This window comes from Marmota flaviventris, chromosome 2, assembly GCF_047511675.1.
Source record: "Marmota flaviventris isolate mMarFla1 chromosome 2, mMarFla1.hap1, whole genome shotgun sequence".
Classification (NCBI taxonomy): Eukaryota; Metazoa; Chordata; class Mammalia; order Rodentia; family Sciuridae; genus Marmota; species Marmota flaviventris.
In genome coordinates, this window is record NC_092499.1 from 81,575,388 (window position 1) to 81,708,801 (window position 133,414).

At 36.5% G+C, this 133,414-nt stretch overlaps 6 protein-coding genes across 6 annotated transcripts; 3 read left to right on the forward strand and 3 right to left on the reverse strand.

The window, feature by feature from the left end:
- The first annotated feature begins 23,400 nt into the window (after window positions 1-23,400).
- LOC114085018 (olfactory receptor 4K3-like) lies at window positions 23,401-24,339 on the forward strand. The gene has a single exon (XM_027926175.2). It carries the CDS (start codon window positions 23,401-23,403, stop codon window positions 24,337-24,339), a length of 939 nt encoding a protein of 312 aa, XP_027781976.2.
- An 8,059-nt stretch (window positions 24,340-32,398) lies between these two features.
- LOC114084778 (olfactory receptor 4F4-like) lies at window positions 32,399-33,334 on the forward strand. The gene has a single exon (XM_027925799.2). The coding sequence runs from the start codon at window positions 32,402-32,404 to the stop codon at window positions 33,332-33,334; it is 933 nt and encodes a 310-aa protein (XP_027781600.2). The 5' UTR covers window positions 32,399-32,401.
- An 11,990-nt stretch (window positions 33,335-45,324) lies between these two features.
- LOC114085016 (olfactory receptor 4F4-like) lies at window positions 45,325-46,266 on the forward strand. Its single transcript, XM_027926172.2, has one exon. The coding sequence runs from the start codon at window positions 45,328-45,330 to the stop codon at window positions 46,264-46,266; it is 939 nt and encodes a 312-aa protein (XP_027781973.2). The 5' UTR covers window positions 45,325-45,327.
- A 13,457-nt stretch (window positions 46,267-59,723) lies between these two features.
- LOC114084777 (olfactory receptor 4F15-like) lies at window positions 59,724-60,665 on the reverse strand. Its single transcript, XM_027925797.2, has one exon. The coding sequence runs from the start codon at window positions 60,663-60,665 to the stop codon at window positions 59,724-59,726; it is 942 nt and encodes a 313-aa protein (XP_027781598.2).
- Window positions 60,666-79,384: 18,719 nt separating this feature from the next.
- LOC114084776 (olfactory receptor 4F21-like) lies at window positions 79,385-80,320 on the reverse strand. The gene has a single exon (XM_027925796.2). It carries the CDS (start codon window positions 80,318-80,320, stop codon window positions 79,385-79,387), a length of 936 nt encoding a protein of 311 aa, XP_027781597.1.
- A 22,198-nt stretch (window positions 80,321-102,518) lies between these two features.
- On the reverse strand, window positions 102,519-103,454 carry LOC114084775 (olfactory receptor 4F21-like). The gene has a single exon (XM_027925795.2). The coding sequence runs from the start codon at window positions 103,452-103,454 to the stop codon at window positions 102,519-102,521; it is 936 nt and encodes a 311-aa protein (XP_027781596.2).
- Window positions 103,455-133,414: the final 29,960 nt, after the last annotated feature.

The window sequence follows — 133,414 nt, forward strand, 5'->3', positions numbered from 1 at the left end:
GAAAATTTCTTGTAGAGGATGAGAAACATTCAATTTTATTATAATGTTTATAAAGTTAGTTATATTCATTTGTTCATTCTATTAGATAAAAATAATAAATGTTCTTCCAAATAAAAGATTAATATTGAAAGGAAAATGATAGCTTATCTTGTTTGCTTTCAGAGTTATTTTCATAGTTCATATTTTTCTCTCAGAAATTTCATAGGTCTCAGATGCACATATACACATGTAGAAAATCTATCCTACATTTACAGTTCTTCCTAAAACTTTATCTTGGGTGGAAATTAATATATGATAAATTTGCATAGCAATTCTAGGGTAATGTTTTGTTTTTTTTTTTTTTTTTTTTTTTAACAAACGTTGGGTTTGCCTTTTGCCAACATTCTGAAGAACACTTGTGATTCAAACTTTTAGCATGAACTTTCCTCATGCTGCAAACCAAGCCTTTCTGAAATTGAAAAACATTCAATTCAATGACTATGCAACCACTTTTCCTTTCCCTTCACCCTTTGTTAGACATTTAATGATTCTGCTTCATTGATATCATGAATAATGAATGAACAAGGTTTTCTGAACATGAATATATGTGTTCACTTCCCTAGAATATATATTGAGGAATGAAATAACTAGATTATATGTTAATTTTCTATGCAGCATTTTGAGGAATTTTCAGACCATTCTCAGAAAGACTATGCCCTATTATTCTCAAAACGCAATGTTCACAATGTACAGGGATTTCTGTTTTCCTGTGTCTTTGATAACACTAGTTATCTTCTGTATTTTTAACCTTTACCATCTCAATCCCTGCCAAATGGATTTTCCTTGTGGTTTCTATTGGCTTCTCCCTAAGTCCTGATGTGCTGATCACCATTTAAGTACTTATTGCAAACTGAAAAGTCCTCTTTGTAGAAATTTTCTGAGCTTGTTTCATTTAGTTATCATCTTTTCATCATTGCAATTATGATAAATCCACTTTAATAAATGATGTATGTTTTGTCACATTTTTTTACTAATGCACAATTTGAAAAATTTTCTCCCAAACTGGGAGCTATCTTTATATTCTAAATTATGTATTTTGAAACTTTGTATTTTGTTGAAGTTCGTCTAATCTACTTACTTTTGTTTGTCAGATGTACTTTTGGTGTTACATTTAATAAAACAAGGTCCAACACTAGGTAATAGTGCTTCCGTGAACATGGGTGTGCAGAGGTTTCTTCGACACACTTGTCTTTTTTTTCTTCAAAACACTGATTTCATGTTATTTGGACATGTAACAAGGAGTGGGATTACTGAAAAATATGGTACTTGTATTTTTAAGTCTTTTTTTTCAGAAATTTTCTCCTCATTTTCTAAAATAGTTGTAATAATTTGCATCTCCACCAAAAGTTTGCAATGGTTCTCTTTGGCACAACATTAACAGCACTAGTTAACTTTAGTCTTTTTAATAATAGCCGTATTTACTGAAGCAAGATAATATTTTATTGTGGTTTGATTTGCATTTTCTTTGATTAGTGATGTTGAATATTTTTTCATATATCTTTTGACCATTTGTATGTCTTTTCTTTTTCTTTCTTTTTTTTTTTTTAGAAAATGTCTATTCAGATCAATTTCCTACTTGTCTAAAAACTAATTTGAGTGTGTGTTTGTGTGTGTGTGTGTGTGTGTGTGTGTGTGATGCCGGGGATTAAATCCAGTAACACTCTACTGCAGACACTACAGAGCTACAATACCTGTCCCCATTTTGTGTGTGTGTGTGTGTGTGTGTGTGTGTGTGTGTGTAACAGAGTCTCACTAAGTTGTTCAGGCTGTTCTTCAACTTCTGATTCTCATTTTCCTGACTCTTCTTCTAAGTTGCTGAGATTACAGGCATGCCCCAAGGTTGCTGGCATATACTGCCTATTGCAAAGTCAACTTATTTGTTTTTGTTTTATTTTTTTTCTGTTTAGTTTTTGAGTTCCTTATGTATTACAGATATGAATCCTCATTGTCAGATGCATAGTTTATAAATAATGTTTCCCATTCTGTATGTTTTCTCTTTACTTTTCAACTAGCTGTCATACAAGCTCTGACATTTATGTTTGTCAAAATTACAATCAAATTGGCAAACAACTAATAAAATCTCCAAATATGGGTAAAAATGAATATCCATAAATGAGAATAATAAGCATTATCAAGAGGCCCATTTTTGGGTCTACTAAGGAACTCAGAGCCCAAATGAAACCACCTAGATTTACTGCTTATTAACAGATCAAGAAGGAAAGACGAGTCAACTTTTGTAAGCAAAGTTGGTTCTCAGTCCTAGTCCTGCTTATTCTTCTCTTAACCTTAATCCTTATAAAGTGGATAGCTTTCAATCTTATTTCTCTTTCCTGTGTAATTAGTCATTGTACTTACTGAGTGTTCTGATGCATCACACACACACACACACACACACACACACACACACACATACAGGATCATTCTCTACTGCACAGTAGTAGTCTACCCATGTTGTCTGTATTAATTGATTACAATGAGATCCAGAGCTGAGTTTATGCACAGGGGCCATCCTCCACCATCACCAAGTCATTGTTGTTCTGCATGAGTACGAAGACAGCTGCAATGCAGACAGCATCTAACTGCAGGGATTGTTCAAAAAGGCTTATTCACACAATGCAATTGTACAAAGACAGGTGGGATATAACAGGGGAATTAAGGCAGAATCAAGACACTTAAGTGTAGGAAGAATTGTCACTTGTACTCATGCACCTTTCTTGCTCAATCTATTATAAGTGGCCCTTTTAGAATGTGACAGGGCTACTAAGACCCAGAACATTCCTCCTTGCCTTTGCCACTCAAGGGACTTGCAAGGGTCCTCTGGGACAGTAAGTTCCAGTTGCAGCAGGTCATGGACAGAGACAGTCATATCAGCAAACTTCATCTTTTTCAGAAAGGCTTTCCTGGAAAGTGAGGAGAATGGAAGTCTGCTCACAGGTGGATGGATGTTCAAGAGGAAAAAGAGCAGCAGTATGGTGGACTCCAGCCTCATCTCACACCGGCCAGCTTGGGTCTGCTGTCCCATGCTCCTTCTGCATCAGTGTGAAGAAGTTCACTTCTGTATCCTACAGCATCCTGAGCTCTGTTGAATCCAGTCATCTGTAATCCAAACAACAAAGAAGTGGAGACAACCATGAGGGCTCTCTGAAGAGATTTGGGGAATTCTTAGGAGGAAATGTAGGATCTCTTTTTAAGATGAACTTCCTGGATCCATGTAGAGTAAGCAAGAAACAGAAAGCCAGATATAATAACCAAATATTCAATAATATTTTAACATAGTATCAGCAAAATAATTAGATGGGTTGAATTTTTCTATAAATGTTGTTTAAACTCAATGACTCACCTTCAAAAGGTATGTAGAAGTTCATTTTATCAAGAAGTTATCATATGGTTCCTAATAAACATGTATAATTTTTCATGTCACTTAAAAAGGAGAAAAATATGCCTTTAAGTCCATTAGTATCAAATCTTACTCCCATCTTTCTACCCTCAAATATTTTGATTTCAAAGAACTTTGTCCCTATTCCAAAACTAAGATTACACATTCCAGAAATACACTGAATTTTTGCTTAAGGTAATTGGACTATAATATGTTATCATCTATAATAAATTATATCACACAAGTTGTTGATTTCTAGGGAACTTATGTAACAACATTTGAATACCATTGCACTACTAATTTTACTTAATAAATCACAATTCTCTGACATTTCTCTTGCTGTAAAAATGCACACACTTATTTTCAACTATGCATTTATTTCCTCGGTCTATATCACATTTGTATATAAGAAAAATATAGAAACTACATAAAACTGTGTTTTGTATTTTTGGCAAGTCTTATTATAAGCATAGTAGAAATCTGGTGAGGAGGGGAAGGTAGATACATATTTAGGATACATTATTTTATCCTCTTCTGTGTGTCCTTTGATCTTAACCACATGAGTAGAATTTAATGGTCCAGGAGACATTGAAATATGAAGAAAAAATATCAGTGGCAGCAACTTGTGGCTAGAAAGACCACAGGAATATAACCTAGTTCATCCAATCAGGTAAGACAAATTATCTCAATAACACAAAAATAAAATATTATATTTTACTTCCACTTCAATGAACAGCCAATCTACAAACTAAAATCTTTGGACAGTCTCAATGTTGATCATGTTATCTCAGAAAGCGCTTTTGAGAAATAGCAAATTCCTGAGAGACTACTTTCTGATGATTCACTGAGGGAAAATAAAGAAATTGTTGTGATTACCTTAAAGCTGATTTTTGTGCAGGCTGAGAGATAGGGGTTAACTTTCATTCTGTGACATGGATTTCCTGTTTTCCCAGCACCATTTGATGGATGGTATGAGGTAACTGTTTTTATGTGGGTTTGTCTCTGTGTATTCTATTCTGTTCCCTTGGTCTTCTTGCCTATTTTGTTGTCAATACCATGGTGGTTTGGTTACCATAGCTCTGTTGTATAGTTTAAGGTCTGGTATTGTGATGCTTCTTTCTCCATTTTTCTCAATAAAGATTTATTTAGCTATTCTGAGTCTTTTATTTTTCCAAGTGATCTTCATGACAGCTTTTTCTATTTCTATGAAGAACATCATTGGAATTTTGATGGTAATATCATTGAATCTGTATAGTTTTATTCGTAGTATGGCCATTTGACAATATTGTTTCTGCCAATCCAAAAGCATGGAAGGTCTTTCCATCTTCAAAGGTCTTCCTCATTTTTTTTTCTTTTGTGTTCTTAGTTTATATTTTAGAGATTCTTCATCTCTTTTTTTAAATTGATTCCTAAGTATTTGACTTTTTTTGAGACTATTGTGAATGGATGGTTTTCCTAACATCTCTTTCAACTGGTTCATCATTGTTATATAGAAATACAATGACTTATGAGTGTTAATTTTGCATACTGCTACCTTTCTGAATTCATTTATGAATTCTAGAAACTAACTGGTGTCTTTTTTGGATCAAATACATAGGACTTAGACCATAAATCCTGCACATACTAGAAGAGAATATAGGCCTATCACTTTACTATATTGGCTCAGAAACAGACTTCCTTAACAAGAATCCTAAAGCACAAGAAATAAAATTAAAAAAATTAATAAATTGGATGACATCAAACCATAAAGCTTCTTAAAACAAAGAAAACTTTCAAGAGTGTGAAGAGAGAACCTTCAGAATGGGAGAAAATCTTTGCCACATGACATTAATTTTCAATATATAAAAATAACTCAAAAAGCTTAACACCAAAAACACAAATAACCTAATCAATAAATGGGCAAAAATAACTGAACAGACACTTTTCAAATGAAGAAATATGAATTTTCAACAAATATATGAAAAATGCTCTATATCTCTAGCAATTAGAGAAATGCAAATTAAAACTACATTGAGATTTCATCACACTCCAGACAGAATGACAATTATCAAGATTATAAGTAACAACACATGTTAACAAGGATGTGGGGAAAAGGGATCACTCATACATTGTTGATGGGATTTCAAATTGGTGCAATCTCTTTGGAAAACAGTATAGAGACTCCTCAAAAAACTAGTAATGGGGGGATCCAACATGTTGGCCGGCAAGGAAGCAGCACTTTCAGTATCTCCACATTAACCGGATCAGAAACACCCATTAAAACAGCTACATTCTACCTACTGAGGAACTTATAGCAAAATTCCGCTGAAAGGAGACCTGCCAGGAAGTAGTAAGTTTATTAGAGGTGACAGTTTGCCCCAGACAAGTGAATCTTGGCCGGCCACGCGGGCGCAGAGGTCCAATCCCGCAGCCACCGCCCTACCGGCTCTGCAAGCGGCCCTCAGCGGCCCGGGGCAGCGAGAAGGGTCCCCGCCTGGCCCGGCAGACGGCCCCCGCCATCCTGGCTCTCCTGGCGGCCCCGCTCGCTCTGTGATCGGCCACCCCGCCCACCCGGCTCTTAGCCATGAGGCCGCTGCCTACCCGGTTCTACAAGCGGCCCCCAGCGGCCGGCGCAGCGAGAAGGGTCCCCGCCTGGCCCGGCAGACGGCCTGTGCCCTCCCGGCTCTGCTAACGCCCCACCCACCCGGCAAACGGCCCCCCGCCCTCCGGGCTCTGCTGGCGCCCTGCCCCCACTGTGAACGGCCCCGCCCACCCAGCAAACGGCTCCCCCCCGAGACGACGTGAAGGGAATCTAACCAAGCCTTTATGAAATAGCGAACTGGGAACTAAAACCAGAGATTGTGTCAGACCAGAGACAAGCCAGTTCCACCCCTCCCTTTGGACACTCCAGCAAGGAGGCAAGGGCCCGCCATAGCAGAGAGGGGAAGTCACCAAAGTTCGGCCAAAGAGATTCCTTCCGAGCAGAATCTACTTTAGCAGGTGTGTGACTCCCACCCGCATCAGATACAAACAACCGGGAAACTTCAAAATCTCTCCGTGGGTGTGACTGTAAGGGCCAAAGGACTCTCGACCCCCAACTCCCAATACTGCCAGTGACGTGGGCGTGACTGTAGGGGCGGAGGGAAGCAGAGAAGACTCCCCACCCCCAACTCCCCCAACCGCCAACTGAGAGGGCGTGACGGTAGGGGCGGAGGGAAACAGAGGACACTCCAGACCCCCATCTCCTCCTACAGCCAGTGGAGTGGTTGTGATTGTAGGGGCTGAGGGAAGCAGAGGGGATCCTCGACCCCCAACTCCCATTACCACCAGTGGCGACACCAATAGTCTTAGCTGCCAGATTCCGAAGGTGTGCCCACCAAAGGGGTCCAGAAAAATTAAACTATTGACTCCCAGAGCACAGCTCCACAGCACTGGGGCTTAGATGAATGACAGAGAGAGTGCTCAGTCGTTAGGGAAATAGAGCACTCAGAGGGGCTGAAAGTGTAACCAAATCCTTGGAGAACCTCCTCCGGTGCACAGGACCTGGCTGGCTAGCAGGAGGAAGGGGAGGAGGGGCCATAGAAGTGAAACAGCTCTGGACCAACAGGATTGAGAGGCTCCCAGGAGCCGCCTTACAGGGATTGCTGTTGACACATTGAGGGCAAATCTCAGCCTGGAGGGCACAGCTTTGCCTACGGGAAGAGAAGAAAATGGATCTCTAAGACCTAATTTTATTTCTTATTTTATTTTATTTTTTCTCTCCCCTTTTCCCTCTTTCTCTCCCCTTCCAAGTTTTATTGTTCTTTCCATTCTCCTCTATGCTATCTAACTCCCCCTCCTTCTTTCTTTTCAAGAGCACCTTCCTTCCCCTTCCCCCCAACTTTCATCCCAAGCATTACATCCTCCATTTCGTGTAACTGTCTAAATACAAACAGGTGAATGTTTCGAGGCCGTCTATAGTGCTCCTAAATACCTAGCTACTACCAACACCCTGATCCAATTGACGGTTAGCATCCCCCTTCAGTAGAGCAATCTTCTAAAGTAGCCAAGACATACTAACCCTTATACCTTCATAGCACCTAACCTAAAGTCCTAAGAACAAAAAACAAATCACTATATGCATACAAAATCCGGAAGCCCTTTATAAATTGAATGAATCAGCTCTAAAGTACAATAAAGCCCAACATCTATAGGCATAATCTCCCACCACAAAGGAGAGACAACAGAGATAAACAAAGCCAAAACAAATGTATAGGAGAAAGCAGTTACAAAGCAGTCAAACAGAGCTGGAAAGTAACGTGAACAACATGAAAAAAACAGGGAAAAAAGGAGTACAGATAATGCAGGACAACTTAAATCTACAGGAGGACCTAGAAGCATCAGAAACATGGACAGGGAAAGAAATCAAGGCATACCTAACTCAGATGGAACGGAATTTTAGAGAAGACATGAGACAGCAAATCCAAGAATTGAAAGTATATTTTGAAAACCAACTAAACAAACAAATTCAAACTGCAAAGAACGAGCTTTACCAGAAGATAGAGATCTTAAAAAAAAACCAACACTGATTTTAGAAATGCAAGAAACCATAAACCAGATTAAAAATGCTAACGAGAATATTACAAATAGACTAGATCAAGTAGAAGTCAGAACATCAGATAATGAAGAAAAAGTTTATCAACTTGAAAAGAATATAGTCAACACTGAAAAGATGCTTAAATCTCACGAGCAATCTATCCAAGAGATATGGGATCTCATCAAAAAACCAAATTTGAGAGTCATTGGGATAGAAGAAGGCACAGAGGTTCAAGCCAAAGGAATGGACAACCTATTGAATGAAATAATCCTAGAAAACTTCCCAGAGATGAAAGATGGAATGGATTGCCAAATCCTGGAAGCCTACAGGACCCCAAACATCCAAAACTGTAATAGGCCAACTCCAAGACATATAATTATGAAGATAGCCAACATACAGAACAAGGAGAGAATATTAAAAGCTACGAGGGAAAGGAGGCAGATTACATTCAGGGGTAAACCAATTAGGTTAACGGCTGATTTTTCATCACAGACTTTGAAAGCGAGAAGATCCTGGAACAATGTATTTCAAACGCTGAAAAATAATGCATTCCAACCAAGAATACTGTATCCAGCAAAATTAAGCTTCAGATTTGACAATGAAATTAAAATCTTTCACAATAAACAAAAGCTAAAAGATTTCACAGCCAGAAAACCAGCACTGCAAAGCATTTTGGGCAAAATTCTACAAGAAGAGGAATGGAAAAACAGTGCCCAAAACCAACAGCGGGAGGTATCTCAGTAAAGGGGGAGGAAAACAACCAAAAAGTAAAAACTAGCCAAACTAAAATAAATAAATAAATAAACATGACTGGAAGTACAAATCATATTTCAATTGTAACCTTAAATGTTAATCGACTAAACTCACCAATCAAGAGACACAGGCTGGTAACCTGGATCAAAAAAACAAATCCAACAATATGCTGCCTTCAGGAGACTCATATGATAGGAAAAGACATACACAGGCTGAAGGTGAAAGGCTAGGAAAAATCATACCACTCACATGGCCCTCGGAAGCAAGCAGGAGTGGCCATACTCATATCGAATAAAATCAACTTCAAACCTAAGTTAATCAAAAGGGATAAAGAAGGACACTATATCCTGTTAAAAGGAACTATTCACCAACAAGACATAACAATTATCAATTTATATGCACCAAATAATGGTGCAGCAACGTTCATAAAACAAACTCTCCTCAAGTTCAAGAGTCAAATTGACCACAGCACAATAATTATGGGTGACTTCAACACACCGCTCTCGCCATTAGACAGATCCTCCAGACAAAAGCTGAATAAAGAAACTATAGAACTCAATGACACAATCAATAACCTAGACTTAACCGACATATATAGAATATATCAACCATCATCAAGTGGATACACGTTCTTCTCAGCAGCACATGGATCTTACTCAAAGATAGATCATATATTATGCCATAGGGCAACTCTTAGTAAATATAAAGGAGTGGAGATAATACCATGCACCATATCTGATCATAATGGAATGAAACTGGAAATCAATGAAAAAAGAAGGAAGGAAAAATCCTGCATCACATGGAAAATAAACAATATGTTACTGAATGATCAATGGGTTACAGAAGACATAGAGGAGGAAATCAAAAAATTCTTAGAGATAAACGACAATTCAGACAGAACATACTGGAATCTATGGGACACAATGAAAGCAGTTTTAAGAGGGAAATTCATTTCCTGGAGTTCATTCCTTAAAAAAAGAAAAAAACAACAAATAAACGAACTCACGCTACATCTCAAAACCCTAGAAAAGGAAGAGCAAAACAACAGCAAATATAGCAGAAGACAAGAAATAATTAAAATCAGAGTGGAAATCAACAAAATTGAAACAAAAAAACCATTGAAAAAATTCATAAAACTAAAAGTTGGTTCTTTGAAAAAATAAATAAGATCGACAGACCCTTACCCATGCTAACGAAGAGAAGAGAGAAAACTCAAATCACTAACATACGGGATGAAAAAGGCAATATCACAACAGACACTATAGAAATACAGAAGATAATTAGAAAGCATTTTGAAACCCTATATTCTAATAATATAGAAGACAGTGAAGACATCGAAAAATTTCTTAAGTCATATGAGCTGCCCAGATTGAGTCAGGAAGACACACACAATTTAAACAGACCAATAACAAAGGAAGAAATAGAAGAAGCCATCAAAAGACTACCAACCAAGAAAAGCCCTGGACCAGATGGGTATACAGCGGAGTTTTACAAAACCTTCAAAGAAGAATTAATACCAATACTTTTCAAGCTATTTCAAGAAATAGAAAAAGAAGGAGCTCTTCCAAATTCATTCTATGAGGCCAACATCACCCTGATCCCAAAACCAGACAAAGACACTTCAAAGAAAAAAAAAACAGACCAATATCTCTAATGAACCTAGATGCAAAAATTCTCAATAAAATCCTGGCGAATCGAATACAAAAGCATATCAAAAAAATTGTGCACCATGATCAAGTAGGATTCATCCCTGGGATGCAAGGTTGGTTCAATATACGGAAATCAATAAGTATTATTCACCACATCAATAGACTTAAAGATAAGAACCATATGATCATCTCGATAGATGCAGAAAAAGCATTCGACAAAGTACAGCATCCTTTTATGTTCAAAACACTAGAAAAACTGGGGATAACAGGAACTTACCTCAACATTGTAAAAGCTATATATGCTAAGCCTCAGGCTAGCATCATTCTGAATGGAGAAAAATTGAAGGCATTCCCGCTAAAATCTGGAACAAGACAGGGATACCCTCTCTCACCACTTCTATTTAATTTAGTCCTTGAAATACTAGCCAGAGCAACTAGACAGACAAAAGAAATTAAAGGCATAAAAATAGGAAAAGAAGAACTTAAAATATCACTATTTGCAGACGATATGATCCTATACTTAGAAGACCCAAAAGGGTCTACAAAGAAACTACTAGAACTAATAAATGAATTCAGCAAAGTGGCAGGATATAAAATCAACATGCATAAATCAAAGGCATTCCTGTATATCAGCAACAAAACTTCTGAAATGGAAATGAGGAAAACCACCCCATTCACAATATCCTCAAAAAAAATAAAATACTTGGGAATCAACCTAACAAAAGAGGTGAAAGATTTATACAATGAAAACTACAGAACCCTAAAGAGAGAGATAGAAGAAGATCTTAGAAGATGGAAAAATGTACCCTGTTCATGGATAGGCAGAACCAACATCATCAAAATGGCGATATTACCCAAAGTTCTCTACAGGTTCAACACAATGCCAATCAAAATCCCAACGGCATTTCTGGTAGAAATAGATAAAGCTATCATGAAATTCATATGGAAAAACAAAAGACCCAGAATAGCAAAAGCATTTCTAAGCAGGAAGTGTGAATCGGGAGGTATAGCGATACCAGATTTCAAACTGTACTACAGAGCAATAGTAACAAAAACAGCATGGTACTGGTACCAAAACAGGCAGGTGGACCAATGGTACAGAATAGAGGACACAGAGACCAATCCACAAAATTACAACTTTCTTATATTTGATAAAGGCGCTAAAAGCATGCAATGGAGAAAGGATAGCATCTTCAACAAATGGTGCTGGGAAAACTGGAAATCCATATGCAACAAAATGAAGCTGAACCCCTTTCTCTCGCCATGCACAAAATTTAATTCAAAATGGATCAAGGAGCTAGATATCAAATCAGAGACTCTCTAACTGATAGAAGAAAAAGTTGGCTCCGATCTACACATTGTGGGGTCGGGCTCCAAATTCCTTAATAGGATGCCCATAGCACAAAAGTTAATAACTAGAATCAACAAATGGGACTTACTCAAACTAAAAAGTTTTTTCTCAGCAAAAGAAACAATAAGAGAGGTAAATAGGGAACCTACATCCTGGGAACAAATTTTTACTCCTCACACTTCAGATAGAGCCCTAATATCCAGAATATACAAAGAACTCAAAAAATTAAACAACAAGATAACAAACAACCCTATCAACAAATGGTCCAAGGACCTGAACAGACACTTCTCAGAGGAGGACATACAATCTATCAATAAGTACATGAAAAAATGCTCACCATCTCTAGCAGTCAGAGAAATGCAAATCAAAACCACCCTAAGATACCATCTCACTCCAGTAAGATTGGCAGCCATTATGAAGTCAAGCAACAATAAGTGCTGGCGAGGATGTGGGGAAAAGGGTACACTTGTACATTGCTGGTGGAACTGCAAACTGGTGTGGCCAATATGGAAAGCAGTATGGAGATTCCTAGGAAAGCTGGGAATGGAACCACCATTTGACCCAGCTATCGCCCTTCTCGGTCTATTCCCTGAGGACCTTAAAAGAGCATACTATAGGGATACTGCCACATCAATGATCATGGCAGCACAATTCACAATAGCTAGACTTTGGAATCAACCTAGATGCCCTTCAATAAATGAATGGATTAAAAAACTGTGGCATTTATACACAATGGAGTATTACGCAGCAATAAAAATGACAAAATCATGGATTTTGCAGGGAAATGGATGGCATTAGAGCAGATTATGCTAAGTGAAGCTAGCCAATCCTTAAAAAACAAATGCCAAATGTCTTCTTTGATATAAAGAGAGCAACTAAGATCAGAACAGGGAAGAAGAGCATGAGGAAAAGATTAACATTAAACAGAGACGAGTGGGGGGGAGAGAAAGGGAGAGAGAAGGGAAACTATGGAAATGGAAGGAGACCCTCATTGTTACACAAAATTACATATAAGAGTTTGTGAGGGGAAAGGGGAAAAAAAACAAGGAAGAGAATTAAACAACAGCAGATGGGGTAGAGAGGGAAGATGAGAGGGAAGGGGAGGGGGGATAGTAGGGGATAGGAAAGGTAGCAGAATACAACAGTCATTAATATGGTATTATGTAAAAATGTGGATGTGTAACCGATGTGATTCTGCAACTTGTATTTGGGGTAAAAAGTGGGAGTTCATAACCCACTTGAATCAAATGTATGGAAGATGATATGTCATGAGCTTTGTAATGTTTTGAACAACCAATAAAAAAAAAAAACTAGTAATGGAAGCCACATTTGAACCAGTTTTCACACTCCTTGATATATATCCAAAGGATTTATATAATCACTATTGTGATACAACCATACCAATATACATAGCAGCATAATTCATAATAGCTAAGCTACAGAACCAACCTAGATGCCCATTAACAGATGAATGGATAAAAGGAATATGGTACATATACAGAATGGAATATTACTCGGCCATAAAGAAGAAAACCTTTATGACATTTGTCAGTAAATGGATGGAACTGGAGACCAAAATGTTAAATGAAATAAGCCAATCCATAAAAATCAAAAGTTTTTGCTCATATGTGGGAGCTAAACCACAATAAAGGGAGACAGGAGAAAAGGGGAAATTCAGTAGATTAGATAAAGGGGCAAAAAGTAAGGGAGGGTATAGGAATAAGAAAGGCTTTAGAATAATTTTCCTCCCTACACATAGGAAAACACCTAAGTGAATCCCACATTTTGCCCACCTAAAAGAATGGGGACTGAGTTAGAATAAGATATATTCTATGCTTGTTTAATTTTATCAAAATGGATTCTACTGTCATACATAACTAAAAGAACCAATAAAAAAGAAGGAGTTCTGATTTAAAAAAGAAAATAAAGTTTTCCCCTTTTTTATGGGGAAAAATACTGGGGACTAAATTATATTGTATGTTTTTATGGTTATATCAAAGTGAATCCTAATACTATGTATAACTAAAAAGAATCAATAAAGATTTTTAAAAGAAAGAAAAAGTAAACATAATTTTATGAGCAAGATCAGTAACTGAAGTGAAAGCAGTATAAGAGGAAAGCACATACTTTTTTTAAATCCATAAATGCAAATACCTCAGCACCACTACCAGTACCCTCCCAGACAAAAGACAAATGTCTTTATAAATAATCAAATACCTGTGATAGCAGACTTTCTGGACTCTCCAAAACTATCACACTATCACACAATAAGATAGAAGCCATGGCACTTGGAGAACTCCCTTGTGCACAACCAAGGGCAGAGTTCTGTTTAACACTCCCAGAATGGAGACGTCTCCCCACTGCCAGAGGAGAAGACACAATGACAGTTTGTACATAGACTGCACAAAATATACACATGTGTGATAATGCTGAATTTGCACAGAAGTATCCCACTTAATGATCAAAATCTTCTAGCAATATTGTTTGCTACATGACCTGAAGTTCTACTGTTTGTTATTCATTGTAAAAAAAAAAACACAGTTCTTTTTAGAGCATACATTAGTTAAGGATATAAACATAGAAAAGGTAACATATTTGTTTTCAGTCATGAGGGATTTTATCAACTCTTTTCTTCTTTGAAAATCAGCTGAGATCAAAGCCCTAGGGAAATGGCATCCCAGTAGGTAAGGAGAAGAGGAATAGATACAGAAAAAGACAAGGAAAATAGGTGGGAGACACATACATTATAAACATTCATATTTTTTCCCAGACATTTTTTTTCATTTTTGTCATATTTATTTGATCATTTGTTACACGTAACAACAGAGTATATTTCAATGTATTATGTATACATGGAACGTAACTCATTCTAATTAGGATCCCATTCATTTAAAAAAAAATTAAATTTATTATAATTAGTTGTACATTACAGTAGAATACATTTATGCACTTTGATATATATCATACATAAATAGATTATAATTTCTCATTTTTCTGATTGTACATGTTGCAGAATCACATTGGTCAGGCAGTCATATATGTACATAGGTAATAATGTCTATTTCATTCAACTATCCTTCCTACCCTCATATCCCCTCCCCTCCCTTCAATCCCTTGTCCATAATCTAAACTCTATTCTTCCCTACTCCCCACCCCTCACCCCACATTGTGAATTAACATCCACATACAGAATCCCATTCTGGTGATTGTACAAGATATGGTGTTACACTGGTCATGTATTCATACAGGAACATATGAATGTTATGAAAAAACATAGGAAAGTTACTTCCAACTCGTTCTACTGTCTTTCCTATACTTATCTCCCCTACCTTCCCTTTATTCCCCTTTGTCTAATCCAGTGAATTTCTGTTCTCCTCCACCCCTTATTGTGTATTAGAATCTGCATGTCAGAAGAACAATGGGCCTTTGGTTTTACAATTGGCTTATTTCACTTAGCATGATATTTTCCAGCTCCATCAATTTAATGACAATGGCATCATTTCATTCTTCTTTAAGACTGAGTAATATCCCATTATGTATATATACTCCATTTTCTTTATACATTCATCTGTTGAAGGACATCTAGGTTAGATCCATACCTTAGCTATTATAAATTGAGCTGCTATAAACATTGATGTGGTTGCATCAGTGTATGCTGCTTTTAAGTCCTTTGAGTATATGGCTGGGTTGTGCGATAGCTGGGTCAAATGATGGTTCCATTCCAATTTTTTCAAGGAATCGCCATTCTGCTTTCCATAGTAGTTGTACCAATTTGCAGTCTCACCAGTAATGTACCTTTCCCCACACATCCTTGCCAACATTTATTGTTATTAGTATTCTTGATAATTGCCATTCTGACTGAAGTGAGATGAAATCTCAATGTAGTTTTTTTTTAAATTTAATTTGTTATATATGACAGGAGAATGCATTTGAGTTCATTGTATACATATAGAGCACAATTTTTCATATCTGTGGTTGTACACAAAGTAGAGTCACACCATTCATGTTTCCCAGATGTATCTTAACTGTACTGTAATGAGATAAGAAGAACAGTAGCAACAGGAGAGAATGACTTTAAAGAAAGCTTCATTAGCATAACTGGACAGTAAGTTTTAACTATATGGCATTCAACTGTAAAAAATGGGGGATCATATCAGTCCCAGAATCACAAGCACAGACACCCAATGCTGTCATGTTCTAAAAGGAACAGTTATTTGATTTAATAATTCACATCAAAGCCTTGTAAGTGTTCATAATACAACATTTATAGTGGAAAACACTTGAAAAATACAAAATGGCCACACAAATTGTGATTTATCTACATCTAGATTATTCTGAGGAACAAAAAGCAATAATCTAGATGTAGGGCATTCAGAATGACTGAGTGAAAAGCTTGGAAAAATACTTCCCCAGAAAAACAACAATAAAACTGGACACAATTTTTAGATATGCACACAGAAAACAACATTTAATGCTCCTGGAAATGACAAGACATAGAACAAATTAAGAAACAATTGTTAAGGAAAATAGACAAGATCTAATAAAAATAGGAATCCATATGTGTGTGTGTGTGTGTGTGTGTGTGTGTGTGTATATATATATATATATATATATATATATATATATATATATATATAAATTTTTTTTTTTTTAATAGAGGCTACTATTTCCCCAGCTGTGTGTTATTCAATTTCCTTCCACCACAAAAAGGTTGGTCTTGGAAATGGGTGGGTGTCTCCTCTTCTCCCTCTCAGCTCCAACATTTCAACACAGACTCTTTTCTAGGTGGGCCAAGGCAGGGTGTGATAAATGGTGGCTTCCTTCTCACCTCATAACTTTGGTGCCTTGTTGTGGAGATCTTCCCAGGTGAGCATGGCAGAGAGAAAATTCCGGAAGCTCCCTGGTTCTGCCTTTATATGGAGAAAGACATGGAAAACCTGAGACCAGGTATTATGAAAAGACTGAGATCACAACAGAAACATCATTAACTGTTTTCTTAAAAAAAAAGAAAGAAAGAAATCCAGCCATCTGGGCATAGTACTATATACTAATAATTTATAAAATGTAGGTGGAATATAAAATACCTAGAAAGACAGAAAGAATATAAAAATAAAGGGACAAAACCAATAAAGATGGGTTGGGGATGTGGCTCAAGTGGTAACGCGCTTGCGTAGCATGCATGAGGCACTGGGTTCGATTCTCAGCACCATGTAAAAATAAAATAAAGATATTGTGTCCACCTAAAACTAAAAAAAATATAAATATAAAAAACCACTAAGGATACTGTATTTAAAACTACACACAGAAAAATTTCAGGACCTGAGAGCTTCACTAGAGACTCCTATCACACATTACAGAAGAACAATACTAATTTTTCACAAACTCTTCCAAGATAACTCATTTGATGATGTCAAATTTACTCTGATAACAAAGCAGGAAAAGACAACAAAACGTTTGGAAAACTATAACCTAATAACCATCATGGATGTAGGCCCAACTGTAAACTATCTAACAGAAGCGTAGGTTAAGTATAAAGACACAAATAGGCTTTAAAAAAAGTCAAAGGACGGATACTACCTGATTTCAAGTCTTAACTGGAATGGTGCTGTAATCAAGATGAGGCTTTGGAAAAAGAATAGACATATAGGTCAATGGAGCAGAACAGAGACCATAAACAGATGCACAAATATAATTAACTGATCTTTTACAAAAGAGCAAAGACAATGCAAAGGAGAAAAAGGAGAAAATGCAATCTTTCCTATAAATGGGGCTGGAACAACTAGACCATGCACAAAATAGATACAATGTGCATGCACACAGACAATACACCTTAACTCAAAATTAACTCACAAAACTTAAGAGACATAAGGTAAATGGCAACTTGAAATTCTTTATGATGACACAAGAGTAAATCCAGATGACATTAGGTATGGAAATGTCTTGTTAGAGTCAAAGTCACAATTTGTGAAATATTAATTTTGCAAACTGAGTTCTATTAAAATTAATATACTCTTCTTTTTGAGGCAATGTAAAAAGAATGAGAAGACAGGTCAAACCGCAGAGAGTATTTGTAAAAGACATATCTAATAAAGGATTGTCATCCATAATGCACCAAGAACATTTAAAAGTCAACAAAAAGAGAAATAATTTAAGAATTTCCCAAAACATAAACAGAAATGTCCCATGACAACATGCAAAAAGTGTAAATAGGTGTACAAAAAGAGGTTCAACTTCAGATCAATAGAGAACTGGGAAATAAAACAACAAAAAGACACTACTATGTAACTATTAGCAGAGTCAAAATCAAAACACTGACACATGGATATTTACAAGAGGTTTCTTCACAATTTCTCTAAAATGGAAGAACTACAATGGGCTTCAGTTTATGAATAGATAATAAACTATTACAGAAAATGCAATAATTGTTAGTCATAAATACAAAAAACACCACTAGAAGGCACAGAGGAACCAAAAATGCATATTAATAAACAAAAACCCTAACCTGAAAAGCTTATGTAGAGTTTGAGTTTCTGCAATTCTGAAAAAGACAAAACATTGAGACAATTTAAAGTGTCTTCCAGAGGTTTTAGGGAAGGAGGAAAGAAGGAATGAGCAGAACACAGACAATTTCTAATGCAGTAGAACGACTTGGTAGTATACTATAATAGTGTGGATAGATGTGATTATTTGTCCAAACCCATGGAGTGCACAACACCCAAAGTGAACTGTAATCTAAACTATGGACTTTAGGTTAGTTAAAGTGTGTTCATCTATGGTCAAACTTCACCTGGAAGTTTGGATGTTGAAAGTGGAGAAACTGAATAATTCTGTGTGTGCTACGCATGACAATTTGAAATTTCTAGTCATTTTCTGAGAACCTGAAATTGCTCTAAAATAGTCCTAAAATTTTTGAATGAAAGGATAGAAATATATACACAATGCTGATATAAACCAAAAGAAAACATTAGTAACTCTTTTTTTAAATACATGTCAACAGTGGAATGCATTACAATCCTTATTATACATTAGCAACTCTTTTAATAAAAAGCAAAATATGATTCAAAAATACTACCAGAGATTAAAGAAGAGCATTTTGTAATGAGGAAGGGATTAATTAATCAGGAAGATATAATGATTTTATTGATGTATAGCCTCAATAAGAGAATTTTAAAAATAAATAAAATACTAAAACAACTGCAATAAGAAATACACAAAAATTATAAGCAGACTTCATATCTCTTTCTCAGTTATTGATAGTAGACAAAAATTCAGACATGAGCTAGACCTGAATAACAATATGAAACAATGTGATGTAATTAATACCTATAGAATGCTTAGATGCAAAATATCAGCATGCTACTTTTTAAAAAAATACACACAAAATATTTGCCAAGTTGAATCATATTCGGGTTCATAAGCCAACTCATAATGAATTTTAAAGTATTTAAGTCATACAAATTTGTCTATAAATACACATTCCAGATTTATCTAGCAAAATTTCCTGCAACAAATGAACTGGCCACTCAATGTAGCATTGAGATAGGATGCAATACTGCTCAACAATGGAAAAGAATGCAGTATTGGTTCAACAAAGTTATGCATTTGTAACTAAATACATGGAAAGAAATCAGACCAAGAAAAATTACATAAACTGGAGTATATTCAATTAAAACTCTGGAAAATACAAACAGCAAACACACACAGATTTGTGGTTGTAAATAGAGAAGGGAAGGAGTGATTGTCAAGGTACAAGGGAACTTTGGGGATGAGCATACATTACTTATCCTATGATGATGTATTCATGGCTGGGTACAGGTATCAAAACTTATCAAGTCACTTAAATATGGGTAGTTTGTGATATGCCAATGTACCCAATGAACTCATCTAAGATGTCAAAACAGTAGATGGATTTTAAACTAACATCAATATCTTTACAAAAAAATCAAAAGATATCTTAATAATTTAATAGCCAGTGAATAACTGTTCAGGATCTCAATCAATCACAGATATCATATAAGATAATCAGTCAGTTGAGAAAAGTTACTTCCTTACTTGGATGACTATGATGTGTATTAGGGCACTCCATCTATACAGGGATATGATTTCTCTATAAATCAAGACTACATTAACTGATTACATACACCAAGCAAGACATGAAAATTGCAGAAAACAAATTCTTAGTATTTGTTATCTAATATAATTTTGTTAACTAGACTAGGTTTTTATTTGAGGTTTTCCTGGACTCCCTGTTTTGATTTCCAAAATATTTAATAGTGTAATCACTCTTAGCCAAGAAGTCCCCAAGAGATGTCCAAAGTAAATTAGTTTTATGATCCTCATTGTGTTCAGATGTATAATGGGAATTTATACTCAGGGGATCACTTCAGGTGGAAAATACATGTCAGGCTTCAGGAGAGCAGGTCCACAGATACAGCCTCATACAGCCTGGGCTATCATCTGCTGCACATATCAGAAAAGAATAAGAGGGGATCCAGTCCAAGAAAAAAAACTGTGTTTAGTAAGTCAACTCATGTTCTTGATTCTCTTCATGATTTTTATTAAAATATTTCTGTATATCTGTTTCACATGTGCCCACTATGCTTTGAGATGAGAAGCTTATCTAGCTTCTGACATTCTCAGATCTCAATTCATAGTTCTCTATAAATTAAAGGCTTTTCCTCATCTCCCTTTGTTTCTGGAATTCCTACAGTATCTTAAACAACCATGGACCCAACACCATAATGCACCTCCTCAAAAACCACCTCAGCTCTCTGTGGGGTTTCACAGTTCTCCTATGGTTAAATCATCTGAGCAGACTTCAGAAATATTTATATAAATGGTCCTCCCCATTTAAGAGAATAATGTTTTTCATATAATGATGAGCACTGCAACATTACTCATAGAGATAGAAGTAAAAGGAGTTACATATTGAGTGAGAAGTGACATTATTAAATAAATAGATTAAAACTCATCGGTGAGAGTAAAGGAAGACATCATGAGCTGGTGGGAGGAACGTGCACCTTCTCACTGTGTACTTCACCTGGGGTATGTTTCAGTGATATATTAAGCTCTGGAGAAAAGATTCTTCTTAAAGTGTAAGTATGAAAAACTTCAGTTTTCATATAGAAAAATTATTCATGGAAGGACATTGCATATACAAGTTGATATTTTGTTGATTTTCATACTCCTGAGATACCAGTGCAATCAGTTTATATAAAATGTCAGTAGCTAATGTTTTAAAGAAAGTTTATTACATGCATTTAACTCACAGAAAATACTCAGCTGTACAATAAACTCTGGAATTAGTGTTGCTTTAAGATCCATCTTGAAAAATAGAGGAATAATTAATATTTATTACTATTCTTGGAAGACAACAAGTATATCTGTGTTGTATATGTTCTGGTACATCTTCTAGTTCATCTTCATTTCTATTTCTTACAGATATAGAAATGGAAGTAATAAAACCTTCCTTTTGAAGTCACAATAGATAATAGACTAAGATTTCAGGCTACACAGGACTAATTAAAGATTCTATAGTTACTCTAATTGTCCTAAATATTTTATTTAATATTAAGGGTAATATCATTTGTCCCCCAATATATATTTACAGTTACAGAACTGATTTTTTTTTAAAAGCTGTGTAAATTCTTATTATGAATTCTTCTCTGAAATTGTACATATTCATCTTTTCACAAATCTCTCTCTCAAACAGATAGACACTTGGTTTTGCTATTAGCTATCTTCTCTGCCACTTATTCAACAGGTTCAGAACTAGTTACTGAAAATTTCTCTTGAAAGGATTTTCTCTTGAGACCAAAAAAGACTTTTAATAAAAGAAAGTCATTTACAGAGAGAATTTCCCCAATAGTTATGAATCTCTTGGAAGTCATTCTAGAATTTTTTTTTTATTTTAGAAATTAGGTAATCTTTTCTATTATGGAGGATGTGTTTATTTGTAAGTTTTAAGGCCATTAACACCAGTCCCCTAATCTATTGTAAATGTATGTCCTAGGTAATTTTTTAGGAGAAATTTTCTTCTTATTGGTCTTAATTACTGCTTCTGAGGTCTTACTGTAAGGGTAGGGTAAGGTAATATACCTGATGAGTAACAGATATCATAATTTCCCTGCTCTCCATGGAAACACCTGGACATATCATAGTACAAAGGAGGGTGTGTCAGGCAAAAACTGAAACTTCCAGGAGAAGGTAATCATGAATGAGATCTCTCTATGTTCCATTTTTGGAAGAATATTGAATTCAAGCAGAGCTGAACATAAGCAAAATCAGTGTTAAGTTGAAAGATGAACAAAGAACTCTGAAATTTACCTATTGCCAACCCAGACTAACTCTCAGTGATGTACTTTGCTTACACATATATGTAATTTATACTCAGAAAACACAGATAATGGCAGATATATGAAAATGGATCTATATAGAGATAGACAAACAGATGGTGTTTCAACTTTGTTGGTCAAGAGATGGAAATAGTTCAAAATCTAGGCATTTCACAGCCTCCATGCATTGTAACAGAATATAAGTACTGTCTATTGATAAGCCTGAATTATAAGGAGCTTCTTTTTCAGAGTTCTAGAAGTCAAAATCTTCAAGTTGTTTTAAAATTTGATGAATGTCTTTCCATGTGGTGCTCCACTGATTGTTTTCCTTGTCAATTCACTTTTCTAAATAAGTTGATTCTGTGGTAGATTTTAACTAATGACAAATTATGTGCCTATTATTGTATCCCATTCATTATGCCCAAATATGTATTATATCCCCTTCTATATACTTTCTCTCATGCCCCACCATATATTTGATAAAAAATAAGATTTAGATTTATGATGTCTTACAGAATAGGTTCCACTGAATATTGAAAAAAATGATATACATGGTAGAGAGAATTATCATGTTATCGCTATTCATTTGTACTGGATAACAACATCTATTCATTTCCTAAGTACAATAGTCAATTCTTATCTCTAGAGGACATATCTCAAAATAGTCTGTAGATGACAGTACTGCAAATAGTACTGAAAATGTTACATAGTATATTTTTCCTAAAAATGCATACCTATCATGATGTTTAATATACAAACTAGAATAATAAAGAGCTCAACAATAACAAATAGTAAAATAGAATAACCATCACATATTACAAAAAAAAAACCTTGTGTGAATGTGATTATTGTTTCAGTGATTCAAAACAAATACTAACACTTTCATACTGAAGTTGATTTAAGGCAGCTGAAATAATGAAAATCCACTACTGCATATGACCTAATCATAGTTAATCAAAACAATGGTTGCCATTGATCTGCACAGATTAACTTACAGGAATGGTAGAAAGAAGCTAGTTTCCAGGTTACACCAAAGTCTTTTATTAGCCATATGTGTGTTTTCTTACTCTCTTCTTGTGAGAAAATCTATTTAATGATAAATAATTTGTGCAACAATCCCATCTTGGTCTCTGCATCCTGGAAAGTCATTCTTGGGCATTAACCTTTTCAAAGGGGTTATTATACAATGTATATTTGCACAACGTGTTTCTTTGTACTTATACCTTTAACTCTCTGATAAAGATGCTAACTATTGTGTGTACAATAAATATTAAAAATCATCCTTTCTCATATCACTAACTGACACTCTATCATACCTAGGTTCTTTCAGGTAACACAATAGAATGGGTGGAGAAAATCAGTCTGCAGTATCAGAATTTGTGCTTCTGGGACTCTGTCACTCATGGAATACTCAGATATTACTCTTTGTAATATTTTTGGTGCTTTATCTCATCATTGTTCCTGGAAATATTGTCATTGTGACCTCAATCATAACTGACCCTCATCTCTATTCCCCTATGTATTTTTTGTTAGCTAACTTGTCCTTTGTTGACATGTGGCTTTCCTCAATTACCACTCCTAAGATGATCATAGACTTTCTCAGAGAGGACAAGACCATTTCCTTTGGTGGCTGCATGTCCCAGGTCTTCCTTGCCCAATTAATTGCAGCACTTGAGATGGTGCTCCTGGTGGTCATGGCCTATGACCGCTATGTGGCCATCTGCAAACCACTTCACTACTTCACCATTATGAGCCTACAAAAGTGCATTGGGCTGGTGGTGACCGCCTGGACCATTGGCTTTGTGCATGCCCTGAGCCAAGTGGTTGTCATTGTGCACTTGCCTTTCTGTGGCCCCAGGGAAGTGGACAGCTTCTTCTGTGATAGACCACTGGTAGTCAAGCTCGCCTGCATGGATCGCCATAATATAGAAATTTTCATGAATATTAACTGTGGGTTTGTGGCTATAACTTCCTTTGTTATGCTACTGATATCCTACACACATATTCTTATCACCGTAAGCAAAAGCTCTAAAACTGGTGCATCTAAGGCCCTGTCCACATGCAGTGCCCACATCGCAGTGGTGGTGCTTTTCTTTGGGCCTTGCATCTTCCTCTACGTGTGGCCACTCAGCATCACCTGGATGGACAAATTTCTTGCTGTGTTTTATTCTGTATTTACTCCTCTCCTCAATCCAGTCATTTATACACTGAGAAACAAAGAGATGAAAAATGCTATGAAGAGATTCAGAAGCTACTACATAGATTGCAAGAGAAACACTTAATGCCTAAATATCTAGTGATCCTTCATTATCATGGTTATCATGGAATTATCTACTCAATCTTCTTATGTGTTTAACTTTGTTAAATGAGATCTAAATTTATTTTAACAAAGGAGTATATACATCCTATTGGGCAGCATCTTGATAGACTGTGGGTTTTTAAAATTTTTCTTCTAATTTCATTTAGAAAATAAAATGTTTCTGTAGCATGGAGTCTTCACATCAATGTTTGCACTTACATTTTGTCCAAAACAATGTGTGGTAATAATTTTTATCTTAACCCTATTTTCTATTCAAATTCTTATTGAAGCCAAAAGTGAAAAAATAAAAAGGATTAAATAGAAACAATAAACTACATAGAGCATAACAATGGAAATTATTTTTATTGGATTCCTTAACTCAATACAAAATAAACTTTTATTGAAAATATCTTTTTACAAATCAATGGAAAATACATATGAGGTTAACTGAACTGAAAGAAGTTTCATTGAATGTTTTAATAACAAAGCATCTTTCATTGTAAATAATATTTCCAAAATTAAATAAAGTTAATTTTATTTTTAGTAAGTTATTTTCAGTAAGTAAAGTTATTTTTAGTAAGTCAATTCATTTCTCTGATTCTCCAAGATATTATTAAAATATCACTTAATCAGAGAGACTTAACAATTGAAATTATGTGAATGCCTTAAAGAGGAATTTTACAATATGGAAACAAAATCAAAATACATAGAGAAATAGACAAAAATTCTAAATAAGTATTCGAATATACCTTTCAATAATTAATAGAGAACATGATCAAAAATTCATGGAGATGTGGTTGATCTGAAAATCACCATGTAGCAATTTTTCAGCAAGTGATACATAGAACATTTGGACCAAAAACATCAGAATAGTTCTTATTTTCAATGGCAAACAAAACATACAATGAGTTGGACCATATTCTAGGCTATAAAATAAGTCTCAACAAACTTTAATATATTTGGGTCACAAAGAAATTTGTACTGAAATTTTTATAAACAACTTTTTTTTAAACAGGGAGAGAGAGAGAGAGAATTTTAATATTTATTTATTTATTTATTTTAGTTTTGGGCAGACACAACATCTTTGTATGTGGTGCTGAGGATCGAACCCCGGCCACACGCATGCCTGGCGAGCGCACTACCGCTTAAGCCACATCCACAGCCCAATATAAACAACTTTTAAAAAATTATTTTTAGTTATAGATGGACACAATACCTTTATTTAATTGTTTATTTTTGTGTGGTGCCAGGAATCGAACCCTGTGCCTCATGCATGCTAGGCAAGTGCTCTACCAGTGAACCACAAACCTCAGGCCCTATCACAACTTTATTTTAATGGTCCAAAATGAAAACAGCCTAATATCTCTCACCAGATGAATCAAAACCCAGATTACAGTACAAACATAAAATAGAACACTGCTGCTCAGAAATAAAAGTAAGTGTTCTGTTCATAAACACAATATATGGGTGAAGGTATACTGAGTGGTAGATACCAGACCAAAAGGAAGACAAACTTATTATATACTACTTATATAAAATTTAATTTCTATATTTATAGAAAATGTAACATGAAGTGAGGAATAAGACACCCATTAATGTTTGTCTTGAAGAAAGAGTGTGTGGAGAGACTGAGAAAGGGATTATCGAGGAGCAAGGCAACTTCGGGGGAACAAGGCATAAACATGTCCACTAGCCTGATCATGGTGATGTTTTCATAATTGTGAACATATATAGGTAAAAGTATATTGAACGGAATATTTTATGGTCCATTTAGTATGTATCAATTGAACCTTGAGAAAGTTGTTTTATCATTTAAGAGGTCAAAAAAAGTGTATTTTAAACTAACATCTATTTGATTTTTAAAACATCTAAGGATATTAATAATTTGACATGCAGTACATAACTGTCAAGACATCAGGTAATCATAGATAATATTTTTAAATATTAAAGTAAAGCACTTGCCTGGCATGCACAGGGTACTGGGTTCGATCCTCAGCACCACATAAAAATAAAATAAAGATGTTGTGTCCACCGAAAACTAAAAAACAAATATTAAAAAATTCTCTCTCTCTCTCTCTCTTTTAAAAAAATACTCAGTGGACCAAGATTAGGAGCCTATTTAGACAACTTTGAAATGTGTTTGGGTGCACCATTAATGTAAAGCTTTCCTTCTTGGTCATGTAATACATTGATCAAGATAGAATCTCATTTGATTTAATGAACTGAAACATTAATTCAATGCAATTATGATTCACAGGTCAAGATGAATGAAGAGAATATATCCTTACTACTTGTAGATCAAATGACAAATAATATTTTTTGCCTTCATTTTTACTTTTTTCATTATTATTTTTATTTGTCCTTTTTAGGTATACATTAGAGTACAGTGTATTTTGACATATTATAATACATGGTGTATAACTTATTCTAATTGGGATCCCATTCTTCGTGGTTGTAAATAAGGTGAAATTTCACTGGTAATGTGGTAGAACTGCAAATTGGTGCAACCACTCTGGAAAACAGAATGGAAGTTCCTCAGCAAACTTGGAATCAAACCACAATTTAACCCAGTTTTCCCACTCCTTGGCACACACTGAAAGGATTAAAATCAGCATACTACAGTGATACAGCCACATAAATGTTTACAGAATGTCATTTCACAACAGCAAAGCTTTGTAACCAACCTAGGTGTCCTTCAACAGATGAATGGATAAAGAAAATGTGGTATATATTCACAATGGAATATCACTCAGCCATAAAGTAGAGTGAAATTATGGCCTTTACTGGTAAATTGATGGAACTGGAGACTATCATGCTAAGTACACTAAGCCACCCCCCAAAAAAATCAAATGCCAAATGTTCTCTGATATATAGACACTACCATACAATAAGTGGTAGGAGGGCAGATAGAAGTTCAATGGATTAGACAAAGGGGAATGATGGAAAGGGAGTGGAGATGGTAGTAGGAAATACAAGAGAATTAATCATATATAAATTTCCTGTGTTCATATAAGAGTAATATTCAAAACCACTAATTTTTAATCATGGGTTGATTTATTTGAGGTATCTCTGGTTTCCATGATCTGATTTCCAAAATATGCAACACTTGGTATTATTCAATATAGCAGTCCCAAAGAGATGCCCATGGTAAATTATTTTTATGATTCTTGTTCTGTCCAGGATACACAATAGGTAATTTCACCCAAGGGATCACTTCAGATGGTGAATATGTATCATGCTGAGGGAAAGCACTTCCACAGACACTACCATTACCCAACAATGATATTATCTCAATAACACTTTAGAATAAAAGACTAAAAGAAATCTGATCTTAGAGACAAGTTATTTTTAGTAAGTCAACTCATTTCTCTGATTCTCCAAGATATTATTAAAATATTTCTAGGTTTCACATGTTCTCACTATGCAAAGAATGACTTGTTTAGTCTCTGAAAATCAGAAACTAGTGCATGGGTTTTCTCCTCATACCCTACTCTTACTGGAATTTCCGTGGTTTTATTAGCACACACCACCAAAATGCCTCAGAGACAGTCCCTGGATGGCCACTCCATCTGAGCACCTCATAAAAATAAAATAAAGATGTTGATGTTACTCCATCAAAAATAGTATTTTATGGAAAAAGACTGTTAGTAAATACAGAGAAGCAAAGAGGATTACCTATCACATGTGAAGTGATATAAAACTCAGTTGGTACATGACTCAACATGACTAAAACTCATAACCTAAGAGCAAAGGAGGACATGGTGAGCTAGTGGGAGAAACATAGACTTTCCTTTTGTACCTCATCCAGTGCAGAATATTTCAGGCAATCTTTAGAATTTTCTAAATTTAGTTTCTCTTTGTAAAACATAAATATTAAGGATCTACCCGAATCGAATTTTAGGACTATTATTAGTTTAAAAATTTACTTCTAGGTAAGAAAATTGTACCTAAAATAAGATGATTTTTTTTTGCTATAGTTTAAACCCCATAAAGAAGCAAGTCAGCTTGTGTCTTTTCCCTTACTTTTCAATGTAATTATTTCAAGAGATAAAATTACCACCCTACACACATATTGTGGAAGTCACTCTGAGTTCAAGGTACAAATTCCCAAGGTGATTTAATGGCACCATTTATCCTATTGCCCTTTTTAGTTCCTGTTAAAATATCAATGGCTCCTGGGAATAGCAGGGTGAAAGTAAAGAAATTGGCACATTTCTATAAAGCAAGCAGCATGTAGGACATGTCCTTTGATGTGTATACCAGATAGCCTTGCTGAGTATGTGTGTGTGTTAATTTAGAGAGAAGGTAATGAGCATGTTTCTGAAAGTTGTCTTATATTTTTGTTTTACAGAAAGTCCTTGTCTGTGCAATAAAAATTTTGACAAAAAACAATTGGAAACTACTTCTGTAAGATTGAACTGAAAGAACAGAGAGGGAAAATGATTAATATTTATTAAAGATCGACTGAAAAGTCATAAAAGCTTAACTTCTCTATAGTTCTGTCTTATCTAAATACATTTTAGATTGAGTGGCCTCAAGGTTGCCCTTTTGATCAAGGTCACAAGGTTAGTAAGTAAGAGTGAGATTTCAGACCAATATGACAAATTAAAAGGAAATAGCTAGTCTACTAATATTCCTAACTATGCAATTAATATTAATGATATAAAATTAACTATTATAAAATTGAAAACAGCTAATAATAAAAAATATGATTTCTTCCTGGTAAATTGTTCCCTAAGAAAGTAAATATTCATATTTCAGCAAATTGCTCTCTCAAACACAGTTGAAATCTTTTTTTTCTTTTTTTAATACATTTAATTTAATTAATTAATTTATTTATTTTTCATGTGGTGATGAGAATTGAACATAGGGCCTTGCACGTGCTAAGCAAGCTCTCTACTACTGAGACACAACCCCTGCCCCTGAAGTCCTTTTTCCTATTAGTCATTTTCTCTTTCTTATTCCAACAGAACAGCTCTAGAACTAACTATTGAAAACTCACCCTGGACTGTTTCTATTGGTAAGAAATTAAGTTTATGGAAAAAGGGCTTATCAAGAGAGGAAGAACATTGGGGGTTGAAGCCCATGTTCACCAGGTTGACTGTGTTTATCTTTTCGGGCTGCATATATATTTCAAAATGTATAAAACTGGGCTGGGGTTGTGTCTAAGTGGTAGAGCACTCCCCTAGCAGGTGCAAGGCATAGGGTTGGATCCTCAGCAACACATATAAACAAATAAATTATATATATATATATATATATATATATATATATATATACACATACATATATATATATATATATATATATATATAAATGCATAAAACTGCACACTATGAATATAGGCAAGTTATTATATGGCCAATTGCACTAAAATAGAGGCTTTGTTAAAAAGATCTCAGATGGGGCTGGGGTTGTGGCTCAGTGGTAGAACACTCGCCTAGCATGTGTGGGACCTTTGGTTCTATCCTCAGCACCACATTTAAAAAAATAAATAAATAAAGGTATTGTGTACAACTATAACTAAAAAATAAATAAATAAAGATCTCAGATGTCACAATGCCTGTATTTTAAATTTTCTTTTTTTTGTTTTGTTTTGTTATTGTTGTTGTTGTTTTGGCACTAGGGATTGAACCCAGAGTTACTTTACCACTGAGCTAAATCCCCAGTCCTTTTATTTATTTATTTATTTTATTTCTTTTCTTTTCTTTTTCCTCTCTAGCTTTCGCATGAAAGGGAAAACATATGACCCTTAACTTTCTGAGTTTGGCTTATTTCAGTTAGAACAATGTTCTCAAGTTCCATCCATTTTCATGCAAAAACATAATTTCATTTTTCTTTATGGCTGAATGAAACTCCATTGTGTATATAAACCATATTTTCTTTATCCATTCATCTGTTGATGAACACCTAGGCTGGTGCCAAAGCTGATCTCTATGAGGTTTTTCTTGTCTCCTTGTTATGTTTTCCAATGTATGAACGGATTGATGTAACTCCTAACAAAGATGTACTCAAGGGATGTTTAAAGTAAAAAAACAAAAACAAATCCATGAAAACACAAAACACAGAACAGGAATATTTCACTCCAGGGATGTCTTTCAGTATTGAATATATTTCAGGCTAAGAGAAATCACTTCCACAGATACTCTCTTCCCAGAACAATGCTTGTCACCTCAAGTGTGTTTCCGAAGAGGATACTGAAAGAGAATGTGAGCTGACAGAACACTCATGCTGAGTAAGTCATTTCATGTTCTCTGTGATGCTCAAAGTCTATTTTAAAAGGATTTCTATGTATCTGTTTCACACAAACTGTTAGTCTTACAGTTGAAAATGACTGGTTTAGCTTCAGATATTTCCATAAAACATTGCACAGGGTTTTTCTTTGTCCCCTATTCTTATTGGAATTTCTGAGGTTTATTTAACAATAATGCACACACTACTACCATAATGCTTTGCCTCAGAGCTTCTCTCTGGTGTGAGTAGAGGGATTGCAGTTCTTTGACCAGAAGTTTCCAATGATCCTTGCTTAAATGGTCCATTGAATATGAATGAATAAAATTTTATATTAGAGAAATCATTGTATTCTAAGGTAACTTTTAGTGTAAAGATAGAAGTAAAATCCAATGCAAAGTGATATTCATACTGAAATAGTATTAAACGTTATAACCTGAGGAAAAAGGAAGATGGAACAAGGCACTAAGAGGATCGTGAAATTTCTTCCTGTGGATCTCATCCAATGTGTGTCTTGGCAATCTATTAAGTTCTTTGAGGAGAGATTCTCCTTGTAAAAAATAAATATCAAGAATCTCAGTTTTAGGATTATTATAGAAAATGATTTTTATAGAAAGCTATCACACCTAGAAGGAGAACCAAAATTTGTTACTATATTTTATTTATTTTAATCAATAAATAAATCTGTACTTTTAAATGTGGTACAATTTGATCTTGATATACCTGTACAATGTGGAATGAATAAACCAAGGTAATTGATATATACATTGTCTCAATTAATTGTTATTCATGTTGCAACATTTGAAATTTGTATTCTAGAAGTTTTAAAACATATAGTACACCACAGTACATGGTGGGTAGACACCTGTAATATTCTCAGAAATTCAGGAGACTGAAGCAATAGGATCCTAAGTTAGAGGCCAGCTCAGTAACTTTTTCAGGCACTACACAATTTAGTGAGATCCTATCTCAAAACAAAATGTAAAAGAGCAGGGGATACGGCTCAGTGGAGCGCTCTGGGATGAATTCCCAGGACCCACTCACCCCAATAAAATATATATTTAAGTCTGAGTTGGCTCCATTTTAGTCTCAGTGTTTCATAATTCTCCACAGATTTTGCCTAATTCAGTTAGCTGATTAAATAATATTCATTTAATTTATAGATTTTAAAATTAATGATGAGGTATGTATGTGAGTTTGTATCCAAATTTTCATATCAGATATTTATTATATGATCTTTCTTGCAGTTTTTATCTATAAGAAATTGAACAACTATACACTTTAGTGATAAGTTTATAATTAGTTTTATGATAAATAGAACAGCTACAAAGAAACTGTAATATTATGTCAAATCTTTTTACCATATTTCAATATGCCATGTCTTCCCAAGGACATCATCTAAATTTTTGCTATTTAGTATAAAGATTGCTGTTGTTTACCCATCCAGATCACTTTTACTGATCTGATCCTTTTAAACAGTGAACTGGAGCTAATTATCAGGTAACAACTCAAACATGTGTTAGATTTTCCCCTTCCTCTTCTCATTTCCTGCTGGTGAAAGAACACTCATAATGAATTATTTACATGCTAATCACGTTATTCTCTTGAAAAGCCAATCACAGTTATCTTTCTTTTTGAGCATAATACCAGATATGTTTAGCCCTGATTTTCCTCCATTTATACTTTTCAATTTCAGACATAGATGCTAAATGTCAATGTAAACATCAAATTCTAAAAGTCAAGTTCCTTTTTTATCTCCATAACTGACAATCTGTTCTTCTCTCAAGGTTATTTCAGAAGACACATTGAATAAAATGGAAGGAGGAAATCAATCCATAGTGTCAGAATTTTTGCTTCTGGGACTTTGCCATTCATGGGATATTCAGGTTTTGCTCTTCATGATATTATTTATGATTTACCTGATGACTGTTTTTGGAAATATTTTTATCATACTACTAATCATGAAGGATACTCATCTTCATACCCCCATGTACTTCTTGTTAGCCAACCTATCCCTTATTGACATGTGGCTTTCCTCAATCACCACTCCTAAGATGATCATAGGATTTCTCAGGGATAACCAGAGCATTTCCTTTGGAGGTTGCATGTGCCAGGTTCTCTTTGTGCATTTTATTGGATCAAGTGAGATGATAATACTGGTGGCCATGGCCTATGACCGCTACGCAACCATCTGCAAACCCCTCCACTGTACTACCATTATGAGTCTGCAAAAGTGCATGAGGCTGGTAGTGATTGCCTGGATTGCTGGCTTTGTGCATGGCATGAGTCAGCTGGTTGTAATTGCACAGCTGCCTTTCTGTGGCCCCAGAGAAATAGACAGCTTCTTCTGTGACATACCACTGGTAATCAAGATGGCCTGCATGGATTCCTCTAATGTAGACACTTTAATAAACATTGACTGTGGGTTTGTGGCTGTAACCTCCTTTATTCTATTACTGATATCCTACACACATATTCTTGTCACTGTTCGCCAAAGCTCTAAGTCTGGTGCATCCAAGGCTCTTTCTACATGCACTGCCCACATCATAGTTGTGGTGCTTTTCTTTGGGCCCTGCATCTTCATCTATGTGTGGCCAATCGGCGTTCCGTGGTTGGACAAATTTTTTGCCGTGTTTTACACTGCTATAACACCTCTTCTAAATCCTACAATTTACTCTTTGAGAAATAAAGATATTAAAGAAGCTATGAAGAGATTCAAAAGCTATTGCTATGGATTCCAAGTCTAATATTTAATGCCCTGAAGCAAGTGAGTGTTTCAAATTGGAAATATGTTAATCTTATACAATAGCTTGAAAATTATAACATGTTCAATTTGTGTCCACATGTTATTACTGTCTTCAGATACAAGAAAAAGGGTATTATAAATCAGGACATTTCAACATTTCCAATGAAAGCAATGTAATACCTTGAATTATTTTCCTAGAATCCAAACACTATTAATTCTTCTTTATGGGGAAATTATTTAATTAGTCTCTCTATGCTTTCAACTACATTAAAGAAACTCATGTAATGCATTCAACACCACCATAGATCCAATCTGGTGGACTGCATCTTCATGAAACTTTTTAAATTTCCTTTTAATTCCATTAGACAAAAGAGGCTGATGAAACATTTGAGGCTTCTCCATATTTCACTTATCTTTTTAAAAAAGGAAAAACATTATTATTTTCTTAACAGGGATTCTTACCCAAATATGAAGGGGAGAAATTGAAAGAGAATGAAAGAAAAGTGATAAAACATTTAAGGAAAATGGTGGAGATTATGTTCTATTTGGTTTTCATTAATTCAATACATCAAATCAATAAATAATTAATGATATTTGCTATAGTTATTAACCTGAAAAAATGATACTTTTGCTGTCAATTATTAATCAGTTTTGTAAATACCCTGAAATGTAATCTACCTGAAGCAGGGACATGGCTTACCTAGTTATTTCTTAAAACTGTAGTACATAGTACACTGGAATAGACACTTAGCAAAGTACTTTAATAAATCAAATAGAAACCAATATTTTTATTTATGTGCCTATAAAATTTATTTCTCAAAGTGTACTTAAATAAGCTCTTTTGAAATTTCAAAAATTTTCTTAGCAAATTCAGGTTAAAAATGATATTTCTTTTCTTTTTTCCAGAATGTTAGATTAAGCGGCTCAAAACTTATTTGTTGGCATCTATTAAAAAATGTTAAAATGAAAAGATGGCATATGAACAATTTTTATTTCTTTTATATTGGAGCTGTTTACAACAAATGACAGAATAAAATAATAATGCAGATATCATCCTTGACTGCCTTATCTATGTCATTATATGTCATTAGTTTTCATGTATTCTCTTCAGTGCTTTAGTATTATGCCCAAGTTGTTAATGAGAAAACAAGACCCAAATATAGGAACCAAATTTCTTGAAGGTAACACAGCTTTATTTTGCTTTACTTAAAGAACTGAGAGGTGAATCATACTTCCAAGGGTGTTTATCTATTATTTGCCACTCAACAGCACTATAGAAAATTTACTTTTCACCAGTTATGTTAAAGGATAACTCATGCCAAGAATAAAGTACCAAAACATCTCTATTAAGCTAACAAATAAAACACTGATTACTGTAAATGGTATAATTTCAATTTAGTTTTCTCTATCAATATATATTGTGAAGAAAGTGAATACCTCTCCAGCACATGCCTGTTCACCTATGGTCACAAAGAACTGGCAGTCCATCATTTGGTTGTCTCTATCTTAGAAATAGCCCCAATTCACCTTCAATGGTACTCTTTCAACCACTGTGTTTTCAGAGTATGTACTAAGTTAATTTTTTTTCCTACCTAGAATGCTTACTCTGTTCATAATTCTGTAAGTCGTTAGAAGGTAAACTTGAGATTTAAGCACTATTTTAAGGATTTCATGAAATGGGTATAAAAATTAAAAACACTGATTTCGCAATCTGTAACATAACCTGGCATGACAAATTCATACTAGTAAATGCCCTCACCTCAGACATTTTTATACTTTTTAGCATAAAATTTAAATTTTAGCATAAAATGTAATCCAAGTATATACACTTTAATCTGGCAGACCCGTCTAATTAATTCTTTCTGTTTTCTGTTAGAATCATCTATACAAATACTAATCTAGGGGTCTTGAAGATATGAATGTTCCTTAGATAAAGCACAAATACCCATAGCTAGTTTTCATTTTCAAATTATTGAAAATATTGTTTTCAACTCTGGTGAAAGTATACCTTTCTTGGGATGAGAGACCCCCAATCCGACACAGCATGAAGTTAGAGGAAAGAGAGGAAAAATGTTGTGAGTGGATAACAAGTATAATAATGAGAGTAGCTTCTCCCACTTTCTCACCTTCATTTTCAAACCTTAAAAATAAAGATCTTTTCTCCCATGAGAGCCATACAGGGCTCATCACTATGACATTCAACATTCTGATAGTCCACTTGTTTATGGGTGATCATGTATGTGGTCAAATTAGTAAATTCATTGGTCATGGACCCATTGCTTCATTTGAGTGGCTGTCAAATAAAGTTTGCAGAAGTTCCAGGACTGTTAATAAGAAACTACTTAAAACCACAGATGGTGGTACCAGCTGAGATATTACCATAGGAAAAATATGCATATCTATAGTAGATATGCATTCGAATGAGACAAAATCCTACTTCCTCCATGGTATAAATATTCTAACACCATCAACCTACCATTAGGATCTCCACAGAATACTGTGCCATATTAGCAGCTGGGTACTAAATTGCTGATAGCCAGAAAATATATACGAGGTGTTATGTTTTACTCTCTAGGGTTGCTGGGCTCATTTTCTCTTTTCAGCAAAAAATTAAAGAAGAGGACACAGAGATAGCAAGCAAGAAGTACGTTTATTGCAAAAGCAACAGAGATAGAAAGATAGACCTTTCTGAAGAGAAGGGGACCCAGAGCTGGGAATCCAGGTGGGGAGTTTGGGCCTGTTGTCTTTTATGGTGTCTGGAATTTCCTCCTTTCCTTTTGTCCTCCCTGTCCACGCGTTCCTCACCATTATTGACTGTTGGCCCCTTGGTCCATGCATCTATTTTTAGTTTTTCTATTGGGTCCCCTTCTTAGGAGCATGAGTATAGATGTGTCTGTCAGATTTTGTCCTTCACTTGGGTGGTCTGCCTTAGTTAATGAGGAAGTTGATCTCATCAGAAGACCCTCTTCCATGCTCCTTTGTTCTGGCCCTGCTCCACCCCCTCACATACCATCTTTCGCTGGCCACCTAAGCCCTTCTATATCTCCCTCATATGCAGGACCTCAAAATATTGTCATTTTACATGTGGACTCACTGAGCAAGCACCTGGACAACTTTATTAAAAAGAGGCTAACATGCAAAAAACCTGTGCTTTTTCTACCTAAAATATCTTCTTCTGCAATGAATGTCCTCTAGGACATTCAAATGGGCATCTATATTTTGAAAATCTGTGCCCATTCTGAAAGATCTATTACCAGAATTGATCCCTAACTTTCTTTGTCATCAATATTTCTAGTCTCTTAATTCTAAGTCCAGATCATCTAAGAAACTTTTATCAATTATTCATGAATCAATATAGACCCATGCTTTTTACAAGTCACAGGGAATAAACAAATGTACTGTCACGATTTCTTCCCATGTGCATCATTTCTCCTCATCATTATCTTATATGGCCGCAACCATATTAAAAAAATGCTTGAGCATGTTACCAAAAGTTTGGTTCTTGTCCCCATGCCAATTTAATAATGAGGACATGGTTTTGAGAAAAAGGGGGAAAAGAGGTTTATTGCTTTGCTAGCAGCGGAAAAACACAGATGACTCCAGTCCCAGAGGTTGTGGTTCTTCCCATCAGGGAGAACAGAGGGCTTTTAAAGACGATATGCAAAGGCTCCATTCTAGGTATGCCCTGAGAGTGGGTCCCAGGTGTTTCCTGGATGGTGTGTTGAAATTCACTTGTTAATTTGGGAGATAGTCACTTTGTAGTTTTTCTGGTGACATCTTCTTCCTGCAAAGAATAGATAACTCCAAGCAATCTGGTTTCCTGTCCCCAGGTTAGGAAAGGGGAGAGGAAGAATAGGAAAAGAAAAACATATTCTTTTAAAATAAGCACCAAAGGCTATATTCAAAAGTGAAAGTGCACAGTTGCTACAAGCATAATGTATTTCATGACTGGGGCTATAAGACTACAGACCATTTCTTCTAATTACTGCCAAAATATCATTGTAACAGGGGTCCACTTCACATTTTGAATATAGCCCTTGTTGCTCTGAGGCTTATTTTGAGAAGGATATATATTTTTCTCTCTCTCTTCTCCCCTTTCTCCCTCCCTAGCTTCCCCAGGTTAATTGTCCTTGAACAAACACACCACAGGAAGAAGATGACTTTCAGAGAGACTAAGAAGTGAATATCTAACGCATTATGCTTCAGAGATGCTCTCAAGTCTCCTGTGTGGGGATATCACAGTTCTTAGATGGCCACTCCATCTGAGCAGTACCCAGTTATCCTCCTCCAAGTGGTCCTCCCATTAAATAATATTTTCTACATCATAAAAAGTGTTGATGTAAGAGAACTTTTAATACATTCAGAAAAGCAAAAAGGATGACCTATCACGTGTGAGGTGATTTAAAGCTCAGTTGGTACATGACTCAACATAACTCATAACCTAAGAGCAAAGGAGGGCATCATGAACTAGTGGGAGAAATATGGATTTTCTCCATTTTTACCTCACTAAGTGTAGAATATCTCAGGCGATCTATTGAATTTTCTAAATTTAAGTTCTTTTTGTAAAACATAAATGTTAAGAATCTAGCAAGGTTTTAGGAGTATTAGTCTAAACATTTACAGAAGAATATTGTACCTAGAAGAAGATTTAAAAAAAAAAAATTGCTGTATTTCAAACCCCATAAAGAAGCAACTCAGTTTGTCTCCTTTCACTTACTATGCAATGTAATTATTTCAAGACATAAAATTATCCCCCACACACATATTTTAGAATTCATTCTGAGTTTCAGTTAAGAATACCTTAGGTCCTTTAATAGCACCTTTTATCCTATTGCCTCTTTTAGTTCCTCTTTAAATATCATTGGCTCCTAGAAATGGCAGGGTGAAAGCTGAAGAAAGTATGATATTTCCAGAAGGCAACAGTATGTAGGACATGTCCTTTGATGTATATACCAGGTAGCTTTGCTGAGTATGTATGTGATAATTTAAAGAGAATATAATAAGGATGTTTCTGAAAGTTTATCCTGTATTTTTTTTACAGAAAGTCCTTTTGTGTGAAATAAAATTTTTGCCAAAAAATTTGGAAACTGTACTGCTGCAAGATTAAATTGAATGAACATAAAGAGAAAATAATTAATGTTTATTCAACATTTATGAAAAAGTCATAAAATGTAATTGCCTTCTGTATAATTCTGACATCTTTACAATACATTTTAGATTGAGTGACTTCTTTGCACAGATGAAGAAATGGAAATATAAAGTAGGTTTAGATCAAGATGACCAAAAAGAGAGAGATTTAAGACCAGATATGACAAATTAAAAGTCTATGGCTAGTCTGCTAATATTCCTATGAAATAAATATTAATATAATATTAAATATTATAAAACTACTAAAAACAAAAGCTGATAAGAAAAAAAAATATAATTTCTAACTGGTAAATTGTTCCCTATGAAAGCATATATTCATCTTTTAGCAAATTTCTCTCTCAAACACAGCTGAAGAACTTTTTTCTGTTAACTATTTTCTCTCACTTATTCCAACATAACAGATCTAGAACTAGCTACTGAAAAATCATCCTAGAATGTTTGAATTGATAAGAAATTAAGTTTAGTGATAGAGGTCAAATTTTTCAAGTTGCTCAGAGGGCATAAATCTATCAGGTGTTATACTTGAACATTTTCTTGAGAAATTAAATGTATACAATGGAGTATTATACATTTTGTAAGATGTATGTGCTTGTCTGTTTGTGTATGTATAGCACATATATACACACATATATATTATTATTACTCTTTTAAGTTAAATCTTTGTAAATTCCACATATAAGATTATGTGGTGATTTAACCAGGCATGTTGGCACAGGCCCGTAAACCCAATGGCTCAGGAGACTGAGGCAGGAGGATCCCAAGTTCAAAGCCAGCCTCACAAGCGCAAGGTGCTAAGCAAATCACTGAAACACTCTCTCTAAATAAAAATACAAAATAGGGCTGGGGACATGATTCAGTGGTCAAGTCCCCCTAAGCTCAATCCCCAGTACATTCCCCACCCCACCACCCAAAAAGATTATGTGGTAATCTCAATTTTTAAAAATATCAAAACAAAATAATACTATTGACTCCTCCAAATGAACTTATGATCATATTGCATAAGAAACAAATAGAAATGCTTTAGAATTAATTAATCTAAAGAAGAAAGGGAATGTAGATTACATTGATGAAGTTGAGAGAGCTATAATTAATATCTTCTACCACAACTCATATACAGTGTTACAGAGGATTTGATCAGGAAGAGAGTCTTTAAATACAAAAATCTCTGGAGCTCTGCCTGAGATGGAACACAACATGGAGGGTTCCATGCCCCAGGACTCTATGGAAACTATGTTTATCTTGGCGAAGAACAATCAAGAGGGTGGTGGAAGTGCCACAATACTGGTAGCAACAGTAAAAATAGCTGAGCAAATGGGAATATAATGGTGAGTACCACCCAAGAGGAGATTATAGTCAACCCAGACTCTGGAAACCTGTTTACAAATGTCAGTTTACACCTTCTCAAGAATAATCAGAGAAGAACACGGTGCAGATGGTATGGATGAAGGGGAAAGAGACGTTATCAGGAAGGAAGAACTTTGGGGGCTGAAGCACATTCATCAGGTTGGCTATGTTGACCTCTTCAGGCTGCATATATTTCAAGATGTATAAAACAGCACTGTGAAAATACGCAAGTTATTATATGCTTAATTGCACAAAAATAAAGGCTTTGTTTAAAAGATCTCCGATGTATTTCAATTTCAATTTATTTATTTATTTATTATTTACTTTTTAATTTTTTTTTTTTTATTTTACGGCATGGTCTCACTAAATTGGTGAGGGCCTAATTAAATTGTTGAGGCTGGCCTCAAAATTGCAATCCTATTGCCTCAGCCTCCCAAGCCCCTGGGATTACAGGCATGTGCCATCATGCCTGGAAAATTTCCTGTTTTTTGAAAAAAAATTCTAGAAATAATCTTGATAATTTGATATCCAGTGCATAACTGTCAGGATGTCAACTAATCACAGATAATATTAAAACAACAGTCAACCAACCAAGATTATCTACCTATTTAAACAATGTAGTCATATATCACATAGGTGTATGATTTGTCTTTTAACTGAAATTAAAACTTTAGTTGAATCTAATTATATCAAGTTACAGATCAAGTTTTCAGATGTTACCTCGTTATTATTTATAGGCATAATGTTTAAATTTTACTAAGTTTTAACTCACAGATGATTTTTTCTACATTTTTATTAAGTATTATAGGTACATAATAGTGGAATTCATTGTCATATGTTCATATATGCACAAATATAACAATGTAATTTGGCCAATATCACTTCCCAGCACTTCTCAGTCTCTCCCCTCTTTCCACCTCCTGGTATCTTTCCTGAACTGATCTCCCTGTGATTTTCATGAGATCTACCAACATGTTTCTTTTGCTTTTTCCTCTCTAGCTTCCACATGTGAGAAAAAACATATGACCCCGGACCTGAGTTTGGCTTATTTAGCTTAATATAATGTTCTCAAATCCCAACCATTTTCTTGTGAATGACATAATTTGATTTTTCTTAATGGCTGAATGAAACTCCATTGTGTGTATATATGCTACATTTTCTTTAACCATTCATCTGTTGATGGACATGTAGGCTGGTTCCAAAGCTGATCTCTGTGATGTTTTTCTTGTCTCCTTGTTATGTTTTCCAGTGTATGAAAAGGTTGATGTTACTCCTAATAAAGATGTACTCAAGGGATGTTTAAAAATAAATCTATGATTCTTTTTCTGCCTGAAACACAGAACAGGAAAATTTCACTCAAGGGACCACTTTTGTGTTTTAAATACGTCAGGCTGAGGGAAATCACTTCCACAGATACTGTCTCCACACAACAATGGATGTCAACTCCAGTGTGTTGCGGAAGAGCACACTGAAAGAAAATGTGACCTTACACAACACCCATGTTGAGTAAGTCATTTAATGTTCTCTGTGATGTTCAAAGATTTAGAAGAAAAATCCAATGCATAATGATGTTCACATTGAAATAGTATTAAAGCTTCTAACCTGAGGAAGAAGGAAAACAGAACAAGGCACTAGAAGGAACGTAACATTTCTTCCAGTGGACCTCACCCAGTACATATCTAACGCAATCTATTAATTTCTTTAAGGGTAAGAATGTCCTTATGTAAATGTTGATATTCTCAAAGAGTTTTAGGGTTATGATAGAAAATATTTTTCATAGAAAGATAGCATATCTAGAAGGAGAACCAAAATTTCTGGCTATATTCTATTTATTTTAATCAACAAATAATTCTGTACATTTATGTGGTACAATCTGTTGTCTTGATATATGTGCACAACATGGAATGGCTAAATCAAGGTAATTGACATATCCATCTTCTCATTATTCATATTACAACTTTTGAAATTTGTATTTTAGCAGGTTTAAAACATAAAACACACCACAGGATGTGGTAGTGCACACCTGCAATATTCTCAGCAATTCAGGAAGCTGAGGCAAGAAGATCCACAAGTTAGAGGCCAGCCTCAGCAACTGAGCAAAGTACTAAGCAACTTAGTGAGTCACTAAGCAATTTAGTGAGATCCTGTCTCAAAACAAAATTTAAAAAGCCTGGGGATGTGGCTCAGTGATTTAAGTGTCCTGGGATGAATTCCCAGTACCCAGCCACCACAATAAAATATATAATGCATTTTATTTATATTTTTATAATATCATAATAAGCTGTGGCATAGACCAATATACCCAATTCCTCTTGACCAACTGAAGCTATATCCTTTGGACAATATCACCTCCTGCCTTTGGTAACCACCATTCTACTCTTTATTTCTATGCATTTAACATTTTAGATTCCACATTTAAGTGAGATCATATAGCATTTATCTTTCTGTGCCTGACTTACAAACCTAGAAGCCATTATGCTGCTATACTCTCTACCCCCAAGAAGAGCTTTTCCTTAACTTTATAATTTTAACAGTTTAAGAATTATCATTAAACCTGTTTGTGAAAATTCTGAGTTAAAGATAAGAAACCTAAATCCACTCTTACACAATGTTCTACTGTCCCCTATAGATCCTCTTAAATTATTAATAACTCCTCCTGGGCCAGAGCAAAATTAAAAAATGAAAAGGGCATAGCAGAAAGGACATGTCCCATATGGGCTATGCGCCTGTTCATCCCATAGTTTTGCTAAGCGTGTGTGTGTTAATTTAGCAAAACTGGAAATAGTTAACATTTTTTAAAGGCAATTGTAATAAATGTTCTAACAGAGGTATGCTCACCAGTACTCTGACAGGACAAAGAGGGTACAATCTTGTTGTGGCACATTTGTTCTGGGATTATTCGACAGCATCACCAAGCCTTCAGAGTCAATTCAAAATCCTTTATACCCATGGGCCTTTCAGCTGGCCACTGCCAACCTTCCCACTGGCCTCCCACACACTTCACTCAGGCCATTTGTCGTTTCCCTACAGGTCATGTGACTTCACCTCTGACCTGAGTGTTCTGTTCCTCTCCCTGAGATGTTCTGTCTGCAAGACTTGGCGAAAGGTTCCTCCATGACCCCACTCATAAAGAAAGGCAATTGCATATGTTTCAGTGAGAGAAAGTAATTGGCTGTACATTAAAGTTGTTGTTTTTTTTTTCCAAAAAGCCTTGAAAACTGTACTCTTAACGATAGGGAATAACTTATAGTTATTAAATTTCACAGTGCCAGAAAATATATGTGATTTTTTTTATTTTTTTGTTGTTCATTTTCGCATCATGCCTATTAGATTGAATAATCTTTTTTTAAATGAGAAAATTTTAAAAAGTAAGAGATTAGTATCAAAGTCACAGTTCACAAGAGTGATATCTCAGACCAGATCTTACAAATCAAAAAATAGATGACTGTTAAACTTTCTTAAATAATGATTGTTTAACTTACCTATTAATATTAGATAATATAGTTATAGTATAATAATTCTTAAATGTTAGTAGTTTATAAAACTAATGAAAATCAGCTGGATTTCTTACTGCTATAAATGTTCCCTGTGAAACTATGTGTTCATTTTGTAGTGATTGCCACCAAAATTCTGCTTTTGTTATTAACACTCTTCTATGTCATTTATTCCAACAAGTAGAGAAATAGCTACTAAATTTTTTTTTCCTGGAAAGTTTTGCCGTGATAGAAAATTCAATTTCAAAAAAAAAAAAAAGATATTTCAAGTTTCTCAGGGGCACACACATATCTGGTATGCTATCAGGGTATTATCCTTAAGTCAGGTAATTCTCATTACAGATTATATGTTTACTTGTACTTTGAGGCTATTATCATATTCATCTCTCTTTCAACAGAAAATGTATGCTTTGTCAAATTGCTTTAGGAATGATTCTTTCTTTCTGTCCTTAATCTGTACTTCTGAGATCTCAGAGTAAGATAAGGGAACTGTTTGGGAAGCTGTAGTGGTTTCCATTCCTCACCTGTTCTCCTTTGTATCACCTTGGAAAGTTCAGAGTATAAAAGGAGATGAAAGCTGATAAAAAAAATGGAGCAATGTCAAGGAAGAGAATTAATAAAGAGGTGAGGAGAATGGGCAGTAGTCTTTCTAATCTCCAGTTTCAGATACCTCAGTTTATTTATGGACGAACATAAGCAATATCATTGTTATATTAAGATTTAATTTCTCATCACTGAAGTTTTAACTTCTTATCTACTAAGCATTAATAGTCAAATATAATAACTTCCTACATATCTCTATAATATATTCTTAGAAAAATTAGATTAAGTAGATGATAGGTAGATAATAGATAATAAAATAGACAAATTTTATGACTTTGACCGAGATGATACTATGTCAAGGCTGGTTGATTTCCCAACATTCATTCATAAACTGAAGAAAAATACTTTCTGCTAATAATCTTGAGTAAAACTAAGCTTCAATTTGGAACCATGAATTCTGAATTTTTGTCTCAGTGGCCTCTACTTTAATTTCAGTCTTACATAATTCTCCATAGATTTTTTGTATTCATTTAGCTGATTAAATAATATCCACTTAATTATATATTTTTAAAATTAATAGTAAGGTAGTATTTGAGTTTGTATCCAAATCTTCATATCAGTTATTTATTTATTTATTTGTCTATTTATTTATTTATTGGTACCAGGAATTGAACTCAAGGGCATTCAACAACAGAGCCAATCCCAGCCCTATTTTTTATTTTATTTAGAGAAATGGTCTCACTGAGTTGCTTAGCACCTCACTTTTCCTGAGGCTGGCGTTGAACTCCTGATCCTCCTGCCTCAGCCTCCCAAGCAACAGGAATTACAGGTGTGTGCCACTATGCCTGGCATCATATCAGTTATGTATTATATGATCTTTCCTATAGTTTATCTCTAAAATACTGATCTAACATACATTTTAGAGTGAAAAAATTATAGTTATTTTTATGATATAGGACAGCTACAGAGAAACCGTAATGTTATAGCAAATCTTTTTACCAAATTGCAATATTACTTTGCCATCATTTTTCCAAGGATATCATCTAAATTTTTGCTATTTAGTATAAAGATCACTGTTGTTGACCTGCCCAGATCACTTTTACTGGACTGATCCTTTTTACCAGAAAACTGGAGCTATTTCCAGGCAACATCTCAAACATGTGTTAGCTTTTCCTCTTGATGTCCTACTTTCCTCACAACCTGTTGAAAGAATACTAATAATGAATTATTCACCTAACAATCCCATGTTATTCTCTTAAAAAGCCCATCATGGCTATCTTTCCATTTGAATATAATACTAGATATATTGAACTCTGATTTTTCTTCCAATTATACTTTTAATTTCAGATGTAGATGCTAAATGTCAATGTGAACATCAAATTCTAAAAGTCAAGTTCCTTTTTTATCCCCATAACTGACAATCTGTGTTTCTCTCAAGGATATTTCGGAAGACACATTGAATAAAATGGATGGAGGAAATCAGTCCACAGAGTCAGAATTTTTGCTTCTGGGACTTTGCCACTCATGGGATATTCAGGTTTTGCTCTTCATGATATTATTTATGATTTACCTGATGACTGTATTTGGAAATATTTTTATCATACTACTAATCATCAAGGATACCCATCTCCATTCCCCCATGTACTTCTTGTTAGCCAACATATCCTTTGTTGACATGTGGCTTTCCTCAATCACCACTCCTAAGATGATCATAGGATTTATCAGGGAGAACCAGAGCATTTCCTTTGTAGGTTGCATGTGCCAGGTTCTCTTTGTCCATTTTGCTGGAGGGACTGAGATGGTAATACTGGTGGCCATGGCCTATGACCGCTATGTAGCCATCTGCAAACCCCTCCACTATACCACCATTATGAGTCTGCAAAGGTGCATTGGGTTAGTAGCCATGGCTTGGATTGTTGGCTTTGTGCATGGCATGAGTCACCTGGGTGTAATTGTGCAGCTGCCTTTCTGTGGCCCCAGAGAAATAGACAGCTTCTTCTGTGATATGCCACTGGTAATCAAGCTGGCCTGCATGGATTCAGATAATCTGGACAGTTTAATGAACATTGACTGTGGGTTTGTGGCTGTAACCTCCTTTATTCTATTGCTGATAACATACACACATATTCTTGTCACTGTTCACCGAAGCTCTAAGTCTGGTGCATCCAAGGCTCTTTCTACATGCACTGCCCACATCACAGTGGTGGTGCTCTTCTTTGGGCCCTGCATCTTCATCTATGTGTGGCCAGTCAGCGCTACATGGTTGGACAAATTTCTTGCTGTGTTTTACACTGCTATAACACCTCTTTTAAATCCTGCCATTTACTCATTGAGAAATAAAGAAATTAAAGATGCTATGAAGAGATTCAAAAGCTATTGCATGAATTCCAAGGCTAATATTTAATGCCCCGAAGCAAATGAGTGCTTCAAATTGACAATATATTGATCTTATAAAATAGGTTGAAAATTATGACATGTTCAATCATGTCTACAGGTTTTACTGTCCTCAGGAATAAGAAAAAGGATTTTATAAATAAGGACATGTCAACATTTCCCAGGAAAGCAATGTGAATTTTTTTTTTCTAAAACTCAAACACTATTAATCCTTCTTTGTGGGGGAATTACTTGATTAGTCTTCCTATGCTTTCTACTACATTAAAGAAACTCATGCAATACAGTCAACACCACCATAGATCCAATCTGATGGACTGCATCTCCATGAAATTTTTTTGAATTATTTTTAACCCCACTAGAGAAAATGTGCTCATGAATCACTGATTATTCCTCTCCAAATTTCACTTATCTTTTTACAAAAGGCAAAAAAAAATATTTTTTTTTCCTTAACAGAGATTCTTATCCAAATATGAAATGGGGAAATTGAAAGAGAATAAAATAAAAGTGGTAAAACACTTAGGGAAAATGGCGGAGGTTATGACTCATTTGGTTTTAATTAATTCAATAAAAAATAATTCAATCAGTAATAATGATATTTGTAATAGTTATTAACCTCAAAGAATAATATTTTTGCTTTCAATTATTAATCAGTTTTGTAAACATCCCAAAATGTAATCTACCTGAAGCAGGGACATGGCTTATCTAGTTATTCTTAAAACTATAGTACATAGTACCCTGAAATGGCACTTAGCAAACAAAATACATTAATAAATCAAATAGACACCAATATTTTCATTCTTATGCTTATAAAATTTATTTCTCAATGTGTATAGCAATAGGCTCTTTTGACATTTCAAAGACTTTACAAACAATTACAGGTTATAAATAATATTTCTGTTCTTTTTTCCAGAATGATAAATGGATTGAAACGGATTTGTTGATATCAATAAAAAATGATAAAATGAAAGGATGCCATATGAGCATTTTTTATTTATTTTATTTGGAGCTGTTTACAACAAATGACAGGATAAAAATAATGCAGGTATCATCCTTCAGAGCTTTAGTATTATGCCCAAGTTGTTAATGAGAAAACAAGACCCAAATATAGGAACCAAATTTCTTGAAGATAACACAGCTTTATTTGCTTTACTTGAAGAACTGAGAGGTGAATCATACTTCCAAGAGTGTTTATTTATTATTTGCCAATCAGCAGCACAGTAGAAAATTTGTTTTTCACCAAATATGTTAAAGCATAACTTATGCCAAGAATAAAGTACCAAAATGTCTCTATTAAGCTAACAAATAAAATACTAATTATTGTAAATGGTATAATTTTCAATGAAGTTTTTTCTTTCATTATATATTGTGAAGAAAGTGAATACCTCACAAGCACATGCCTGTTCACCTATGGTCACAAAGAACTGGCAGTCCATCATTTGGTTGTCTCTATCTCAGAAATAGCCTTAATTAACCTTCAAGGGATACTCTTTCAACCACTGTGTTTTCATCACTGTATGTTCTAAGTTACCATTTTTTCCTACCCAGAATGCTTATTCTGTTTATAGTTCTTTGCAAGTCGTTAAAAGGTAAACTTGAGATTTAAGCACTATTTTTAAGATTTCATGAAATGGGTATAAAAATTAAAAACACAGATTTGACTATTCTGTAGCATAACACAGCATGACAAATTCCAAGTGGTAAATGCCCTCAACTCAGACATTTTCATCATTTTTTTACTGCGCAATTCAAGCCTAGTATATACACTTTAATCTAATAGGCAGATCTAATTAATTTCTTTTTTTTGTTAGAATCATCTATACAAATACTAATCTAGAGGACTTATAGATATGAATGTTCCCTAGACAAAGCACAAATTACCATAGCCAGTTTTTATTTTCAAATTAATGAAAATATCGTTTTCAACTCTGATTGAAGTATAACTTTCTCAGGAAGAGAGTCTTCCAATCCAACAGAACCCAATGTTAGCGGAAGGGAAGTAAAAGATTTGTGAGTCAGTAGTAAGTATAACAATAAGAGGAGCTTCTCCCACTTTCTCATCTTCATTCCCAAATCTTAAAAATAATGATTTTTTTTCTCCCATGAGAGCCATACAGCCTCATCACTGTGCCATTCAACATTCTTATAGACCGGTTGTTTATGGGTGATCATGTTATATGGTCAAACTAGTAAATTCATTGGTCATGGACCCATTGCTTCATTTGTGTGGCTGTCAAATAAAGTGTACACAAATATCATGATGGTGAATATGAAACTACTTAAACCCACAGATGGTCGTGTAAGCTGAGTATTGTCATAGGAAGAATACTCATATCTACAATAAATGCTCCTTCTCTACTTCCTCCATGGTGTAAATATTCTAACATCACCCATATTCTAACATACCATTAGGATCTCCACAGAATACTGTGCCATATTAGTGGATGGGTTCTAAAGTACTGATAGCCAGATAACGCATATGAATCATTGCATACAGGACTTCAAAATCTGGTCACTTTATATGAGGACCCATTGATCAAATACTGGGACACCTTTAAAAAAATGGACACCTATATTTTGATAATCTGTGCCCATTCTGAAAGTATCTAATTATAGGATTCTTTCCTTTGTTTGTCATCAATATTTCTAGTGTCTTCATTCTATGTTCTAGTCATCTAAACAAACTGTTATCATTATTTATGAATCAATATAGACTCATGCTTTTTACAAGCCAAGGGGAATAACCAAATATACTATCACAATTTCTTCCTATGTTTATCATTTCTCCTAATTATTGTTTTATATGACCACAACCATATTAAAAATGCTTAAGCATAATGCATTTTTTGACAGAGGCTATAAGACCACAGACCTTCATTTCTAGTTACTGTCAATATTTCATGTAAACATGAAGCAGAATTTTTATTTTCAGTCCACTGTTTATAAGGAGTTTCCCACATAGTCATAGCTGTGTAACAAGGGAAACAATCTGGCAGAAAAGGATGTTGTAATTGTGGCACCAGAAACTCATGCAATCCCTTTACGCCCCAGACTTGATAAGCTTGATCATGTTCCATTTCTACTTGATGACAGCATATGATATTTTGCATTTCAATTTATGAATTACATAGTAAGATACTGTCTAGGTCTAATAGATGGTGATAGTTAGACCTCAAGACACTTTATTGATATCTCTGACTCCATCTGTTTAGATACATCTAAGGCCCCCAAAATAGTACCCCCTTTTTCCTGATCACTCATTCTATCAGAATTTTATGGTCCAGATATGAGGTGTTCCCAAAAAGTTGATGTGTGAGACACTGCAAGAAGGTTCAGAGATGAAATGGTCTGAAACCTGTTCCAGAAAACCTTTGTTGCAAGCAATCATCTTTTCTTCTGAAGCCGGTTACCTGAAAGACGTCATGCACACAACAAATTCTCCTATTTGCCATGCATTTATTTCATTTAATTTCCTTTATCTACCATAAACTACCATCACTACCCCCATTTCCTCCCCCAAGAATCCCAAGGCCTTATTTTCTCCTGTAGCCAGAAATGCTTTTTACACTTCAAACATCTGGACCTTCTTTGAGTCTCCTATTGAAACAGAACCCCTCTAAAGTTAAAATCTCCAAATTGTTTTAGCTCCTGAGCTTCCTCGTACTGAGTATGGAGGCTGAGGGGCAACCCTCTGACCTTGGTGGGTGCCTGGGAAACAGAGAATGTAACCTGTTTCGCAGCCTAGCTGAATCTACATATGTACATTTCCTAACTTTAGTCCCACTGTATCTCTTTTCTTCTTTTTCCTATTTTTATTGGTTCTTTTTAGTTATACATGATAGTAGATTCCATTGTGATATATCTACACAGACATGGAATATATCTCTTTCTAATTAGGACCCCATTCTTGTGGATATATTTAAAGGTGCAGTTTACTGTTATATATTTATATGTGTACACAGGACTAAGTTATGTCAGATTCATTCCACTGTCTTTCCTTTTCTTACTCCCTCCCTTCTCTTCATTCCCCTTTGTCTAATCCATTGAACTTCTATTCTTTCACTCCTCCTCACCTCCATTATTGTGGTTTAGCTTTCACATAGCAGAGAAAACATTTGACTTTGGTTTGGGGAAATTGGCTTATTTCACTTAGCATGATAGTCTCCAGATCCACCCATTTACTGACAAATGTCATAAAGTCATTCTTTTATGGCTGAGGAATACTCCATTGTGTATATATAACACATATTCTTTATCCATTCATCAGTTGAGGGACACCTAATTTGGCTTCATAGCTTAGCTATTGTGAAATGTACTGCTATTAACTTTTTATGTGGCTTCATTACTGTCGTATGCTGATTTCAACAGCTTTAGATATATATTGAGGAGTAGGAAAATTGGGTCAAATGGTGGTTCCATTCCTAGTTTTTTGAGGAATCTCCATAATGCTTTCCAGAGTGGTTGCACCAATTTACAGTCCCACCAACAATTATGAGTATGCCCTCTTTCCCACATCCTCACCAACATTTATTGTTATCTGTATTCTTGATAATTGCTACTCTGACTGGAGTGAGATGAAATCTCGGTGTAGTTTTAATTTGCATTCCTCTAATTGCTAGAAATGTTGAATTTTTTTTTTCGTATATTTGTTGACTATTGGTATTTCTACTTTTGAGAAGTGTCTGTTTAGTTCCTTTGCCTATTTATTGTTTGGGTTGTTTGTTTGTTTGGGGTGTTAAGGTATTTTTAAGTTCTTTGTATAACCTGGAAATTAATGTCCCATCTTAAGTTCAGGTGGCAAAGATTTTGTCCCATTCTGAGGCTCTCTCTTCATGATCTGAATTGTTTCCTTTGCTGTGAAGAAGATTTTTAGTTTGATGCCATCCCATTTATTGATATTTTTTTTATTTTACTTCTTGTGCTTTAGGAGTCTTTTTGAAGAAGTCAGTTTCTAAAATGACATGATGGAATGTTAGGCCTACATTTTCTTCTAGTAGGTACAGTGTTTCTGATCTAATGCCAAGGTTTTTTATCCACCTTGAGTTGAATTTTGTGCAGGGTGAGAGATAAAGGTCTAATTTCATTCTACTGCATATGGATTTCCAGTTTTCCCTAAACCATTTATGGAGGAGGCTATTTTTTTCTCCAATGTATTTTTTGGGCATCTTTGTCTAGTATTAGATAATTGTATTTATGTGGGTTCATCTCTATGTTTTCTATTCCATTGGTCTTCATGCCTGTTTTGGTGCTGGTTTTCTTACTCTACCTCTGTAGTATAATTTAAGTTCTGTATTGTGATGCCTCCTGCTTCGCTTTTCTCACTAAGGATTGCTATCTATTCTAGGCCTCTTATTTTTTCTCATGAATTTCATGACTGCTTTTTCTATTTCTATAATGAATGCCACTAGAATTTGAATGGAAATTGCATTGAATTGGTGTAGTTCTTTTAGTACTATGGCCATTTTGGCAATATTAATTCTTCAGACCTAACCTGACCAACAGAGATAAACTGTGTATGTGACAAAAGGTACCCAATCTAGGGGGACTTTTCTTACCATGGGAAAAAATAGAGGAGGGGACAATTAATTTAGTGGACAGAACCAGGTAGTAGAATGCTCCTGAGATTGGAAAGAACACAGAGGTTTAGGACATTTAAATCCATGTTCTAGCATGACATCGAAAATATATATTTGTAATTATGGTCCACTTCATGCTTTTAATATAAACTTTGCTGTTCTGCCACTTAGGCTCATTTTGAAACAGACATATATCTTTTCTCTTCTCCCTCTCCCCATCCCTAACCTGGGGGGAGACAACAGAAGTATACTTCTTCCCATCCTAGGTGGAGTTATCTGACCTTGAGCACATGTCCACAACAGGAATGAAGTAATTCAGACTTAAGGGATGGAGGTAGAAGATCTAAGGATTAGCTGCCTTCTAAATTACCAAGTGAATTTTTAAAAAAAGAAAGAAAAAGAACAATGCACACTGGAATACTGGAATGTAGCCTTTGAAACACCTCTTTGAAAATCCTCTCTTCCCCATGATGGCCAGAATCATAGTCTCTGCAACAGGAATCCCTCATTTTTCTTCTTTGCTAGCAAAGTGATAAAACTTTTTCCTTTTTCTCAAACCCTTTTCTTCATCATTGAATTGTTATTTAATCAAGGACCAAGCTCAATAATACATTCAGTATTTGATCCACCTCCTAACATAAAGCTATTAAATCCCTTGGGCTCTTTGGACGGACAAAAGGATCTTTTCCCCCCCTAATGAAATTACTGGGGGTTGTGCTGGGGTCTAGATAGTTTCAGGATGGGGCTGAAACTATCACCAGAAAAATAGTCATCAGAAAAAATCAAGATAAGGTTGGAAGGTGGAGTCTTTCAGACCAACACCACAAATTCAGGGAGACAGGGGAGAGGCTGACAGTAGATGACACAAGACGTCCAGTGTTTGAATCAATTAGACCTGCATAATAAAGTTTCCATAAAATCTCAAAAAACAGTGTTTGAGAGTTTCAAGATAGGTGAACACATGGAGGTGCTGTGATAGCAAACAAGACCTAGTTGTTCAAAGAAGTTATAAAAATGTTATGGTAAGAAACCAATGCCTGGGGAAGAGGTAGGTTCCCCTCCCCTCTCTCAGTCTTTCTCCAGGAAGCTTGATTGGCCATGGATCCCTACTTTTTAGACTGCAGATAACTTCCCCTGACTACTCCCCTTTGAAGTGTAAACGCACCTAGAGAGGCTCTAGGCCCAAGGCTAGACATTTATCTTTATTGAAGTCTTGGTAAGAGGAACCAGTTCTTCCTCTTATCACACTCTGTTTCACATTATAAACCCTCATGCACAATCGTTTATCCTGTGGACTAGAAAATATATGACATTAGATAGGCCAAATATATTGTGAAATAGGGACTCAAAATTTGGAGTTTTGTTTTTTCTCTGGGCCCTTTGGCATAAATAAAGCCAAGTGCTGCTTGAGTCTCCTCAGCCAGTCTGTTTCTGGCAACAGTTCCTGAAGGATGGGCACATCTCAGGAGGATATGAAAGTTTTGCACCCTTTCCCAAGGACTTTGACCTGTGCACCTCTTCTAATTGGCTGTTTTTCTGAATGATCTGAATATCTTTTATAGTAAATGGATAAATGCAAGTAAAGTGCTTCTCCAAGTCAGGTTCTGAGACATCCTAGAAAACTGCAAGGATTTAGGCCAGGAGACCTTCAATTTGAGGGCCGTTATTACATTGTTATGAGACATTAGTTGAAGCTGCCCATCTAACTGAAGCATATAAAATGATCAGGGAGCCACAAATACCACTAATGTCTAAGAGGACGTCAAAGAAATACCCTAATGAGAATGGCCATGCCCAGAGTAGTTCCATAATATATATATAAATGGTTTGTACAGATCAAGATATGTGAAGGAGGGCATAGATGCTCACAAGCAGGAAGCCCCGTTTCTCTGAGAAATAACCTAAATTGCTTAAGGTACTGCAGTACTCAATCATCACATGGACAGTGCTCTGTAAGTAGTTTTCCACTAACCAACAAACAGCTACTTGGTTTGTGTCTGGCAGTTCAAAAACAAATGGACAACATCCTATCTGGAATGATGTCACTGAAATAGAAAAAGATAGGCAGTCGAGAGTAGGGAAGAGAGAGAAAACGTCAACAAGAGGGCAAACAAGAGAACAGCCATCTTAACAAGTCTCACCATGTTATGAATCATTTTTAATTTCTCAGAAGGATGTTAAGTTTCCATTTTGTAGAAAGTGACTGTGTAATCCATCCAGAGCCAAGTGTGGGACAATTGATATATAAGGAACCAATTAACAAAGGGCACTTCCCTAGTAACAATGTGGAAAATGTCAAGAGGATCTTATCAACTTTTCTTTATGTGCCTTTAAAAAAGGAAATGTTATAAGACTTAAACAGCTCTCTTGCTCTTCCCAGGCACTGAGCTGGAAGTTCCAAGACTTTCCTTTCAATTTCTTTTTAAATAAAATTCCTGCTCACTTGCTTACTTTGACACTCAGGGGTTTATTCTTCAATGCCATGGAACATGAATCTGACCTCAACTCCTGCCAGTAACACCACTGTGATTAAAACAAACAAACAAAAAAAAGAATATAAAAATTAATGAGCCCAGTAGAATGAATTGCATGTTATTTTCTAGCTGCGGTGGAAAAAATGAATAGTTGTAAAAGACCTTATATTTCAGTTTTCACTGGCTCATGAACAGTGGCCCCTGGCCTGACCATACATGCAGGCAGGAAGTCCATGGAAACCTGAATTAAGAAAGGGATTCTGCATGGGACACAGACAAATGAAAATTCAAGGGGGACATTAAAGAGAGAAAAGTTGATGCCTAGTAGAAAACTCCTGGGTTCAGAAGATGATTGGAATTGACAAGCAGATAATCCCAGTTGAGGTGATCACCTGTTCCACGAAGGGAGTGGGTATGGGAGAGCTGCAGCGTTGCAGAGATGGGCCTAATATAGACATATTTCTCTTGTACACCTGAGGAACAAAAACTAACAAGAATTGTTCTGTCTACCAGCAAAAGAAACAGAGACTGTAGTTGGAAATGGCAAGATATGGTCCTAAACACAGTTGACAAGTCAGACTGATGCTGCTAGTCCTGGGGGCTGTAGATTGGTTTTTACAGACTCTGGACTGAGCTTCCTTACCTGATGGAAGCTGCAAATGCTCAGAGAGCTATAGAAAAAGTGTAACAGAAGATATTGCACCAAGTTGGTAGACCAAGGAACCCTCTGCGTAGCTCAAAATGTCAAACAATGGTCAAGAAATATCCTCCACAGAATATAGCAAAATGGAATGGGCAATTGAAACATAGATTATCTAAAATGGGTGAGGATACGATTTGCTTTGGCACTTGAGTGTGTGCTCAAACTCGACATGAGTAGGACTAAAGTATCCCCACTAAATTAATCCCCTGTTTTTCTGTGGATCTGGGAAGAGAGAGTGGTGGAGGACTCTGGTAGGACTGTGCAATTCCTGCCAAGGAAAGCTAATAGTATGACTATTAATGACTATACTTTTTCCCCTTTCTTCCCCATAATACCTGTTAGTTTTTTTTAAGACTTTTTGTTTAAATTATAGATGGACACAATACCTTTATTTTATTTATTTCTGTAGTGCTGAGGATCGAACCCACTGCCCCACGCATGTGAGACAAGCACTCCACCACCGAGCCACTGCCCAACTTGGGTTGTTTTTATTTTTTTTTTCCACCTCATGCAATGGACACAGGGTGAGGGCTGAAAGTACAAGTGCTAAAAGCAGGGATGGGTCACAGAAGCAAGAAACTGTAGCTATATATTAAAATCATATATTAGTATTTCTAAAGGACTGATGTGGGTGGTTTTTATCTATATCCTATTTGGCAAAATTGAGGTTAACTGTAAGTGCAGCTGTATTTCTTAATGGCAGAAGTATTTCACTAATTCTAGTCCTACATATATTCTGAATGGGAGTGGACTGAGGGAGAGGTGCTTGTAGACTAGTATTGCTGCCCACAATCTAGAACAGCGCAGTAACTGACTATGTAATCTTGGAAAATTTGTGGGTATTCATAAGGAGAAAGACGAACAGTGGGTGAGGTTTAAAAGATTAATAAATGAGCTATTAACTGAAGGAACTTGAATATCACACTAACACCTTGAAAGGTGTTATACTTATAGCAAGAGATGACTTTATCTCTTGTTATGGTTTGGTTATAAGGCATGGCTAGAGCATGTGCCTCACCAGGAACCCTCCCAATAAGGGTTCATTTCCCTACAGTTCTTTTCCTGGCTTGTTTTCACTGTCTGGGCTTCCTGAGCCCACCATGATCTGATCAACTTTCCTCTGCTGGGCACCCACCCACCATATGTGCTGCCTCATCTTGAGCCCAGAGCAATGGAGCTGGCTCCATTCAGTCAATGGACTGAAACCTCTGAAACCATGAGCCCCAAATAAAGTTTTTCTCCCCTTTATTGCTCTTCTCAGGTATTTTGGTCATTGCAGTGAAAACCTAACTAAAACATCTCTCTCATCTCAATTATACCCAATGCCATATAATTGTGAAGACCACTCCTGCTTAGGAAACCTGACAAAACTGAAAGAAGCCTGCAAGTTTGAATGGCCTCCATCCTGGGAGACATGTTTATACTCTTTGATGATGGCCTGAACCATATATTGATGGTTGAATGTGATTCCAGTAAATTTCCAGTACTTTTGACTTATAGGATCCTTTTTTACTAAGAGCTCTATGGTCAGAGACCAAGTAGTAGACTGTGAAATAACAAGAAATAACATCTTGGTCTATTTCTCCCGTCTCTGGCACAAAATGCCTGATTTCCTGAAAACTAAGGGTGCTAGGAGAATATTTTTGTAATGTTTCATCTCAGGCCCTTGTTCTTGAGACAAATCTCTTAATACCTTCCTACGTAGGGGTACAGGAGACTCTTCTGTTCTAATATTTGATATTCGACTCTGGTTCCTGACACAAAACTCTTAAATACCTTGGAATTTCCTGGAACATGTAAGTGTCTTTTGTCCTAGTGAAGTAACAATTGATGGCCTCATGAACAGCTACAGGATGGGAGCTAAAGGAAAAGAAAATTTACTATGTGATTAGATTATTAAAATTTTGACCCACCCTGAACTCTAGGTAGGTGAAAATGGATGAAAGCAGCATTAATCCCAAGGGGGCAATAATTTAATCAACCATGCCTATGGGTCCTAGAGGATGGCACATCTAAAGAGGGCATGGAAGCTACATGCCCCTTCCTACATGCCTTGCTCTTTGTATCTTTTCCATCTAGCTATTCATCTGTACCCATTGGCATATCCTTACAATAAATGCACATATGTAAGTAAAAGTGTTTCCTTGAGTTTTGTGAACATAGAATATTGTAGGGTGACCAGCAGCCCGCTAAAGTAGGTTCCTGCTCAGGAGGTGTGAGCTGCCTAGGAAATAAAAAGTCTGAAGTAATTGGTAAGAATAGAGAGAGAACCAGAATTTAGATATAAAAAAAGAGCGTCTGATAGGTTTTCCAGCTCCTAATAGGTAAAGCACAACTGAAAAGGGCCCTGATTCTTTATTTAAGGGGGAATACTTTAAAGGCAGAGATAAGGGCTCAGCAAGAGGAGTCTTGCTTCTTGTGGTGGCAGGGGTCTTGCAGTAAACAGGTTGATTGACATTTTGGAAAGCCATGCCCATCTCTGAGAGGCTGTGTAGCTCCAGCAGGTCACCCCATCACTGGTGCTATGCTAACTTGAGATGGAACTAGGTAGGATGCACATGAACCAGGCATTCTCAAACCAGTGGGCTTGCTGCTGGGAGTCCCTGATACCAGACTTTCTTCCTAATGGCTTCAACATTACTTTAGTTCACACACAGTTCACAGATGGCTCTCAGCGATAGAGAAGAAAAAGTTTATTTTGGCTCATAGTTTCAGAGGTTCAGTCTATGAACAGCCAACTTCATAGCTATGGGCCTGAGGTGATGCAGAATAGCAAGATGGAAGGGCAAGTAGCTCAGAATGTGGCAACCAGGAAAGACAGAGAGAAAGAGAGCCAGAGAGCGGGGAGCACACTTTGATCACCAGAGGGCAAAATATAAACCCTAATGGGATACCCCTAGTGACATAATTCCTCTTGACACAACCCACCTCTCTACACTTAGGACACAGTTCATTCATATTACTGTATTAATTCACTAATTAGGTCACATATCTCATAATCTAATCATTTTACCTCTGAAACTTCTTGCGTTGTCACACTGATGAATTTTGGATGGATATCTCATATTAAACCATAATATTATATTATTACTTTTTGATTCCTTCCTCTTCCCTTAAGGTTTTTCAAAGTGGCATGTGTACTGTCAAAATACATGGATATAGATAGTTAACTATGCTAGTGATTTCTTCATTTTTTTATCTACAGATGATAAAACTTATTGAATTTTCATTACATCTAATAAAATATGTGTCATTGAAGAAAATAGGAGAAGTAAACAGTAGTAAATTAATTCATTCTCAATACTAATATAAAATTAGAACAGGACTTCACGAGATACATAGCTTACATATAGACTATTGTGAAAGATAGACTATACAGAAGAAGTTCATTTAACAATGAACTCACATTTTTTCAGATTTTATAAACTTTTTTCCTATAAATAATTGTGATATCAAAACTCTTTTAAAAAGACAATTAGCTAGTATTCTTTTTACATTTTATTTGTTCTTTTTTAGTTATACATGGCAGTAAAGTTTGTGTTCACATATTTATAAAAAGGAGTATATCTTATTCTAATTAGGATTCCAGTTTTGATGATGTACATGATGTGGAGATTCACTGTGGTATATTTCTATATGTACATAGGAAAGTTAGTTAGATACATTCCACTGTCTTTCTTACTTCTATTCCCCATCTGTTTCGCACTCATCTGGGAACATACACTATATGATTTAATATTTTGATAAAAATATATTGATGTCTATTTTGGTTAATATTCTAGGGGCCCTTGCAACACTATGCACATTTTGGAGTTACTGCTCAACAGTGGTTTTGCTTTGAATATATATTATTTGGCAGGTAGGTAACCAAATCACAGTCCCTAAAGAACTATGGAGTATAGCCTTTTTTCTGCCCAATCAGGAATCCCAAAAGTCACCTTGGCCAAACGTGGGGTCAAGTCTATGACCACACTTAGGTAGAAAGCATCCATTATCCATGTCAAAATGGAGCAAAACCTTCTTCATAATTCAAACATTATACAATGTAAACACATATCAAACATTACACAATGTATACACATATCAAACATTACTTGGTATACAATTAATATGCACAAAGTGGAAATTAAAATACTTTATTCTTAGTCAATGTTATTACATATTATGCATATGTAAATATTAAACAATGTTTACTTTATTAAACAAAATAAAATTCTTGCAAAAATTATATTATTGTAACTGAGAATATTTATTAGCATAAGTTTTAAAGCAAAAAAGGAAATCAACCCCAATCAATGTAGAATATGTACCACTTTGCTTGACCAAAAAAAAAAAAAATAATAACAGTTATAAGAACCAATTCTCCTTTTTAGATGAGAATATTTTTTAATCCAATGATAGAAGAAAATATTAACATATCATTAACTCTACATATACACACACTAGATTGAAATTCATGAAAGTTTTAGTTTTTCACTGAATTAATTAAGAACTGGCCAACACAGAAAGGGTGAGATATATTAAATAAATTATATAATTATATAAATAAATTAAATATATAACCACAATATTGGTTATTAACTTTAAATAAACTAATATTTTTCAAGTTGCTGGAAAAGGGATTTTAAAAAAAATGTCTCAAGAAAACACATCCCTTTAAAGACCTATGTTTACAGAAGACCCTATTTAAATAAGGTACTACAAGAGCTCTTGTAAGTTAGTTGGAGATTTTCCTCAGACCAAAGAGCTGACTAATCAGTTTCCTCATTGCCATCTTCATGTCTTTGTTCCTCATTGTGTAAATGGCAGGATTCAGGATGGGGGTGATCAGAAAGTCTAAAATGGCAAGAAACTTATCCACTGGAACTGTGGGAAATGGCCACATATAAACAAAGATGCATGGTCCAAAAAACAAAACCACCACAGAGATGTGAGCTGAAAGGGTGGAGAGAGCCTTGGACAAACCACCGGAAGGGCGTTTCCATACAGTAAACAGGATGAGGATATAGGAGATAATCAATAAGAAGAAGGTGCCTGTGGAAATGAACCCACTGTTGGCAGTTACCAAGAATTCCATTCTATAGGTATCTATGCAGGCCAGTTTGATAAACCAGGGAAGATCACAGTAAAAGCTATCTATCTCATTAGGACCACAGAAAGGCAAATGGACAACAAAAGCTACTTGGGCCACGGAATGAATGATACCAATAATCCAAGCACCAGACAGAAGCAAAATGCACATTCGTGGGCTCATGATGGTCAGGTAGTGGAGGGGCTTGCAGATGGCCACATATCTGTCCAAGGCCATGGCTACCAGGAGCACCATCTCAGATCCACCCAGGACATGAAGGACAAAAATCTGGGTGACACACCCTTGGAAAGATATGGTTTTATCCCCAGAATATAGGTCTTGAATCATTTTAGGAACTGCTAAGGTGGAAAAACATAAATCAGTAAATGAAAGGTTAGCTAAAAGAAAGTACATGGGAGAATGTAAATGAGGGTCAAAGGTCACAGTAAACACAACAAGGGTGTTTCCCAGAATAATCATGAGATAAAACACTGTAGAGAAGGCAAGGAGGAAATGCTGCACTGGTCTGTAATTAGAAAGTCCCAGCAATATAAAGTCAGAAACTTCAGAAAAATTGGATTCATACATTCGTTTTGTTTTTTTTTTAATTTCTTGTTCTGCCTAAAAGCCAAAAACAAATCAATAAGAAATAATCATCAATAAATATTTAAACAGATTTAGATTATTTTATAAGGTAGAATAATTTTAAAAAGAAATTTTTACCAACATTTATAACATATTTTGAAATTAGTGTATTTATTTACTCATTCAAGTATTATTCACCATGAGTGTATACAATTTCTGTATATACTTCACATACAAGTATATATGTCAAGTTCTGAATTAGAAGTAGAACATTGATTCCGGCTTCAGTGGATCTGCAGACTAATGGTGCATCTAGATATTAGATACCTTTAAAGGTAGGACAGATACTGATGACTGACTGAAGAGAAGAATTGAGTACTATGAGAACAACTGACTTATCTCATGGTGCCTGCTTTGACTGAACTAAATATGAAGTCACTGTTTAAAAGTAATGGAGGGCTGAGATTGTGGCTCAGTGGTGGAGCATTTTCCTAGCACCTGTGTGAGGCACTGGGTTCTATCCTCTCAAAACCACATTAAAAAATAAATAAATAAAGTAAAGGTATTGTGTCCATATATAACTAAAAATATATTTTAAAAAGAGTAAGTACAGTAGTCCAAACTGTGAAATGTTCTGGGCAAAGACCCTGAAACCCGTAGGAAGGTACTGAAATCCATAAGGATTTTATTTTTATTCTAAGAGCAATAGAAACCTACCAAGGGTTTTAAACAATAGCTTGTCCATATTTCTATTTTCAAATGTTCATAAAAGCTTCAATATAAAAAAATAGAATGAAAGGGCCACAGTGACCCTATTGTTACCTACTGAAGCTACATAACATAGTTATACTTGTTTTATCAATTGACTAGGAGTGTCAGTCAACCAATGCTGGTCACAGAAAAGATAAAACAGGGAAAACTATAGATATTTGACTATCAACATAAACTCAATGAAGGCTAACTGGATACTTAAATGTCAAAAGGAGAAACAAATCCAAAGAAGGTATGGGAATATTTAGAATAAACACACAGTTCACGCTTTCCCACCTGGAGTGGCCTGGGTTCACAACTAGCTTTACCACCACCAAGCTTTCCTCTGGCTCACCTCACTGAAACCTTTCTTTCTCATGTCACCATTGTCCCTGCTGCCACTCCACAACAAGCCCTGGCTCCATGTGGAAACCACTGCATACTGCATATGAAGGAAAGCAAATCAACCAGTAGAGCTTCCTGGACCCATCAGAGTCAAAAACAGACAAGAGGAGAGAGACCAGGCAGGGAGTGGCATTACTCATATGATATAGAGCAGGCACTGGAGCCAGGCGGGAAAAGAGCAGAGGTGATGTGATGAGGCTCCACTATAAGGGCACTAAGTCAGGACTTTTATCGACAGTAAATGGGAAGGAATAAAAAAGAATTAGGGACATAGTACATTATCGCCACTGTATTCTGTATTCAAAAATCTGGATGAAAAGATTTTTGATTTTTTTCACCCAAAGAAATGATCCATGTTGGAGAACATAATTATATTTACCCCTATTTAAACATTATACAATGTGTATATGTATCAAAACATCATTTGGTGCCCATAAATATGTACAATTTTTATAATGTATAATTTTTAAATATCTACAAATTCTAAACATCCTGTTGCATTTTTAAAATTTAAATAAAAGAAAATCAAGTGTACAGAAAAGGGACAGTAACTAAGATGAATTACAATGTATGTGATATTTCATAGCAGGTATAATCAGGTCTATATAAAAGTTTTGATCATCCATTGTGAGAATTTTAATATACACATGTTCAGGAATACAATTAACCTCCATTCTCTGTTTCCAACTGAAAAAAAGAAAGAAAAAAGAAGACCAAAACAAAAATAAGTATAAAACATCACAATAGATTGATTTTTTTTCTGAATGGTGGGAGAACTGATTTATTTTCCTTCTAAATGTTAAAATTTTCCTTATTAATATACAATGTATTCATTGAATATAGTTCAATAGGAACAAAAAATAATTCACAATATTATGAATGATAGAAGGGTCAATATATCAACAGCAAAAGAGGAGAGGGTCATTTTTAAAAAGAGAGAAGGAAGCACAAGTGACTCAGGAGCAGCCACACCCCTGGATGGACAATGAGCAGACTGATTGACATTCAGTCTCCTTGGTCATTAGGAGGTTCATTGTTTTTGTTTTAACATTCAAGCAGGAAAGAAAAATAATGGAGATGGGGGCAGCATGGATAAAAGAAAAAGAATTCCCAGGATTTTCAAGGTTCAAAATAAAAACTACCCTTATACACAGTTGAAATATATCTTGCCAATAGTTATGAAAATGTAAGATGTAAAAACATATTTCTAGGCCCACTAGCAAAGAGCAAATACACACACACACACACACACACACACAGTAAATCAATAGTGTTAATCAATAGTAGGGGTATTACTCACGTTAGAGAACCTGTATGCAAGGAAATACATGAAACTATTAAAATTAGTTGAATCATTTTTCATAAATAAATCTAGAAATATTTTATATTTAAGTGAAAAAAATAAGAAAATTCATAATGAATTTAATACTATGGAAATGAGGATATGTATTTGAATAAAACAATCTCCAAGAATGCACACCAAATACCTCCAGTGGCAAGTCCTGAAAAGTAGGATCAAGCGGCTTTCACTTCCAAAGGTCTATATTTCTGTGTTGTTTACTACAACACTAAAAAACAACCGCGTATTGCTTTAAACTTAAAAGTTGATTTTTTTAAATACAAAGTAAGAGGTTAAAAACAAACAACCCACAAATTCAATTTAGGAATGCCAGAATTATTCAAAGCAGCATTTATAAATTATAACAAAGTTTTTAAATATTTAAAATACAACTGTGTTCTGATTTAAAAAAAAGAAAAGGAAATCCTCAGAGTGGCTACCCAGACAGAGCCTTTCTCAGCAAGGGATTCTTCAATAAATAAAACCACACCTTCCTGAGTAGTGGCAAATTGAGAAAAGAGTAGAGAGAGGGAACTGGACAAGGAAAGAGAAGAAATAGAGAACAGAGGCAAGAAGGAACAGCACAAAGCTGAAAAGGAAGGCAATTGAACCAGCTTACCAAGGCAGCATTTCCTGAGTCTTCCCTGCCTACTTGCTACTTAAAATCCCTACTGATCTCTGCCTTGGAAACATTCTAGTGTGGTGATAAAGCTCCTGGAATTTGTCTACTGCCCAGAATCAATCAGAAATATAATGCATGCATTTAAGGGACCTCTTACCTTTTTAATTTAGCTGAATAATTCTCATTGTAAAAATTCTATCCATGTGTTAATTCATCAAGAACAACTTCCTCTCTATTGGCCAATTTATATTTTTATATCATGTGCATGTATAAATATGTAACAATGAATTCCATTGATAATACACTAATAAAATATGGATAAAATTTAAAAGTAAGTACAAGAGGGAAAAAAAGCTCATCTCCCTCTCTACCCAGTCTGGATTAGATATATCTCCTCTTTGCTCTCACATCATATAGGCAAGCTTCCTATATTGCCTGTTCTGTAGTATACTTTACAATGTGTATTCTCCTTGTCTCCTTTTCTAAATCCATGAGCTTCTTGAGAGCAGGGACTGCACTTATTCACAAATCCTGGCCCATAGTAAGTGCTGTGAGTTTGAGAGAAAGATGCCTAGTTAGATGGGTACAAGCATGCATTTGTATATAAATGCATGAATGATAGATGATGATAATTTCTTGGTAAAGAATGTTTCTACTATATTTTGATCCTATTGAAAAGTGATGCCAGTGAGATTATTAAACAAATATTAAACTCTATAAATTATCATAAACCCATGAAAAGTATGAGAAATATAACTGTAAAACCAAGTTCCAAGCTAGTTCCTATAGAAATACAGTATGGTCTAAATTGAGAAATTGTTCTGCAAATCAAGGCAGAATCTAGGCATATAAAACAATGAAAACTCTAATTTCTCCTTTGGTAACACACCTAAGTTTGTGCTCAATGAGTGCTTTTGAAAAGAATAAAGAATAGAAATGGGGATGAGAAAAAATTTTAATGTCTTGGCATAGGGACCAGACATCTATATAAGAAAAATAACTGATCATTTTAGTAAGCTATTAACTTCAATTGCATCATCCCCACTCACCTGGCTATGGGCAAAAGAAAGATGCCAGAAATCAATATTTCTGCCCTAACAGAATCTTTTAAGAAATGTTTTCTTCTCATGCTGTGGCTTTAGTGCCTCTCACAACTGCTCCAGCCCTAACAAGAACTAGCAGCAGCATTTGGTGACCACCTGATGGCTGGTGATCTGAGTCCCCAAGCCATTTATCATGGGAATTCTACTTTTACTTTTAAATTCTCATTGTCTAAAAAGAAAAATACTGAAATTTTCATTAATAATGTAAATAGGCTGAGTTCAGTGGTAGAGCATTTTCCTAGCATGTGTGAAGCACTGGGATCCATCCTCAGCCCACATAAAAATATATAAATTAAATAAAGGTATTGGTTCCATCAAGAACTAAAAATTTTTTAAAAAGGATGTCAATACAAGGCAAAGAAGTTATTTGTAACAAAATATGATAGAAAAATATCTCAAAGAAAATTAATAATTTACATTTGCTTGTAAATTATTTACAATAATTAAATAAATTAACTCTGGTTTAGACCAATGTAAGTGAAAAAGGATAGGTATTAATGAACTCATTAAACAGACATCATTTAAAATTATGTTGCATACATATTCATGGAATTTTTTGGCATGTGGATATATCCAGTTGTTTTAGCACTGTTAGGTGGAGATACAATCCTTTCTTCCCTGAACACTCATGGCACTCTTCAAGAATCAACATACTCATATAGATTGATTTCTGGAATCCCATTCTATTTCACTGGCCTATATGTCTATTTGTTCCCACTGTTACATTGTGTATACCATTTTAGCTACGTAATAAATTTTGAAATTAAAAAGTGTGGCTTCTCCAACTTTGTTATTTGTTTTGTTTTATTCAAAGTAAACTTTCTTGATGATGAAATACTTTCAAGGATATAAGAAAAAAATGAAAATAAAAACTCTCCTCCTATCAGTCATCGCCAACCACTGTTAAATATTTTTTTTATTTTATACATCTTTATTTATTTTTTATTACTAGACTATTTTTAGATATTTTAGATTTCAGGGAAACCATAGTACAATAATGCTGGGTGATTTCAACATTCTTCCCTCAACAATACATAAGTTATCTAGACATAAATTCAGTAAAGACACTTCAGAAATAAAAATTATTATAAATCAAATGGACCTAACAGATATCTATAGAATATTTTCAACAACAGCTGAATTCACTTACTTCTTGGCTTCTGAAATTTGGCCATATTTTAGTCCCCAAACCACCTCTATTTTTTTATTGGTTTTATTTTTTTAATATATGACAATGGAATGCATCACATATCAAACAATTTTTCATACCTCTGTTTGTATATAAACTATGTTCACACCAATTCATGTCTTCATGTACTTTAGATAATGATGTCTGTTACATTCCACCATCCTTGCTAATCCCCTGCCCCCTCCCTTTATTTATCCCTTGCATCTTATCTTATTATAATACAATAAAATTATAAATCAGCACAAAAAAGTAAAGAAAGTATATATACACATGGAGATTGAACAATTCATTTTTGAATGATGAATAAATGTGAGAAGAAAACAGGGGAGAAATTTAAAAATGTTTATAACTGAACAAGGATTGTGATACAATGTAGTAGAAACTCTGGAAAATATGGAGGGAGTTCTTATCTTTGTTTTTGAAAGTACAGATAATAGGATTCAAAGCAGAAATTATAGCAAAATAAACAATAGACATTGATTTTCAGAATTTTAGGTTCAGATTTTTATTTCATTTTACCTTATTTCTGCTTGTGTGTAAGTTTTGTTGTTTGCATACTACCATGGAGATCATGGGCTCCAATGGAGACTATTCACCATGTGCAGCTCATGAAACATTTTAATCATAGTCTATGCTTGGACATCAACATTCAATTAACTTATAGTTAAAAATGTAAAGATATTTGGGTAAAAAGTTTGGGGGAAGAATGTTGGGTTGAATGGGAATTGGAGGGAATATACAATTCTTGTGAATCTTCAAAATGCTATTGTGTAACAACCTAGTAATACAGTAAAGGAATTCCTTTTATTATATAAATGATTTGAAATACATAAATTAATATTTTTTAAATTTGTGTTATGATATAATTTATACTTAATAAAATTTAAATTATGAAACCTATAGATTTGCTGTTACCCACATACATTTTGGAGACCATCACACTGACAAGAATATAGCAGTAGCTGTATCCTGAACTCTTCTTTGTTAGGAGCAAAAACTGTCTATATCTCTGATTCAAGCAAACAAGGATCTGATCTTTGTTCCCACAGATGTGCTTTTCTTTATTTTTTAAATTGTTTTTATGGTTTTTACTTAGATGCACAACCTGATGTGGTTATGTCAATATACATTTTGAAATGATTTCTATGGTCAAATAAATTCACAATCACTTCACATATAAATTTTTGCGTGTGTATGTGTGTGTGTGTGTGTGTGTGTGTTTGTTGCGAACACCTAAAATCTCCTTTTAGAACCGAGGTCTTCATGTAATTCATTTATTCTCTACATTTATTCATCCCAAACAACACCTTTTTAAACTTTGACTTACACCCTATTTCCTATAACATGCTGGTCCTGGTAGCCAGTGTTCTCACTTCCTATGAAGTACTGAAAGTAGAAAAGGTAAATATTCATATTTCCACTGTAAATTTTTATCATCAAATATTTCAAAGTAGAAAATAAATATTATTTTTTTAAAATAAATAAATATTTTAAAGCAGGGGTTATTATGAACTCCCAAAGAGGGAGTTCAAGTTTTTCCTGAAGTTTCTGCATTTAAGTGAGATTGTATATTATTTCTCTTTTTTTGCCTTATTTCATTTTAGCAAAATATTCATCTGTATTATCCCAAATGGCATTATGTACCCTCTTCACTTTTGTTACTGGCTATTCAACGCAGAGGTACTGTACCACTACGCTATATTCCTCAGCCGTCCACACATTCTAACCTTTTTCAAATTTTGAGAAAAAGCATCACTAAATTTCCCAGTCTATCCTCAAATATGCAAACTTCTGGCCTCAGTCCCATTTAAAGTGATTAAAAATAAAATTGTGTGGACATTCATGTGATATTTTGCAGTTTTCCTTTACTATGGTAGATAGTCAAGAGTGGACTTGCTGATTCAGAAGGTTTATTGTATATTTAGTGATACTAGTGTTTATAAGAATTAGACTCAAAAAGTTGAAATTAATGGCCAATGTATGTATGAAATGATGTCTGTAGGAGATTTATTATAGCATTGATGTGTGTTCTTTGGAAGTTTTCTCTAACTTGTTCTCAGATCACATGAAATTAGAAGTTTTCTTTCACAAATAGAGCCGGGAGATGGCAAAGTTTATAGCATGTAACTAGAATTAGATAATTTCAGATGCTGAAGGACAAAATTTTCACTAATGAAAACAAAGGAATTTATTGAACTTGTGCATGGAGCAAAGCCTACTCCCAACTGGGTATATCAGGTGATAGACAGAGACTCTGAACACTATGAATTATCCCATAGTCCAGGAATTTCTCACCTTCACCAGTTTCTGGAGAGCTGCCACTCATATTTTGTGTTGATTTACAGGTGGCTGAGTGTTAATAATGCTATAAAGTTTAATTCACATTAATAACCAGGGAAAGAATTTTATGCAATTTCTTTACTAAAAAGAATTGCTGAAGATGGAAAAGGTAAATCTTCAGGTTCCCATTGTTAATTTTTATCCTCAAATATTGCAAGGCAGAACTGTCCCTAAGGATAGAATATAAATATTTGGGTAATGAATAGGTCATCTGTGGTAAGCCATTGTTATAGATCGTGGCCGCCATTAGAAGATGGCGCCGGCTTCCACTGTGGCCTGTGGTAAACAACTCCTTTTATGGAGAGTTGGCGCGCAATTCCTTACCACCCTATGAGAGAGATCCATGTGGCGGCTTGGGATTGGGATGCAGGGGGCTTTATTAAGCTGTGCTTGGGTGTGTCGTGTGCGGTCGCTAGAAGATGATACTTGAATCAAGGCCTGAATAAACTGCTGAAAGAAGAATCCTGTGTCGTGTTTTCCCTTGCCGGCAAGGGGTCGCGACAATTGGTGGCCCGTACGGGGAACCATATTCCTCGAACCCAGGATCCAGAACTTTCAGCAGTCAGGGTGGTGCACCGGTAAGTTCCCAGGTAAAGTGGGAATCCGCAAGCTAATAGCGGGATGCTCCTCTGTAAAGAAAGAGAGAGCGAAGCTTTTGTACTTTCATTTTCTTTATAGCTCTGAAAACATTATGGGCGCTACCTCTTTAAGCCCAATTTTCTTGGCCCTAGATGGGTTGCTACGTTCAAAAGGACTTAAGGTAAAACAGAGTACTTTGCAAATGTTTTTGAGAGAAGCTGATATAGCGGCTCCTTGGTTTGCCTTTTCAGGGAGTCTTACGATTCCTAGCTGGGACAAATTAGGGAAAGATCTAGATTTTGCTCGTAAGCAAGGCACCTTAGAGGGTGGTGTTATACCACTTTGGAAGTTAGTTAGAGGATGTATAGTAGATAGTAAATTCCAAGAAGCTGTGAGTGAAGGTCAAGCTGTTCTTGAGCAACTACATGAGGAGAAATCTGAAGGATCACATAGTGAAGTGGCAGAGAGTATTAAGAGTAAGAGTAATGAAAAGGCAAAAGAGCCTGAAAATAAAAATAGGAGAAGGCTCTACCCAGACTTGACCGAATTAAAAACGCCTGAGAACACAAGCGACTCAGAGAGTTCTGAGGACCTTGATATATTGCTACAACAACTACGCAAGATAAAAATGAAGAAGAAGAAAAAGGAGATACAGGGCACGCAGGCCTACTGTAGGAAGGGGAAGAGATCTAATATCGGTCAACAAAACTCTGAGGAGGAGGAGGTAGAATATCTAGAAGAAGATATGGTGCCGGTTGCCCCACCCCCGTATGTGGGGGGGAACCAAGGTTCCGGGAGATCTTTTCATGCACAAGTTTGGAGGACAGTTAATACAGATATGGGACTTGCATACCCTGTATTTCAGGACAATAACAGGGGAAGATATCATGAGCCTTTAGACTTTAAGATAATTAAAACCTTGGCAGAATCTGTCCGCACTTATGGCATAGATGCCGCTTTCACCCTTACTCAGGTGGAGGGACTTACTAGATTTTGCATGACTCCTTCAGATTGGGCTAGTCTAGTCTGCGCTTGTGTTTCCCCAGGAAAGTACTTGGATTGGAGAGCATTTATGCTAGAGGGTGCAGTAGAGCAAGCTGCCCAAAATCATGCAGGGGGACGCCCTGCCTGGGATAAGGATATGCTTTTGGGGCAAGGCAGGTTTGCTAATCAACAAACAGGATACCCCCCTGAGGTATATGAACAGATTAATAACATTTGTATCCGTGCATGGAAATCACTCCCAAATAGAGGAGAAGTGTCTGGCAATTTGACAAAAATTATACAAGGCCCCACAGAACCTTTCTCAGACTTTGTTGCCAGGATGGTGGATGCCGCAGGAAAAATCTTTGGTGACCCTGATAGAGCAATGCCTTTGATTAAACAACTTGTCTTTGAACAATGTACTAAAGAATGTAAAGCAGCTATTACTCCTTATAAAAACAAAGGCATAGAGGCCTGGATGAAAGTCTGTAGAGAAATAGGTGGGCCGTTAACTAATGCAGGCCTTGCTGCTGCTGTCCTTCAATTATCACATAAATCCAGCCCTGTTGCCGGAAAGTGTTTTGGGTGCGGTCAAAGAGGACATTTTAAACGAGAATGTCCTAACAAGAAGGGAACATCCAAAATTGAGCCCACCTCTGTTAGCCGTCAACCGGGCTTATGCCCCAGATGTAAAAAGGGAAAGCATTGGGCTAATGAGTGTAGGTCCGTCAGAGATATACATGGTCAGCCTTTAAAAGATAGAAACATGTCAAAAAACGGCCGGGGAGGCCCCCGACCCCAGGGCCCGCAAATATATGGGGCAATGGAAAATGGGACAATGGACACCGAGTCATGGCCGTCCCTGCGCCATCCCAAGAATCGCGGAGAGCCACTGCAGGTGCCGCGGGACTGGACCTCTGCTCCGCCGCCAGACTCGTATTAACACCTAAAATGGGAGTCCAACTGGTGGAGACTGAATTTAAAGGACCTTTACCACCTGGCACTGTGGGCTTGCTGATTGGGCGTGCTTCCTCTATCCTACGAGGCCTTCATGTTTTCCCTGGGATTATTAATCCGGACATGGTGGGAACAGTAAAGGTTATGGTGGAGTCTCCAAAAGGCATTGTGTCCATTTCCCCAGGAGACCGGATTGCCCAATTGCTAATTCTACCCAGTTTACATACCCGCTTTCCTGCTGATTCCTTTTTGAGGACAAGTGATGAGATTGGAACCACTGGAGGGAATTGCGTTTACTTGTCCTTAGATATGAAGAACCGTCCTACTTTAGAGTTAACTATAGAAAGCAAATCAATTTTAGGATTACTAGATACTGGGGCAGATCATAGCATAATTGCTTTAAAGGACTGGTCAAAGGGGTGGCCGGTGCAGCTCTCAGATCAATCACTAAGAGGTTTGGGATACGCTCAAGCTCCACAAGTCAGCTGCAGGCATTTATCATGGAAAGATTCTGAGGGACGTTCTGGCACTTTTCAACCATATGTGCTCGATCTCCCAATCTCTCTATGGGGACGTGATCTTATGAAGGACATGGGGTTTCAACTTAGTAATGAATATTCAACAGTTGCTCAAAAGATAATGCAGGACATGGGATATAGACCAGGTTTTGGATTAGGAAAAAATTTACAGGGATGTAGATATCACTTAGAACCTCAACAAAAACTTAATAGACATGGGCTGGGTTTTTCTTAGAGGCCGCTGAGGATCAGGTGCCCATTACCTGGAATACAGGGGAACCGGTGTGGGTTCCTCAGTGGCCGCTCCCCTCTGAAAAATTGACTGCAGCTTGTGCTTTAGTACAAGAACAATTAAAGTTGGGACATATAAAGCCCTCCATTTCTCCATGGAATACACCCATATTTATTATTAAAAAGAAGTCTGGAAAATGGCAGTTGTTACATGATCTACGGGCCATTAATGCTCAAACGCAGCCCATGGGACCCATTCAGAGAGGTTTGCCTTTGCTTTCAACAATTCTAAGAAATTGGCCAGTGATATGTATAGACATTAAAGATTGTTTCTTTTCCATTCCATTGCATCCTCAGGACTCCGAACATTTTGCTTTTACTCTGCCTTCATGTAATCATGAGGAACCTGATCAAAGGTTTGATGGGTGGTTTTGCCTCAAGGCATGGCCAATAGTCCTACAATGTGTCAAATGTTTGTAGGAGCGACCATTGTTCCACTCAGACAAAAGTATCCATTGTTAAGGTGTATACATTATATGGATGATATATTGCTGGCAGCCAAAACCAAATATATGTTGGAAGCAGCTTACACTGATTTGGTACATTTATTGCAATCAAAGGGCTTGTTTATTTCACCTGATAAAGTACAAACAGGAGATTCTATTGATTATCTTGGTGCTAGTATCTCTTGTAAAACTATTACACCCCAAAAGGTGACTCTCAGGACTGACAATTTACGTACCTTAAATGATTTCCAAAAACTATTGGGTGACATAAATTGGATTAGGGGTTATTTACATATTCCCAATGCTGAATTGAAACCCTTGTATGAAATTCTTAAAGGTGATTCAGACCTTTCTTCCCCTTGGCATCTTACTGAGGAAGCAAGGTCAGCGCTGCTGAAAGTGGAGGAGGCTATACAACATGCTAGCCTTTGCAGGCGTCAAGAGGATAAGCCTCTTCAATTATGTGTGCTCGCCACTGTACGGCAACCCACTGGAGTTTTGTGGCAAGATGGTCCTTTATTGTGGATACATCCACGTATATCCCCTGCAAAATCTCTTGAGTATTATCCTGATGCAGTTGCTTCCTTAGCTATGTTAGGGATACAACAAAGTATACAATTTTTTGGTTTTCCTCCAACGTCTGTGATTGTCCCTTATACGTGTCAACAAATTCAAGTTTTGTGTGCTAACCTGGATAATTGGGCTATATTGTGATGCTCTTTTCCAGGAGAGATAGATAATCACTATCCTTCACATCCTCTTATAACATTTGTTAAGGAACATCCTATCATTTTTCCTAAAATCACTTCTTCTACGCCTATCCCAGGAGCTGCAAATATCTTTACAGATGGATCCAAAACTGGTATTGGAGCCTATGTGGTAAATGATCAACCTCCTATCCAACATCAGTTTGCTCCTGGCAATCCACAATGGGTGGAGTTACAAATTGTCATAAAAGTCTTTGAACAATGTCCGTTTCTTTTTAACTTAATCTCAGATTCTATTTATGTAGTTCAAGCTTTAAAGGTGTTGGAAGCTGTGGGTCCCATACACACTTCAGGAGTAATGTCTTCCCTTTTCCTCCATCTTCAAACACTGATTTGGAATCGCTCTGCCTGTTTTTACCCTTTACATATTCGAGCTCACACAGGTTTACCAGGTGCTCTTTCTGCTGGCAATGCCCAAGCTGACCTTGCTACTCGTCCTTTTTGGATGTTCCTCGTTTCCTCCTAAGACCAAGCTAGAAACTTTCACAGTAAATTTCATGTTAATGCACGAACACTTCAAAAGCGCTTTACTATTTCCCGTGCTGATGCTCGCCAGATTGTCTTGGATTGCCCTAATTGTGTCATTTTGCATCATCCTCCTTCTGTGGGCGTAAATCCTCGTGGTTTGCGGTCTTTAACAATATGGCAAATGGATGTCACTCATATCCCTGACTTTGGCAAACTTAAGTATGTCCATGTGTCTGTGGATACTTGTTCTGGCATTATCCATGCTTCTGCTTTGTCTGGTGAAAAGGCTGGAAATGTTATCACGCATTGCTTGGAAGCCTGGGCAGCATGGGGCTTACCACAGACCATTAAAACGGACAATGGTCCAGCGTATACTGGACGACAATTTTCTTCCTTTTGCAGCCAGATGGGTATCCAGCTTGTCCATGGTTTACCTTACAATCCACAAGGTCAGGGTATTATAGAGCGTGCTCATAAGACTCTAAAAGAGATGTTAATAAAACAAAAAGGGGGAATTGGCTTAGGTCACACCCCGAAAGAGCGCCTCTCCCTGGCTCTATTTACTATTAATTTCTTGAATTTGGACATCCAAGGGCGCTCTGCTGCGACTAGGCACTGTTCGCCCTCTGCCCCAAACTTTGGGCACGTTAAGTGGAAAGATGTGCTTTCTGGACAATGGTATGGGCCTAATCCTGTGCTGGCATGGGCACGAGGTTCTGTCTGTGTTTTCCCACAGAACCGGACGGAGCCGGTATGGGTTCCAGAATGCCTGACAAGAAGAGTCCCGACATCAATCAACCAACAACAGGAGGCGCCACAACAATCTCATGATGAGGACCATCCTTCTACTGAGTGTCCTGGTTTTAATGCTGATATCGATAGTACGGGGGACATTAATGCAGTGGTGGGCGGTAGCTCAAACGTGGCCAATGCCGATGCCAGTTCATAGCAATTCTAGTGTTCTCCCCACTCTTTTTTCTACTTCATGTGAGATGTCTGCTCCTTGTGTTTCCCCTAGAGGGGACCAAGATCGGTCCTTCAATCTCTCCAGCATCAATCTCACAGGAGTTTTTTGCTTCAGTTTTTCCAAGGGTGTTTGCATCCATTTAAAACTGAAGAACTTGACTAACTGGGAGGACCCATTGCAGTACAGTCGGATCTCGCAGGGAGTTTTGTTTGATGCGCTCCTACAAATTACCTCAGGGAAAAACCAGGGCTCAGGAAGCTTGACAAATACTTCTGAGCTTAATATTACCACTCTGGCCATTACTTCCCAGGTGTTAATTCCGTTGTCTCCTTCTAATCAGACCTCTAATGCCACTCATTTTAAGGCTTCTCCTTATTGCACTCCTGAGTGTGGCTTCCCCCCCAACATTCACGCCTTGCCAAGATCATTCTTGGGAGAAACATCAGGTCGCTAAAGGTTTCTCTCTTTCCCCCTCTCTTAAAAGATACTTGTATAATTCTTCCAACAATAATTCCTCTATAGGAGCAGGTTGGTCTTGGTTTCAATGGTTGATTTCCAATGAAAAGGGAGCCACAGCTGATATTTCCGCTTTGGCTCAATTACGAGGAGTCCAAAGTTGGCTGTTTAATGTTTCTGGCAGTACCCATGACTCGGAGCGAGGGAGGAGGCTTAAAATTTCTGTAAATAATTCACAATTATCTAATGCTACATTACCCTCCGCAGCAGTCTGTCTCCAATCTCCGTTCCTGTTTATTTTGGCTAATGATACATCACAGGGGATGCTTAATTGTTCTAATATTACCTGTTATTTGTCTGAGTGTTGGAATGGCTCCTGGACTACGGCAATGGTTATGAAAATTCCGACCTTTGTCCCAATTCCGGTTACTGCAGATCCAGAGTCTTTTCCTATCGTTGCACTGATTAGAGCCCGTAGAGATTTTGGAATTACGGCAGCTATAGTGACAGCTGTGGCGGTATCTGCTGTTGCAGCGGTTACAGCTGGAGTAGCCATGGCCAGCCAGGTACAAACTGCTGCCACTATTAATCAGGTTATTCAACAAACATCCACCATACTTGAATCTCAAAGTAGAATTAATCAACACATTTTATCTGGGATTCTGGCTGCTAATCAAAGGATAGATCTGCTTCAAGCTCAAGTTGAGGAGTTGTCTGATCTAGTACATTTGGATTGTGTCGATCAACGTGTGCATTTATGTATAACCTCTGTCAGATTTAATGATTCCAGAAATGCCTCCCGCATCATCGGGGAGTATCTATCCGGAACCTGGTCCATGGAAGCAGAAAACTTGATCCAGTCTCAACTAACGCAGATTGCTGTTTTGAATAGTACCCGTGTCAATCCAGTGACTTTGGGTCAATTCACCAGTTGGCTATCCTCTGCCTTTTCCTTCTTTAAGGAATGGGTGAAAATGGGCATTTTTGGGGCAATGTGTTGCTTCGGTGTTGTACTTTGTTTGTGGCTTCTCTGTCGCCTTAAAATTCGCCATGCACAAGAAAAGGCTATGATTGTACAGGCTCTTGCGGCCTTAGAAAATGGCATTTCTCCACAAATCTGGCTTGCACATCTTAAACAGTGATTTCTGGGCAGGGCCATTGCACCCCAAGTTAGCTTTCACATTGCACTGGGATTGGCATGTCCTCTTCCTTATTCTCTCCCAGTGCTGAATAGCCCTTGCACTCTGCAGGTCTTGTTACCATTGCACGCAGATGGGTTTCAGGACTGGTCTTTCTTCTCGACTACAGACTCTTTACCTTCCTCTGGGGCTTAGGGATTGTGTTGCCAACTTAAATTTTGTTATTATTACCAGGCTACCTGTGTTATCCTACTTCTCGCCGTCGTCACGATGCAGGATGCGAGGCAAAGCACTGCACTTGAGTGTTCCCTCAACGGACCTCAAGGAAAGCATGTCCTATTGCATGCAGGTTTGACATCCACGCCCTGCTCTACGAAAAAAGGCGTTGGCTGATATGGGATCAGGTCTGGGGAAGGCGCCTCCTTAGGACTGAACCATACATTGCAGCCACTTCTGCACAGTGGGATAGGACCTCTACTTTCGCCTGCATTGTTATTTAAAATAGAAGGGGGAACTGTGGTAAGCCATTGCCATTAGAAGATGGCGCCGGCTTCCACTGTGGCCTGTGGTAAACAACTCCTTTTATGGAGAGTTGGCGCGCAATTCCTTACCACCCTATGAGAGAGATCCACGTGGCGGCTTGGGATTGGGATGCAGGGGGCTTTATTAAGCTGTGCTTGGGTGTGTCGTGTGCGGTCGCTAGAAGATGATACTTGAATCAAGGCCTGAATAAACTGCTGAAAGAAGAATCCTGTGTCGTGTTTTCCCTTGCCGGCGAGGGGTCGCGACAGTCATCTACTACAGAGTTTTAGATATATGTCAGTTTTAAATGTAGCTCACATACCAGAAGCTTCCACACATATTTTCTGACCTAATTTTCACAATAACCCCATAGAATGGACCTCACTGTGGGGAGGTTGCATCTCTGGGAGTGAAACTTTTTGCAAGTCACAGAGCAGGAAGGCAGCATGACTGGTATACACATCTAAGGGGCTGTGACTCCAACTGCTAAGGTACCATCATGACTCTGTACCCCCCATGACTTTTCTCCTTTCCGTGGCCAATAACTTATTTTCATATCATTCTAGAGACTTCCCTCCTTATAGTTTATATCAAGATCTTTTTGATATAAACTATTTGCAAACAATATCAACCATTTACTCTTTAGAGTAAATGGCTTAAGTTATCATTATATATCTCTTTATTTGGCCTCCTCTTAATTCAGGAGAAATCTGGATCATGATATCAGCATAGGCTGTTGTGAATCTTGATACCCAATGAGCTCTGGAACTGTATAAAAGAAAGTTGGGGGATTTGGTTCTGTAAAGTGCTTTGCTATAAAAGTCCAGGAGGCCCAAAATTTATTTGAGAGAAAATTTTGAATTGTTCTTGAAACGTTATAGAACTTCCAGATCCACCAAATGGATATATCAAGAAACATGACATAAAAATCTGAAATTTTCTTTAAATGTGAGGAATATAGGGAAATTAATAGTTCATCTATGACACAGTTTTAGATGTATGTCAGTAATATCATTAGTTGTGATCATATACTTTTCCATGGATAATACTGATTCTAAATTCTCACTAGGGCCAGAAATATATTTGTTACTCAATGAAATAAGCAACATGATTTTGTTTTGAATGGAGAATGTATTGTCCGTGTGGAACATATGTACTGCAGAGAGTAGCATCTGGGATGGTAAACTTTAGAGGTCTGTGTAGTAGGTAAGCTGGACATATGGGCAGCTGCTTGGAACTTCTTAGCTTCTGTTTCCTAAATTGAGAGCATCATCTGATAGTGTGACTTTTCTCAAATGCAAAAGCAAGGCACAAAGGGAATCAGCTACAATGAATCTACACAATCAGATGACTTGTGTTGATGTGAGATGAAGGTCAGATATCACCATGCTAGCTAAAACCATAGGTGGCCACAGATTTGCTGAACCATGTTCATGGCTGAAGAGACACCTTGAACTGCTGGTTTATGTGGGACTTGTATAAAGCAGAGAATCACAGAAGTTCTTCAAAGGATAGAAGTCTTCAGATTAACTCTTTTGTTAGTGTTACATAAAGAGAACAGTCAGGTTTAATTTACATTTTGTAAGAAAAAAACAATACTAAGAGTAAGTGGTTTAATTTTATTAGTAATGTTTCTATACTTTAAACAAGAGAAAGTCTGTCTGACCGCATGTCCTGGCTTTTGAAAATGCACTGAACATTTTGTGTGAGAAAGATAGGACATGCTCAAGAAGTAATACATCCTAAAAAGTAAAGAAATACTCCAAATACCTTGTTCTACATTTGGAAAAATATTAAACTACAGGGTCTATGTAGTCTCCTAAAGGGCCTATTGAGGATTGTATCCCAGTATGCTTTTCCACATGTGCATGCCTCCCTTCTCAATACCACTTCCCAATGATGTGTCCAAAATTTAGTCTCCAAATAAACTACACTCATTTAAAATTTGTCTCAGGTTTTATTAGGAGGGAATTGATCTAAGTAACTGAATAGACCTACTAGTCCCACATATATAACCATTCATTGTAAGGTGTCCTGATATTCAACAGTTTAAGTTAGAAGTTATTTGAAAACTCAATGGGAAACAGAGGGAATATCATTATATTCAGACTTATGATGAAGTGATGAACAAATGATCACAAGTTAAATCATACAACATTGTTTATACACATTATTTCTGCCTCCTAAAGAAACTCATGACACATTGGATTTATTTCTGATGTCAGCAGAAAGCAGGGAGTAAATTCTGTAGAGAAGTAGGCATAGTCCTAGTATAGATAGGAGAAGATGGGCAAGGTACAGACCTCTGTCAAGTAAGCACATTAAATACCAGATACCTATGGGGAGGGGTCTGTTGCAGTAATTCACTTGCAGGTCAACATGAGAAAAGAAAGAAAAAGCAGAGTAAGCAAAACAGCGGCAGAAAAAAAAAGTCCTTTATTGTATACAAGCAATCTTTTTATAGTATTGTGAACAAAGAAGGCAGCCTTCCAACAGCAATAATCAGGTCTTTCAGCTAATGAAACATAGCATAGAGAAGTTTTACTTTCTAATCAGAAGTGACCCGCTTCTCATGGCTAATCTACTCTTGGCCTGGAGCATGCCGAGCTCTGCTCTTGTTAAGAACAGATAATAAAATTTTTCTCAGCGCCCTCCTAGCCCACTTGGCAGAACATCCCGTTTGCAGGCAAGTCCTCCCAAGGACAGCAGACACCTTGTTTTCAAGCATGTCCGCTGTTACCTATCTGTACCTTGACAGAATATCCCGTTTGCAGGCAGACTCCATCAAGGACAATAATAGTAACACAGTCACATCTGATTCTCTACAGGGGTCCATCACGTAGGTGAAAACAGTTCCTGAGCTCTCAACAACAGACTTGGTCAGCATAATCTGTCATAATGATGCCGCTTTTTCAGTCTTTTTATTGCTGTTTTTACATCTTTGTTTCTTAATGTATATATGATAGGATTTAAGACAGGGGTGACAGTAAAGTCAACTATAAACATGTATTTATCAACTGATGATTCTGGGAAAGGCCACATATAGATAAATATACACGGAGTGAAATAGAGAACCACCACAGTGATGTGAGCTGACAATGTGCCAAGAGCCTTGGACAAGTCCCCAGAGGAACTTTTCCAGACAGTGACCAAAATGAAGACATAGGAAAGGAGGAGCAGCAAGAAGGTGATCAGGCTCATGAATCCACTGTTGGCAGTTCCAAGAAACTCAAACATGGCTGAATCTGAGCATGCAAGTTGTATGACCCTGGGGAAGTCACAGTAAAAGCTGTCTATGATATTAGGACCACAAAATGGCAAGTTTACAATCAGAGAAAATTGAGAAATAGAATGGATCGTTCCAGTTACCCAGCTAATGACTACAAATAAAATGCATTTTTTCGGGCTCATAATGCTCAAGTAGTGGAGAGGCTTACAGATGGCTGCATACCTGTCAAATGCCATGGCTATGAGCAGCACCATTTCTGTTCCTCCCATGATGTGGATGAAGCATACCTGTGCCATACAGCTTTGGAAAGAAATTACTTTCTTCTCCTTTAACAGGTCTGTGACCATCTTGGGAACTGTTATGGAGGACAGTCCCACATCATTGAGGGACAGGTTGGCCAGCAGGAAGTACATAGGAGAATGTAAGTGAGAATCGGTGATTACCAAAAAGACGATGAAGAGATTTCCCAGTATGATCCCTAAGTACAGCAATGAGAAAGTCAGCTTGAGAAAAACTTTAATTTCCCATGAACCAGAGAGTCCCAGCAACACAAACTCAGAGACCACAGAATCATTCAGTCCATCCATTGACTTGGGCAGGAAAGTTGTTTCCAAATATCTGTGGATAAAAATGAGGAAGAGTCAGATCCAGTGGTATAAAATGTACTCCTCATTAGTCCTGCTAATCTATGCTATGGGTTACAGATATGAGAGTTAGAAATCACTGAATGGTGGGGACAAGTGCATGGAATAAGTACATGGTAAAAGTCAAGGGCATCTGAGTGGCAAAACGCTCCCATGTACTAGACATGTGAGTGTCAAACCACTTACCCAGTAGGCACAGCCCTGTGTATGAGGCCTCATGTTGCAGTTCCTGCACTTGCTCCATGACCTGCTTGCTCCTTGATTGGTCGCTGCAAGAACAGTTGGCCAGAAATTGTATTGGTGGCTCCCTGTAACATGCTTAGCTACTGTCTGAGTATGTATACATGGCAAATGTGCAATAAAATCAGACTTCTTCCTGCTTGGTCTCCGGAGGTCTTAATTAGCAACTCAACAGCTACACTGTCCTCTACCTTGTTCCATGGACCTCCTTGCTGGATGAGAGAGAGCCCACACATTGAACCTGATAGAAAACAAAATGAAATAGAAAAATTATAGGAATATGCCATATAATAAGTGAAAGGTATCATGTATATCAGATGAACACAGATGGGTTACTCTCCGTTTTGTTTCATGAGCAAGCTTTTTGTTTTGATTTGTCTCCCTCTGAAGGATTTCTATGGGTTTTCTGCCACTACTTTATAAGTGTTATCTCATGATCTCAAGTGCCAATAATTTCAGCTATTTTCACATTAATGCTTTTGTGCTAATTCAAAAAATTATATTTAGCTGAATTTCTTACTCCACTATTCAATATTTTTAAACCACAACTGTTTAATTCATCTTACTCGTGTGTATGTTTTGTTTTTATTTGAACAACTTACCATGGAGGCCAGTAGCACAGATTAGATGAGTCATAATATGTAACCCATGACTCATCAAAATGAATACAAGGACTTACACAAAACATTATTTCCTACAAAGACAGAATATCTAGTAGGATGGAAAATAATGTAATTAAACTGTGTTAATTTCAATGGATAGAATTTATTAAATGGTCTTCTATGCAAAACACTATACTTGGCCCATTATCAGATTTAAACTTCACAAAATTTCCTCTACTTTGTTAGACCTGTTTAATAAGTTAAAAAACTGAGTTTCAGAGAGATGAAGTATCAGAACCAGGACTTGAATCAAGAACTCAGCAGATGGTGATCGTGCACCTAACCATGGTAATCTGTTTTCAAGGCCAGCACTTTCAAGTATATATTACATATCTTTTCCAAACATCTATTAATTAAATTTCATTTCACTTTACTTTCCTTAAACTATTAATGTAGTTCTTTGACAAAATCCATCCTATAATTTCGAATCCCTTTCTATTGTGTCCTTTTCACTCCAATTTACATTCAATTTAATCTTCATTTTTCCTTCATTTAATTGAAATATTCTGGATCTACAGATTTCTATTTTAAAGAAAGAAATTCAAATACCTAATATCCTATGCAACATGATTTTTCTATCTTATTTTGCTTGATATCCCTGAAGGATTTGAAATATTCTGTCATGGCCTATTTGCTATAATTTTCCCTAGCTTTGGCTTCTTGACTTCTAAAAGGTCATTCCCCTCCAACTTCTTGCTGATAGAAATTCTCTTTTTTTCAGGTACAGGGCCAAAATCTCTCAATTTTAGACAAAATATTTCTACTACAGATCAAGATCACAATGTATTATTTTTATAAATCTATTGTACTAATTCCATTCTCCTCAACCTTGGGTTTGTCTAATATGGGGCCTATGACCCAAGACTGTTAGATGAAATAAAAAACCAATATGTCCTCTGGAAGGGTTTCCTGAAATGAAAGAATACACATTCATGTAGAGAAGGGATATTTTCCTGTATTTCTTGTTAATTTTGGGTGAAAAAACCACTAAATTCTAAAACACATAAATTATATTAATAGTAAAGAGTTAGAAAGACCCCTGGGACCAAAAGAGTCATATAGTATCACTTGTCCAAATCCCAAAACAGTGTCTCCAGATCTTGTAATGTAAAAAAAAAAAATCTAATTTGTTTGTTCCACTATGAATCTAGTTTTCTGATAATTTCAGGTAAATGTAACACTAATATTTCTATGATGGTTCTCTCCTAATTGTTCTTTACATTTCCACTTCTCGATAACATGTCTATATGAGACACTGATTATTTGTCCCCTGCTATCTTTTTTTAGCGTTTTAATTTTTTAATTCGTTCTAATTAGTTATGCATAATTAATTGTATATAAATGGAGTATAACTTCTCATTCTTTTGGTTGTACATGATGTAGAGTTACACGGTCATGAAATGTTATATGCACATGGGGTAATAATGTCTAATTTATTTTACTATTTTTTCCTACACTCCACTACCTTCCCTCCCTTCACTCCTCTCTGCCTAAATCAAAGTACTCTATTTTTCTCTAGCCCTTAACTCCTTCATTTTGATTTAGGATCTGTATATCAGAGAAAACATTCGGCCTTTGCTTCTCTGGGATGGACTTATTTCCTTTAGCATGATAATCTCCACCTCTATCTATTTACATGCAATGTCATAATTTCATATTTTGTTAAGGCTAAATAATATGCCATGTAAATATATACTACATTTTCCTTATCCATTCATCTATTGAAGGGCACATAATTTGGTTCATATCTTAACTCTTGTGAATTGAGCTGCTATAAACATTAATGTGGCTGTGTCCCTGTATTTTGCTGATTTTAAGTCCTTTGGGTACAAACTGAGGAATGGCATAGCTGGGTCGAATGGAAGTTCCATTCCAAGTTTTTTTAGGTATATCCATACTGCTATCCATAATAGTTGCACAAATTTGCAACCCCACCAGCTATGTATGAGTGTTGTTCTTCCCCACATCCTCACCAACATATACTGTTGCTTATATCTTGATGACTGCCATTCTTACGGAGTGACATGAAATCTTACTTTTAAATTCCCTGCTCATCTTTAATATTTGACATGAATCAGAGTTTTTGATGCAACTGTCTCTTTCAATATTCAATGCTGGGTTACTCTTTTAAATGAGTACCTACATATTGACTTCTAAGTCTCACTTTATTCTTGAACTCCAGAATCATCAGTCCAATACTGTTTGTGGTAAAAATAAATGGGAGATCCACATCCACACCTTCAAGTTAACTGGCTAAAACTGAACTCCTGGTCTTATCTACCCCATATCCAGCTCCAGTCTTCACGTCAACTCTAATCAAATCTAATTTACTCCAGTGCCTTAATAAATGTCATTAGCATTCTTCCAGAAATCCAACACAGGCATATGTGTGTAAATGTTGTCCTTCCTTCACTTTTCACCTCTGGTTGCACACTTTTTATCTTCAAAGAGTTCTTAAATAAACTTTAGTATCTCAATATCCATTGTTATTTTTTCTACTTTAATTGTTCATATTTTCTCATCATAAAAACTAAAAGATAATTTATTGCATGATATCTTTGCTTTCCTTTTTCTCCAAGTACACACTATTGTGTGCTATTCTTCCAGAGAAATCCATGTAAAGATCAAATACACTCCTGTGACTTTGTAATTTATATCCTTTGTTGGTTCCATCAAGGGAAGAATCATTTGATGGGTCTATCAAGGAGAAATTCCACATATTACCACACAAAAGTGTTGAGTGAAGAAAGCATCCTTGGATTCAGAGAGTATTCCTTAATGATGTTAGGAGATGAATGTACAATGGATTACAGAGTCAACTTAAAATTGATTTCTATTTAAAAACTTATGAAAATAGGAACTGTAAAAATAGTTCATTCAAGAGGTTTCTAATGGATTTTAAACTATCAGCTTCTGATTAAAGATAAAACATCAAAATTAAATCAAGGAAGGAAGCCTGCTAGCACTATGGTTCAATAATATATTGCAAATTATAACAGAAGTTTAAATAAAGTAATACCATTGTAAGAAGGTAGTAGAATTGTAATTATTGCTTGTCAAATCACATAACTCCCTGCTTCAAAATCTTAAGAAAATTATATAAGAAATATTAAATTTAATAACATTATTTAAACATAAAAACTCGGTAAAAACTGCTAAAATATGATGAAAAGTGTTTTTCATAAAGGAAATATGGAAAAATATGCATTGTTTTGAAATATGTTTTCTGATACATTTGAAACATTAAATAAGTTTGGAATTCAAACCATGTTAATAAAAGTAAGAAGACTCTAAATTATATAACTACCAGTCCTCATTGAAATAATCCAGTGGATATATAACGGAACAATGCAATATGAACCAAATTCTACTTCAAAACAAGGGAAGTTATGAAAAGGAGAGTTGGAGGAGGAGGAACTGAATGCTTTCTATAAGGTAAATCAGAATATATCATAAACTACAATAATTAAATCATGATAAAATTAGTCTTAGTGGAACAGAATATATTTTTTAAAAATCTAGAATTAGATGCACATAAGGCAATTTAGTAAATGGAAAAGAAGGATTATGATTACAAAGCAAAATAAAGTATATTTAAAAGCCATAGTATTCCATATTTAATCATTCATGTCAATATTAGACACACAGAAATATACAGGCATTACCCCATGTCTTATGTTAAAATAAGATCAGGATGTATAGAAGGCTTTAAGGTAAAACATAGGTATGAAATTTTTATAAAATGTGTGTAGATTTTTTTTAACACTTGAGGTTAAGAAGCCTTTGTAAGTTAACTCCAAATTCAGAAGCTGGATTCCAGTTTTAAATTGTTTCCTGAACAGACTAGCACACCTGTGGCTGCTGAGGACTGGGAGGCAGACCTGCTCAGTCCACCTGAGGGGAAGGTGAAGTGTGGGCTCACTGCAGAGGGGGATGTGGTAATAGCCATTACCCTTAGCTGTGTCCTTTGTCATAGAATAAACTTTAAGGAAATAAACAGACAAACAGAAAAATGTATGGGCAGTCCCAAAAGTTTCATTGCTTAATCATGAGTATTCTTCTAATCTTGAGTGGAAGCTAGTTGCTTAAAAGGAGATCAACTAGGTAAGTAAATGGATGGATTCTCCTTATAAACAGGCTTTACAAATTACTTTCAATACCTTAATGAGCATGGAAAGAATACCAGTAAATCAAGGGAATATTATAATTTTAATGGGAGTGAAGTGGATAGCGATTTCTATGAGTAAATATTCAAGAGTAATTAAATTTTCTAAGGGTTGTAGGATTTAAATAATTTTATGCCTGTTTCTTTGTCCATGACTTCATTTGCTCCTTTTAAAAAGACATATTTATTGATTTAAAATGAGATGTATTACAATTAATGAAGGGAAAAGGCATAGCTATATAGAACAATTTCCACATTAAAAATCAAGGAATATTTTGGCACACAGAAATTTCTAAATGAGTTTTCTCTATAATGAGGAGTTTGATAACGTTTAGGAATATCTATGTGAAATATTTATATTAACATAATATATTGATTTGTATTAAATATAAATATTAATGTTTAACCTAGAAGTTTTCAGAGTGGGAACAATGATTGAATCACTGTGGCAAAAATAGAAAGGGCATGTCTTTTCATGTTGTATCAGTAAGAAGGCACTGTCCAAGATACATGTATTGCTTTTAATTTTTATGGTTCTTGTCTTCAGAGAGAGAAGGAATGGAAGAGTCAGTGCATTCCATCTACAATTTAAGCTATTGATATAGCTTATACTTAAATTATTTCACATACCATTTAAAATATTATGGCTTTGAAGAATATTTTGAATCTATCTTACTACATAATTCAACCTAAAGACCAGATGATAGAAAATAACTTGAGTAAAAATAATTCATGAAGTGAGCTAATAAAGAAAATCAGGGACAGGCAGAAAAAATGAATGATGGTGAACAAAAACGTGAATGTGGGGAATAATGATGCAAGCTGATGCTGTGGGATTAAAGGATGAGCATCCCACCTACCTGTGCCAGCAGAGAGTTCCCCTAGCAACTTCAAGGTATGAGAAACACAGATAGGTTTGTTCCTTTTAAAGTCATCATTACCTCACAAGACACACAGCTATTAATAGCTCTTATTTTTAGGAATGAAGCCAATTATCAGGACTGGAATAATAACAAGTATCTGCCTTGGTGCTGGCTTTCTGGAGAAAATAGTTCTTTCCTGTACATTATTTCCCCCAGGGGTCAAATGTCATTAGCTGCAGAATAGAGCAAAATGGAAACTGACCAATTCCTAGTGATAAGTAGTAATTAAATGGCTCTGAAAACACCTTTTTTTTAAAAAAAATGGACATTAAATGTTTACTAGATTTTTAAAAATTATCAAAATCCCTAATTATATCTGTTTCACATTAATATCAGGCTAATGCTACTATGTTCCCTTACCTGTTCATTCCTCTTATGGTTTTGAGAAATAACAAAGTAGGATTTGAGGATAACAGAAGTGTTTACAATAAAGAGAATATTAAACATTTTCATGTGTAGTTTAATAACTAAAATTATTCTATGTCGAAGGCTTTTTTAAGAAAAAGTGTTGGGGATGAAAAGCAATGTATATTCCTGGGTTAATTATACTTAAAGGGGGTATACACAGTCTTCCAAAACAACTTATTGAAGCATTACAATGGGCTTCCTTGCAGGCTTTCTGTGATTTGTATTTGTACAAGTGTTGTTTGTGATCCCTTCAGTTTACTGCTATGAACTATAATATTCTATTCATGTTTAAATAAAGAAAAGATATTTATATAGGGTGATATTTTATTTTATTTTTTTCTGGAGGCATTAGGTTCCAGAGTTTCAGTCATTTTGAGCCAAGAGAACAGAACTTTTATGATAAACTTACTTGTTATTTCCCAGCATATGAGCTAGAAAAAATAGTTGATAACAAAACAACAAGAGTATGAAGAGTCTGAGAATTAATTGAACTTGTAGTCCAGAACAAGAAGTCTGAATTTCTCCTGCTTAAGACAGATGCCAAGGAATTATGTCTGACCCACAGACTCACAAGCCTAGTTAATCTACACATGTGTGCAACCTGGTTTTCGTTTCTATAAATGGTACCTGCTTTTGTGAGACCTGGAGAGAAAAAAATGTAGCTGCTTCTCCACAGTTTGATCAAATGGCACAAACACCATTTTCCAATGTGCCATCTTTTCCCACTTCGTATGCAAATGTGGCCACCTGGGATCCAAGCAAGGTCCCTGGACAGGGCCTCTGATAAGAACTTGATCAAAGTCAGAAGAGGCAATCTGTTTTCTTTTACCAATAGTTAAGAAATATGAATATTTGTATTCCCATATTAATGTTAAATAAAATTCAATAATTATTTGTAAATGAAGAAAGACATTTTATTATATTCCCACAGCCTTTGATACAAGCTTAGTGAATATCATCTTCTTCATAGATATATTGTCATTTCAGTTCTCCCCATGCCTCAAAGAACCATTAAGTGTAACTTACATCCCATCATTCTCTGTGCACTTGGTGGTGCAGTTCCCGCTTCTCCAGGACTTAATTGATGCATATCATCATTCTTCTGAGTCATCATCATAATGGAGTAGGAAAGGTGGTTTTGTGTCTGAAGCTTGAGTACGCAATTTTTTAATACAACTCTTCATAAATTTAAACATCCGGTACTCCTGTTACTATTTTGTCACAAACCATGTATCAGTGTCACTTCAGGTACACTGTGAAGCAGCAGTCTTGACAGAATTAGATTTCCTTTAGAAATACCTGTAAAGATGTATTCAAACTAAAAAGTTTTTTTTTCTCAGCAAGAGAAACAATAAGAGAGGTAAATAGGGAGCCTACATCCTGGGAACAAATTTTTACTCCTCACATTTCAGATAGAGCCCTAATATCAAGAGTATACAAAGAACTCAAAAAATTAAACAATAAGAAAACAAATAACCCAATCAACAAATGGGCCAAGGACCTGAACAGACACTTCTCAGAGGAGGATATACAATCAATCAACAAATACACAAAAAATGCTCACCATCTCTAGCAATCAGAGAAATGGAAATCAAAACTACTCTAAGATACCATCTCACTCCAAAGAATGTCAGCCACTATGAAGTCAAACAACAATAAGTGCTGGCAAGGATGTGGGGAAAAGGGTACACTTGTACATTGCTGGTGGGACTGCAAATTGGTGCAGCCAATTTGGAAAGCAGTATGGAGATTCCTTGGAAAGCTGGGAATGGAACCGCCATTTGAACCTGCTATTCCTCTTCTCGAACTATACCCAAAAGACCTTAAAAGAGCATACTACAGGGACACAGCTACATCAATGTTCATAGCAGCACAATTCACAATAGCTAGACTGTGGAACCAACCCAGATGCCCTTCAATAGATGAATGGATAAAAAATGTGGCAATTATACCCAATGGAATATTACTAAGCACTAAAAAACAACAAAACCATGGCATTTGCAGGGAAATGGATGGCATTAGAGCAGAAGTGAAGCATAAGTGAATCCCTAAAAAACAAATGCTGAATTTCTTATTTGATATAGGAGGGCAACTCAAAACAGAGCAGGGAAGAAGAGCATGAGAAGAAGATTACCATTAAATAGGGACGAGAGGTGGGAGGGAATGGGAGAGAGAATGGTAATTGCATGGAAGATGGAAAGAGACCCTCATTGTTATGCAAAATTACATATAAGATGGTGTGAGGGGGAAGAAAAAAGAAAGAGAGAGAAATGTGTCACAGTAGATTGGGTAGAGAGAGGTGATGGGAGGGAAGGGGAGGGGGGAATAGGAAGGGTAGCAGAATACAATAGACACTAATATGGCTGTATGTATAAACCAATGTGATACTACAATCTGTACATGTGGAAAAATAAGAATTCATACCGCATTTGAATCAAATGTATGATATGTCAAGATCATTGTAATGTTTTGAGCAACTAATAAAAAATTTAAAAAAAATAGAGAAATACCTGTAAAGGGAGAAAGACTATAGGCAAAAATCACATGAAACGGGAACAGGAGCAGGCAGAGAAGACCTCCATAACAAAATGCCAGCATCTCTCTACTGACAATGCCTTTCATCAAAGAGGCAAAGTGTAAATGATGGCAAGAAAGTGCAGAAGAGGAAAATTTTGGTACAATGTTTGTGGAAATGCACATTAGTACAGCCATTGTGGGAAATGGTATGGAGGTTCCTCAGAAAATTAAAAATAGAACTACCATATATGATACAACAATTCCACTATTGGGTATTGATCAAAAAAAAAGAATTCAACATGTAGAAGAAATGTCTATACTCCCATGTTTATTGTAGCACTATTTAAAATAGCAAAGATGTGGAAACCACCAAAGTGTCCACCAGCAGATGAATGGAAAAAAAAGATTGGTACACATTCACAATGGAATATTATTTAGCCATAAAAAGATAGAAATCCTGTCATTTGAAATAACATGGATTAGCTAAGTCTTCATTATGCTAAATCAATTAAGCCAGGCAAGTAAGACAAGGACAACTCCCCTGTAGAATCTAAAAATGTTGAACCATGGAAGTTGTAACCAGCATGGTGGTTCCCATATGCTGGAAGAGTAGACGAAGGAAGACTGGGAAGACGTTGATCAGTGGGTACCAAGTTGTACAGTGGGGTGACTAGAAAATGATAATAATGTATTCCATATATATTTTTATTTTATTTTTTCTTTTTAGATATACATGACAGTTACTGTATATTTTAAAATGGAGAAAAGATCTTGAGTTCTCATCACACAAAAATGTTTGAGGAGATGGTTGTGTATACCCTGTTTTCAGTATTACACAATGTATTACATGTATCGAAACATCATGTTTCCCCATTAATGTGTGCATTTTTGTATTACACATTTAATTTTTAAATAAATATATAAACAAAAATCAACACTGAAAAAATATATGAAGTACTTCTTTACAAGAACAGGGGAAAGGAAGGCGAATTGCATGGAATAGCCTCAGACTGCAGGGCAGCTCTAGGGAGGTCTTAACCAGGTTGATGGGAGCTCCTGGGCAAAGACTGGAACTTAGAGAAATTCTGAATTGGGTGGAAATTCCCAGGCTCTGGCACACTCATTTTTATCAATCACTGGATTGGAGATTGAACAGTGATGTCCATGTGAGTGCTGCTGGAAAAACTGCAATGGCAACAACTGGATGCTGTCTGCAGCTGCATTCCTTGAAGCAAGGGGTATCTTAAGGTGGGGGTCAAAGGATATTAATTTCCTGAGGGGAAGCACAGTGCTAGCTCTTCCCTTCCTGCTGTAGTATGGGTTAATGCCAGTTGAAGACTTTACTGAGTTTTTCTTGGAGCTCCTACTCTTGGTTTTGTTTAAACAGAGCCCCAACTCTACTTGCTAATATCCCTTTGCCTCTAAAATACCATTTGGTCTATTTTCCATCTGTTTTCACTCTGATTCCTGCACATCATTATGGTTGTCATCTTTTGGGGAAATATACATAATATTATTTATAAGAACTTTCTAATATTTATAGTGAGGTTTTAATAAATCTTTCATTGTTATTTTATTGATTTTAAAATAAATGTCAGCAGAATGCATTACAATTACAATCTACTGAAGGGCATCTAGATTGGTTACACACTTTTAGGTATTGTGAATTGTGCTGCTATAAACATTGATGTGCCTGTGTCCCTGTCATAATGCTGTTTTTAATTCCTTTGGGTATACACCAAGGAGAAAGATAGTTGGGTAAAATGGTGATTCCATTTACAGTATTCCAAGGAATCTGCATATTTCTTTCTTTTTTAAATTTGTTTCAATTAGTTACACATGACAGTACAATGATCTTGACATATACAGTTGAATCAGATGGGATATAATTTCTCATTTTTCTGAGTGTACAGGATGCAGAATTACATTAGTCATGCAGTCACGTATATACCCACAGCAATAATAATGTCTATTTTATTCTGCTGTACTTCCATTCCCCCCTTCCCCTCCCCTCCCCTCCCATCACTTCTCTCTACCCAATCTAATATGACACAATTATTTTTTTCTCCCCTCACATTGTCATATCTGTATTCTGTATAACGAAGGGGGTCTCCTTCCATATTCCCCTTCTCCCTCCTTTTCCCTCCCACCTCTCTCCCCTATCTAGAGGTAATTTTCTTCTCATGCTCTTCCTCCCTACCCCATTTTGAGGCTCCTCCTTTATATCAGAGAAGACATTCAGCATTTGTATTTTGGGGATTGGCTAAATTCATTTAGCATATTCTGCTCTAATGCCATCCATTTCCCTGCAAATGTCATGATTTTATTCTCTTTTATTGAAGAGTAATATTCCATTATGTATAAATGCCACATTTTTTTTTATCCATTCATCCATTGAAGGACATCTAGGTTGGCTCCATAGACTAGCTATTGTGAATTGTGCTGCTATAAACATTGATGTGGCTGTGTCCCTGTAGTATGCCATTTTTAGGTCTTTTGAGTATAGTCTGAGAAGAGGAATAGCTGGGTCAAATGGTGGTTCCATTCCCAGTTTTCCAAGGAATCTCCATACTGCTTTCCAAATTGGCTGCACCAATTTGCAGTCCCACCAGCAATGTATGAGTGTACCTTTTTTCCCACATCCTAACCAACACTTATTGTTGTTTGCCTTCATAATAGCTGCCATTCTGACTGGAGTGAGATGAAATCTTAGAATACTTTAGATTTGCATTTCTCTAATTTCTAGAGATCAGAAAGATTTTTTTATATATTTTAATAGCACAATAATTAAGACCAAGAATCAATAAATGGGATGGATTCCAACTAAAAACATTCTTCTCAGCAAAAGAAATAATCTGTGAGGTGAATAGAGACCCTACATCTTGGGAGCAAATTTTTATCCTCACACATAAGATAGAGCATTAATCTCCAGGGAATATAAAAAACTCAAAAAGCTAAATACACACACAAAAACAAATAACCCAATCAATAAATTGGACAAGGACCTGAACAGACACTTCTCAGAAGAGAATATACAATCAATCAACAAATATATGAAAAAATGATCATTATCTCTAGCAATTAGAGAAATGCAAATTAATCAATTTTTTAAGATGAAAACTATTATTTAATGAATAATAATGCTACTATGACAATGTATAGTGATTTGCAATTTCCCCATTATTCGCAGTAAACTGTTTAAATTACTAACAACAAAAGAACTGTGTATAAATATAGTACATAACATGTTCAAAAGAAAAAAGAAAATGCAAAGAAACAAAATTCTAGACAGACATACTACTGGTTATAATGTATCCCAAGTATTACCCAATAGAACATGTTCTTGGCTTAGAACATCTGAATTCTGATTAATAGTGGTTTTTGATCATTCTTGAGCTGAAGTAGTATTTCCTTTTTCTTTTTAAAGTGTTCTTTCTATGACTTCCCTATGGGGAAGTGGAGCAAAAACAGGAAATCTGAAGCCTGAACTTCCATGAAAATGGAACTTTTATAGTTAAAATGGTAATTCCCTTTCCCCCAACAGGGTTCATTAAAGATCATGATTCATGGGGCCAATTTTGTCAGTGGCTCCCCTTTACAGCTCTATTATATGACTTAAGATTAACATTATGCAACAGAGAATAATACCCCATCATATTTTTGATAAATCTGTTTTGGTTTAGATATTAGATATTCCCCAAAAGCTAATGTGTGAGACAATGCAAGAAAGTTTAGAGGTGAAAGGTTTGGGTTGTGAGAGCCTTAACCTATTAGTGAATTAATCCCCTGATAGAGATTAAATGAATGGTGACTGTAGGCAGATGGGGTGTGGCTGGAGGAGGTGGGTTATTTTTTAATTTTTTTATTATTTTTTAAATTTTTATTATTAGTTGTTCAAAACATTGCATAGCTCTTGACATATCATATTTCATACATTTGATCCAAGTGGATTATGAATGCAAATTAATCAATTTTTAATGTAACCCTTTCCACTCACTTTTTAAAGAGCTTTGGAAGTCATAATTTACAAATAATAAACCAGAGATATTTGAAGTGAAATGTGAATAAAGAAAAAAAATAAAGAAAGGAAGGTCAAAAACTTTACTCATCAAAAGCAAAATACATACAGTTATCAAAAATGAATATTGTGAAAAATGTACATTAAAACATCTTCCTCCTAAACAGTTTTTCCAATTCTTGAATGAATCTGTCCCTTCTGCCAGAAAGACTTGTTTTTAAATGCCCAGCTCTAAAATATATCTTAGGCTTTATATTTTTCTTCAGAGTGAATCCAGAGCAATAATTATTTTACATATTTCAAATGAAAATATACATTTCTTGCACATAAATATATTACTAAATGGATATGTAGATAAATAATTATTTGATCCAAAGTCTACTGCAAATAGAGGAAAAACTGTTCATCAAGTCATTTGAGAGAGGGGGTTTAACTACCAAAAGTGACCCCATACACTGAATGCACATTTATATTATTATATACTGTATAGCCTCACACATTTTTAAATTGGTTGTTCAAAACATTACAATGCTCTTGACATATCATATTTCATACATTTGATTCAAGTGGGTTATGAACTCCCATTTTTACCACATGTACAGATGGCAGAATCACATTGGTTACACATCCACGTTTATACATACTGCCATACTAGTGTCTGTTGTACTTTGCTGCCTTTCCTATCCCGTTCCTAACCCCCTCCACTACCCTACCCTCCCATCATCTCTCTCTACCCCATCTACTGTAATTCATTTCTCTCTCTTGTTTTTTCCCCCTTCCCCCTCACATCCTCTTATATGTAATTTTGTATAACAATGAGGGTCTCCTTCCATTTCCATGCAATTCCCCTTCTCTCTCCCATTCCCTCCAACCTCTCATCCCTGTTTAATGGTAATCTTCTTCTCATGCTCTTCTTCCCTGCTCTGTTTTGAATTGCCCTCCTTATATCAAAGAAGAAATTCAGCATTTGTTTTTCAGGGATTCACTTATGCTTCACTTAGCATAATCTGTTCTAATGCCATCCATTTCCCTGCAAATGCCATGATTTTGTTGTTTTTTAGTGCTTAGTAATATTCCATTGTGTATAAATGCCACATTTTTTTATCCATTCATCTATTGAAAGGCATCTAGGTTGGTTCCACAGTCTAGCTGTTGTGAATTGTGCTGCTATGAACATCCATGTAGCTGTATCCCTATAGTACGCTCTTTTTAGGTCTTTGGGGAATAGTCCGAGAAGGGGAATAGCTGGTTCAAATGGTGGTTCCATTCCCAGCTTTCCAAGGAATCTCCATACTGCTTTCCACATTGGCTGCACCAATTTGCAGTCCCAACAGCAATGTACAAGTGTACCCTTTTCCCCACATCCTCACCAGCACTTGTAAGTGTATTTCTTCAAAAACACATATTCCTTGGCCTGAGTAATTCCAACCATTGTCATACATTGACTGGTTCTGGACTCTCAGTGGTAAGAAAAATATCATTTAGAGACTAGTTGAAATAATAGTTATGTGGTAGTCCTTCATGGAATATAATAAAATTGCAAGCTCATTTGTTTTTGAATGATTCAACTTTATAATTTCACTTGTCTTCACTGAAATATTTATAGTTATAAGTCAGAGAGCACTAAGTGCATTTTTCATTTTTTTCCTTTTTCTTCTCTCCCTGACTCCCTCCTTTTCTTCTTCCTTCCATGTCTCCTTTCCTAGCTCACCTGCTTATTCCCTTATTCTTTTCTCACTTTGTCTCTTTAACTTCTTCCATCTCAATTTCAATAACTTTTCACTTACTATTTTTAGGCAATAAACTGGAAAATTAAAAACTAGCAATTTGCAGATATTATATGCCAGCTCTCTATTAGACACATTTTCAGAACGCTATTTTAATAATAGCAACATTTATTGCCATTTGGCAGATGTGAAAACTTGATTTTTCCTAACATTCAGTTAGAATAAGGCAAATGTATAATACAAATTGAAGTCTGTCTAATGCCAAACCTCCAATAAAAACTCCATGCTGGACATAGCTTCAGATAGGAATTATAATTTTGAGAAGACTAAGAATTAATAATATTTGTGAAATAAGACATTGTTCTATGATAGATAATAAAATACAAATAAATTTAAATTGCCAATAATTAGGGAGGACACATGTTTATGTTAAAATAATTTCAATTTCATCACTTGTTTGAGCTTGACCATACTTTATCCTACTAATTATAATGTATCTTTGTATGCAGCTTTTTACACTTTGAGCACGTGATAGAAAAGACAGAATCCAAAAATAATTATAAAATATTAGGGTGAATTAAATCTCTTGTAAAATCTACCATCCCAAGCCTGGGAGTTCATAAAAGTACAGAATGACTTTTTATTTTGTGACTTTGTGAAATTGCTGTAAAAAGTCCAGAAGCCTCAGGAATCAGTAGGAAGAAAAAAACCTGTAATAGTTCTAGGTAGCACATCATCTAAAGAGCAGATTCAACTATGGAAAACACTCAAAACCCAAAAAACATTCTAAAATTAGTGGATGAAATGCAGTAGAAGTTTAAAAACAGATTTGCTTACTATACTGGTTTCACCCATGACACCAGAACCTCACTGAATGACAAGGCTTACCCGACATTCTACCTTAATCTCAAGCCAACTCCAGTTTTCTTTCTGAGGTGACCCATGTTGGTGACAGTGTGTGCACCTCACCATGGTGTATAAACAATGTGATGAGTAGACTCCAGCTGGTAATCTTCCAGGGCTGATTTTAAATCAGGCCAGGTGTGTGGAGAGACTTTTGCTTTCATGCCCCCTTGGGGATCCATAGCTTCCAGTCTCCCTTGATTTGAAGACATCATGTGATAGTGCACCCTTTCAATGCTGGGTGCAAGTTAGACCAAGTTACAATATAATAAAAAAAGTTTAAATAAAAGGTAAATTATTCTGTCCAGGATATGAAGAAATTGTACATTGTTGGTTGCCCCAAGAAATGGTACAACAGCTATGAAAACCAGTACAGAAATTCCCCAAAACATTAAAAGTACAATTCTCCTAAGACCCAGAAAGCTGTTGTCCTCACTTATCTACAATTTCACTTTCCATGACTCAGTTACCCACTATAAACTCTGGTCTAAATGAAAGGTGAGTACAGCACAGTGGACACTTTGAAGGGAGAGGAGAGTGTACAAACTCAATTCTACAGTGCACTGTGACAATTGTTCTTTTCATTAGTTATTCTTTCTACTCCCATTGTGTAAATTAAACTTTTTGTAGGTGAGTATGTACAGGAAAAAGCATTCATGTGAGGGTTTGTTGGTTTCAGTCACTTGCTGTGGATTATGGAACGCATTCTTCCTGGAAAGGGGGACTACTGAACACATGTTCATCAGTGGAGATTTCTTCCCTGGTTTTCTCATTGGCATTCTTTATTTTCAGTTAATTTCATGTGAAATGTGTGATTATTACCTCCCATTTGCATTTTTTTCTGTCCCAGAAACCTCCTCGTTCTTTACTTATATCCTTCTCTCCCTATTGTTTCTTTACTCCTTTCATTTATTTTCTCAGATTTTTACATGAACAGGTGAAAATTGGTTGGACATAAATAATGGATGCTCTACCATCCATTATTATTAGTTGAGTCCTAGGGTCCAAAGTCATCTCAGTCAGAGAACCTAAAGAATCAATGCTTTTTCCCAAGTTGTCATGATTGAGAACTTTCCTGGTACTGCCTCCTTCAATCACTAGACCCGTGGACTCATTCACAGCATAATCAAGGCTACATGCTTGTGCATGTCCCATGGCTATGAAGTGAAGGGGCTCTGAGAGGCAGCATCTCCTCAAGAAAATTGGTTCTGTAAACCTTGAAGAAGTAGTATGTCATTTGTGATGCAACAAAGCAATTATTTTCAGTGTGTAAATGTATTGTATTTGATGGTTTAATACTTTTCATTTTAGTGATGATATAATTTACATGAAAATCACATGAAAAGTTTTAAGTTTACAACTATACACTTACATTTGGAAAACCATCACACATTCAAATATACAACAGTCTCATGTATAGAAGAAGTCATGGATGAAATAAAAAAATATTGAGAGGTAAATAAGAATACAAATACAATATATCAAGATCTCTGGGACACTATAAAGGCAGTGCTAAGAGGAAAGTTCACTGTATTGATCTCATTCATTAGAATTCAATAGAAAGTCAATGAATAAATGACCTAATATTACATATCAAAGTCCTAACAAAAGAAGAACAAATCAAAACCAAAAGCAGTAGAAGAAAGGAAATAATTAAAATCACATCTGAAATTAATGAACTTGAAACAAAACAAACAATTAAAACACTGACAAAACAAAAAATTGACTCTCTGAAAAAAATTTTTAAAAAATTGATAAACCCTTAGCCATGCTAACTAAGAGAAACAAAGTGAAAACTCAAAAATTAGTAAAATTTGTGATAAAACAGAAATATCAAATGTACACTACTGAAATACAGAAGAAAATAAAAAATTATTGTGAATATTTATACTCCAATAAAATAGAAAATCTTGAGTACATCAACAAATTTCTATAGACACATGAACCACCCAATCTGAAGCAAAAGGGTATGTGCAATTTAAATGCATCAGTTTTAAATAATTAAATGGATGATGCCATCAAAAGCCTACCAACCAAGAAAAGGCCAGGACCAGACAGATTCTCACTCAAGTTCTACCTTCAAAGAAGAACTAACACCGATACTACTCAATGCATTCATGTGGAGAGACTTTTGCTTTCATGCCCCCTTGGGGATCCTTAGCTTCCAGTCTCCCTTCCAGTCTATATATATATAAATAAAAGGTGGGAACCATTTGGAACTCCTTCCATGAGACTGCTATCACCCTGACACCAAAACCAGACAAAGACAATTTAAGGAAAGAAAACTATGGCCCATATCCTGATGAACACACATGCAAAAATTCTCAATAAACTCTGGCAAATCACATACAAAAACATATTAAAGAGATAGTGCATCACAATCAAGGGGGCTTCATTCTAGAAATGTAAGGTTGTTTCTACATACAGAAATCAAAAACATAATCCATCATGTCAACAGACATAAATAAAAAGAATTATGATTACCCCAAAAGGTGCAGAAAAGGTATTTGACAAAATACAGCACCCCTTCATGTTCAAAATACTAGAAAAAAGTAGGCAAACTAAGATCATACCTCAGCATTGTAAAAGCTATATATGCTAAAACCAAGACCACAATAATTCTAAATGGAGAAAAATTGAAGCCATTCACTCGAAAAACCAGAACAAGACAAGCATACCATCTTTCACCACTTTTATTCAACATTATCCTTGAAACTCTAGCCAAAGAAATTAGACAAAAGAAAAAAAAATAAAGGGATATGAATAAGGAACAAAAACTATCACTATTTGCTGATGACATGATTGTAAAATTTAGAAGATCCAAACAAGTCCACCAAAAAATTCTAGAACTAATAAATGAATTCAGCAAAGTAGTAAGACATAAGATCAATACCATCAGTCAAACACATTTCTATACATCAGTGATGAATCCATTGAAAGAGAAATGAGAAAAACCACCTTATTCACAATAGCCTCAAAATAAATAAATAAATACATAAATAACTTTAAGTTGATCTAAGAAAACAGGTGAAAGACTTATACAGTAAAAATTACTGAACACTACAACAAGAAATTGAACAAGACCTTAGAAGATAAAATGATCTCCCATGCTCTTAAATAGGCAGAATTAATACTATCAAAATGGCCTTACTAACCAAAGCGCTATATAGACTCAATGTGATTCCAATTAAAATACCAATGATATTCTTCAGAGAGCTAGAAAAGGTAGTCATTAAATTCATTTGGAAAAACAAGACCCAAAAGAGCCAATGCAATCCTTAGTAAGAAGAGTGAAGCAGTTAGCATCACAATACCAGACATTAAACTATACTACAGATGATAGTGGTGGTACATGCCTGTAATAACAGTGGCTCTGGAAGCTGAGGCAGGAGGCTCATGAGATCAAAGCCAGCCATCCTCAGTGAAAGTGAAATGCTAAGCAACTCAGTGAGACCCTGTCTCTAAATAAAACACAAAATAGGACTGGGGATTTGCTCGGTGCCCCTGAGTGCCCCTGAGTTCAATTTCTGGTACACAATTCCTCTGGTACACCCCCACAAGAAAAAAATTAAACTGATCTACAGGCCAGAGTAATGAAAACAGCATAGTATTAGCACCAAAACAGACATGTAGATTCCTGGTACAGAATATAATACACAGAAACAAACCCACATAAATACAGTTTCTCATACTAGACAAAGGTGCCAAAAACATTCAGAGGAGAAAAGAGCCTCTTCAACAACTGGTGCTGTGAAAACTGAAAATCCATATACAGCAAAATGAAATTAAGCCCCTATCTCTCGCCCTACACAAAAATTCAACTCAACGTGGATCAAAGGCTTAAGCACTAGAACAGAGACACTGTGCCTAATAGAAGAAAAAGCAGGCCCAAATCTTCATCATGTTGGCTTAGAATCTGACCTCCTTAACAAGACTCTTTAAGCACAAGAAACAAAATCAAGAATCAATAAATGGGATGTATTCAAATTAAACAGCTTCTTCTCAGCAAAGGAACCATTCAATAACATGAAGAGAGAGCTTACAGGATGAGAGAAAATATTTACCACAGGCACCTCAGATACAGCATTAATCTCCAGGACATATAAAGAACTCAAAAAATCTTAACACCAAAAAATCAAATAACCCCATCAATAAATGCGCTAAGAAACTGAGCAGACACTTCACAGAAGAAGAAATGTAATGGATCAAGAAATATATGAAAGTGAAAGTGAGGTACTAAGCAACTCAAAGCAACTCAGTGCGACCCTGTCTCTAAATAAAATAAAAAATATGAAAAATGTACAATATCTTTAGCAATTACAATAATGCAAATCCAACATCTCTAAGATTCTTCTCTTTCCAGTAAAATGCAGTTATCAAGAATACAAGGAACAATAAGTGTTGGCAAGAATGTGTGGGAAAATGTACACTCAGACACTGTTGTTGGGCCTGCAAATTGGTGCAACCACTGTGGAAAGAAGTATGGAGATGCCTCAGGCAAGATCAGGCGCGTTCAGGGTGCTATGGCCATAGAGATGGAGATACCTCAGAAAACTTGGAATAGAACCACCATTCGACACAGGTATCCCACTACTTACTTTATACCCAAAGGACTTAAAATCAGCATACTACAGTGACACACCCACAACAATGTTTATAGCAGCTCAATTCACAATAGTTCAATAATGGACCTAACACAGATGACCTTCAACAGATGAATGGATAAAGAAAATGTGGTATATATACACATGGAATATCACTCAGCCTTAAACAAGAATAAAATTATGGCATTTTCAGGTAAATGGATGAAGGTAGAGAATATCATGCTAAGCAAAATAAGCCAATCCCAAAGAACCAAAAGCTGAATGTTTTGTCTGATATGTGCATGCTAATTCACAATGGGAAGGGGGGTTGCTATGGAAGAATAGATGTACTTTGTATCAGGCAGAAGAGAGTGAAGGGAAGGGAGGGATATGGGGGTAAAAAATATAGTAAAATGAATCAGACATTACTACCATATGTACATATATTATAACATGACCAGTATGATTCTACATCATGTACAACCAGAAGAATGAGAAGTTATATTCCATTCATGTATGACATGTCAAAAAGCTTTCTACTACCATGTATAACTAATTAGAACAAATTTTTAAATACATTAAAAAAACAAATATACAATAGTCCCATTAAATCTCAGATATTCCTGAGGTACGTCATTGTTAACCAAGCCCCACATCCCAACTCAGGCAACCAGAACTCTGATCTTTTTTCCTATTATTTTTGCCTTTTTGTTTTAGTTTTGAAATTCACTCTGATTGTATCTACATAAGGTTGTCAGCATGATATTTTGATATCCGTATTGGTAGCAAAATGTTTTCTATGTTCAAACTAATTATTATTATCCATCATTGCACATAAAAACTCCGTGGGTGTTTATGCGTGTGTGTTTGCGTGTTGGGAGCATTTAAATATTCCCAGCAAATTTTCAGCATACAATACCAAATTATAAACTATGTTGTTCGTGGCTTTTGTTGATTTATTAATTCTAACATTACTTTTAAAAATTTGACCTAATTGTACCTATTTCCTTTTCAACTCTATTTTGGCAATCCCATTTCTCCTCTGTTCCCATATGTTGAATTTTTGTGGGGGAGGGTGCTGGGGATTGAACCTAGGGCCTTGTGCATGCATGGCAAAAACTCTATCAACTGAACTATATACCCAGCCTTATGTTGAACTTTTTTGGTAAGATTTACACATAAAAAAATCATACATCAGTTTTCTTTCTAATTCAGGTTTATTTCCTATAGCATAATGACCTCCAGTGTCATCAATGTTGTCACAATTATGTCGTTTTTACATGCTGAATTTTTAATTTCCTTTATTTGCATATTTACACATTATACATTCATTTAACTTTTGATAATAATTCATGGGTATAGTTTGAAATAGGGTCTCCTTAATTTGCCCAGGCTGGCTTGTTCCTTGGGATCCTCATATCTCAATAACCCAAGTACCTGGGATTACAATGTGCTCCACTGTGCCCAGCAATCATGCTATAATTTTAAAACAGAAATGATAAACTATTCAAAGAAACTTGGTAATTACTATATGATCTAGGTCAAATATATACACTGTATGGCTCAGGAAATGTAACTCAGAACCATAATAAAAAAATAAAAACACTTTACAATTGTTAGGATGGCTACATTATTTTTCTTTTAAAAAAAGGAGAGAGATAAAACAATTTAAGTTTGCAGTTACTTAGAAAATATGGGACATAGAGGAGACGATATTATAACTTTCTTATGGTAAAGTGATCACAAGGTAAATCATGCAACCTTGTTTATACACATTGCTAAAGAAAACCATATTACATTGGACATATTTCTGATGTTAGCAGAAAGCAGGGAGTAAATTCTGTAGAGGAGGAGTAGGCATAATCCTACTATAGATAGGAGCAGGTCAGCAAGGTACATGCCAATATCATTTGAGCACATTAAGTACCAGATGCCTAAGGAGAGGAGTCCATCACACAGGTAAAATGAGTTCCTGAGCTCTCAACAACGGACTAGTCAGGAGAATCTGTCAGAATGATGCTGATTAATCAGTCTTTCAGTTGCTAATTTTATATCTTTGTTTCTTAATGTATATATGATAGGATTCAAGGCAGGGGTGATAGCAAAGTCAACTATAAACATGTATTTATCAACTGATGATTCTGGGAAAGGCCACATATAGATAAATATACACGGAGTGAAATAGAGAACCACCACAGTGATGTGAGCTGACAATGTGCCAAGAGCCTTGGACAAGTCCCCAGAGGAACTTTTCCAGACAGTGACCAAAATGAAGACATAGGAAAGGAGGAGCAGCAAGAAGGTGATCAGGCTCATGAATCCACTGTTGGCAGTTCCAAGAAACTCAAACATGGCTGAATCTGAGCATGCAAGTTGTATGACCCTGGGGAAGTCACAGTAAAAGCTGTCTATGGTATTAGGACCACAAAAAGGCAAGTTTACAATCAGAGAAAATTGAGAAATAGAATGGATCGTTCCAGTTACCCAGCTAATGACTACAAATAAAATGCATTTTTTCGGGCTCATAATGCTCAAGTAGTGGAGAGGCTTACAGATGGCTGCATACCTGTCAAATGCCATGGCTATGAGCAGCACCATTTCTATTCCTCCCATGATGTGGACAAAGCATACCTGTGCCATACAGCTTTGGAAAGAAATTACTTTCTTCTCCTTTAGCAGGTCTGTGACCATCCTGGGAACTGTAGTAGAGGAAAGTCCCACATCATTGAGGGACAGGTTGGCCAGCAGGAAGTACATAGGAGAATGTAAGTGAGAATCAGTGATTACCAAAAAGACGATGAAGAGATTTCCCAGTATGATCCCTAAGTACAGCAATGAGAATGTCAGCTTGAGAAAAACTTTAATTTCCCATGAACCAGAGAGTCCCAGCAACACAAACTCAGAGACCACAGAATCATTCATTCCATCCATTGACTTGGGCAGGAAAGTTGTTTCCAAACATCTGTGGATAAAAAGTGAGGAAGAGTCAGATTCAGTGGTATAAAGTGTGCTCCTCATAAGTCCTGCTAGTCTATTCTATGGTTTATAGAAATGAGAGTTAGAAATGATCGAACCTGATAGAAAACAAATGAAATAGAAAATTTATAGGAATATACCATATAACAAATGAAAGAGCTTCATATATATCAGATGAACACAGATGGATTGCTCTTCTTTTTGTTTCATGAACAAGCTTTCTGTTTTGATTTGTTTTCCTCTAAAGCATTACTATGGGTTTTATGCCACTACTTTGAAAGTGTTCTCTCATGTTCTCAGGTGCCAATATTTTCAGCTACTATCACATTAATTATTTTGTGCTAATTCAAAAAAATATATTTAGCTGAATTTCTTACTTCACTGTTCAATGTTTTTAGGCCACAACTGTTTAGTTCATTTTGCTTTTGTATATGTGTTGTTTTATTTGAACAACTCACCATGGAGGCCAGGTGCATAGATCAAATGATTCAGAATATGTAACCCATGACTAATCAAAATGAATACAGGACTTACACAAAGCATTATTCTCTACCTATGAGAATGTAAAATATCATGATTAAATTGTGCTAATTTCAATAGACAGCATTTACTAAATGCTCTTTCATGTAAAACACTAGATTTGCATATTATCAGATTTAAACTTCACAAAATTCCTCTAGTACTTGGTTAGACCCATTTGAAAAATGAAAAACTGAGTTTCAGAGAGATGAATTGACAGAATCAGGACTTGCATCAAGACTTCAGCAGATGGTAATCGTGCACCTAACCATGGAAGTCTGTTTTCAAGGCCAGTGCCTTCAAGTAGATATAACGTATCTTTTCAAAACATCTGTTAATTAAATGTCATTTCACTTTACTTTCGTTAAACTATGAATGTAGTAACTTCTTTAACAAAATCCATCCTATAATTTTGTATCCCCTTCTAATATTTCCTTTTCACTCCAATGTTAGGGCTAATCTTCACTTTCCTTCACTCAATTGAAATATTCTGGATCTACAGATTTCTATTTTAAGGAAAGAATTTCTAATACTTAATATTCTATGCAATATGATTTTAAATCTTATTTTGCATGATATTCTGAAAAGATTTCACACATTCTGTCATGAGAGAACTTTCAATTTTTCAGTAGAGGGCCAAAATCTACCAATTTTAGACAAAATGCTTCTGCTGCAGATCAAGATAACAGTGCATTAGTTTTCAAAATCTATTGTTCTAATTCCATTTTCCTCAATCTTGTGTTTGTCTAATATGGGGTCTGGGACCCAGGACAGTTGGATGAGATAAAAACAATATGTCCTCTGGAGGGCTTTCCTGAAGTGAAAGAATACACATTATTGTACAAAAGGGGTATTTTTCCTGTATTTATTGTTAATGTAAGATGAAGGAACCAATAAACTCTAAAATACAAAAATGAAATTAATAGTAAGAAATAAAAAGACCCTGGGACCAAAAAGGCATATTGTATGACATGTCAAAAGAACAAAACAGTGTCTCCAGATTATGTAATGTAAAGAAATATATAATTTGTTTGTTCCACTATGAATCTAGTTTTCTGTTAATTGCAGGTGAATGCAATCCTAATATTTCTATGATGTTTCTCTCCTAATTGTTCTTTACAATTCCACTTCTCTATAACATGTCTATATGAGACTCTGATTATTTGTCCCCTGCTTATCCTTTTTTTAGCTTTTTAATTTTTTTATTTGTTGTAATTACTTATACATCATTAATTATGTGTAAATGAAGTATAACTTCTCATTCTTCTGGTTGTACATGATGTAGAGTGAAATGGTATATACACTTGGGATAATAATGTCCAATTTATTTTACTATATTTTCCTACCCTCCACTACATTCTGTTTCTTTGCTCCCCTCTGCATAAACCAAAGTACTCTATTTTTTTCTAGCCCCTCTCCCCTTCATTGGCATTTAGGATCTATATACCAGAGAAAACATTTGGCCTCCACTTCTTTGGGATTGACTTATTTCCTTTAGCATGATATTCTCCACCTTTATCCATTTGCCTGCAAATGTCGGCATTTCATAATATGCCATGTGTATATATACCACATTTTCCATATCCATTCATCTATTGAAGGACACTTAATTAGTTCCATATTTTAACCTTGTGAATTGAGCTGCTATAAACATTGATGTGGCTGTGTCACTGTAATATGCTGATTTTAAGTCCTTTGGGTATAAACTGAGGAAAGGCATAGCTAGGTCAAAGGGAATTTCCATTCCAAGGTTTCTGAGGTATCTCCATACTGCTTTTCATAGTAGTTGCACAAATTTGCAACCACACCAGCTATGTATGAGTGTTCCTTTTCCACACATTCTTAACAACATATATTGTTGCTTCTATTCTTGATGACTGCCATTCTTATGGAGTGACATGAAATCTTACTTTTAATTTCCCTGCTCATATTTTTAATAATTGACATAACTCACTTGAGTTTTGACTCAAGTGTCTCTTCCAAAATTCAATGTTGGATTGCTCTTTAGTTAGTACCTACATACACTTTAGTTAGATATTGACTAACTAAATACATATTGACTTCTAAGTCTAACTTTATACTTGAACCCCAGAATCATAAGTCCAATACTGTTTGTGGTATAAATAAATGGGAGATCCACCTCCACCTTCAAGTTAACTGGCTAAAACTGAACTCCTGGTCTTATCTACCCTATATCCAGCTCCAGTCTTCATGTCATCTCTAATCAAATCTAACTTACTTCAATGCCTTAATAAATGTTGTTAGCATTCTACCAGAAATCCAACACAGGCATATGTGTGGAACTGTCATCCTTCCTTCACTTTTCACCTCAGGTGGCACACTTTTTATCCTCAAAGAGTTCTTAAATACACTTCAGTATCTCAATATCCATTGTTATTTTGTTCTACTTTAATTGTTCATATTTTCTCATCATAAAGACTAAAAGGTAATTTATTGCAAGATACCTTTGCTTTCCTTTTTCCCCAAGTACACACTATTCTGTATTATTCTTCCAGAGGAATCCATCTAAAGATCAAATACATTTCTGTGATTTTATAATTTATATCCTTTGATGGTTCCATTAAGGGAAGAATCCTTTGATGGGTCTATCAAGGAGAAATTCTATACATTACCACAAAAAACTCTTGAGTGAAGAAAGCATCCTTGGATTCAGAGGGTATTGTTAGGAAATGAATGTACAATGGAGTTACAGAGTCAACTTCATAACTGATTTCTATTTAAAAATTTAGGTAAAATGAGAACTATAAAAGTAGTTCATTCAAGATATTTCTAATGGATTTAAAACTATCACCTTCTGATTAAATATAAAACATTAAAATTAAATCAAGGAATGAAGCCTGCTAGCACTATGGCTCAATAATATATTGCAAATTATAAAAGAAGTTTAAATAAAGTCATAACATTGAAAAAAGGGTAGTAAAATTGTAGTCATTGCTTGTCAAATCTCATAACACTCTGCCTCAAAATCTTAAGACAATTACATGTGAAATATTAAATTTAATAACATTATTTAAAAATAAAAACTCAGTAACAACCTCTTAAAATATGATAAAATGTGCTTCTCATAAATAAAAATGAAAAATAGACATTGTATTGAAATATATTTTTGATACATTTGAAACGTTGAATAAGATTGGAATTCAAATCATGCTAATAAAAATAAGAAGACTCTAAGGGGCTGGGGTTGTGGCTCAGAGGAAAAGCGCTCGCCTAGCATGTGTGAGGCACTGAGTTCAATCCCCAGCACCATACAAAATTAAATAAAGGTATTATGTCCACCTACAACTAAAGAATAAATATTCAAAAAAAGAAGACTCTAAGTTATATATCTACCAGTCTTCATTGAGCTACTCCAGTGGATATCTAATGGAACAATGCGAAGTAAAAAAAAAAAAAAAGTCCACTTAAAAACAAGGGAAATTATGAAAAGGAGAATTGGAAGAGGAAGAATTGAATGCTTTCTATAAGATAAATCCAAATATATCATAAACTACACTATTAAGTCATTATAATTTTAGTGGAATAGATTATATTTTTAAAAAATCTAGAACTAGATGCACATTAGGAAATTTAGTACATGGCAAAGAAGGCATTATGATTACATAGCAAAATAAGGTATACTTAAAAGTCACAGTATTCCATATTTAATCATTCATGTTAATACTAGACACACAGAATTACACAGGCATTATCCCATGTCTTCTGGTAAAATAAGATCAGGATTTATAGAAGGCTTTAAGGTAAAACATAGGTATGAATTTTTTATAAAATGTGTGTAGATTTTTCTTTAACACTTGAGGTTAAGAAGCCTTTGTAAGTTAACTCCAAATTCAGAAGCTGGATTCCAGTTTTAAATTGTTTCCTGAACAGACAAGCACACCTGTGGCTGCTGAGGACTGGGAGGCAGAGCTGCTCAGTCCACCTGAAGGGAAGGTGAAGTGTGGGCTCACTGCAGAGGGGGATGTGGTAATAGCCATCACCCTTAGCTGTGTCCTTTGTCATAGAATAAACTTTAAGGAAATAAACAGACAAACAGAAAAATGCATGGACAGTCTTGAAATTTTCATTACTTAATCATGAGTATTCTTCTAATACTGGGTGGAAGCTAGTCACTTAAAAAGAGATCGACTTGATAAGTAAATGGATGGATTCTCCTTATAAATAGGCTTTACAAATTACTTTCAATACCTTAATGAGCATGGAAAGAATACCAGTAAATCAAGGAAATATTATAATTTTAATGGGGGTGAAGAGGATAACGATTTCTATGAGTAAATATTCAAGAGTTATTAAAAATTTCTAAGGGTTGTAGGATTTAAATAACTTTATCCCTGTTTCTTTGTCCATGAATTGGTTTACTCCCTTTTAAAAGACATCTATATTTATTTAAAAATGAGATGTATCAAAATTAATGAAGGGAAAAGAGAAAGCTATATGGAGCAATTTCCTCATTAAAAGTCATGGGATACTTTGGCACAGAGTAAGTTCAAAATGAATGTTCTCTATCATGATAAGTCTGATAACATTTAGGAATATCTATGTTAAATGTTGATATTAACATAAATATAATGTTTTGTATTAAATATAAACATTAATATTTAACCTAGAAGTTTTCACAGTGGGAACAATGATTGAATCGCTGTGGCAGAAATAAAACTAGTATGTCTTTTCATGTTGTATCAGTAAGAAGGCGCTGTCCAAGATACATGTATTGCTTTTACTTTTTATGATTCTAGCCTTCAGAGAGAGACGGAATGGAAGAGTCAAAGTAGTCCACCTACAATTTAAGCTATTGATATAGCTTATACTTAAAGTATTTCACATACCATTTAAAATATTACAGCTTTGAAGAATATTTTGAATCTATCTTATGACATAATTCAACTAAAAGAAAAGACCAGAGGATAAAATATAACTTGAGTAAGAATCATTCAATGAATTGAACTAATAAAGAAAAGCAGAGACAGGCAGAAAAATGAATGATAGGGAGCAAAAAGGAAATGCGGGGAATAATAATGCAAGCTGATGCTGTGGAATTATAGGATGAGCATCCCACCTACCTGTGCCAGAAGAGAGGTGCCCTCAGAAGTTTCAAGGTATGAGAAATACAGAGAGATTTTCTCTGTTTTCAAGTCATCATTACCTCTCAAGACATACAGCTATATATAGCTCTTATCTTTAGAAATGAAGCCAATTATCAGGACTGGAATAATATCCAGGAACTTCCTTGGTATTGGCTTTCTGGAGAAAACAGTTCTTCCCTACACATTGTTTTCCTCAGGGTTCAAGTGTCATTAGCTGCAGAGTAGAGTAAAATGGAAACTGACCAATTCCCAGTGATTAGTAGTAATTACATGGCTCTGAAAATACTTTTTTAATTTGGACATTAAAGGTTTACTGGATTTTAAAATTTATCAAAATTGCTAATTATATCTGTTTGGCATTAATATCAGGTTAATGCTACTATGTTCTCTTACCTGTTCATTCCACTTATCGTTTTTAGAAATAATCAGTAGGATTTGAGAAAAATGGCCGTTTAGAATAAAGAGAATATTAAAAATTTGCATGTGTAGTTTAATAACTAAAATCATTCTATGTCAAAGGCTTTTTAAGAAAAAATGTTGGGGATGAAAAGCAATGTATATTCCTGGGTTAATTATACTTAAAGGGGGTATACCATGTCTTCCAAAACCACTTATTGAAGCATTACAATAGGATTCCTTTCAGGCTTTCTGTGACTTGTTTTGTACAGGTCCTGCTTGGGATCCCTTCAGTTCACTGTAATGAACTATAATATTCTATTCCTGTTTAAATAAAGAAAAGCTATTTATGTAAAGTGAGTTTTTTATTTTATTTTTTTTTTTCTGAAGGCATTATGTTCCAGGGTTTCATTTATTTTGGGGCCAAGAGAGCAGAACTTTTATGATGAACTTACTTGTCATATCCCAACACATGTGCTAGAAAAATAGTTCATTGCAAAACAACAAGAGTTGAAGAGTCTGAGAATTAATGAACATGTTGTGCAGAACAAGAAGTGTGAATTTCTCTTACTTAGGACAGATGCCAAGGAATTATGACCCACAGACCAACAAGCCTAGTTAATCTTCAAAGGTTTGCAACCTGGTTTCCATTTCTATAAGTGTCACCTGCTTTTACAATCTAGCTGCTTCTCCCCAGTTTGATCAAATGGCACAAACACCATTTTTTGTTTTTCCATCATTTTCCCAATTCTTATGCAAATGTGGCCACCTGGGATCCAAGCAAGGTCCCTGGTCAGGGCTTCTGATAAGAACTTGATCAAAATCAGAAGAGGGAATCAGTGTGGGGTTTTTTGTTTGTTTTTTACCAATAGTTAAGAAACATGAATACTTGTATTCCTATATTAATATTAAATAAAATTCATTAAGTATTTTTCAAAAAATGAAGACATTTTATTATATTCCCACAGCTTTTATTACAAGCTTAGAGAATATCATCTTCTTCATAGAAATATTGTCATGTCAGTTCTCCCCATTCCTCCAAGAACTATTACATCCCATAGTTCTCTGTGCACTTGGTGGTATAGTTCCCACTTCTCCAGGACTTAATTGATGCATATCATCATCATAATGGGGTAGGAAAGCTGATTTTGTGTCTGAGGCTTGAATAGTCAATTTTTTATACAACTCTTCATAAATTTAAACATCTGGTACGCCTGTTACTATTTTGTCACAAACCATGCATTAGTGTCACTTCAGGAACATTGTGAAGCAGCAGTCTTGACAGAATTAGATTTCCTTTAGAAATATCTGTAAAGAGAGAAAGACTACAGGCAAAAGCACACAAAACCAGGAACAGGAGCAGGCAGAGAAGGCCTCCATAACAAAATGCCAGCATCTCTCTAATGACAATGCCTTTCATCAAAGAGGCAAAGTATAAGTGATGGCAAGAAAGTGCAGAAGAGGAAAAATTTGGTACACTGTTGGTGGAAATGTACATTAGTACAGCCATTGTGGGAAATGGTGTGGAGGTTCCTCAGAAAATTAAAAATAGAACTACCATATGATACAACAATTCCACTACTGGATATTGATCCAAAAAAAAAAAAAAGAAATCAGCATGTGGTAGAAACATCTTCACTCCCATGTTTATTGTAGCACTATTTACAATAGCAAAGATGTGGAAACCACCAAAGTGTCCACCAGCTGATGAATGGATAAAGAAGACTGGTATATATGCACAATTGTGTTGGCTCTCTCTGATCCAGCCAGGAGGAGCACGGAACAGGGTAGAGAACAGTGTGGCTGTGGAGTCGCTTATCAAGAATTTCTGGAGACCAAGTAGGAAGAAAATCTGATTTTATTGTGCAGTTACCATGTATATTTATTCAGGCAGTAGCTCAGCAGATTACAGGCAGCCACCAATGCAATTTCTGGCCAACTGTCCTGTAGCAACCAATCGAGAAGCACGCCCTGGAGCAAGTGCAGGGACTGCAACAAGCTGCCTCCTGCCAAGGGCTGTGCCTAGGGGGTAAGTGGTTTGAGGCTCACATGCCTAACACAAAGGAGTGGTTTGCTACTCAGAAGCCCTTAACATATGTCATGTATGCAGTACTCCATGCACTTGTCCCCACCTCTCCCTTCTCTGACTGTGCTGCAAGGACTTCAGCCAGCATTGTAGTTTTTTTTTTTTTTTTTTTTTTCTTTTACATGGTTACATAAGTGCCTCACAACACAAGAAAAAAATTATCACTATTATAAACAGTAGGGCCATGGTAATAACATTATGAAGATTAGTTAATTTGGCTATCAGGTTTTTTCCAATGTTCAGTTAATCCCTGGGTGAAAGAAGAAATTGTCAAAATAGACACTTTAGTTTCATTGATTTTGACAATTGCCTTAGTAAGATTATGCATAGTCATAACATAGTTAGCAACCAAAGTGCTCTTAATATATTGAGAAAAATTGAGAAGTATAAGGTTACATCTTCAGATATAGCATTCTGGGTGACACAAATCCTATGAAATTCAGGGTCACAAGTGAACCTTTGCAACATAAACAGAATATCTAGTTGTTCCTGGTGGATTTCCAGTTCTTGCTGAAAGACTAAAACAGCTGCTTGGGACAGTTTATTTACGTAATTTTGAATGGCAAAAGCTTCTGCAATGGCAGTAGACAAATTGTTTACAGTCTGAGCAGTCTGAATACTCTGAGTGAAGCAGCTGCAGTGGCTGTGGTAGTAATGGCAGCTACCAATGCAATTATTCCAGTGATGTTGATGTTAATTGCACACCTTCTCAGGTGCAGAATCTCATTCAGAATATTGTTCATCTCCAAGTCCCATGGACTCCTTCGTTGTCTGGACAGGTTCACTAGAAACCAGATTGCTGGGAGCACTCTGAGGATAAACATATGTTTAGCTTTCATAGCAGGAGTTAGACAATTTGTGAGCCAGAAGGATGTATTGCCTGTACAAGAGATCTCTGTATGTGTGATGTTTGTGCCATCAATATCATTGATTATTAGCATGGCAAAGGGTGGTGTAACACAAGCTTGTGCAGAGTGGGTATGGGTATAATTTGGCACAAAAGCAAATCCATGGTCAGGGTCTGGACTCAATATCAACCAATTCATCCAACCAGCTGCTGTCCATTTGATGGGGCTAGCAGCTAGCAATATTGGCATGCTATCCATCATGCCATACTGATTTTCTGCATAATGGCTGGTAGTGGTTTGTCCCATGTAGCAGATACTGCAGTAACCCATGTGGTTTTGGGGCACATCAGTTACAATGCAGGGAGCTATGCCTGCCAAGGTGCATAGATATTCTTTTCCCCAGGGAAATTCTGCTGATCAAAGAGATAAAGTATGGCAGTAAAACATTGATTCCATGGGATGCTATCACTATCTGAGTGGGGGGGCCTTTCCAAAAAGCATTATTGGGCATGGTAGCAGCAAGGGTTTCCTGCATTTGCCATGGGAGAGTCTGTGGCTATAGATAGTATTAACTATAACTCTAAGACCAGCCTAACATATGACTTATTATAGTTATCTACAATAGTTTCATTGGCAAGAGCAAAACAGAGGAGACTGTCTGAATTGTAGGTTTCACTATCCACTAAAGAGAAAAAAATAGGCAGAGTGGGTAAGGAAATGCTGGTATTCCAGGGTATGGTTACCTCCTGAATGGATAGCTCAGGGTCAATAACGTTGGAATAGTTAGAGAACAGCTTGGATAAAGCCCCTTCCCAATTGACCACTGCAAAAGGTGGTGGCCTAGTGACCAAAGCCCAATTTACCTGATAGGAGGCTTCACTGTTAACAGTGAACATTGCACACACTAGGACCATCATCCTAGGCCCAGAGATGGGGTTGCCACCAGGCAAAGGGATCAATCTGGTGGCTTTTTTAACAAGACCTTTAATATCACCCCAGGTTACATTATGTGAGGTCCGTTTGCATTGTTGAGTCCTTTGCTTGTGGGGTTTTCCCCCCAGATTTAGTTTCTTTATTTTCTTGGTTGGTGGATCTGGGGGTCCAGGGCTTGACTTACTGGCAGACACCCAAATAGGGTGAGGCTCCTGTTTTTTAACTTATGCAAACCCTTGACCCATGGTTGCAAGGGGCCCCAAACCATCCTATGCATTTGTTATGGGATGCTTCCATGAGACCATAGGTAGATGGGAGGGTCCCATAAGGTGGGGGGACATGGTTATGGACTGCTGTTTCTGTAGGAAATTTTGACACTGAAAGGGAATTTAAAGCAAATAAAGTTTTGTTCAAGCATTGCAAGGGGAAATGTTATAGTCCCCCCCCCCCGCCCCCCGCATTTTGTAGCATGGTTTTTAATTCCTTGTGTGTTCTTTCCATCATGCCTTGAGCCTCAAGGTTATAGAAGATCCCAGTTAAGTGTCGTATATGCCAATCATTGCAAATTGATTGAAATGTCTTGTTAGTATAGGCTGGCCCATTGTCAGTTTTCATAGACATGGGAACGTTCATAATTCCAAAACATTTAAGTAGATGGGAGATGACTTTTTTGTGGTTTCTCCTATGGAGGCTGTGGCCATGACACAGCCTGAATAGATATCAATAATTACATGAATATATGTTAAACTTCCAAAAGGAAGCATAATGAGTGACATCTATTTGCCATAAATTAGCATTAGATTTTAATTCTTGGGGATTCACTCCAGGAGTTTGTAAAGGGCCAATGGGGAGAAAAGGTGCACATTTTTTGCAGTCCCTCACTAGCTGTCTGCAAGCCTCCTTAATCCTGCTTTTATTCAATTACCACAATTGAAGCCAACAGAGTTGCTTGAGCTGCTGGTGTTCCTATATCCTCTGTGCCCCAAAATCCAATCATCCAGTGTACCATTTTGTACTGGTGCCATTGCTGCTCTATGTTCCTTATTTAGTCCATCCCAGATCAATTCCTTGGCTAAGACCACCCTAGCTCCTTCATGAGACACCTTCCCTTCTACCGCCTTGTTTACTCTGTCAATAAACTGTGGCAAGACCTCAGTGGCTTTCTGCCTTAAGCCCTGTATAGAAACTCTACTTCCCCCAGCTGGCAACTTCCTCCAGGCTCTTGGAGCACAGAGCCACACCTGATCAAAATAATTTGTTGGGCCTGTATCTGTACTGCAGGAGAACTGCAGATACCTTCTCCCCTCAATCATTCAGCTGGGAGGTTAACATTTGTGGTGTGGTTACCATCCCCCTGCTGTTCACATTCATCATAGAAAAATGCCTTCCCCTTCAAAAACATAGTGGGCTCAAGAGCAGCTCTGGCTAGGTCTTTCCAGTCTTGAGTGCAATTAAGTTCAAGACTGAGTGATTTGAGCATTTGTTCTGCAAACAACCCCTGCAGCCCATCCTCTTTTACTGCCTTCTTTCACTCATTCAGGGTATTCAGAACGTGTGGATACCAAGTGGCAGGGTGCTGTTGTGTGGGGGCTGTGTTGACTGAGAAGGCTTGTATTCCCTAGCCCCACTTTTCATCTCTATCTTACATAGAGCTTCAAAAGGATTTCTGGCCTCCTGGAATGGGTTTCTGGGAGACCATTGCCTGGGCCTGCCCAGCAGCCTGGACATCTCTAAGCTGTCATAGTCCTTTGCTGGCTTTGGCTTTGCCTCATAAGGAGGAAGTCACCATTGACTTAGGGAAGGATATAATCTTTGCCTGTCAGCAGAAGGCACACTTGCACCATTGGTGGTCACATCTTCCGTCACTATGAAAGCTAGTGGTACTGTTTCCTGCCTCTCTCCCTCCTGCACCTGGGTTGTGATTGCTTGCTTTGAAGTAAATTCTTGTCCCACTTTCCTGTTCCAGCTGTGGTTGCTTGGTTTGCGATAGAGTGTGGGCCTCTCCCAATTTTTTTCCTCTTGCCTTTCATAGCCTCATCTTCCCTCAGGGATATCATTATATGGCAAGGGTCTCTTGCAGTGCCCCTTAAACCTTGCTGAATGACTGTCACAATAGGAAAAAAAAATGTAGTGGTCAAGTGTACCCCTGTCTCACTTCAGCTTACCACACATTTGCCATTGTCTTGTCCCTTATTATAGGATCAGAAACATTGGGCTTCTCTCTTATTTAGGGTTAAACCTCTAAGAGAGTGTGCAGCACTTGCAGCTAGGAATCTTTGCTGGAACTCAATAGATTCCCCATTTCCCCTTTCTCACTGCTCTCTGAGTGGCCACACCCTGTTTTATAGGTTTACCTCAGATCCCTGTTCAGATGCTAGCTGTGTGGGCACTCTCTCCTCCAGCAAGGAGGTCCATGGAACAGGATAGAAGAGAGAGTGGCGGCAAAGTTGCTAATCACGACCTATGGAGATGAAGCAGGAAGGAAGTCTGATTTTATTGTGTATATATTTATATTGTATATATTGTATATATTTATATTGTGTATATATAAATATATTGTGTATATATAAATATATTGTGTATATATTTATGGATATATGGATATATACACAAATGCAATTTCTGCTAACTGTCCTTGAAGCAACCAATCAAAATGCGGGCTGTGGAGCAAGCCCAGGGACTGCAACACTCTGCCTCATGCCCAGGGATCTACCTACTGGGTAAGCAGTTTGTAGCTCACATGCCTAGGTCATGGGAGTGGTTTACTACTCACAAGCCCTTAATATATGCCATGTATGCAGTACTCCATGCACTTGGAATATCATTTAGCCATAAAAATATAGAAATCCTGTCATTTGAAATAACATGGATGAGCTAAGTCCTCATTATGCTAAAGAAATTAAGCCAGGCACAGAAGATAAGTAGAACTCACATGTAGAATCTAAAATCCTTGACATCATGGAACTTGTGACAGGCATGTTGACTCCCCGAGGCTGGAAGAATAGAGGAAAAGGGACTGTGAAGACGTTGATCAGTGGGGACCAAGTTGTACAGTAAAGTGACTAGAAAATGATAATAATGTATTCCGTATATTTTTTTTAATTTTATTTGTTCTTTTTAGATATACATGACAGTTACTGTATATTTTAAAATGAAGAAAAGATCTTGAGTTCTCATCACACAAAAATGTTTGTGGAGATGGTTGTGTATACCCTGTTTTTAGTATTACACAATGTATTACATGTATGGAAACATCATATTTCCCCATTATTGTGTGAATTTTTATATTACACATTTAATTTTTAAATAAATATATAAACAAAAATTAACACTGAAAACATATACAAAGTAGTTATTTACAAGAACAGGGAAAAGGAAGGCGAATTGCATGGAATAGCCTCAAACTATTCTGAGGAGGTCTTAACCAGGTTGATGGGAGGTCCAGGGCAAAGACTGGAACTTAGAGAAATTGTGCTTTGAGTGGAAATGCCCAGGCTCTGCCACACTCACTGTTGTCAGTACTGGATTGGACCAACCAGGACAGTGATATCCATGGGAGTGCAGCTGTAGAAACTGCAATGGCAACAACTGTATGCTGTCTGCAGCTGCATTCCTTGAAGCAAGGGGTATCTTGAGGTGGGGGTCATAGGATATTCATTTCCTGAGGGGAAGCACAATGCTAGTTCTTCCCTTCCTGCTGTATTATGGGTTAATGCCAGTTGATGACTTTACTTTTTTCTTGGAGCTCCTACTCTTGGTTTTGTTTAAACAGAGCCCCAACTCTATTTGCTATTATCCCTCTGCTTCTAAAATACTATTTGATCTATTTTCCATCTGTTTTCACTCTTATTTCTGCACATTATTATGGTTGCCATCTTTTGAGGAAAACACATAAAACAGGAAATATTATGTGCTAAAAGTTATTAGGAATAGGGAGACTCTCTTACACTTGAGCAGTCTATAGAGGCATATATAAGATTTTAAGAAAATTACCGTCTATGAAGAATAGTGGTTAATTTCTATTCTTCTGTAGATTTTATGTACTTCTCTCACCCTATTTAACTGTCCAGGCCTTGCAGTAAATTAAAAATGCATCGGTGAAAACAAACATGTCTTCTCATTCCTTTCTAACAGGGAGAAACCTTTCAATATTTTAAAATTTAATATAACTTGTGCTAGAGATATTTTATAAATATCCTTTATCACATTGGAGAATTTTCATTCTATGCCTTCATTTCTAAGAATTTTACCATAAACCTGTATTAGATTTTATTCATTGCATTTTTTCTGTATTTATTGAGATGCACATGATTCTTTTATTTTAAACCTGTGTTTTCTTCCAAATTCTAAATTAACCTTTCACTTCAAATAAAAAATTTATCTTTATATAATTCTTAAAAAAAATTCATCCAGTTTCTAGGGTCTTTGGTTGGTTGTTTTGTTTCATTTTCATTTTCATGAATAGTCTAATATTTTATGGGGGGAGGTTAAATTTATGATTGTACCAAACACAATTTTGTCTCTTTATGATGCTAGAGTAATGGAGTCCTGTGCAGAATTCTACAGAATGGTCATAGGCATTGCCACAAGAAGTGTCATCTCACTCCCTGCAAAGAAATGCACACAGAGAAAGGATCTGGCTCATGTAGCCCCCAAAAGAAATGGCCCCCTTGTCCTTTAGGAGGTCTGTGGTCAGTTTGGAGGTGGTGACTGAGGAAAGGCAGAGAACAAAGGAGAGATTAGCTAACAGGAAGTACATGGGGGAATGTAGATGGGGGAATGTAGATGGGGGTCAGAGAGGATTAATAGCACAGCAAAAAGATTGCCCAACACAATCATTAGGTAGAGCATGTAGAATGAGAGGAAGAGGAAGATCTGCAGCTCCTTTGAGTTACAAAGGCCCTCCAAAATGAACTCATGCACCACAGATTGGTTTGCTTCTTCCATTTAGTATTTTCTGTTCTAATGGGATCCAAAGAGAAAAAGATGAACTGAGCACTTCTAGAAGAGAAAAAAGAATTTAATGTTCAGCTTGAAGTGATCAGATAACTACATCTCTTGCAAAAATAAGAATTTCAGCATTGTACTGAACTTGAAGATTAAAATAAATACTTCTTGAATTTAGATGTGTGCACGGCCTTGTGTCTAAGCAGGGGGGCCAGCAAACAGTCAATTTGGTGGAGGAAAGAGAAAGGCAGTAGACTGATTATTAAGAAAGTAGATTCAGGGATCGGGAAGATGGTGGCGAGGGGAGTGCATTGTCCCCGTGTGCTGTGTCACTGTGTGAGAGTATGACAAGTCAGGACGGCTAAAGGCTATCTTGTTAGGAATTTCCAGCAATAGTGGGGTGCTCCGGAACCTGGAGGAAGGATTTCCATCGCACGAGGATTGGCTACAGGGACTCAAACCCCGAGAGATTTGTCGCACGGAGGGTAACACTGCTTACACAGCAAATCGCCCTGTGGCTAGAGTCTGCAGCGCGCGCTGGGAAACGAGGAGATAGCGATGCAGAGATACAGCGCTGCAGTTTCTGCCAGCCGTGCAAGCATCGTACTCAGGGCTGAATTCTGGGTTCGAGACGGGAGAAGGAAGCGGTCCATCTCGGTTCTCCACACCGGTCAGACCACAGAGGAGGCCAGCAGCCACCATCTTGGAAAGCTGACGTCACCATCCCTGTTTTCGACTGACCACAGCTCATTCAGCCATAGAACAGGTAATTTCAGGCTGCCATTCGCCTGCGGCTTGTGGACAGATTGCTCGGGCTCAGTGCCTGGGTGCTTCTTAGAGCCTGCTCTTATCGGAGCGAGCACCGAGCGTGGGGCGGCCGAGTTCCGGCTCCCGGAACTGCCCTGGCCCTGGGCTAAGGAGCCCGCGGAAACTGCTTCTCGGTCCGGGTCCTGCTGAGGGCCGGTCAGGACTCACCCGTTGCTTTGGTTGCCCGGCAAGGGGAACGAAATGCTGCCATTCGCATAGGATACCAACATGGCAGAGATCTGATGTCATCAGAAAGCGGCGGAGGAGAGAACTTCATCAATACCAGCGGAGACAGAAACAGTTGGTCTCCTGGTGTGGGGGTGAGGCACAGACACCCGAGTCTCTCTCACTTTGTTGTTGAGCCAGAGGGGAGGAGCCGGGCCGCCGCCAGCGCCCGGAGCAGGCCCAGCGGCTCGCCGGCGTGGTGATCGCGTGACCCCAATTGGAGAGGGGGCGGAGTGGAGCCGCCACCCGTGCCCACAAGGTGGGCAGACCCGCTACGCAGTGGTACACGGGCGTAGTAGGAGGGGCAGGGCAGAGCCGCCGCCCGCACCGGCAAGGTAAGCAGACCTGTGACAGACTGGCGGGTCAGGCCCAGTGGCCTGCCAGCGTGGTACACACGTCACCCCAACTGGAGTAGGGGCAGAGCAGATCCTTCGCCCACGCCCGGATCAGGCCCTGCCGGTGTGGTGGTCACGTGACCCCAATTGGAGTGGGGGCGGAGCGGAACCGCCACCCGTGCCCGCAGGGTGAGCAGACCTGTGACCAACCTGCAGAACAGGCCCAGCGGTCCACAGGCGTGGTAGGAGGGGCAGGGCAGAGCCGCCACCCGTGCCTGCAAGGTAGGCAGACCTGCGACAGACCGGCGGATCAGGCCCAGGAGCCTACCGGCGTGGTACACACATCACCCTAATTGGAGTAGGGGCAGAGCAGAGTCGCTGCCCGTGCTAGGAACAGGCCCAGCGCCCTGCCGGCAGGGTAGTCACGACACCCCAATTGGAGTAGGGGCAGAGCAGAGCCACCACCCGTGCCCAAAAGGTGGGCAGACCTGCGACCGACCAGCGGGACAGGCCCAGTGGCCTGCCGGTACGACAGACACGTCACCACATTTGGAGAAGGGGCAGAGCAGAGCCGCCGCCCGCGCCTGCAGGGTAGGCAAACCTGCAACCGACCGGCAGATCAGGCCCGGTGGCCTGCCGGCGTGGTACACTCGTCACCCCAATTGGAGTAGGGGCAGAACAGAGCCCCCGCCAGCACCCAGAACAGGCCCAGTGACCTGTCGGCGTGGTAGTCACGACACCCCAATTGGAATAAGGAGAGAGCAGAGCCGCCGCCCGCGCCTGCAGGAAAGAAACGCAAGCAGTATGAAAAGACAAGGAAAGAAAGGACCACAAGCAATGCAGGTCAACTCATCTTTAGAAGAGGTAACAGCTGCAGCAGATGGAATGTCAGATAAAGAATTCAGGATATACATGCTTCAGATGATCTGGAGTATCAAGGAAGACATTAGACAGCAAAATCAGACAATGAAAGATCACTTCGACAATGAATTACACAAACAAATCCAGGAAGCAAAGGATCAACTATACAGGGAGATAGAGGTTATAAAAAACAAACAAACAGAAATCCTAGAAATGCAGGAAGCAATAAACCAACTTAAAAACTCAATTGAGAATACTAACAGGAGAGTAGAACACTTAGAAGATAGAACATCAGACAATGAAGACAAAGTATTTCAACTGGAAAAGAACATAGACAGCTCAGCAAGACTGTTAAGAAACCATGAGCAGAACATCCAAGAAATATGGGATAACATTAAGAGACCAAACTTAAGAGTCATTGGGATACAGGAAGGTACAGAACTCCAAACCAAAGGAATGAGCAGTCTATTCAATGAAATAATACGAGAAAACTTCCCAGACTTGAAGAATGAGACAGAATCCCAAATCCTAGAAGCCTACAGGACGCCGATTGTGCAAAATCATAAGAGATCCACACCTAGACACATTATAATGAAGATGCCCAACATACAGAATAAGGAGAGAATTTTAAAAGCTACAAGAGAAAGGAAGCAGATTACATTTAGGGGTGAGCCAATCAGGATAACAGCTGATCTTTCAAAACAGACTCTCAAAGCTAGAAGATCCTGGAATAGCATATTTCAAACACTGAAAGAAAATGGGTTCCAACCAAGAATTGTGTATCCAGCGAAATTAAGCTTCAGGATGGAAGATGAAATTAAAACCTTCCACAATAAACAAAAGTTAAAAGAATTCGCAGCTAGAAAACCATCTCTTCAAAACATCCTCCGCAAAACATTACAGGAAGAGGAAATAGAAAATAACAATGAAAACCAACAGTGGGAGGTAGGACAGTAAAGGGGGGGGGGAAATAATCAAAGAGGAAAACAAACCATGTTTAGTAACAGAAATAAACAAATATGGCTGGAAGAACAACCCATATCTCAATAATAACCCTAAATGTTAATGGCTTAAACTCACCAATTAAGAGACACAGGCTAGTAGAATGGATCACAAAACAAGACCCAACAATATGCTGCCTACAGGAGACGCATTTGATAGGAAAAGACATACATAGGCTGAAGGTGAAAGGTTGGGAAAAATCATATCACTCATATGGACTTCGGAAACAAGCAGGAGTGTCCATACTCATATCAAATAAAATAGATTTCAAGCCAAAGTTAATCAACAGGGATAAAGAGGGACACTACATACTGCTTAAGGGAACCATACACCAACAAGACATAACAATCATAAATATTTATGCCCCAAACAATGGTGCAGCTATGTTCATCAAACAAACTCTTCTCAAGTTCAAGAGTCTAATAGACCACCATACAATAATCATGGGAGACTTCAACACACCTCTCTCGCCACTGGACAGATCTTCCAAACAAAAGTCGAATAAGGAAACTATAGAACTCAATAACACAATTAATAACCTAGACTTAATTGACATATATAGAATATACCACCCAACATCAAGCAGTTACACTTTTTTCTCAGCAGCACATGGATCCTGCTCAAAAATAGATCATATATTATGTCACAGGGCAACTCTTAGACAATATAAAGGAGTAGAGATAATACCATGCATCTTATCTGATCATAATGGAATGAAACTGAAAATCAATGATAAAAGAAGGAAGGAAAAAGCATACATCACTTGGAGAATGAACAATAGGTTACTGAATGATCAATGGGTTATAGAAGACATCAAGGAGGAAATTAAAAAATTCTTAGAGATAAATGAAAACACAGACACAACATATCGGAATCTATGGGACACATTGAAAGCAGTTATAAGAGGAAAATTCATTGCTTGGAGTTCATTCCTTAAAAAAAGAAAAAAAAACAACAAATAAATGATCTCATACTTCATCTCAAAATCCTAGAAAAAGAAGAGCAAAACAACAGGAAAAGAAGTAGAAGGCAAGAAATAATTAAAATCAGAGCTGAAATTAATGAAATCGAAACAAAAGAAACAATTGAAAAAATTGACAAAACTAAAAGTTGGTTCTTTGAAAAAATAAACAATATTGACAGACCCTTAGCCATGCTAGCGAAGAGAAGAATAGAGAGAACTCAAATTACTAGCATACGGGATGAAAAAGGCAATATCACAACAGACACTTCAGAAATACAGAAGATAATCAAAAACTATTTTGAATCCTTATACTCCAACAAATTAGAAGATAGTGAAGGCATAGATAAATTTCTTAAGTCATATGATCTGCCCAGATTGAGTCAGGAGTATATAGACAACCTAAACAGACCAATATCAATTGAGGAAATAGAAGAAACCATCAAAAGACTACCAACTAAGAAAAGCCCAGGACCGGATGGGTATACAGCAGAGTTTTACAAAACCTTTAAAGAAGAACTAATACCAATACTTGTCATGCTACTTCAGGAAATAGAAAAAGAGGGAGAACTTCCAAATTCATTCTATGAGGCCAACATCACCCTGATACCTAAACCAGACAAAGACACTTCAAAGAAAGAAAACTACAGACCAATATCTCTAATGAACCTAGATGCAAAAATCCTCAATAAAATTCTGGCGAATCGGATACAAAAACATATCAAAAAAATTGTGCACCATGATCAAGTAGGATTCATCCCTGGGATGCAAGGCTGGTTCAATATACGGAAATCAATAAATGTTATTCACCACATCAATAGACTTAAAAATAAGAACCATATGATCATCTCGATAGATGCGGAAAAAGCATTCGACAAAGTACAGCATGCCTTTATGTTCAAAACTCTAGAAAAACTAGGGATAACAGGAACATACCTCAATATTGTAAAAGCAATCTATGCTAAGCCTCAGGCTACCATCATTCTGAATGGAGAAAAACTGAAGGCATTCCCTCTAAAATCTGGAACAAGACAGGGATGCCCTCTCTCTCCACTTCTGTTCAACATAGTTCTCGAAACACTGGCCAGAGCAATTAGACAGACGAAAGAAATTTGAGGCATAAAAATAGGGAAAGAAGAACTTAAATTATCACTATTTGCAGGTGACATGATGCTATACCTAGCAGACCCAAAAGGGTCTACAAAGAAACTATTAGAGCTAATAAATGAATTCAGCAAAGTGGCAGGATATAAAATCAACATGCATAAATCAAAGGCATTCCTATATATCAGCGACAAATCCTCTGAAATGGAAATGAGGACAACCACTCCATTCACAATATCTTCAAAAAAAATAAAATACTTGGGAATCAACCTAACAAAAGAGGTGAAAGACTTATACAATGAAAACTACAGAACCCTAAAGAGAGAAATAGAAGAAGATCTTAGAAGATGGAAAAATATACCCTGTTCCTGGATAGGCAGAACTAACATCATCAAAATGGCGATATTACCAAAAGTTCTCTATAGGTTTAATGCAATGCCAATCAAAATCCCAACGGCATTTCTTGTAGAAATAGAGAAAGCAATCATGAAATTCATATGGAAAAATAAAAGACCCAGAATAGCAAAAACAATGCTAAGCAGGAAGTGTGAATCAGGCGGTATAGCGATACCAGACTTCAAACTATACTACAGAGCAATAGTAACAAAATCAGCATGGTACTGGTACCAATACAGGCGGGTGGACCAATGGTACAGAATAGAGGACACAGAAACCAATCCACAAAACTACAACTATCTTATATTTGATAAAGGGGCTAAAATCATGCAATGGAGGAAGGATAGCATCTTCAACAAATGGTGCTGGGAAAACTGGAAATCCATATGCAACAAAATGAAACTGAATCCCTTTCTCTCGCCATGCACAAAAGTGAATTCAAAATGGATCAAGGAGCTTGATATCAAATCAGAGACACGCCGTCTGATAGAAGAAAAAGTTGGCTACGATCTACATACAGTGGGGTCGGGCTCCAAATTCCTCAATAGGACACCCATAGCACAAAAGTTAATAACTAGAATCAACAAATGGGACTTACTCAAACTCAAAAGTTTTTTCTCAGCAAAAGAAACAATAAGAGAGGTAAATAGGGAGCCTACACCCTGGGATCAAATCTTTACTCCTCACACTTCAGATAGAGCCCTAATATCCAGAGTATACAAAGAACTCAAAAAATTAGACAATAAGAGAACAAACAACCCAATCAACAAATGGGCCAAGGACCTGAACAGACACTTCTCAGAGGAGGACATACAGTCAATCAACAAGTACATGAAAAAATGCTCACCATCTCTAGCAGTCAGAGAAATGCAAATCAAAACCACCCTAAGATACCATCTCACTCCAGTAAGATTGGCAGCCATTACGAAGTCAAACAACAACAAGTGCTGGCGAGGATGTGGGGAAAAGGGTACACTTGTACATTGCTGGTGGGACTGCAAATTGGTGCAGCCAATTTGGAAAGCAGTATGGAGATTTCTTGGAAAGCTGGGAATGGACCCACCATTTGACCCAGCTATTCCCCTTCTCGGTCTATTCCCTAAAGACCTAAAAAGAGCATGCCACAGGGACACTGCTACATTGATGTTCATAGCAGCACTATTCACAATAGCAAGACTGTGGAACCAACCTAGATGCCCTTCAATAGACGAATGGATAAAAAAAATGTGGCATTTATACACAATGGAGTATTACTCTGCATTAAAAAATGACAAAATCATAGAATTTGCAGGGAAATGGATGGCATTAGAGCAGATTATGCTAAGTGAAGCTAGCCAATCCCTAAAAAACAAATGCCAAATGTCTTCTTTGATATAAGGAGAGTAACTAAGAACAGTGTAGGGACGAAGAACAGGAGAAGAAGATTAACATTTAACAGGGATGAGAGGTGGGAGGGAAGGGGAGAGAGAAGGGAAATTGCATGGAAATGGAAGGAGACCCTCAGGGTTATACAGTCGAGGGGGTAGAGAGAGAGGAGGGGAGGGGAGAGGAGAGGAGGGGAGGGGGGATGGTGGAGGATGGGAAAGGCAGTGGAGCACAACAGACACTAGTATGGCAATATGTAAATCAATGGATGTGTAACTGATATGATTCTGCAATCTGTGTATGGGGTGAAGGTGGGAGTTCATAACCCACTTGAATCAAAGTGTGGAATATGATATGTCAAGAAATTTGTAATGTTTTGAACAACCAACAATAAAAAATTAAAAAAAAAAAAAAAAAGAAAATCAGAGGACTTGCTGAACTTGGCCTCCAGCAGCCTGACCAGTTGCTCCAAGTAATTATCTGCTTGGTATGCCAACAATACTGCATTTGCAAAAGGTAAATTAAACTGCCAGAAATAACAAGGAAATTGTTGCCTCAAGATCTCCAGAATAGAGATCAGACACAGTATGTGACTGAGGATGCTGTCTCTCTCCTATGGTTCGCTGAAGTGAAAGGATACTCTTGGACTGCAGTCTCCATGAAATGCCTTCATCTATTCTCTTCCTGGAGTCTATGAGAATTGGTTTAAGAACTGATCATTTAAATTCTAAGACATGCAAGATATGAGCAACTATAATTGCCATAAAAAGAACAGCTTACAATGAAGGCAAAAGAGATGGAAGGAAGGAGTAGATGTTCCTCTGTGCCACATTCTTTGAACTGAGTAATTTTCCACAAGGCTGTACAACTGTCTAATTCCACTTTAAAGGCTGTAGCCATGGAAGAAAGAGAAGAAAGGAACAACTAGGAGAGAATCTACTTGCCTCTTTCTGGTGAGGAGTCAGGAAATTGAGAAAAGCATGGGCCCTATAGAGATCACTTGGTCTCTTAGAATGATCTGGGGAAGAAGACTTTTTTGCCAGTAGTTTCTGTTTTTAACTTAAACAGCTTGCCAGACCTGGAAGTGGAGCCAGGTATCATCTTTATACTTGAAATTCATCAATGCCAAAAGAAAAATTAGTCCTTCCAAGAAACAGATTTAGGAAAAGGGTATACATGGGCCCAGGTGGAAGTTGGATATGCAAGTAATGTACATTTTTTACCGGAAAAAAAAAAAACTATACATATATGTATACGTATATATAGTTTGTTTGGTAGATATTTATTTTCTAAATATATATTTAAAAACCTTGAAAAAAAAAGAAAGTAGATTCAATTAGGTATTTGTGATAAAGAAGGAAGGGAAGAGCAGAAATCTTTGGCAATTGTGAGACAGTTGAGATAATCATTCATTTTTGCTCTCTTGTTCCTCTTACACCTGAAGATTTTATTTATTGGACAAAGGAAAAAATGTTTTCTAGACTCTCAGAAAAAATGCTGCTGCAATGTGCCTCATTGGAAACCTAATTCCATTTATACATCAAAGGAAGTGGGGTGGTGCACATCCTTCAGTAGGTTGATGAAAATATCTGTATGCTGGATTCTGAGAAACTGAGAATTAATTGTAAATTTGCTCAATGCATTCCTATGGGTCATTTCTAAGTATGATTACAAAGTATCCTAGAACAAAATTTATATTTTGCTCATGTTTTTCATGTACATAATAATTATTTGTAAGACCTTTCTACTATTTATAATGAAGTTTTAATAAATCTTTTTATTGGTATTTTTGATTTTTTAAATAAATGACAGCAGAATGCATTGCTATTCTTATTACACATTTAGAGCACAATTTTCTATATCACTGGTTTTATATAAAGTATGTTCACAACAATTCATGTTTTCATACATGTATTTGGATAATGATGTCCATCATACTCCACCATCTTTGCTAACACTCTGCCCCCTCCTTTCCTTCCCACCACTCTGCCCTATATAGAATCTATTCCTCCCATGCTCCCCCTCCAGACCCCACAATAAATCAATCACCTTATATCAGAGAAAACATCCAGCATTTGTATTCTGAGGGGATTTTTTTTTTTTTTTGAGATTGGCTAAATTCACTTAGCATCATCTTCTCCAACTCCATCCAGTTACCTGCAAATGCCATGATTTTATTCTCTTTTATTTCAGAGTAATTTTCCATTGTGCATATATGCCACATTTTTTTCATTCATCTACTGAAGGGCATCTAGGTTGGTTCCACAGTTTAGCTATTGTGAATTTTGCTGCTATAAACATTGATGTATGCTGATTTTAAGTCCTTTGGGTATAGGCTGAGGAGAGAAATAGCTGGATCAAATGGTAGTTTCATTCCCAGTTTTCCAAGGATTCTCCATACTGCTTTCCATATTGGCTGCACCAATTTGCAGTCCCACCAGCAATTTATGAGTGTACCTTTTCCCTATATCCTCACCAACACTTATTGTTGTTTATCTTCATAATACCTGCCATTCTGACTGGAGTGAGATTATATCTTAGAGTAGTTTTGATTTGAATTTCTCTAATTTTTAGAGATGATGAACATTTTTTCATATATTTGTTATAGTGCAAGAATTAAAACCAATAATCAATAAATGGGATGATCCTTTTAATCCTTGAAACTAAAAAGTTTCTTCTCAACAAAAGAAATAATCTGTGAGGTGAATATAGAGCCCACATCTTGAGAGCAAATTTTTACCCCTAACACATCAGATAGAGCACTTATCTTTAAGAAATATAAAGAACTCAAAAAGCTAAACATACAGAACAAATAACCTAATCAATAACTGGGTCAAGGACCTGAACAGATACTTCACAGAAGAAGATATACAATCAATCCACCAATATATTTAAAAAAAAGTTCATCATCTCTGGCAATTAGAGAAATGCAAATTAATAAATCTTTAATGTAACCCTTTCCACTCTCTTTTTAAAGAGTGGCATAATTTACAAATAATAAACTACAGACATTTGAAGTGAAACATAAATAAAGAAAAAAATTAGAAGAAGGAAGGTCAAAAATGTTACCCATCAGAAGCAAAATACATATAGTTATCAAAAATGAATATTCTGATAAAATGTCCATAAAAAATCTTCCCCATAAACGGTTTTTCCAATCCTTGAATTATCCTGTCCCTTCTGCAAGAAAGACTTGTTTTTAATGCCCAGATCTAAAATATATTTTAGACTTTATATTTAAGTGAATCCAGAGCAACAATTTTTATACATATTTCAAATATAAATATACACTTTTTGGACATAAACATATTACTAAATGGATATGTAGGTAAAGAATTATTTGGTCCAAAGTCTACTGAAAAGTATGGAAAAAAATTTGTTCATCAAATCATTTGAGAAAGGGGGTTTAAATACCAAAAGTGACCCCATACATGGAATGCACATTTATATCATTACATAGTATATTTCCTCACACCTTTAATTTCCACATGAGAGTGTATTTCTTCAAAAACACATATTCCTTGGCCTGAGTAATCCCACCCATTGTCATACATTGACTGGTTCTGGGCTCTTAGTGGTAAGAAAGATATCATTTAGAGACTAGTTTAAATAATAGTTTTGTGATATATAATAAAATTGCAAGGTCATTTGTTTTTGAATGATTCACATTTATAATTTCACTTGTCCTCATTGAAATATTTATAGTTATAAGTCAGAGAGCTCTAAGTGCATTTTTCAAATTTCTTTCCTTTTTACTTCTCTCCCTGCCTTCTCCTCCTGTTTTTTTCTTCCTTCCATGTCTCCTTTTCTCCCTCACATTCTTATTCTTTTATTCTTTTCTCTCTTTCTCTTTGACTTCTTTGGTCTAAATTTTAATGTTTTTTCCCTTACTATTTTTAGGCAAGAAATTGGAAAATTCAAAATTAACAATTTGCAGATATTATATGCCAGCTCTCTATTAGGCACATTTAAAGAAAAATATTTTAATAATAACATTTATTGCCATTTTGCAGGTGTGAAAACTTGCTTTTTCCTATCATACACTTAGAAAGGAGCAAAGGAATAATACAAATTGAAGTCTGTCTAATGCCAAAGCCTCCAATATAAACTCCATGCTAGGACTTCAGATAGGAATCTTGATTTTTAGAAAACTAAGAATTAATAATATTAGTAAAATAAGACATACGGTTCTATCATACTTAATGAAATACAAATAAATTTAAATTGCCAATAACTGGGATGAGAATTGTTTATGTTAAAATAATTTCATCACTTGTCCTCAGCTTGACTATTCTTTATCCTACTAATTATAATGTCTAAGTATTGTTGCAGTGTTTTGCACTTTGAGCAAAAGATAGAAAAGACACAATCCAAAAATAATTAGAAAATATTAGGGTAAATTAAATCTCTTGAAAAATCCACCTTCCCAATCATGGGTTTCTGGGGGTTTATAAGTGTGCAGAACAGTCCCAAAGCCTCAGGGATCCGTAGGAAGAAGAAAACCTGCCATAGTTTTAGGTGGCACATCATCTAAAAAGCAGATTCAACTATATAAAACACTCAAAAAAACCCTAAAGTCATTCTAAAATTAGTGGATGGGATGCAGTGGAACTTTAAAAACAGATAGTTTCCTGATTTACTTTACAGGTTTCACCTCTGACACCAGAACCTCTCTGGATGACAAGGCTTACCCTACATTCTACCTTAAATCTCAAGCCAACTCCAGTTTTCTTTCTGAAGTGACCCATGTTGGTGACAGTGTTTGCACCTCACCATGGTGTATACACAATGTGAAGAGTAGACTCCAGCTAGTGATCTTCCAGCACTGCATTTAAATCAAGCCAGGTGTGTGAAGAGACTTTTGCTTTCATGCTCCTTGGAAATACTTCCAGCCTCTCTTGATTTAAAGACACCATGTGATAATGCACCCTTTCCAATGCTGGGTGCCAGTTAGACCAAGTTACAGTGTAAGAAAAGAAAGTTTAAATAAAAAGTATACTATTCTGGGGCTGGGGATGTGTCTCAAGCGGTAGCGCGCTCGCCTGGCATGCCTGCGGCCGAGGTTCGATCCTCAGCACCACATACAAACAAAGATGTTGTGTCCGCCGAAATCTAAAAAATAAATACTAAAAAAAATTCTCTCTCTCTCAATCTCTCTCTGTCTCACTCTCTCTTTTAAAAAAAAAGTATGCTATTCTGTCCAGGATATGGAGAAATTGTACATTGTTGGTTGCCCCAAGAAATGGTACAACAGCTATGAAAACCAGTACAGAAATTCCCCAAAACATTAAAAGTACAATTCTCCTAAGACCCAGAAAGCTGTTGTCCTCACTTATCTACAATTTCACTTCCCATGATTCAGTTAACCACTATAAACTGTGGCCTAAAAGAAAGGTGAGTATAGTACAGTGGATACTTACAGGGGAGAGCACAGAGTCCAAACTCAATTCTACAGTGCATTGTGACAATTGTTCTTTTCATTAGTTATTGTTACTACTCTCATTGTGTAAATTAAACTTTTTGTAGGTGAGTGTGTATAGGAAAAAGCATTCATGTGAGGGTTTGTTGGTTTCAGTCACTTGCTGTGGATTGTGGAATGCATCCTTCCTGGAAAGGGGGACTACTGAACATATGTTCATCAGTAGAGATTTCTTCCCTGTTTTTCTCATTGGCAATCTTTATTTCCAGTTAATTTCATGTGAAATGTGTGATTATTACCTCCCATTTGCATTTTTTTCTGTCCTAGCAACCTCCTCACTCTCATATTCTTCTCTATATTGTTTCTTTAATCCTTTCATTTCTTTTCTCAAATCTTTACATGAACATGTAAATAGTGGATGGATGAAAATAATGGATGCTCTACCATCCATTATTATAACTTGAAGCCTAGGGTGTCGCGACCCCTTGCCCGCAAGGAAGACGCAACTCAGGAATCTTCTTTCAGCAGTTTATTCAGGTCCTTGATATTTCTTCTTCCTCCTTCTGATGCCCCTCCCAGCCTTAATAAAGCATCTCAAGCCCCAATGCAAAGCTGCCGCGTGGAGCTTTCTCACAGGGTGGTGAAAAATCATGTGCCAACTCTCCCAGATAAGGAGTTGTTTGTCACAGACCACAGCGGAGCCAGCGTCATCTTGTAATGGCGACCATAGTCTGCAGAAATGGCAGAAGCGGCTCACCACAGTTCCCCCTTTTCTGTTTTCTTAAAACAATACAGGCGAGAGTAGAGGTCCTATCCCACTGTGCAGAAGTGGCTGCATAGTATGACTCAGTCCTAAGGAGGCGCCTTCCCCAGATCTGAGGCCATATCAGCCGACGCCTTTTTTTGTGGGGCGGGGCGTGAACGCGTCTAACCCGCATGCAATAGGACATGCTCTCCTTGAGGTCCATGTCAAGGATCACTCAAGTGCAGTGCCTTGCCTCGCATCCTGTATCGTGACGATGGTGGACGAAGGGGGATAGCTGAGGCTGAACTGTGGCTGTTTATAATGACAAACAAGTTGACAACACCCTGAAAGAAAGGCACGAACTTCAAGAGGATAGAAAAGCACTAGTGTGGAAACCCATCTGCGTGCAATGGCAGTAAGACCAGCAGAGTGCAAGGGCTTTCCAACACTAAGAGAATAACAAGGAAAGTCATGTCGATCCCAGTGCAATGTTATAATAACTTGGGGTGTAACGACCATGTCAAGGTTTACTGCTTAAGATGCGCAAGCCAGACTTGAGGTGAGTTGCCATTTTCTAAAGCTGCAAGAGCTTGTATGATCATAGCCTTATAGTGAGCACTGCGGGCCTTAATGCGACAGAGAAACCACAAACAGAGGAACATACCGAAACAACACATTGCACCAAAAATGCCTACCCCCACCCACTCTTTGAAGAAGGAAAAAACAGAAGATATCCAATCGGTGAATTGACCCAAAGTCACGGGATAGACACGGGTACTGTTCAAGACAGCTATCTGGGTTAGTTGAGACTGGATCATGTCTTCCGCTGCCATGGACCAATTTCCGGCCAAATATTCGCCAATGATGCGGGAGGCATTCCTGGAATCATTAAATCTGACAGAGGTTATGCATAAATGTGCACGTTGGTCAACACAACCCAAAAGCACCAAGTCGGCCAGTTCTTCTACCTGAGCTTGGAGTAAATCTATTCTTTGGTTGGCAGCTAAAATCCCTGACAAAATATGTTGATTAATTTTACTTTGGGATTCAAGTACAGTGGATGTTTGTTGAATAACCTGATTAATAGTGGCAGCAGTTTGTACTTGGCTGGCCATGGCTACTCCAGCTGTAACTGCTGCAGCAGCAGATACCGCCACAGCTGTCACTATAGCTGCCGTAATTCCAAAATCTCTACGGGCTCTAATCAGTTCAACAATAGGAAAGGATTCTGGATCTGCAGTAACTGGTATCAGGACAAAGGTTGGAATTTTCATAATCACTGCCATAGTCCAGGAGCCATTCCAACACTCAGACAAGTAACAGGTAATATTAGAACAATCAAGCATCCCCTGCGATGTATCATTAGCCAAAAGATTAGCCAAAAGAAACAGGAACGGAGATTGGAGACAGACTGCTGCAGGGTGTAATGTTGCATTACTCAATTGTGCATTGTGTGACATATTTTTGAGTCTCCTACCCCACTTCAATTCTTGGGTACTGCCAGAAACATTAAACAGCCAACCTTGGACTCCTCGTAATTGAGCCAAAGCGGAGATATCAGCTGTGGCCCCCTTCTATTTTAAATAATAAGTTGTTTAATCAAGAGCATTGCTCTATCAGGGTCACCAAAGATTTTTCCTGCGGCGTCCACCATCCTGGCAACAAAGTCTGAGAAAGGTTCTGTGGGGCCTTGTATAATTTTTGTCAAATTGCCAGACACTTCTCCTCTATTTGGGAGTGATTTCCATGCACGGATACAAATGTTGTTAATTTGATCATATGCCTCAAGAGGAAATCCTGTCTGTTGATTTGCAAATCTACCCTGCCCCAAGAGCATATCCTTGTCCCAATGGGGGTGTCC

Bases quoted from the DNA above. Each gene is read 5' to 3' on its own strand.
- LOC114085018 (XM_027926175.2), top strand. From the start codon at position 23,401: ATGGGTGGAGAAAATCAGTCTGCAGTATCAGAATTTGTGCTTCTGGGA.
- LOC114084778 (XM_027925799.2), top strand. From the start codon at position 32,402: ATGGAAGGAGGAAATCAATCCATAGTGTCAGAATTTTTGCTTCTGGGA.
- LOC114085016 (XM_027926172.2), top strand. From the start codon at position 45,328: ATGGATGGAGGAAATCAGTCCACAGAGTCAGAATTTTTGCTTCTGGGA.
- LOC114084777 (XM_027925797.2), bottom strand. From the start codon at position 60,665: ATGTATGAATCCAATTTTTCTGAAGTTTCTGACTTTATATTGCTGGGA.
- LOC114084776 (XM_027925796.2), bottom strand. From the start codon at position 80,320: ATGGATGGACTGAATGATTCTGTGGTCTCTGAGTTTGTGTTGCTGGGA.
- LOC114084775 (XM_027925795.2), bottom strand. From the start codon at position 103,454: ATGGATGGAATGAATGATTCTGTGGTCTCTGAGTTTGTGTTGCTGGGA.